General features: G+C 65.3%; 6 protein-coding genes across 11 annotated transcripts; 2 read left to right on the top strand and 4 right to left on the bottom strand.

Annotated features, from left to right (window-relative positions):
* The first annotated feature begins 310 nt into the window (after window positions 1-310).
* On the top strand, window positions 311-6,508 carry LOC135980919 (uncharacterized). Its single transcript, XM_065581524.1, has 9 exons — window positions 311-793; window positions 1,298-1,412; window positions 1,893-1,985; window positions 2,747-2,911; window positions 3,194-3,292; window positions 3,710-3,780; window positions 4,641-4,773; window positions 5,998-6,130; window positions 6,396-6,508. Exons 2-9 carry the CDS (start codon window positions 1,323-1,325, stop codon window positions 6,506-6,508), a joined length of 897 nt encoding a protein of 298 aa, XP_065437596.1. The 5' UTR covers window positions 311-793; window positions 1,298-1,322.
* Window positions 5,821-15,727, top strand: LOC135972742 (collagen alpha-1(VII) chain-like). Its single transcript, XM_065551886.1, has 6 exons — window positions 5,821-6,130; window positions 8,234-8,409; window positions 9,843-9,992; window positions 10,564-13,728; window positions 14,464-14,634; window positions 15,122-15,727. Exons 2-6 carry the CDS (start codon window positions 8,362-8,364, stop codon window positions 15,725-15,727), a joined length of 4,140 nt encoding a protein of 1,379 aa, XP_065407958.1. The 5' UTR covers window positions 5,821-6,130; window positions 8,234-8,361.
* Window positions 15,728-17,394: 1,667 nt separating this feature from the next.
* SPMIP1 (sperm microtubule inner protein 1) lies at window positions 17,395-24,727 on the bottom strand. Its single transcript, XM_065551890.1, has 2 exons — window positions 18,895-24,727; window positions 17,395-18,082 (listed from the first exon to the last, which is right to left on the bottom strand). The coding sequence occupies exons 1-2, from the start codon at window positions 19,313-19,315 to the stop codon at window positions 17,973-17,975; spliced, it is 531 nt and encodes a 176-aa protein (XP_065407962.1). The 5' UTR covers window positions 19,316-24,727; the 3' UTR covers window positions 17,395-17,972.
* A 154-nt stretch (window positions 24,728-24,881) lies between these two features.
* On the bottom strand, window positions 24,882-26,310 carry ATP6V1F (ATPase H+ transporting V1 subunit F). The gene is made up of 2 exons (XM_065551898.1): window positions 26,084-26,310; window positions 24,882-25,579 (listed from the first exon to the last, which is right to left on the bottom strand). Exons 1-2 carry the CDS (start codon window positions 26,239-26,241, stop codon window positions 25,378-25,380), a joined length of 360 nt encoding a protein of 119 aa, XP_065407970.1. The 5' UTR covers window positions 26,242-26,310; the 3' UTR covers window positions 24,882-25,377.
* A 3,913-nt stretch (window positions 26,311-30,223) lies between these two features.
* On the bottom strand, window positions 30,224-82,098 carry FLNC (filamin C). 4 transcript variants are annotated; one of them, XM_065551861.1, is made up of 48 exons: window positions 81,466-82,098; window positions 71,669-71,917; window positions 70,335-70,432; window positions 69,040-69,190; window positions 68,644-68,762; window positions 68,104-68,181; window positions 66,293-66,455; window positions 66,006-66,206; window positions 64,394-64,531; window positions 63,862-63,988; window positions 63,444-63,580; window positions 62,944-63,137; window positions 62,537-62,650; window positions 59,407-59,550; window positions 58,987-59,110; window positions 57,564-57,724; window positions 56,908-56,998; window positions 56,510-56,679; window positions 54,964-55,081; window positions 53,864-54,126; window positions 52,722-53,319; window positions 51,999-52,172; window positions 49,944-50,106; window positions 49,150-49,310; window positions 47,462-47,629; window positions 46,996-47,119; window positions 45,688-45,844; window positions 45,172-45,361; window positions 44,594-44,617; window positions 43,998-44,245; window positions 43,417-43,515; window positions 42,817-42,916; window positions 42,149-42,289; window positions 40,607-40,735; window positions 40,072-40,245; window positions 39,224-39,385; window positions 38,594-38,797; window positions 37,904-38,056; window positions 37,287-37,409; window positions 36,657-36,899; window positions 35,736-36,005; window positions 35,230-35,367; window positions 34,496-34,611; window positions 33,892-34,024; window positions 33,414-33,590; window positions 32,728-32,946; window positions 32,245-32,454; window positions 30,224-31,834 (listed from the first exon to the last, which is right to left on the bottom strand). In XM_065551861.1, the coding sequence occupies exons 1-48, from the start codon at window positions 81,809-81,811 to the stop codon at window positions 31,647-31,649; spliced, it is 8,172 nt and encodes a 2,723-aa protein (XP_065407933.1). In that variant the 5' UTR covers window positions 81,812-82,098; the 3' UTR covers window positions 30,224-31,646. The 4 variants fall into 4 exon arrangements, with proteins under 4 accessions (XP_065407933.1, XP_065407938.1, XP_065407944.1 ...); XM_065551866.1 differs by lacking the exon at window positions 44,594-44,617; XM_065551872.1 differs by lacking the exon at window positions 43,417-43,515 and having other exon boundaries at window positions 81,466-82,097.
* A 9,943-nt stretch (window positions 82,099-92,041) lies between these two features.
* Window positions 92,042-120,561, bottom strand: CCDC136 (coiled-coil domain containing 136). 3 transcript variants are annotated; one of them, XM_065551851.1, is made up of 9 exons: window positions 120,368-120,554; window positions 116,382-116,585; window positions 115,210-115,284; window positions 98,645-98,971; window positions 97,167-97,284; window positions 96,574-96,838; window positions 96,301-96,444; window positions 95,523-95,634; window positions 92,042-94,333 (listed from the first exon to the last, which is right to left on the bottom strand). In XM_065551851.1, exons 1-8 carry the CDS (start codon window positions 120,402-120,404, stop codon window positions 95,533-95,535), a joined length of 1,272 nt encoding a protein of 423 aa, XP_065407923.1. In that variant the 5' UTR covers window positions 120,405-120,554; the 3' UTR covers window positions 92,042-94,333; window positions 95,523-95,532. The 3 variants fall into 3 exon arrangements, with proteins under 3 accessions (XP_065407923.1, XP_065407927.1, XP_065407922.1); XM_065551855.1 differs by lacking the exon at window positions 95,523-95,634 and having other exon boundaries at window positions 96,595-96,838; window positions 120,368-120,561; XM_065551850.1 differs by lacking the exon at window positions 95,523-95,634.
* Window positions 120,562-121,896: the final 1,335 nt, after the last annotated feature.

Below are 121,896 nucleotides of genomic sequence, written 5' to 3'. Positions count from 1 at the left end.
GGAAGGGACCCTGAAAGGTCATTGAGTCCAGCCCCTGCCTTCACTAGCAGGACCAAGTACTGATTTTTGCCCCACATCCCTAAGTGGTCCCCTCCAGGATTGAGCTCACAACCCTGGATTTAAGCAGGCCAACGCTCAAACCACTGAGCTATCCCTCCCCTCAATATTAAGAGGAAACTTCATCACAGTGGGGCTGGGCGCCAGGACTCCTGGGTTCTCTGCCCAGCTCTGGGAGGGGAGAGGGGCGGTTAGAGGGGTGGGGCTGGGCGCCAGGACTCCTGGGTTCTCTGCCCAGCTCTGGGAGGTCAAAGGGGCTCGCTGCTGCTATAGAAATCCTGTGTTATTCCTCCCTGAAGGGTCCTTGACGAAATGCCCTGATGGGTGGGGCATATGGGCCATTCTGCCTCCTGCCCTAATGCCAGGAGCTCGGCCAGGGACGCTCAGCAAAAGGCTTGGCGCCAGGGGCAGCAGGCCATGTGCTGGGGGAGGAGCGGCAGAGCCGTGCCAAGCTGCGCCCGTCACGCTGGGTCAGACAGGCCGTCGCGGTGCCCAGCCCCAGAGACGCTCACCAGGCAGCCGGGGCCTGGCACCCCCCAGCTCCACAGGCTGCCCACTGGGGTGGGGCACCCCCTGGGCCAGGCAGGGACAAGAGGGCACCTGGCAGAGCCCCGGGCAGGGGAGGGAGCTGCCCCCCCAGCAGCTCAGATGTCCCGAACCCGACACCTGCTACCCATGTATAATTGAGGAGCTGCCAGCAGCCGGGGAGCCGGGCGCTCGACACAGCCACCACCAGGTACGATCCCCCCGGGCACCAGCTGCCCCCAGGCACGGCCCAGAGGCTGGGGTGATGGGCGCAGGGCAGCATGACAGGCACCTGCATCTGCTCAGGGCTGAAGCCTCTCGGACGCCCCTCGTGAGCATCTGTGGGGCATTGCTGCAGGCTGGGGGCACAGGCATTGCCCACTCGGGGGGCATCAGTCCACTGCCAGTCCGGGCCAGGCTCCCAGCACCTGCACCCTTCGGGGCCCTCCCTGGGTCGGTCCGGCCTCCCCCCAAGCTACCCGTCTGTGGGCCCGGTGTGGGCTGCCCAGCTACCTCCAGGCTTTGAGCCCCCGGGGGCCACGGTGCCAGGGGGACCCCATCACTGGGATCAAACCATCAGCGCCAGACATGGGGGGGAGTCCTGGGGCCCGATGCCGGGGAGCTGTGGGGGGTGCCCTGCGGTAGGTGCCATGGGGGGGGGGGGCAGGGTCCTGGCTCCGAGCCCCAGGGGAGCTGATCACCACCTCCCCTACAGGCCGGCTGACCACCAGCTGCCCGAGATGGACCCAGTGCCCCAGGGGGCCCCAAGCCTACAGGAGCTGCGTGGCCTCCACCCGCGGGGGGCCCAGAGGCCACGGGCCATGCTCCAGGTGAGACAGGCCCTGCACAGCTGCTCTGTCTCTCAGCACCCATCACTGCCACATCTGGGCAGCTGCCACATGGGGGCTGGTCTCCCCCTCGCCCCCATGGGCCGGACTGGCTCCCGGAGCTGGGCCCCACAGCCCCCTGCCCCAGCTCTGCCAGTGCCCCTCACTCCCGACCTGCAGCCCCCTGCCCCTCCCAGCTCTGCCAGTGCCCCACAATCCTGACCCACAGCCCCCTGCTACCCCAGCCTTGAGCTCCCCCAGCTCTGCCAGTGCCCCTCACTCCCGACCCGCAGCCCCTGCTACCCCAGCCCTGGGTTCCCCACTCAGTCCCCCTGGGGCTGACCTTGCCTGCCAGTGCCCAGTTTGCATGTTGCCGTGATGCCCCCTCCCGGGGCCCCCGCTGTGCCCTCCTGCAGCAGATGCTGGGGAGCAGACGGCTGCTGCTGGCACAGTCCCCACCCCTCTGAGTCCTTCTCCCCCCAGGGCTGTGGGGCTGGGCCCCAGGGCAGCTTCTGTGCCAAGATGCTGCTGGAGACGCTGCTGGTGGCAGGATGGCGGCATCACTTACGGGCACAGGTGAGCTGGGCCGGGGTTGGGCTGGGGCAGACCCTGTAGAGTGGGGCAGGGATCTAGGCAGGGCTGTGACCCGTGGAGCAGCCAGACCCCAGGGAAGGGGGCAGCCCCTGGCTCTCTAGTGCCCCCCTGTGGCAGCGCCTGTCACCACGTGGCCTGTCCAGGCCCTAGCCAGCGCCCGCTCCACCAGTGGCTGGGAGGCAGTGCCCCCATCACAGGGCCCGTCCTGGGTGGCAGAACGGGTGAGCTCTGGGCTCCCGTGGCCCTGGGGGTCCAGCCGCGTTCGCCCCCTGGCTGCCGCCCTGCGCTCACTCGGTGGCGCTCAGAGCTGAGCTGTAACATCTCTTCCCCCCACCCCCAGCCCCGTCTGCATCCTGCCCCCTGGGCTCCCCCCGGCTCTGCAGCATCTCCCCACCATCTGCCCCCTATGCTCCCCGGCTCCGCAGCGTCTCCCCACCCGTCTGCCCTCTGCAGACACCCCGCGGGCATCTGCGGCCAATGGGGGCCTTGGATCCAGGCTGACACGACCCCTTGGCCTCATCTCCCCAGGGGCCCCACATCTCCCCCACCCACGACAGCCCGACTCGGCACAGGGGCAAGGGGGAGCTACCGTTGATGTGATCCAGGGCAGAGCTCATTGCCCCCCATGCTGGGATAACAGCCCACTACTGCTGCCTGCTGGCAGGGGCTGGCCCTGGGCCAGCGAGCCGGGGGGAGGGGGGCCTTTGACTTCAGCCTTGTCCCTTATGCCCCCCCCCCCCCAGCTTTACTGGGACTTCCAGCTGCTGGATTCCGATGGCGACGGCCGCCTGCCCGCCCGCGACGCAGAGCTGCTGCTCCAGGAGGTGCCGGGAACGAGCGCCAGTGGGCAGGCCTGGCACAACTTCCTGCGGGAACACAGGCCTGGCCTGGCCTGGCAAGACATTGAGGTACCCAGGGCTGTGGGGAAGTGGGGACTAGTGGGCAGAGCACGGAGGTCGGGGGGCTGGGAGCCAGGACTCCTGGGTTCTATTCTCTGCTCCGCTGCTAGCAGTGAGTCTGCCAGTGCCCCCGCCTGGCCAGGCGTTGAGGTGCAATCTGGGGAGGGGCGGCCAAGGGCAGCAATGGAGTCAGGGGGCTGGACTGAGTGCAGGAGCAGGCTGAGGGGGCAGTGGCCACAGGGCTGGGTGGGGGCCTGGCACTGACCCCCCCGTCTGTCTCCTCTCCCCAAGGCCTGGCTCTCTGCAGCCCCTCAGCCACACCCAGAGCTGGCCTGGGCCTCCGGGCAGAGACGCCGAGTGGAGCCGGAGACAGGCTGCCCCGGCGGGACGGTAAGGAGCGGGCGCTGCCAGGGGGCCGAGGGAGAGTGCATCGCCAGCGGGTGCCCAGGGCTTCCCCCGGGGGAGTCAGGACCCCCCGCCCCCAAACTGGCATTCAGCCTCACTGGCTGGGCCACTGGGTCATGGGGCCTCGTCCCACGGCTGCCAGCCCCCTCATAGCCCTGCGTGGGCTGCCAGCTGCTCTAAGGCCGGGTAGCTGGGGCTCCGGGACCCGTTCACCCTGAGAATGATGCCCAGGGGATACCGGGGATGCCTGGCCTCCAGGCTGAGACCCCACGAACTCACCGCATGCCTGGTCTGCCTGAGAGCCAGGACCCAGAGCCAGCTGTGCCATGGGGGGGTTCATCCCTGGAGAGCCCCCTCTGTGCCCCCTGCCAGACACTCACCGGTCACCTTCTCTCCCTGCAGGGCGCGGGCACTGAGGACAGCAGCCTTCTGTGGCCCTGGGCAATGCGCCGGCACTGGCAGGTCCTGGATGGGTACGTCTGACCCCCAGCCCCGGCACTGCGGCCCTCCCCTCACCCATGTCTACCAGCACGGTGCCCCCCAGGCCCTGAGCCAGGTACAGCCAGGGGGGCAGCCCAGGGTGGGGGGGGAGGGGCATCGCCGACCTGCCCCTGCCCCATGGTAACCCGGGATGTGCCATGGTGGGACATGTCGGGGGGTCCGGGGTGAAGCCCCACCCCCAGCTCCCCGTCCCCAGGCACACGAGACGGCCCTGCGCTGCCTGCAGGAAGCCGGGCCCCCGGACACCAGCACCTTCTCGGCCCCGGAGCCCCTGGCACCAAGCCAGGGCCCAGGGGAACCCACAATGGCGCAGGAGCCCGGCCAGACGGGCACGATCCAGGCCAGGGGGCAGGAAGCCAGGCTGGATAGGCCCGATCCAGGGCAGGGGGCGGGACACGGGGCCAGATGGGCCCGTGGGCCTGACCCCGGGCAGGGCGTCTGTGGGGCACTGGCCCCACAGGAGGCCACGCTCTGCTCTGGGGGTGCCCCGGTGCCCTGGTCGACTGTGGGTCTGTTCTTTCAGTAGCAACCTAGAGGCTTCCCTGCGTCTTCTCCAGCCCCATGGCCGGGCGGGGTGGGTCCAGTCCCACGCCTCCCTCCAGGCAGCAGTCGCAGTGCTGGGGGGCACCCCCACAGGGAGGGGGAAGCAGTCATGCAGAGCCCCAGAGCTGCCTTTCACTGGGGGAGACTCCTGGCCCTGCTGTATCGCCCCCTCTTCTCCGGCTGGGGCTCTCACTGCCCCCCAAGCCCCATGGCACTGCTGCACCGCAGGGCTCCCTGCGGGACCAGGCCGGGCGGGACAGAGCACCTCACCTGGCCCCTCCTTGGACAGGATCTGGGACTCGGAGCCCGTCCCGGTGGCGTCGTGGCGGGAGGCGCTGGCCAGGCCCAGGCTGGTGGCGGGGCAGCGAGCAGTGCCCAGCTGGACGGGCGCGGCAGAGGCTCTGTGGAGTGGAGCTGCACAGGTAGGAGCCGGGCGGGGGTTAGGGTTACCATATTTTGTGCCTCCAAAAGGAGGACACTCCACGGGGCCCCGGCCCCGGCCACGCCCCCCGCCCCAACTCCGCCCCTTCCCCAAAGTCTCCGCCCCCTCCCCTGCTTCCCACGAACATTTGATTCGCGGGAAACCTGAAGCAGGTAAGGAGGGTGTGGGGGGGAGGAGGCGCGGCCCAGGCTGGCCCCCCGGCGGCTCCAGCCTGGGTCGGCTCCGGCCCTGGGGTGCCGGCCCTGGCCGACCACCCCCGGCCCGCCCAGCACTGACGGCCCCTGGGCCCCCGGCTGAGCACCCCGGCCCGGCCCCCGGGTCCCCGGCCCAGCACCCCTGGCCTGCCCAGCACCCCTGGGCCCCTGGCCCGCCCAGCACCGCCAGCCCAGCACGGCCGGTCCCCGGCGGCCCGGCGCACTGCCCGGCACTGCCGGTCCCCGGCGGCCCGGCGCACTCCCCGGCCGCCCGCCACCCCTGTGCCCCTGGCCCGCCCAGCACCGCCAGCCCAGCACCGCCGGCCCCCGGCTGCCCGGCGCACCCCCCGGCACCGCCCATCCCCGGCGGCCCGGTGCACCCCCCGGCGGCCCGGCGCACTCCCCGGCCACCCGGCACCGCCGGTCCCCGGCCGCCCGGCACCGCCAGCCCCCGCCGGCCCGGCGCACCCCCCGGCCGCCCGGCACCGGCGGCCCGGCGCACTCCCCGGCCACCCAGCACCGGCGGCCCGGCGCACCCAGCACCGGCGGCCCGGCGCACCCCCCGGTACCGCCGGTCCCCGGCGGCCCAGCACACCCCCCCGGCGGCCCAGCGCACCCCCCGGCCGCCCGGCACCGCCGGCCCGGCGCACCCCCCGGCCACCCAGCACCGCCGGCCCGGCACACCCGCCGGCCCCGGGCCAGCCCCTGGCCCAGGATTTTCCCGGACATGTTCGGCTTTTTGGGATTTCCCCCTGGACGGGGATTTGAGTCCCAAAAAGCCGGACATGTCCGGGAAAATCCGGACGTATGGTAACCCTAGCGGGGGTCCAGCCACAGCCCGAAGATCTGACCCCCCCCACACCCCCCTGTGACTGCCCTGGGCCCTGTCTTGCTGTCAGAGGCTCTCCTGGGTCCAGGTGGGGCCCCCCTTGCTGCTCTGCCTGGCACCGTGATCTGGGCAGGGCAGCCCCGCTGAGCCCGCTCTGCCCCCTCTTGTCTTCCCATGGCAGGCACGCCTGGCTGGGCTGCAGCCACCACAGGACCAGGCCCGAGCCTGTCCGCGCCAGCCCCTGCTCTGCTGTGCCCCGGAGGAGGTGGCCGCTGCGGGGGGGCCCCTGGGCGAGGCGGCCAGGCAGGCAGCAGGTACGTCGGGGAGGGGGCTGTGCTGGTCTCAGCACCGGGAGCGGCTCATCGACTCAGGCTCTGCCCGGCACCCTCTGCTGGCCGGGAGCTGTGCGGGTAAAAGCTCTACTACTGCTGGCGCCGCGGGGGATCCCCGGAGCTGGGGCGGAAGGGTGTGCCCAGGGCCATCCTTAGGCATACGGCTGCACCTGAAAATTTGGGGCACCCCTGGGTCTTAGTGTCCACCGTCCGCCTCTTCCTATCCCTGTTCTGACCCTTCCTGCAGCTCCCACAGCTGGCCGCTGCAGCCTGGGGATGTTCCTCCGGAGGGATCTAGTAACTGAAAAGTGCAAAAGCCTCCGGTCACCAGAGCTATCAGCACAACATCGAAACTGTTAACGAGCCGGTCAAGGGGTAATGGAGCCGTTTCACAGGCATCTGCCAACCCCCAGGTGTATACGGTCAGTTTCTGAACTGACTGACAAAACCAGTTGTGCGTCACTGTCCCATTTCCTCCGAACATGTCAGTCTACAGGACCTTCGTGTAAAATTTGCTCTAAAAATATTTCAGTAGTGAGTTGGTGAAGGTGATAAAACCACGTCTCTAAAAAATCCTTGAAGAGAGAGAGCCCTTAATGGGACAACACCCCTTTCCTGCCAGACGAGTCTCCCTTTCCGTACTTCTGACTAGCCGATGAACTAGTTTTAAGCGAACCCTCCAGCACAATCTACCTGGTAGGATAGCAAATCCTCAGTTACGCCTGCAATCTTTGGAAACATCTTTTTTAAAGTTGGCGAAATGTCATAAACACGTCTCTTGTTATGGAGATCACACCCAGTAAATTAGTTTCCCTTTTACTAAACGCAATGAACATTGTGCTGAACGCACGAAACCCTCTGTGACTGGTTGATTTAAAAGAATGTCTTTGGTTCCGTGAGTTAAATATGCAGTAAGATGGACTGATTACTGTCTGAAGGCCTAAGCGCACGTTTCAAATATAAAATCGGCTCAGAAATACTGATTGAGAAAATGTAAAACAGAGGAGAGCTGCATCAGGTATTCCAGAATAGTTAATGTTGTATTCAGGACAGCTGACTCGCCCTTAACACAAAGTTTTTGCAAATAAATCTCTGACAAACTTCAGGGCAGATGAAAAAACCCAGGACTGACATTTTTTATTCCCAAATTTAGTGCTTTTAATTCGGTACCTTCTGCATGTCCAATCGTCACCGTCTGGCGGGCAGTGGAAAACAGGCCCCATTTTCTTTAGAAAGAAATTGCAGAAGAGTGTTTTTTTCAAATGTCATTTGCTTCATTTGGGTTCAGGGATTTGGCTGGAAGGGGGTGAGCAAGGTGGGGGAGGGAAGAGAGGAGGGAGACAGCGGGGAGAGGGCGTGGCCTGGGTGGAGTAGGGGTGGAGCCTGGGTGGATTATGGGCGGGGCCACAGGCAGAAGAGGTGATCTGGGGCGCTGGCCTCCCCAAGTGGCAGCTTCACCCCCTACCCATGACCGCGGGTCAGAGCGGGTCAGCTCCCACACACCCAGCACGCACTGCAGTGTCCTTAGGCAGGATGCGCCGGCGCGGTGCATTGTGCGTGAGGCAGAGGGTCTGGGGGGCTCTGTGGGGAATGGTGACTCTGGGCTGCGAGCCTGGGCTGCTGTGGGGCACAGGGGCACCAGTCTAATAATCCAGCGTAGGCCCTGGGTGTGCCCGGGAGTGTGAGCAGCCCTGTGCCAGCAAGTGTGTGCGAACGCCGCAGCAGGTGCCAGGCCAATGCCCCGGGGATGGGCCATGGCAGACCCAGAAGAGGCCGGGATGCCCCTGTCCGGTCAGTGCAGCCCCCGGAGGCGACAACGCGTGTGGGTCGTCCTGAGCCAGTGCAGCCGGTGGGTACAGGCAGGAACGCAGCAGCATGGCACCGTCCTTCCGGGCCACTGGCTGCAGCCCGTTCAGTTCCCCGCCCCTGCCGGGGGCTTCGAACTACGCCCCCAACCCACTTCCAGTTCCAGCCCCCGGAGCCCCAACACGCCAGTCCCCCCGTGTGTTCTCCTAGCTCCGGTTCGCGCCCAGGCCCGGCTCCCGCCCTCTCTGCCGGCTCAGTGACTCTGCTCCTCCCCTGCAGGAGGCTTTGGGGCCCTTCCTGCCCCCCCGCGGGAAACCGGCCCCCGCAGATGGCGGCTGGAGGCGAGCGGGCAGGCGGAGGCCACGTGGCAGGACAGCGCTGGTGCCAGCCTGTGGGAGTTAAAGCACATGCAGGAGGCTGAGCTGAGTGACGCCATCGAGGGGCTGGTGGGCACGGTGAGCGGGCGCGGCCGAGGGAGGGGCTGGGGGCACGGGGCACGGCTGGGGCTGGGGGGGGCACAGGGAGCGGGCACTGCTTTGTGGGGCACCAGGGAGGTGGTGGCCCCAGGGAAGTAGCGATGTCTGGTGCCAGGGTGGCTGCAGGCCTGTGACCCGGGTTGCACCAGCGCCTCCTGGTTCTTGCTCCATCCTCAGGTGTGAGCCCAGCCCAGCTCCCTGGGCCGGCCTGGTGCTGAGGAACTGCCTTGGTGCCAGGCTCTGCCACTGGAGCCGCTGGGCCGTTGGCCTGGCTGCGCGGCTGGATGTGGCGTGGCCCGTGGGGGGCAGGACCAGCACCTTGCACGGCCATGGGGCTCCGGGCAACGTGTGCCGGGCACCTCACAGCCACGTGCTGCGCCAGGGGGTCCTGGGCACAGTGCGGTGCCATGCAGGGGGTCCTGGGGACAGTGCGGTGCCATGCGGGGGGGCTGGGCACAGTGTAATGCCATGGGAGGGCTGGGATGGTCGCGGAGCCACCGGGTGGGGGGTGGGAGCTGCTGTGGGGAATATCCAGTGGCCGTGCCAGGCAGGGGGCGTTGGGCCGTGCCTGGCCTGCGGAGCCGCTGGCGGATCCCGCTGCCCCTGTGCCATGGCCCCGCATGCCCAGAGAAGGGGGACAGATCTGGTGGCGCCAGGCGCCGGCTGGTAGTGACAGAGGGATCCCCGTGGGGCCGGCGTTCTCTGGGACTTCCTTCCCCGGAGCTAGGGCTGGGGCACGGGCTGGCTCACTGGCCCCCCCGCTTGGCTGTCCCCTAGCCCCACGAGTAGAGCCCCTCAGCAGCTAATGGGTGGCAGCGAGGCCATGGGGGGGGAATGCCCAGATGAACCTGCACAGTTATACCCGCTGTGGGCACCGTGCCCTCTCGGGTCGGCAGCCTGGCAGTGCTGGCAATGGGCAGCCCAGGTGTGGACCCTGCCTCATTCAGGGGGGGGGTGCGAGCCCCCAGAGAGCAGCCCCCCGTCGGCTCAGGGGGACAAGACCCCCCCCCCCGATCACCTGACTGTTCGGTCCCAAGAGCCTCGGCAGTGAGGGTCCATCACTCCGGGGGCAATCGGGGGGTAGGGGGGACCATGCTTCCGAGGGAGACAAGGAGGGGGTTGGGTTTTACAGCACGGATTAAGCTGGGGCTAGAAGGGCCCAGGCCCCCAGCTCACCCGCCCCCCACTGTCCAGCTCCATTAGTGGGACCCAGCCATCGGCTCTCAGCTGGGACTCCCCCCAGCCCCTGTCTCCAAGCATCGGGTCCCTCAGGGCTGGAGGGGGCGATGGAGCCCTTGCCTCCCCGAGCAGCTCGGTGTCTAATGACTGTCCCTGCCCCTCCTGCCGGTCCATACAGCAGCGATATGACCCCCATGACCGGCTCCCTCACTCCCCATTTCCTTTCATCACAGGCTGCGTCCTCCATCCCGATAGGCCCCGAACCAGCGGCGTTGCGGCCCAGCTCCCGCTGGACTCAAGGCGTGAGCCACGAGGGGCACCCCTGGCACTCAGCGGGCAAAGGGGTGGCAGGCCAGGGTGGCGCCGGAGCCAGCTGTGTGCAGGTGAATGGGACGCGTTCCAGCCTCATTCCCAGGGTGCCGCGGGGCGGGGGGCGGGTCGCCCCCAGCAGAGCCAGCGGCCATGTCCCGGCCTGGCATGATGCCCACGCAGGGTGACCCTGCTGGTTTCGGGCAGGCAGCTCGGGACAGCGCCCGTGTGACCAGGGCCAGGGGCTGCACGGGCAACACGCCAGCCCAGGGAGCAGAACCCAGGCTCCTGTCGGCCCCGACCACCGGCTCCGCCCTGGGACACAGGGCCCAGCGCCTGCCTGGCTCCCATCCAGCTCGCGTGGGCGCCCCTGCTCCGGCCTGCACCCCGTGTCCTAGCTAGGTACCATCAGGGCAGGCACTAGGGGGCGCTGTGTCCAGCCTAGCCCCCACCCACTGGCTGCCCTCCCGTTCCTGAACCTCCCCCACATGCTGCTCTAGGGCAGGGCTCCCCATGGCTCTGGGGAGACCCCCCAGGAGACCCCCCCCAGGCAGGGCAGTGGGTTTATCACCGGGCCTTGAGGGGGGTCTCCTGGGGTTTGGGGTCCATACAGGGTCTATAATGCCCGGCTGTGTCTCATCTAAGCCCCAGGAGACGCCGTGCAGCGAGCCGGGGGCCCTTCCCGCCTGGGAGCTGCCGCAGAGGGAAACGGGGGCCCTGCAGCCCCACGAACGGAGTCGGCTGGAGGCCCCGGGACCCCCCCAGAGGGGACAGCGGCTCATCCCGGCCCAGAACGAGCTGCACACGCTTCAGCCGCAGGAAGCGCCACAGACGGCGCCAGAGGCCCAGGAACGGGGAGAGCCGGAAACTCGGCAGCCGCGGGGGTCTCCGCCGACGGCCCTGCGGGGGCTACAGAGGGAGCCCGAGGCCCTCAAGTCCCAGGACCAGGGGGAACCCAGGGCCCAGGAACCCCAGGGGCACCCACACGGGGAGCAGGGGCCCCGTCAGGCCCAGGGGACCCCACAAGGGGACCCAGCAGCTCTTGAGCCCCCTGAACAGAGGGAGCCACTGGTCTTTCAGCCCAGGCAGCTGGTGGGGCTGGACCCCCCTGAGTCCCCACACAGGCAGCTGGAGACCCGGCAGGCCCCAGGGAGGCTGCAAAGGGAGCCGGGGGCTCCTGAGTCCCTGGGGGTCCCTCAGCCCCAGGGGGTTCTGCTGAGGGAGCCTCAAGGACAGCAGGTGCCGCGGGCCCGTCGGCTCCGGGGGGCTCCGCAGTCAGAACTTAGCGCTCCACAGGGATGGAGGGAGGCGCAGGCCAGTCAGCTCCACCGGGAGCCCCAGGGCCCTGCACCCCAAGAAGTGAGGGGCCCCCCAGATCCCCTTCAGCCTCAGGGATCTCTGCAGAGGGAGCAAGGAAGGGCCCAGGAAGGGAGGGAGCCAGCGGGCCCCGTGCACCAGGGCCTGAGGGTGGCAGAGCCCCTTCTACCCTGGAACACTCCCCAGAGCGAGCCGGAGCCGTGGGGGACCCAGGGGGTTCAGCTGATGGAGCCCTCCAGAGCCCCTCGGCCCCAGGGAGCTGTGCTGAGGGACCCCCCCGGGGATCATACCCAGGGACCGAGGGAGCTGAAACCAGCCCCGCTGCTGGGGCCAGGGAGCGTCCAGACCCTGGGGACGCTGCACAGGGAGGAGCTGCCGGCCCCTCAACTCCAGCCAACGCTGCTGGGGGAGGCCCCCCGGCTCAAGCTGGGGCCGCTCCAGGCCCAGGGGCACCTGCAGGGGGACTCCGAAGTGATCCGGCCCCGGGAGCTGGGTAGGCCACAGGTCCCACAGCTCCATGAAACGCTGCTGGGGCCACTCCAGCCCCGGGAAAGTCAACTGCTCCAGGAGCTGAAGGGACAAGAGGCTCCCCAGGTCCCTGAGCTCAAGGGATGGGGACCAGGGGCCTGTCAGCCCCAGGGAGCGCTGCTGACAGAGACTCTTGGGCCCCGGGAACTTGGCGGTCCCCAGGTTCCTCTGCCCCAGGCACTGATAGGACCAGAGGCGGCCCAGCCTTGGGGAGCTCCGCTGGATCCCCGGGAGCCGGAGACTGAGGAGCCCCGGAGGTCCCCGCAGGGGGAGCCGGAGTGTGAGGAGCCCCGGGTGTCCCGGCAGTGGGAGCCGGAGTGTGAGGGGCCCCGGGTGTACCCACAGCGGGAGCCGGAGCGTGAGGAGCCCCGGGGGTCCCCGCAGGGGGAGCCGGAGCGTGAGGAGCCCCGGATGTCCCCGCAGTGGGAGCCGGAGTGTGAGGAGCCCCGGAGGTCCCCGCAGGGGGAGCCGGAGTGTGAGGGGCCCCGGGGGTCCCCGCAGGGGGAGCCGGAGACCGAGGAGCCCCGGATGTCCCCGCAGCGGGAGCCGGAGACCGAGGAGCCCTGGGTGTCCCCGCAGCGGGAGCCGGAGTGTGAGGAGCCCCGGATGTCCCCGCAGCGGGAGCCGGAGACTGAGGGGCCCCGGGGGTCCCCGCAGCGGGAGCCAGAGGGTGAGGAGCCCCGGGGGTCCCCGCAGCGGGAGCCGGAGACCGAGGAGCCCCGGGTGTCCCTGCAGCGGAAGCCGGACCATGAGGGGCCGCAGGGGCCCCCGCAGCGGGAGCCGGAGACCGAGGAGCCCCGGGGGTCCCTGCAGCAGGAGCCGGAGTGTGAGGAGCCCCGGGTGTCCCCGCAGCGGAAGCCGGACCGTGAGGGGCCGCAGGGGTCCCTGCAGCGGGAGCCGGAGACCAAGGAGCCCCGGGTGTCCCCGCAGCGGGAGCCGGAGACTGAGGGGCCCCGGGGGTCCCCACAGCGGGAGCCGGAGACTGAGGGGCCCCGGAGGTCCCCGCAGCGGGAGCCAGAGGGTGAGGAGCCCCGGGGGTCCCCGCAGCGGGAGCCGGAGACCGAGGAGCCCCGGGTGTCCCTGCAGCGGAAGCCGGACCATGAGGGGCCGCAGGGGCCCCCGCAGCGGGAGCCGGAGACCGAGGAGCCCCGGGGGTCCCTGCAGCAGGAGCCGGAGTGTGAGGAGCCCCGGGTGTCCCTGCAGCGGAAGCTGGACCACAAGGGTCCGCAGGGGGCACCGCAGTGGGAACCAGAGACCGAGGGGCCCCGGGGGTCCCAGCAGCGGGAGCCAGAGACTGAGGGGCCCCGGGGGTCCCAGCAGCGGGAGCTGGAGCGTGAGGGACCCCGGGGGTCCCGGCAGCGGGAGCTGGAGGCCCTGGAGCCCCTGGAACGAAGGGAGCTGGCGGCCCAGGGGGCGAGAGGGCCAGTGACGCTCCAGCTCCGGGACACCCTGCGGAGGGCTCCAGCAGCCCTGCTGCCCTGTGGGGTGCTGCCGAGGGATCCAGGAGCCGCGGAGTCCGTGGAGATGAAGGAGCCGGAGGTTGCTGAGCCGTTGGAGGAACTGGAGGCAGCGGAGCCCCAGGGCCCTGCCCCGATGGCGCTGGAGCCCTGGCGGGGCCAGGGGACGCTGCAGAGGGAGCCTGCGGATTGTGGGCCCCAGGAGCTGCAGGCCCAGCGAGCCCGGCACGGGAACCAGGGGGTGTTTCAGCCGCAGGAGCCTGTGCAGTGGGGCGGGGAGGCGCTGCCAGCCCAGGGTGCTGCCCAGCGGGGGCCACAGGCCCGTCAGCTCCTGGAGCCAGCGGAAGCCACTGGGCCTTCCCCACCCAGCCTCGGGCGTCCTGGCCAGAGCCCCAGGGATACCCCAGCGTGGGATCAGGCAGCCCTCGGCGCTGGAGGCTGTGGGGCGAGCCCCGGCTGGGGGGCCCAGCACGGCGAGCGTGGAGGGGAAGCCATGGGGCATTGCTGGGTAAGGAGGGGCAGCGGGGAGGGCAGCCCGGGGGCAGGGGATGGAGGCGGGGCCCATGGTGGGGAGGGGGTGTGGCCTTTGCCATGGGTTGGGGGGACCCCAAGCCAGGCAGGAGAGGGGGTTGGTGGCTGGGGTGGGAAACCTGCTCAGGGATCTGGTGATCCCCACAGCGCCGCAGCCCTGCCCCCCCATGCCTGGAGCCCCCCCGACCTGAGGGGAGCAGACTGGGGCACCGAGTGCCGGGAGCTGCCGCCGGAGCCTGCCCTGGAGACAAGAGGGATATGCAGCTGCCCCCCACCAGAGCGGGCACTGCCAGCTGGGGAGCGAACAGTGCTGCTTCTCACCCCTGGGAGCGGGGGTGTCCCAGCTCAGAGCGGACAGGGCCCAGGTGCCACCCCCCAGCTGACCCTGGCATGGGCCCATCCTATGCCCGCTAGCCGCGTCCCAGCCCTGTAGAGTCACAGCTGGACCATGGCTTGGTGCCAGCCCAAATGCCCATCTTCCCTGGCCCGGGCACTGCGGGGTTAGCGCGGTGCCCGTCACGGTGCCACCTGCACAGACCCATGGGCAGGATGGGGCCCTGGGGGGGGGGTGGCCTGGGAAGCCCAGGGGATTGGGGGTTGGGCCGTGCTCAGGGGTCACCCGTGGGGGGAGAGGCACATGGGGGAGGGTGTCTCGCACAGCTGGCCAGGCCCCCCCAGCTCCCTGTCCCTAACGCCTCTGGTGTCATTGCAGCCCGGCCTGCCTGCCCCATGGGGCCGGCTGCGGGGCAGCCCCCTGCGCCGGGAGAAGGCCTTTATCCGCCCCTCCAGGAGGGAGCAGCAGGAGGCCGTGTGCAGGCTGGCGGAGCTGCAGCTGGAGGGGGGGCGCAGGCACCGGCGCGACAAGGAGCGGCAGCTGCTGCGGGTGAGGTGGGGGGGCTGGGCCCTGTTGGGGGGGGGCAGGAGGTGTCCTGCCCAAGGTACCCCCTGGGGGTGAGGCTGGGGTGTATCACTCCATTCTGGGCCCGGCCCCTGCGGCGTGGGGGTCAGAGAGCCCAGCTGCCCCCTAGCACTGTCCTGGGGGTGGGACGGGATCCTCGAGGCACAGACTGGGCCAGGCAGGGGTGCGACTCTGGGGCAGGCTGGCACCCCACCCGGCGCTGCGCCCTCTGCCCTGGCCTGTCCAGAGCTGGGGGACGGCTGGGTCCCACCCTGGCCTCTGGGCTTTCGCCAGCCCCATGGTGGCTCTGGTCCCCTGCCAGGCCCCGGAGCGCCCCGGGCTGCGCTGTGCGCCTGGAGAAGGGGACACGCCTCACCCAGCAGGGTGGGCCCTCACCACGTGCCCCCAGCGCTGCCCGCTCCCCGGTCTCTCTCGGGCTTGGGTTCAAGCCGCCCCCCCCTTCTCCCCCCAGTTCCAGGAGCGACTGTCCATCGCCAGGCACCGGTCAGTGGAGACTCTTCCGGGGAGACCCCAGACCCCTGCGGAGCCTCAGCTGCAGGCAAGGGCCCGTCTGCTGCCCAAGGGGGGTCCCGCCCGGCATGGGGCCGGGGGGAGGTGCTCAGCAGGGGGTGGGCGGAGGGATCCAACCCAGCATGGAGGGCAGGGGAAGGCAGTTGCCCGAGGGGATGATGGGGGGTGGAATCCAGCCCGGCGTGGGAGCAATAGGAGGCTGTTGCCCCTGGGGTGGGATCCAGCCCGGCATGGGGGGCAGGGGGCAGGGCACAGATGCACCAGCAGAGTTGGCACCTCCCTAGGTGGGGCAGGGGCTGCTGGGACGGGGCAGGGGGCTGCCTGGGGCTCACGGAGGTGGCCTGCCCCCCTGCCCCGCGCTCTCTGGGGCTCTGCTCCCCCATGCTTGAGGCCCTTGGCTGGCCGGAGAAGTGCCCCCACAGGCGGCCGGCAGTGCCTGGGGGGCAGGCTGGGTGGGGCAGGAGCCCGGGGCCAGCCCGGGCAGCATTGGCTCAGCATGGCCGGTTCCCCTGGCAGGAGGCCCGGGCGCAGCAGAGGGAGGCGCTGAAGCACCACCTGGAGCAGGTGAAGCGGGAGCGGACGCACGGCCTGCAGGCCAGGCGCCACAGGCAAGTGTCCGTGGGGAGCGGCGCGGCTGGGGGGGCCGGCCGGGGGGGCCAGAGGAGCAGTCCTGCAGCGCAGGGCCGGGGAGCCAGCTGCCGGGGGTGCCCTGGCGTCTTGGCTCTCGCTCCAGCCCACTGGCTGCTCCGAGGCAGGGCTGGGGTCCCTGCCCCCCCCCCCCGGCATCTCGGCCTGGGGGTAGGTGGAGCATGGGGAGGGGGTTGAGACCCCCAGCTCTGGCCTGGGCCATCCCACTCCTGTGCTGGCCATCCTGCCCACTTCCCCCCAGGCTCATTCTGGCCCCAGGGTGGCCCAGACTGTCCAACCACAACCCCCCATTACCCTGCTCCCCCAGGGCTGGCTGCCCCTCCCCCATGCTGGCCCAAGCTCGGGCCAGGCTCTGCGGCCCCACACTGACCCACGCTGGTCTCTCCGCAGGAACACGCTGAGTTTCCAGGAGCTCTTGGAGCCGCTGGTGGCGCCGGGTGAGGACAGCAGCGACCTGAGCCGGGCTGGGCAGGCCTGAGCGGGGGTGGGCACCCGGAAACAGGCAGCCCCCTCCCCTCACTCCCAGCCGGGCATTGGCCAGGGGACCACCAGCGCGCAGTCTGGGATGAAGTGGGGGATTTGCATAGTGTGTTGTATGAATAGTGTGTGCCTCAGTTTCCCCAGTGTGCGGCACCATTACCGAGGTGGTGGGACTCAGGACAGAAATTCTGTAACTTAGCAGCTGACAGCTGGGGCAAGAAGCCAGCTGGCCCAGCGGTGCCCAGGTGACTGGTTTCGCCGGAAAGACAACAAAGGACGGAGGAGGGGAAACTGGGCATGACTGGGGTGGGGGGCAGACTGTTGGCTGCAGGACACTCCGGGTTTGGGACTCGGGGAGAGCCCAGGTCTCTGGTCCCCCTCCAGATGGACTTTGCTGTAACTTCCTGCTTTCTGTGCTAACAAGTTCTGTTCCACGCCGTGTTCCCGACCACTAATAAACCTCCTGTGTCCCACGCTGGCTGGGCGTCACTGCTGGCTGCAGGGGGGGGGTGCAGGGCCCCGTTGGGGGCGGGGGAGGCTGCCCCAGGAGTCCTCACTGTGGGGAGCATGGACAGGGGGGCTGAACGCTCCGAGGTCAGACCCAGGAGGCGCTGTAGCCCAGGGGGCTTGCCCTGGTGAGCGCGCGCCCTGAGGGGTGTCACACTGCCCCATGGTCCTGTCGGGGCCCCCCGAGAGCGGTGCCAGAGCTCCAAGCGCCTGGGGAGTCCAGGGAGCCAGAAACACCCCCCAGCACCTGCTGCAGGCCCCATGGCCAAGCCCCACAGCTGCTGCCCAGCCCCTCCAGGCGTTGACTGAGGTGGGGCAGATCCCACGGCCGGGTGTGTGCAGGGCTGGCCCATCCTTCCCTAGTAACCCCCCGGCTTGGTGCTGTGGGGCTGGCAAGCTCGGACCATGGGGGGGCGCTGTGGGGCTGGTGAGCCCGGACCATGGGGGGCGCTGTGGGGCTGGGGCACAGGGAAGGGGCCATTCCCAGGGGCTGGAGAAAGGGCTCAGGGGTGCTGTGGGGCTCAGGCCCCCTTCCCCCCATGTTCGCTCTCGGGAGGGTCCCCACCAAGAGGGTGAGGGGCTTCAGGTGAGGACAGTGGGCAGAGCCCCAGTGGATGGCGGCACTGGCTGGGCAGGGGAGCCCCCGGCACTGCGGGGGGCCCTGGAGAAGACCCCGCAGAGCTATGCAATGGCTCTGCCCACGTGCAGCCCAGCCTGGCACGGCCTACAATAAAGTCACCCACCGTCCACCTGCCCCCAGCCCTGGGGCTGTTACCATGAAGGACGCGCTGGGCCCTGCTGGCCACCTGTGCCCACCCTGGTGCCCAGCCCGCCCCTCGCCAGGTGCCACTCCCAGAGCCCCGCCCCTGCTCCGAGGGGGCCTGTCAGGCTGGGCAATGGTCAGGCGGGCTTGGGCCCTGCCAGAACCGGGAGCCGGGCCCAGCTGCCTTGGCATGCAAGCAGTGAAAGGGGAGGCCCCCGGGCCCTACGTTTGCTTAGTGCCCGGCCAGGTGGCTGAAGGATGCGCAGAGCCAGCGGGGTCAGCACCAGGCGGTCGTGTTAGGAGAGCCCAGTGCCCCAAGCAGCCGGCGTGGTCCAGGGGTGGGGGGACTGGCCCGGTCCCAGGCCCAGAGCCCCGTGGCGGGGAGCCCGGGCTCTCACATGGCCACGTCGCGTGGGTCCAGCAGCGAGAAGGCCCCGTTCTTGCGGAAGAAGCTCTCGATGCGGCACTTGGGTGACGGGGGCACGTAGACGGTGGTGGCTTTCCCTGGGCAGAGACACAAGGGGGGGCGATGAGCTGTGGGGGGCCTATTAGAACCCCAGACCCCCGCCCCAGAGCTGACTCATTGCCAACCTTCTCCCCTGGCAGCACTGGGCTCCCAATATCTCGCTCCGGGGAGGGGGTCCCCTGACACCCCAGAGCGGTGATGCTGCCCTGCCCAGGTCTCAGCATCCCCACTGCATGCCCAGCGAGCCAGGAGGGGACCCCGGCTTTAACCCCAAGCCCTGGCGCCCTCCTGGGCAGAGCCACTCGCTGGGCTATCAGCTGGCAGCTGGTGCATGCCAGGTCCCCTCAGCACTAGAGCCTCCTGGCCAAGAACTACGGCCCTGCCTCTTGAGCCAGAGGGGAATCTCCATCACATCCCAGCACTATAGGGCCTATGACACACAGCGGAAGAGATCTCACCCCATCCAGCAGAGGGCAGCGCTTCTCCCCCCCCCAGGTGATTGCACTATTAGCACAAACCCACCCTGTGCCAGCCAGGTGCCCCCGCCTGGCGGGGGGAGCTGGGGAACCCCTGACAAACAGAGCCAGCTGCTGCCACAAACGATTTGCAGTATGCAAATGAGCACAGGCCGGTTATGCTGATTGGCCCAGCCTGCTGCGAGGTCACAGCCGGCGTCATGGAGCCGTTCCGGAGGCACTGCCCCTAGGGGAGAGCGCCACCTAGTGGACCCCCCCACCTCTGCCCCCCCCACGCCAGCGCGGCCCAGGGCTATGGGGCGAGCTGGTCCTGTGGGCACAGACTTCAGCCGCGGGCAGAGCTCTGCCCCCCGGTGCCTGCTGCCCCGGCTCACCCATCTGCCAGCCATAGACGAAGTTGGTGGTGACGGGGGTGTAGTACTTCTCCTCGGGCGCGCGGGCCGTGCGGAGGGTCAGGTAGCGCCGCCGGCCCTCGCCGTCCTGGGAGATGCCCTGGTACAGCAGCTGCCGCACCTCCGGCGCCACGGGCATCATCTCCCCCTCCTGGATGCCCCCAGCGGCCCTGGCGGGCTCCTCGGGCGGCTGCTCGGCCTGGGGCACGGGCGCCGGAGACTGGAGGGCGGGCAGCTTGAGCGGCTGCCCGGTGGCCTGCCGCCGCTGGCGCAGCTGCTCCTGCCTGGCCTTGACGGATGCCCCGTAGCGCTGGTGCCAGCGGAAGCGGATCATCAGCTCCTTGAGGTATTCCTCCTTCCAGAAGTCCTGCTGCAGCGTGTCCATGTTCAGCTGGCGCGCCATGGTGGCACCTGCCGGCCGCCCCCGGGTTCCCTGCGCTCAGACACCCCCGCGGCTACCCCCGTCTTCTGCCACGGGCCGGAGTGCTGCGGGGTGCCCCCCTGTGGCCAGGCTGAGCTGCGCCCCAAGGGCCTCCTGCACCAGGTAACCTGTGGGCACAAGTCTGGGGCTTGGGTCCCGTCCCTGCTGCCCTTCCCCGCCCCCAGCCCGGGGCAGCTGGTACCATTGTCAGCTGTGTTGCCATAGCAGCTGCATCACAGAGGCCGGGGGCAAGGGGCTGCCTGGCGCTGACCCGGCTGCCCTGCTCCGGGGCCCCAGCAATGGCTCTAGGGCAGGGATGTCTGAATCTCACCCAGAGCAGCCCCCCAGCGGTGCCCTCCATCCCCACAGCTGCCCGCGGCCCCTGCTGGCCAGCCCAGGGGCCACTGAGGCTGGGCATCGCTGTTCACATGCTGCCTGTCCCTGTGGCACCTCTGCCCCCTCGGTGAGTGGGGGGGGACACCAGCTGCCCCCAGGATCGGATGGGCCAGGGCTGTACTGGTGCTGATGGGAAAGGGGGCGTTGCTCTGGGAGTCACTTCCCCATGATGTTATGAATGTAGTCGTCACAGACTCACAGGTCGTGCCCACTCTTGGCCCCGTGTGGTCCATGGGGGGAGCCCCCTTCAGTGCAACAGCCCTTCTCAGGGGTCCGCTCTGTCCCGGGGTCAGGCCCCTCCACCTCCTGGAGCCGCACCTCTCTGCACCTTAGCACGTCTGTCTCTGCCGTGGGCCCCCTCAGGGAGTCCCCTCGCTCTGTAACCCTGGGGCCTCCACCCCCGAAGGGGTTGATACAACCCTGTTCTCTAGCCCGGAGTGACTCTCAGCCAGCGTAAAACAGGAGGGTTTATTGAGTGTTGAACCCAGCACAGGAAACTCTCCAGCCCTCAGGCCTGGCCTCCGTCAGCCCAGCACATCCCAGTCTCTCTGCATCCAGGTGAGCTCTGCCTGCTCCCCCTCTCCAGCCCAGAGCCCCCCTGCTACTTCTCACAGTAATATAATATCTCATTGAAAGGTGACACAGGGCCAGGAAGAGTTCATTAACTTGATTGTCACTACAAAGGGTTTTTTTTCTCCTGCTGATAGCTCATCTTAATTAATTAGCCTCTTAGAGTTGGTATGGCAACTCCCACCTTTTCATGTTCTCTGTGTGTGTATCTCTCTCCTCACTATATGTTCCATTCAATGCATCCGAAGAAGTGGGCTGTAGTCCACGAGAGCTTATGCTCAAATAAATGTGTTCATCTCTAAGGTGCCACAAGTACTCCTGTTCTTTTTGCGGATACAGACTAACACGGCTGCTAATTACCTCCCAGACTGAGGTGACCCATGGCCAAACTTTAGAGACTGGTTAGGAAGATCTGTAAATGAACAGAGCTTTGAAATGCAGCCTGTAGTGTTAGAGATCAAAGGGTAGATGTTCGCTCAGGGCTTGTGATGTCAGCAAACAAGTCTTGTCTATTGCTATAGCTTTGATTCAAAGATCAAAAAAGGAATATTAACATTTAGGAAGACACTGGAGGGAAACAGTATTACTGTCTATGTGTCTCTTTGAAGCTTGTGGTAACCTGTATCTGAACTGTTTAATGGATAAATTACCCTGTGCTAATTGCCAGGATGTTTGGGAGAAGGAGAGTTAAAGCCTATTGTTTTCTCAGGCCAAGAGGCTGCTGGAAATGTATAAGAACCCTGGGACATGATTCTGCTTCATCTCAGATCTGCTTTGGGTTTCAAGAGGGGGAAACCTTAAGCCATAAGGATTGAGATCCCCAGTCACTGACTGGAGCCACCCTGAATATGGACATTGGACTATAACCTCTGGACTATTTCTAAAAGGACTTTTGGCAACTACAAACTCACCTCTACTATGTATCTGGACCTCAAGAATTGAATTCAAGTCTGTATGTATATTGATCCTTCAACCAACTCTCTCTCTCTCTCTCTTTTCTTTTTTAATACATTTTAGTTTAGTTAATAAGAATTGGCTCTAAGGGTGCATTTTGGGTAAGATCTAAGTTATCATTTGACCTGGGTCTGGGGCTTGGTCCTTTGGGATTGAGAGAACCTTTTTTTTTTTACTGGGGTATTGGTTTTCATAACCATTCATCCCCATAACAAGTGACACTGGTGGGGATCCTGGGAAACTGCAGTGTCTGAGGGAATTGCTTGTGTGACTTGTGGTTAGCCAGTGGGGTGAGACCAAAGTCCTCGATGTTTGGCTGGTTTGGTGCCTTAGAGGTGGAGAACCACCAGCCTGGGGCTGTAACTGACCTGCTCTAAGCAATTTGTCCTGAATTGATACTCTCAGTTGTGTCCCACCGAAGACAGCATCGTTACACCCCCCCTCCCCCCCCCAGCATGGCCTGGTGCAAAGCCCAGCCCCTTCCTAGGAGAGGGCTCGGAGGCGGGAGGGGTCTACAAGCCCCAATGGATTAAACCTGGGCCTGTACTTGTGGCTGCTAGAATACTGCCCCCCTCCCCGCGAAGGACTTGCAGAGGGATCCAGGGCAAATGGCACCGGCCAGCAGATGCCAGCCCGAGGGGGCAGGTGCTGTGCCTGGGGTGGGCGCTAGCAGCCAGGACTCCTGGGTTCCCAGCTCTGCCACAGACTGACCTTGGGCAGGTTACTGCCTGGCTGGAGAGTGGGTGGGTCAGTGCCTGGCTGCAGGTATTTGGGGCCGGGATCCAAGGCTCTGCTGGGGGCAGCTTGAGGCTGTACGGAGGGCAGGGGCAGATCAGGGACAGGTAGGAAGCTTAGGCCAGCCCTCAGGGGGAGCAGCACGGTGGGGGGTGCAGTCAGAAATCAGGGTGACAGCAGCTGGCTGGGGGGACTTTTGCCCCACAGGGAGGGGGTCCCCACAGCCCCAGGGAGGGGAGCGACTAACCCACAGTCACCCACCTGGGCTGCCCTCCAGGCTCAGACTGGGCAAAGCCCCCAGCCTGCATGCCCCACCCGATGGGCAGTGAACCAGGGGGGCGGCTGGGGGCCAGAGCACAGACAGGCCCCCCAGGGCTCACGGGAGGGGAGCAGCACATGCCGCATGCCCCAGGCTGGCACCTAGGGGCTGGGGAAGGCTGTGCTGACAAACTGTGGGAGGGGGCTGCCGGCACCAGGCTGTTGGACCTAGAGCCTGGCTGGTAGGTGTGACGAAGTGGGACTGTTCTTAATGTTTCCTCTGAATACTGTGTGGGTGCCTCCGTTTCCCCTATGCAGTTCTTAAGTCTCTAGGTGGTGGGGAAAGGCCAGTGCACATAAATCCCTGACACTCTGTCTCCCTGGCAACAAATGGCCAGGGCCCCTTCCCCCCTGCAAGGAAATAGCTAAAGGTGAACAAAGAACAGGTGACCTCCTGGCCCAGGAAAGAGACAAAGCCGGAAGGAGGGGCTGGAGAGTTGGAGCTACCTGGGGACTAGGAGTGAGGGCAGACGTGGGTGTCTGGCTCTCTGAACCCCATAATGGACCCGGCCGAGGGGTCCCATTCGCCGCTGTACCTACAAGCTCTGTTTTAGACCTTGTTCCTGTCGTCTAATAAACCTCTGTTTTACTGGCTGGCCGAGAGTCACATCTGACTGCGAAGTGGGGGTGCAGAACCCTTTGGCTTGCCGGGGACCCTGCCTGGGCGGACTCACTGTGGGAAGCGCACGGAGGGGCATATGCTGAATGCTCCCAGGAGAGACCCAGGAGGTGAAGCTGTGAGCTTGTCCTGAAGACAGTCTGCTCCAAGGGAGAGGAGGCTCCCCAAAGTCCTGACTGGCTTGGTGGGGAGCAGTTCCAGAGCATCGCCCGGGGACTCCGTGACAGTAGGCAATGCCCCAGGGCAGAGCATGCCCCCTAGAGAGCACCTGGGCTCCTCCGGCCTGCCCAGGGAGCAGGGGGGCCCTGGAGGGGGCAGGCTGCGAGGCTCCCCTAGCAGCACCCGCCTGAGGGCAGACCCAGAGACCCCCTGTGATCAGCTCGCCTGAGCCCAGCTCCCAGCCCCGCCCCACGCGCGTTCCTAAGGCAGCCCCGCTCGCTGTATAAGCCATGCCTCCCCCCGCGCTGTGCCAATGGTTAATTCATCGGCACTGAGCCGCTCCCCGGCCACGCTGGCCCCAGCTCAGGGGCCTGCTGGCTCATCTGCCAGGCAGCTCTAGCACCCCCCTGCCACGCGGCACCACGTAACACGGCTTGTGGAAGCTCCTGGCCGGCTCGCAGCACCACGGGCACAGTGGGCTGGCTAACAAGCCCCAGGACCTCCCCCACTCGCCCTCCGCTCCGCAGCAGCAGACAGCCGGCCCACGTGGCTCAGCACATCCACCGCCCCAGCCCTGCCGGCAACAGCAGGGGCCCACTGGGTCTGTCCCGCTCTGTGCTGGGGCCAGAGCCAGAGCTGCCAGCAGGCAGGAGGGCAGGCTCAGACCCAGGCTGGGACCGGCCCCGGCTGGCTGGAGCTGTCCCAGGCGGGCAGGGAGCTGGCACAGGGCGGCTCCTCCACTCAGGGCTCTGCCCAGCATTGCAGCCAGCTGGGACACGGCAAAACTGAACCCCGGAGGCAGGAAGCAGCCAGCGCAGGGAGCGGAGCAGCCAGCAGCTTCCCTGGGCCCGAGGGAGAGGGAGGGAGAGCCCAGGAAGGAGATAGTAGCACCCGTATTCAGTCCCCCTCGCCGTGTTTAGGAGCAGGAGATTCACCAGCCACTGGAGCTCCCCAGCCAGCACCTGCCTTCCTGGACTCAGCGCTGGCAGCCTGGACGGGCAGAGGGCACCACACGCTGGTCAGCTACGGGGGCCGCAGCCCGTTTCTCTGGGGCCATGGCAGCCTGAGCGGGGGAGCGCCACGCGCAGCAGGCACCGAGCGCGCCCGCTGTCAGCAGGGGGCAGGTCGCTGCACATCCCTCCGGCGGCCTAGGTCAGGCCCACGAGCCAGGCTGGCCTGGATGCCGCGGGCCTAGGTCAGGGCCACCAGGCCTGGGGCTGGTCCTGAGGACGAGACAGCTGCTGGCTCCTCAGAGCCGCCTGCGGATGAGTCACAGGCACTTCCCCTTTCGGGATCACGGGACGGGCTCAGAAGCAGCCCCCCTGGCCAGGGCCAAGCCAGGGCCTGCCCAGAGAGGAGGTTTACTGGCAGAGAGTCACTGGGAGCAAAGGCTGGTGCCTGTTGAGAGCCGGCAGCCTCGTCGCCACCCCGGCCAAGGGCAGGTGCACACAGAAGAAGGGGCAGGTGGGTGGGTGGGAGAAGAGAAGGTCAGGATTGCACCCCCCCCCCCCCCCATCGCTGAGTGACCGGTGTGACCAGTGAGCTCCCAGCAGGCAGGAGAGCACCAGTGCAGGGCCAGGGCGCTGGGCTGGGACCGGCCCCGGCTGGCTGGAGCTGGAGCTGGCCCGGACAGGCAGGGAGCCCAGCACACAGCAGCTCCTCTGCCTGGCTTGGTTGTAACTCCTTGCCCTCCAGCCGCGCCCCCTCCCTGCTGGCTCTCTGCCCACACAGGGGCTTTGGGGCACAGCACGCCTCGGGAGGGTGTCTGCCCCCAGCACAGAGCACAGGAATCGGGCGGGGGGTGGGACTACTCTGATTTAATGTAACAGCTCAACCGTCACAGGAACATAGACAAGGTGGATCCGGCAGCACACGGAGGGCGGGGGGAGCCAGGGCCCTGGGAAACAAGAGGGGTGTGGCCGAGCAAGGGGCATGGGCCAGCTCTGGCACCCTCCTTACCACTGCACCCCCCCATGCCAACTGGCATGCAGCCCCTGCCCCCCAGCACACAGGGGTTTGGGGGCAGCCGGTGGGAGGCCCCTGCAGCCCCAGAGGGGGTCAGAGGGGCAGGGTGGGGAGGAGGAGGAGCGCCGCATAGGCCCAACACGAGCCCCCGGGGAGCCAGTCTGGGCCCGGATGCCCCGGCACAGGGGGCTGCCGCAGTTCACCCCAGAGGGGGTGGGTGGAAGATGCTTTTCATCGCCCCGAAGGACTGCAGGAGCAGCCGCTCCCCCGGGGCGACCAGGCCGAGGAGGGAGGGAGCCGGCATGGGCGGTGCCAGACAGCGCGGCCCCTAGCGCAGGTCCTCGGCGGTGAACATGCCCCGGGCGCGGCGCAGGATGGAGTCCTTGGTGGCGTCGTAGGGGTGCTCCTTGGAGGGGATCTCCAGCACGGCGGGCAGCGAGCGGGTGTGCCCGTCCAGCACGTGCCGGATCAGCTCCGCGATGAACTGGTTGATCAGGATGATGCCGATGTCCTCACGGGCCAGGAAGCTCCTGCGGGGGGGGGGGGGGGGGGGAGGCAGGGATGGGTGGGGGAGCCTGCACTAGGGGAACAGACACCCCTGAGCCAGCACCTGCCCCCCCCCAAGCCAGGACCTGCCCCCCCCATCCTCCCAGAGCCATCAACTACCCCCCCAAGCCAGCACCTGCCCCCCCCCATTCTCCCGGAGCCAGCACCTGCCCCCCCCCCCCCCCATTCTCCCGGAGCCAGCACCTGCCCCCCCCCCCCCATTCTCCCGGAGCCAGCACCTGCGCCCTCCACTGGCTAGGCAGAGCCGGACTCCTGGGTCCCCCGCAGCTCCAGGCTCAGCTCTCTCCTCCCCCTCCCCCGCCCCCGCGCGCCCCGGTGGTCTCGCCCGGCTACTCCCCGCGCGCCCCGGTGGTCTCGCCCGGCTGCCCCCCGCGCGCCCCGGTGGTCTCGCCCGGCTGCCCCCCCGCGCGCCCCGGTGGTCTCGCCCGGCTGCCCCCCCGCGCGCCCCGGTGGTCTCGCCCGCGCACCGGAAGGTCTCCTCGATCTCGGTCAGGCTCGTGTCCTTCTCCACCACCAGGAAGTTGGGCTTGCGGTGCTTGTTGAGCTCGCCCACCCCGCCCAGCAGGAAGCCCGTCACCGTGTCCTCGTCCCCCAGCACCGCGATCAGCTTCCCCCGCCCGGCCATGGCTCCAATCCACTGCCGTCTGCCGTCCGCCGCTTATACCCTCGGCGCATGCGCGGCCTGCCCCTGCAGCACCCGTCTGCGCCTGCGCTGCTGGCTTCCCTCCCCGACCATTCTGAGCATGCGCATCTCGCACCGACCGCTCGGAGCCCGGCGGAGCGCTTCTACGCATGCGCCGGGGTGCTGATGGCTCGCTGGCCCCTGTGTCTATGCTCTGTGCCCCCCCCCCAGAAGAACCCAGGAGTCCTGCCCCCCCGCTTTCATCCCCCAGACCCTGTAACGAATTGGGGATTATTTGTAGTATTTCTTATGAAGCCTGGCCGTGCCTCAGTTTCCCTGGGTGCTGCGTTGTTCCCAGCGGGGGAAGGGTCGGGCCGACACCCCAGGGTGGCCCCAGCTGGCTGGGTGCTGTGCCCTGGACATGGCCCCCAGGCATTTAGTGCCCCACGGAGCTCAACCCCCTGCCTGGCCGCAGGGCCGGAGCTGCAGGAACACAGGACTCGGGGGGGGGAGGGGGGATTCGGACCATGGAGGTCAGACGGACGGACAGACGGAGCCTGAGCCCAGGGCTCCCTGCGGCCTGGCTGGGCTCTGAGCTGCCATGAGGCCTCCTAGGCCGGGCGCCAGCTACCGACTAAACCTGTCTCTGCTGCCAGCCGGGGCAGCGGCACCGCAGATGCTGGGCGCAATGCGTGGTCCCCAGAGGCGCACGGCTCCCGCGTGGGTGGGACTCACGGAGCAGACCCAGCTCAGGGCGCAATGAGACTGCGGGGATTAGCCTGGAGGCCGAGCGAACTCCCTTGGGGGTCTGCCCCACTGAAGGGCCCCCTCTCAGAGACTGAGCCAAAACTGGGGACATAGCACTGACCATGTGGGTCCACGACAGACCCCACTCCCCTTCCGAACCAGGACTAGAACCCAGGAGTCATAGAATCATAGAATATCAGGGTTGGAAGAGACCTCAGGAGGTATCTAGTCCACCCCCTGCTCAAAGCAGGACCAGTCCCCAACTAAATCATCCCAGCCAGGGCTTTGTCAAGCCGGGCCTTAAAAACCTCTAAGGATGGAGATTCCACCACCTCCCTAGGTAACGCATTCCAGTGCTTCACCACCCTCCTGGTGAAATAGTGTTTCCTAATATCCAACTGTCACGGAGTGTGGGGAGACACCAGGCCCTGCACCCCCGGCTTCCTGCAATTCACCATGACTCTCAGCCAGCCAGTAAAGCAGAAGGTTTATTTAGACGACAGGAGCACAGTCCAAGATAGGTCTTGCAGGCACAGACAACAGGACCCCCCCCCCCCAAATAGGTGCAGCTTGGGGTCCCAGGGCACCATAGCCCCCTTGGGAGGTCAGAGTCCTGTCTGCCTCCCAGCCATTCCACCAGCCAGCTCTGCCACTCGCTCTCCCTTTGTTCAGTTTCCCGGGCAAAGGTGTCACCTAGCCTCTAACCCCTTCCTGGGTTCTCATGTTACATGCTCAGGTATTCTCCCTCACGGCCAGTCTCCCATCCCCCCATGCAGACCATCCTAGCCACACTCCCCTGCCTTCCCAGCCAACACTCCCCACTCAAAGACCACATTAAGAACAGTCCCAGTTCCTCACACCAACCTAGACCTCCCCCACTGCAACTTGAGAACATTACTCCTTGTTCTGTCATCTGCCACCACTGAGAACAGCCGAGCTCCATCCTCTTTGGAACCCCCTTTCAGGTAGTTGAAAGCAGCTATCAAATCCCCCCTCACTCTTCTCTTCTGCAGACTAAACAAGCCCAGTTCCCTCAGCCTCTCCTCATAAGCCATGAGCTCCAGCCCCCTAATCATTTTCGTTGCCCTCCGTTGGACTCTCTCCAATTTGTCCACATCCTTTCTGTAGTGGGGCCCCAAATCTGGACGCAATACTCCAGGTGTGGCCTCACCAATGCCGAATAGAGGGGAACGATCATGTCCCTCGATCTGCTGGCAATGCCCCTACTTATACAGCCCAAAATGCCGTTAGCCTTCTTGGCAACAAGAGCACACTGTTGCCTCATATTCAGCTTCTCGACCACTGTAACCCCTAGGTCCTTTTCTGCAGAACTGCTGCCTAGCCATTCGGTTCCCAGCCTGTAGCGTTGCATGGGATTCTTCTGTCCTAAGTGCACGACTCTGCATTTGTCCTTGCTGAATCTCATCAGATTTCTTTTGGCCCAATCCTCCAATTTGTCTAGATCACTCTGGCCCCTATCCCTACCCTCCAGCATATCTACCTCTCTCCCATCTTAGTGTCATCTGCAAACTTGCTGAGGGTGCAATCTATCCCATCATCCCGATCATTAATGAAGATGTTGAACAAAACCGGCCCCAGAGCACTCCGCTTGATACCGGCTGCCAACTATACGTGGAGCCATTGATCACTACCCGTTGAGCCCAACATCTAACCAGCTTTCTATCCACCTTATAGTCCATTCATCAGCCCATACTTCTTTAACTTGCTGGCAAGAATACTGTGGGAGACCGTATCAAAAGCTTTGCTAAAGTTAAGATAAATCACATCCACCACTTTCTCCATATCCACAGACCTAGTTATCTCCTCATAGAAGGCAATCAGGTTAGTCAGGCATGACTTGCCCTTGGTGAATCCATGTTGACTGTTCCTGATCACCTTCCTCTCCTCTAAGTGCTTCAGAATTGATTCCTTGAGGACCTGCTCCATGATTTTTCCAGGGACTGAGGTGAGGCTGACTGGCCTGTAGTTCCCCGGATCCTCCTTCTTCTCTTTTTTTAAAGAGGGGAACTATATTTGCCAATCCTGGCAAACGTCCTGGGAGTCCTGGCTCCCAACCCCACCCCACCCCACACGCTCTAACCACTAGACCCCACTCCCCTTCCAGAGCCAGGGATAGAACCCAGGAGTCCTGGCTCCTAGCCCCCTGCTCTAACCCCTCCCCTCCCAGAACTTGGCTAGGGCCAGGCCCACGTGTGCCATGGGGCATGGGGTGTTGATGTGTTGGTGCTCAGCTGCCCTGGGAGACGTTTGCAGTGCCTCCTTTGTTCAGTGCCGAGCCAGGGCCTGGTTCTGGGCCCCGCCGCGGCATTCTGTTCTGGGCGACCTGGCTGGCAAACCCCCGGGGAGAGCGCTGCCCGGGAGCCTGGCGCACCCGCTCTGCTCAGGGTGGCAGCGACACCTGGCAGCACGTGGAGTGGGAGGCGGAAACGCTGGGCCCCACCCTGGCAGACGGGGAGACGCAGTGATGCCATCACGCTACAGAGCCACCTGCCAGCAGGCCAGGGCTGGCCCAGGGAGCCAGCTCAACCCCCACCCGCTGTGTGTGACCCCAGCCTGGGGGGGGGGGGGGTCAGAGGTGCCTGGCTCTGACCAGCTGGACCACACGGTACCAAACTGTGCCAGCCACGAGGCAACCAGCCTGGGTTCTCCCCAGCTCTGGCTCCATCGGGCAGGGACCCAGCTAATCCAGAGTAGTCCAGCCCGTTATTTGGGTTCTGGCGAGCCTGGTCCTGTGTTTAGGGCCCACAGCCAGCCCCCACAGTAGGGGGCACCATGGGGGTCGGCTGCTGGCCCCTCTAGGGGGATCCACCCCCAGGAGCAGGACACCACTTTTCTCAACCAGCTCTAACTGGGATCCCCGGGCAAGGCCCGGCTGGCTGCCCCATCCTTGGGGGGCGCAGTGCAGCTGGCAGCAGGTGGCCAGGTCAGCCCCACTCATGGAGAATCGAGGGGGGGACGCAGGGAAGAGAGGGGCTGCACCAGCCGAAGGCTAACGTTACACAGGAGGGGGGCCAGCCGCTCCACCTGCCCCTCAGCTCCCTGAGCTCAGTGGGTGCCAGAGCACTGGGGGGCTCTGCTGGGTGGGGCCAGGAATACCTGGCACTGGGAGCAACATCCCCAGACCACAGAGGCAGCCCTGGTGCTGGAGAGCGGCCGGGGCAGGGGCCTTTCCGTCGCCCCATTGCGGCGCAGGACACACAGACAGCAGCCCGGAGCATCTTAGCAAGTCACTTTATTTCCCTGGCAGGGTGGCCGGCCACGGCGCTCGGCAGAGAAACGGGCCGGGAGTGCCAGGGGCTCCCCTCGCCCCTACAGACCCGGGGACACCCGCAGACCGCACACCAGGGGCCGGGCACCTGGGGGAAGGGGGATTTTAGGGGGTGTGTTTTTCAAAAAGCATCAGGAGTCAGACACTGAGCAGCTCAGGGAGGCAGTGGGCAGCGCCGGAGGCCAAGGAGGGGCAGAAGGGCGCAGTGGGCATTGGCCAAGGGCAGGGGCTGAGCAGACACCTACCAGGCCCCCAGCACCCTTGGGAGCTCCCCCCTTCCCTAGGGCTTGGCTCTCTGGGCTGTGTGTGTGGGGGGGCAGTGGGCTCCGGCCCGGGGGGTGGCGGGCATCACCGCCCACTTGGTTTTCCCCTCCCTAGTGCCGGCTCCACAGCCTGCTGCCCTGGGCTCTCCGAGCAGCCCCCAGACCCTTCCTGTGGGGCAGGGCCCCCTCACCTGGGCTGAGCTGGTATGTCCTGTGGGGGCACCCCCCTGTCCAGCCCCTCCCGGGCCCCTCCCTCAGTCCTCAGGGCTGGGCTGCTCGCTCAGAGCGGGGAGAGAAGCCCTGGGGTGCACGCCGACCCCCCCCCCCACGGCAGCAGCTCGCCCCTCGCCTGCCTACAACCAGGGGCCCCAACCTGGGAAAGCGGCTTCCTGCCCCTGCCATGTCCCCCAGGGGGCGACACACAGGGGCCCCTTTCCTGCTCATACCTAGCCCGTCTCCAACCTCATTTGCCCTCTGTCATGCCCTTCGCCCTGGGCCATGCCCTCTGCCAGTCTGTGCCCAACCATCCCTCCACCCATCTACATCCCCAGCTATGCCCTCTGCCACTCTGTGCCCAACCATGCCCTGTGCCCCATATGTGCCAGGTCTGCACCCCAGCCATGCCCTCCACCCCTTTTGCACCCTAGCCAAGCCCACCTGTGCCTGGTGTGCATGCTGGCCATGCCCTCTGCCCCTCCAGCTAGGCTAGTACTGGAGGAAAGCGAGAGAGGAAGTGATGAAAAACTGCTATAAAAAGTTCCTCTCTTCCTTTCACCCAGCCCAGTGCCCCCATCACGGTCCCGCAGAGGAGCATTGTGGGTAGCAGGCGGGCACCCCCGCGGACGAGCACTGTGGGTAGCTGGTGGGCGCTCCCGCAGGGGAGCATTGTGGGTAGCTGGCGGGCACTGTTTGGCAAGAACAGTCCTTGGTGCAGGGCAAGACAGTGGAGTCCATGGCTGATAGCTCTTCACCCGCGGGTGGGACGGAGTTCGGGGGGCACGGGCCTGGGGGTGGAAGCGCGCACGCGTATGTGTGTGTGAGGAGGGGAAGGGGGTGGGCGCCTCACCGTGCCCGGGGGAGGCGCCGCAGCTCTGGGCGCTGGCTCCTGGCTATGGCACGGTGACCTGGTAGGGGCTGCCTGGCACGCCCTCGTCGCCCCATTTGAGGATGAGGACGTAGTCTCCCTTCTCCTTGACAGTGTAGGTGACGTTGTAGACTCGGTTGCCCACGTGCTTGACGTACACCTCCTCGCAGGGCGTCTTGGGGCCGTGCACGCCCACCATCAGCATGTTGGTGCCTGCGGGGGGCAGAGAACGCGGCGGGGGGTGAGGAGGAGACAGCGTCCCGGGGGGGGGGCCCAGGGGTGCAGCTTGGGCCAGGTCCCTGCAGGGCACAGTGCCCCCAGCACCAGAAACCCCATGGAAACTGGGGAACCGGTGCTCCCCCGCTATGCCCTCCGCCCCGCTCTCAGGGGCTCACCCTGACCCCCGGCAGTGCTGAAGGAGACCTGGTTCTGAGTTAACTCCTGCGCCCCACGTTAGCGCCCCGCCCCCAGCCACGTGACCCACCAATCCCGTCCCCTGCTGGACAGGCTCTTCCCATCCCCGTTAAGCCCCACCCCTCCCCACCAGGTCCACCCCTTGTGGCCGGAACCCGCCCTTCCCACTAGACCCCGCCCCTTGAGGTCAGGCCCCGCCCCTCCCATACCAGCCTTGCTGCAATCCACGGTAAAGGTGTTCTTCTGGCCCACGAAGGCCTTGGTGAGCCCGGGCCCCCGGGCCACCACCTTGCTGGCGTCGGAGGAGAACTTGGGCATGGAGCTGAAGCTGCTGCCCACAGAGGACGAGGACTTGGTGACTGTCTCCACCAGGACGGTGGAGGTCTCATGGAGGCTGTGGCCGCCGGAGAGACGTGGCCCTGGAGAGGGGCAAGGGGACATGTAATCAACCACCCCCGCACACACGGTGACCCCCTTCTGGCCCGTAGCCTCCAGCCAGCCAGCCCCTGGTGCCTGAATCCCACACCCGCTTCTCACAAGAGGCCTTGGGGGGCTGCCCCCAGCCTGGACAGGATCCTCCCCTGCCCCCCAGCCACTGGCATGGCTGGGACCCTGCCCCCGCACCATGCTTGGCCAAGCTCTGCCCCTCTCCCCGTGCGTGGCCAGGCTCCGCCCCTCCCATGTGGCCGTACCTGTGACCTTGGCTTTGAAGGGGCTGCCCACGATGTGCTGGGGGCCGCCATACTTGATGGAGATGAGGTAGTTGCCGGGCGCCATGGGCGTGTAGGTGACCCTGTGGCCCTCGGGGCACTCTTGGCAGTCCAGCTTCACCTTGGAGGGGCCGTCGATGGTGACAGCCAGAGCGCCCGAGCCAGCGTTCACCGTGTTGACGAAGAACTCCGAGGACACGCCTGGGGCGGGATGGGGGTTAGCGGGCAGCAGGGGCAGGGCCTGCCGGACCCAGCCCCTGGACCCCAGGAGTAGGGACCCTCCACAACGGGCACCAGGGGGCTGCAGCGCCAGAGGCTAAGCAGAGCCGGGGATAGCGAGGGCCATGGGACCACGGGTACCCACAAGGGGGAGAGGCCAACCTCCGAGGGTTACACCTCTGGGTGTCGGGAGAGAGACGGGCACAGCCCGCCAAGAGCCACCGCATGGGGGGCGGCCCAGAGCCAAGCGTCCCCTTCCCCGACCCACTGGATCTCCTTGGTGGACTCCCATCCAAGTGCTGGCGCTGCCCGGCTCGGGGACCAGCTCCGGCGCCTGGATCCCCTCCCACGTCCCAGGACATGGCACAAGGGCACCAGCCAGGGCCGCGCCCTGCCCCCCTGCAGAGAGCAGCCAGGCATGGGGTTGGGAGGGGGCCATGCGCCCCTACCTGTGATGCCGCCCTCCAGGCCCGGGCCGTACGCCGAGACGAGGCCCGGGTCCCCAGCCTGGCTCTGCTCCCCCACGCGGATCTTGAAGGGGCTGCCCGGGATGTGGCGCCCGTTGAACTTGACGTCGATGGAGTGCACGCCGTTCTCGCGCGGGATGAACCGGATGGTGGATTTATCTGCGGGGAGAGCAGGGCTTAGAGAGCTCAGCCTGGCCCCTTGCCGGCGCCCGCCCAGCCCACCCGAGGCTCAGGGGCTCTGAGAAACCCGCCCGGCCTGGCACAGGCCGCTCGCTCTGACCCTGAAGGCACCACCCTCAGGCCAGTTACCGGCTCTGCATCTCCTGAGTCTCCAGGCCCCGTGGGGCAAAACCACTCCCGGGCTGGAGCCTGGGTGCAATCACCCATCCGGCCAGCCCCGGGCACCTCCCCCTGCCCATGGCCAGACCCTCGCGCCTGCTCTGAGCCCGGGCGTCCTCACCGCTGTCCAGCTCCGAGATGTAGCACTCCTCCACCATGCCCGAGGGCGTGTGCACCTTGGCGTCGATCACACCCCGCGCCCCGTTGAGCTGCACCGCGAAGGACGCTGGCTGGTTGACCTTTAACCCCGTCTCCTGCGATGGCAAAGCGGGGTGAAGCCAAGGCCCGGGCGGCGGCCAGCGGAGCCTTGGGTTAACCCAGGTTGGGACCATCACCCCCCAGCACAGAGGGGGACGGGGGAGACCCGCACCAGTGGTCACGTCAAAGCCCTGCACCCTGCTAGATCCGCCCCCCACAGACCAGACGGACACATGGTCGCGGTTCTGGGGTCTTCCCAGGCTGCAGGGACCACGGCCCCACTGCAATCACCCCATCTGCTGGGGGACATGCAGGGGACTATGGGTTGGGACTGAGGGTCAGGGTTGAGGGGTACCGGCAGAGCTGGGAGGGGGACTCCAGGGCTGGGCTATCAGGGGGCTGCGGGTCAGGGTTGAGGGATGCTGGCGGGATTGTGGTTCGCGTCCCTCTGGTGCCAGCACCGCGTGCGCTGGCCCCTGGCACCGAACACTGTCCCTCCCCCTCCCGCCAGGCTGGGCGCATGGTACCTGGAGGCTGGTCACCGTCAGCCTGCGGGCGTCGTCGGAGAGCGAGGCCACCGGCACCACGAAGGGGCTGTCGGGGACGTGCTCCTCATTGAACTTGATGGACACCTCGTAGTCCCCTGGGGAGCAGAGCCAGCAGTTCGGGTCAGGCTCCGGCCCGGCAGCCCGGGGCACCGGCGCAGCTCCAAAGGCCAGGCTGCCGAGCTGGGCTGGGTGCCATGGGCCCAGGGCTGGCACCACGATGGGAGCAGGGATTGGGGGGCTGGCTCCAGGGCCACTGAGTCCCTGGGGGCTGAGTCCTGCAGCTCCCAGGCCAGAAGCCCCCGCCCTGGGGGACCCGCAGAGCTGGCCAGGTCAGGTTCAAGGGGCTCCGCAGGCAGAGGGGGCCTGGGGGTCGAAAGGGGCAGGCTGATCTGTTGGGGGGAGGGCTCCTTTGCCCCTCAAAGCTGCCAGGAGATTGGGAGCAGGAGGCTGGGGGCGTGGGGCGGCTGTGAGGACGTGCAGGGCCCTCCATGGCCGTGGGGGGATGCTTGGGAACGACATGCAGGAGACGGAGCCCAGCGACTGGCTGGGGATCGGCTGCCTTTGCACTGCCGGCCCTGCACCCCCAGCCGCCCCACAACGGGACACAAGGGGTCTGAGCCATGGGCGGCACCAGCCCAAGCTGCTGAGGACAGCCAGGCAGATGGGGGGCTGGTGGGGCAGTGAGGAGCCAGGGCCCCGCCTCGTGCACCCACCTGGCTCCTGCACGATGTAGGAGACGCCGCAGGAGCCGTCCTTCCGGTCCTCAAAGGCGATCTCGGCCTTGCTGGGCCCCTCGATGGCGATGGAGAGGCCCCCGGCGCCTGCCTCCCGCGTCCAGATGCTGAACTCGGCTGGGGGTAGAGAGCGCTGTCAGGGGCGGGCCCTGGGCCCAGAGCGCCCCACACTCCAGCGCCCCAGACCCCCTGGCGCCCCAGCCGTCCCCAATGCCCCATCCCTGAGCCACACCCAAATGCCCCAGCCGGCGCCTTCCCTGAGCCGCCACCAAATACCCCAGCCGCCCCCAAACGCCCACGCCATCCCCATCCCTGAGCCACCCCTCAATGCCCCAGCCACCCCTAAATGTCCAAGCCGCCCCCATCCCTGAGCCACCTCCATCCCAATGCCCAAGCCCCCCAATCTCTCCCCCCTGCCCCCCAATGCCCCATTCTCCCCTCCAGCCATGTGGGCTCTGGTGCCCACCTGGCGCAGGCCCCACTACCTGGCACTCCAGCGACGCCCCTCTCCAGGCCGGTGCCCCCAGCCCGCACCTTGTGGGCGCCCCCCTCGCCCATGGGCCCCACGGTGAACTGGAAGGGGCTGCCCGGCACGTGCTGCCCGCGGTACTTGACGTGGACGGTGTGGGCGCCCATCTCCTGGGGCACGAAGCGCACGCTATAGGCGCTGTCCTCGCCCTCGATGATCTCCGCGTCGGCCGTCTGCCCCGACGGGCTGGTCACCTGGGCTGTCATGGTCGGGGCGCCCGCCTCGCCTGGCCAACGAGAGACGGGCGGGGCCGTCAGCCAATCACAGCCCTGCGGCCCTCCCACTGCTGCCAGCACTGCCATGCAGCCACCTCTGGGGCGGGGCACCGCCTGCCTGACACCCCCACACTATGCTACGGGATAGAGCTGCAGCCCAGACCACCCGCACGGCACCAGCGGGCACAGGCTCTCCCCGCCACGCTCGGGGAGTGCGGCCCCTGCCCCCAATTTGGGACAGGCAGCGAAGGAGGATCCTGTGCTGAACGGGCACTGAGTGGGCATGGAGTCACCTGCCCTGGGATCTGGGCAGGGTACCAGGGCTAACGCCCCTGTGAGGCAAAGAGCCAGGAGGTGACAATGGCCAGAGATGGGGCCAGCAGCGCAGCGCCCCCTAGTGCCACCCTGGGGCATTGGGGCCAGCACTGATTGTGAGGGGAGAGAGTCCCCTGCAGCACAGTGCCCTCTAGTGCCTCGTGGGTCGCACACCCGGGCACATTTGCTTGAGACGCGTGTGCAAACCCGATGTGACTGTGAGACCCCCTGCAAGACACCCCCCCCACAGCCAGGCTGCTGCCCACGGACAAGGCACACACATTCCCCCGTCCCCCCCGCAACGGCTCCACAGTTTGAGACACTTTCCCCCCGTGCCGGGCACGCACCCTCCGGGGTGCGGGCGATGCTGCCGAAGGAGCCGAGGCTCTCGCGGCCCAGGAAGTCGCTGAAGACGTTGTGGAAGGGGGCCCCGCCGACCTGCGTGGACTCCTCCACCCGCACCTCCCGCGTGGTCTCGCCGCCCCGCGTCTTGCTGATCTCGGTGCGCTCAGTGCGCGTGTACGTGTGGCTGCTGCGCGTGAAGGTCCGCGTGAGCCGCTCCTGCGCCGACACCATCTGGAACCAGTTCCCTGCGCCGCACGGGGTGGGGGGGGGAATCAGAGAGGGGGCGCTGGGCCCCTGCCCCCAGCCCCTCTGCCCCGCATGGGCCTGGACCCCCCACCCGCCCCCAGTGCCTGCTCCTCCCCAGAGCCAGCAGCGTCCCACTGCCGGGGAAGGGCCCTCCCCGTCCTTTCCACCCCCCAGCCCTGAGCCCCGCGAGGGCTGAAAATGGCTCCCAATCCTGGCTCCCCATCCACAGGGCTCAGCCTGCCTGCTGGGGGTCCAGGCAGGGCAGGCGGGGGTCCAGGCGGGGCAGGCAGGGCCCCCCCCCCCGCAATCAGTGTTCAGTCCCGCCCGGGTGCATGGGGCTGGGCGTGTCCCCCAGACTCGGAGCAGAGCCCCCCCCCAGGCTGTACCTGGGATCTTGAGATTGAGGTCGCAGGTGCTGCCGATGCTGGCGATGGAGGGCGCCTGGCGCCGGCGTGTGATGCTCTCCTTCATGCGCCCCTCACCCGTCACCTTCACCGTGAAGGGGCTCCCTGCACATGGACACGGCAGTCAGCCGCGCCCCTTGCCCCGCCCTACTCACGGCTCCCACCCCTGCCCCGCCCATGGCACCCACCCCGTCCCCCGCCCCGCCCACGGGGACGGCACGACGCCTCGGGGAGCATGACACAATGCAGCCCCCCGCACTTCCAAACAACTTCACCCTGGGGCTTGGTGCCAGCACCCCCTGGGCTAAGGGGAAACAGAGGCACCAAAGCTGCTCCCCTAATGCCCAGGAGCCACCTGGGCTGTTTCTCTGCCTTCAGCGGCAGAGCTGGGGATAGAACCCAGGAGTCGTGACTCCCAGCCCCCCTGCTCTAACCACTAGGCCCCACTCCCAGAGCTGGGGAAAGAACCCTGGAGTCCTGGCTCCCAGCCCTTCCCCCCGCTCTAGCTGCTCCACTGAGCGACATTCCCCTTGGCAGGCTGCTGTCCCCAGGGGCCAGTCTCAGCCAGTCTGGCTGTGCCCTGGCCATGCCCCCCGCACCTGGCACGTGCTTGTCGGCGAACTTGATGTTGATGATGTAGTTGCCGGGCTCGGTGGGGCAGTAGGTCACCTTGCACGTGCCGTCCTCCACGTCCTCGCAGTTAATGTCCACCTTGCTGGGCCCCTCGATGGACAGGCCCAGCCCGCCGTAGCCTGGGGGCAAGTGAGCATGAGCGTTGTGGGACCGCGCCAGCTGGAGCCCCCCACCGGGCACGCTGCCCGCCAGCACGGCGCCTGGGACCCCCCCCAGCGCCAGCCAGAGCCCCCCACCGGGCACACTGCCCGCCAGCACGGTGCCTGGGACCCCCCCAGCGCCAGCCAAAGCCCCCCACCGGGCACGCTGCCTGCCAGCACGGCGCCTGGGACCCCCTAGCGCCAGCCGGAGCCCCCCACCGGGCATGCTGCCCGCCAGCACGGCACCTGGGACCACCCCCAGAGCCAGCCGGAACCCCCCCGGTGGGCATGCGGAAGTCGGCCACACTTTGTTCCCCAGGGCTCAGACTTGGCTAGACCTAACTGCCGGAGCCGCCCCTTGTCGGGGGCAACGGGGTCCTCGGTCCTTCTAACACGGCTGCTACTCTGAAACCTCTGGGAGTGATTCCCGACCGGATCCACACCCCTCTCCGGTCAGGACGTCCCCCAGAACCCAGCCCTGCTGGGAGCCCCCCGGCTCCGTGACACCAGCCTCACCTGCGGTGCGAGTGTCCACGATGAACTCGGACACCTCGAAGGTGCGTCCCTCCACCAGGCCCTGGCCCCACACCTTCACCTTGCTGGCGTCGCCGATCTCCGACTGCCCCACCAGGATCTTGAAGGGGCTGTTGGAGACGTGCTTCCCGCTCTTCCGCACGCTCACCACGTGCTCCCCCACCTCCTTGGGGGTGAACGAGATGCCTGGGGGAGACGGGACGGTCAGCGCCCGCGGGCGATGGGAACCGCCAGCCAGAGCCACGGGCCCAGCCAGCCCAGTGCCCTTCCCCCCCACCCACAGCCACAGGCCCAGCTGGCCTGGCTCCCCCTCCCCCCACCCAGAGCCACGGGATCAGCCGGCCTGACGCCCCCGCCACAGCCACAGGCCCAGCTGGCCCGGTGCCCTTCCCCCCACCCAGAGCCACGGGCCCAGCCGGCCTGGTGCCACCCACCCCCCGCCACCAAGAGCCACGGGAACAGCCGGCCCGGTACCCCTCCCCCGCCACAGTCACAGGCCCACCCGGCCCGGTGCCCCCTCCCCTGCCACCCAGAGCCACGGGATCAGCCGGCCTGGCGCCCCCTCCCCCCACCCAGAGCCACGGGCCCAGCCGGCCCTGCCCCGGCGCGTACCGATGTGGCGGTTGGGCAGTCTCTTGAGCAGGCAGGGCTCCTCGTGGCCAGAGGGCGCCCGGATGGAGGCCGTCAGCAGGCTCAGGTCGCTCTCGCTGATCTTCAGGGACACGTCGGTGGAGGTGCCCACGTTGAGCTGGGACGTCCGCATGGAGTCGTCCCCTGCGGGGCGGGGGGGCTGTTACTGGGCAGCACGGCCAGGGGGGAAGGGATGGGGGGGTGCAGCTGGGCCACAGAGAGGGGCCCCTTGCAGGGGGCAGATGGTGGTCCTGGGGGCTGGGTGGGGGACAGCTGGGGGTCTGTCAGGGTAGGTGGGGGCCCTGGGGGCTGGGTGGGTGCAGGTAGTTGTCCGTTGGGGGTGGCAGGAACCCCAGGGGTGGGTGGGGGACAGCTGGGGGTCTGTCAGGGGTAGGTGGGGGCTCCAGGGGCTGGGAGGGAGTCCATCAAAGTGGCAGGGGCCCTGGGGGCTGGCAGGGGGCAGGTGGGGGTCCGTTGGCGTGGCGGAGGTCCCGGGGGCTGGCCAGGGGCAGGTGGGGCTCTGTCAGGGTGGCGGGGGTCCCGGGGGCTGGGTGGGAGCAGGTGGGGGTCCGTCGGGGTGGCGGGGGCTCCAGGGACAGGCGGGGGCCCCAGGGACTGGCTGGGGGCAGGTGGGGGCTCCAGGGGACAGGCAGGGGCCCTGGGGGCTGGCCGGGGGCAGGTGGGGCTCCGTCAGGGTGGCGGGGGCTCCAGGGACAGGTGGGGGCCCCGGGGCTGGCCGGGGGCAGGTGGGGGTCCGTCGGGGTGGCGGGGGCACTGGGGGCTGGCCGGGGGCAGGTGGGGGTCTGGCGGGGGCCCGGCGGGAGGCTCACCGGTGATCTTGGCGGTGAAGGGACTCCCCGGGACGTGCTGATCGTCGAAGCGGACAATGACGCTGTAGTCGCCGGGCGCGGTGGGCAGGTAGGACACGGTGCAGGTCCCGTCCTTGTTGTCTTTGCAGGTGATCTCGGCCTTGGACGGGCCCTCGACAGCCAGCGACAGCCCCCCTGGGGAGCCGGCCGTCAGGGGCGCCATGACCATGGCCCCCAGCCCTTTTCCCCCAGCCTGCCCTGCCCTCCCCCCCCCCACCAGCCTCCCACCCCGCCTCTGCCTGCCCCCCTCCCTTCCCCGCTCTTCCCTCCCAGCCCCCCACCAACCTTCCCCTGCCTGCCCCCCACCCTTCCACCCCAGCCTGCCCTGCACTTGCCCCCACCAGCCCCCCAACCCCCCCACCCCGCCATCCCACCAACCTTCCCCTGCCTGTCCCCTCCCTTCCCCCCAGCCTGCCCTTACCCCCACCATCCCCCCACCCCTGCATCCTTTCCCTGCCCCACCCCTCCTTTCCCTGTCCCCAGCCACCCCCGGTACCTTCGCCGGCGCCCTTGGTGACGATGGTGAAGGTGGCCGGCCTGTTGACCATGCCGTGGCTGAGGCCGGGCCCATAGGCGCTGACGTGGCGGGTGTGGATGGCGTCCACGTAGAACTGCAGGGGGCTCCCTGGGGAGGGGGAGGCAGGGGCACCGTGACTGGGGGCTGGTCGGGTGTGTGTGGGGGTCCTGGGGGGCAGAGGCTCATGGGACACTGTGGGTGCTGTGGGGCAGGGAGGAGGCGAGGGGACTGGGAGTGGGGGCTTGTAGGGGGGTCCTGGCCTCAGGGGTTGGGCCCAGCCCGGCAGGAGAGGCTGGCTCTGAGCCCTGGGGACCCCAGGCTGGGCAGCTCCAGGGGCGCGGTGGGCGCTCGGCCTCAGACTCGGCGGGGGGGGGGGGGAGGCTGTGTGATGAAGTGGGACTGTTCTTAATGTTTCCTCTGAATACTGTAGGGATGCCTCAGTTTCCCCTATGCATTTCTTAAGTCTCTAGGTGGTGGGATAAAGGCCAGTGCACATAAATGGCCAACACTCTGTCTCCTGGCAACTAATGGCCCGGGCCTGGGCCCTTCCCCCTGCCAGGGGATAGCTAAAGGTGTTGGAGAACAAAGAGATCAGGTGACTTCCTGGCCCCGGAAAGAGACAAAGACCAGAGAGGAGGGGCTGGAGGGGGTTTCAGTTTGGAGCTGGCTGGGGACTAGGAGCGAGGGCAGACGGGGGTGTCTGGCTCACTGCCCCCCAAAATGGACCCGGCTGAGGGGTCCTGTTCTCTGTACCTACAAGCTCTATTTTAGACCCTGTTCCTGTCGTCTAATAAACCTCCTGTTTTACTGGCTGGCTGAGAGTCCCGTCTGACTGCGGAGTTGGGGGGCAGGACCTCTGGCTGCCCCAGGACCCCGCCCGGGCGGACTCGCTGGGGGAAGCGCACGGAGGGGCAGAGGATGCTGAATGCTCCGAGAGAGGAGGCTCCCCGGAGTCCTGCCTGGCTTTGTGGGGAGCAGTTCCAGAGCATCGCCCGGGGACTCCCTGACAGGCTGATCTCCAGCCACTCCCCACACCAGGCCTGGGCTCTCAGCCCCCTAGGGTGCCGGCTCCTCCGAACCAGGCTGGCGCTAGGGGGTGCTGGCTCCGGGGAGGGGGCAGAGCCGGGGGGTGGGGCCTGGCCCCCGCTCTGGCCACATCAGGCAGGGGAGGAAGGGGCCATGGGGGACATGGCACCAAGGAGGGGGGGGATCATCTGGGGGCTAGGGGTGGGCCAAGGGCTGTCTGGGGCCTTCTCCCCATGGGACCCCCTGCCCCTGGGGCCTGGCGCACAGGGCAAGGCCCTGTCGGGAGAAGCCCGTCCCAGCAACAAGGGGAAGGGACGGGGGCGGGACGCTCCCATCACCCCGCATTGGGAGCTGTGGCTGGGCCGGTCCCGGGTGTTCCCCCAACCGCCCCAGGAGCCGTGGCTGGGCCAGTCCTGGGCATCCCCCCATCCCGCCCCAGGAGCCATGGCCGGGCGGGTCCCGGGGTCCCCCAGCTGTGGGCGGCCAGTCGCTCACCGGGGATGTGGTTGCCATCGTATTTGATGTCCATCTCGTGCAGCCCCTTCTCCACAGGTGCGAACCGCACGGTCACCGTCCCGTCCTTGTTATCCGTGATGCTGGGCCGGGCCGTCTTCCCTGAGGGCATGCGCACCTCGCCTGGGGGCCGGGGGAGGGGGCGGCACCGTCAGCGGACACCTCCGCCTGCCCTGGCACTGCCCCAGGCCTCCCACCCCCCTAGCTCTCCCACCCCTACCCGCTCCACCCCCTGAGCTCTCCTCCCGCTACTACCCCCCCGGACCCTCCCGCTACTACCCCCCCGGACCCTCCCACCCCTACCCCCTCCCTCCAGCCCCCCCCAGGTCTCCCACCCCCCCTGCTCTCCCCCCTCAACACCTGCTCCGCCCCTGAGCTCTCCTACCCCTTCCCGCTCCACCCCCGCTACTACCCCCTCAACTCTCCCACTCCTACCCTCACCAACCAACCCCCCAAGCTCTTCCACCCCTCCGCTCTAACCCACCCCAACCCCCGCAAGCTTTCTACCCCCACCCCTTCAATCCTCCTAAGCTCTCCCACGCCCAAACTCCTCTCCCACCCACCCACTCCAACCCCGCGATCTCTCCCCCCAAAGTGGCGTCCCGCCCTGCCCAGGCTGGTGCCCCGTTGCCAGGCTCCCCCGCCCGTACCGGTGATCTCCCCTTTCTGCACGGTGAGGGGGATGACGAGGTTGAAGGGCCGCAGCATGGTGTCCAGGCTCTCGGCGGGCGCGACGGGCTGGTCCGTGGCCTGGCGGGGTGGAGGGAGGGGGCAGAGAGAGAGAGAGCATTGGCATGGGAGGCAGGGTGCCTGAGGCGGAGCAGGAGAGGAGCAGAGAGCGACAGGCCCAGGGCCCCGCACGGGCCCATGGGAGACAGAGCTGCAAGAGAAGGGGGGCATGAGGGCGCGGGCACCTGGTGCAGGTACCCAAGCTGGGTGGAGCTCATTGGCGGGGGGGAAAATCACTGCACCCAGAGCTTTGGGGGGAACCCTCATCCCGTGGCCCCGAACCCCTCTCTTAAGGGTGTGAGACAGACATTGGTGCCAGCTCTGCATGGCCATGGCACACCAGGCACCCAGGGGATTCGCCCATGGGCAGATGCACGGGCACCTATGAGGGAGGGGCCGGTGGAGGCTGGTGCGTGCCCTGCTGAGGGCAAGGGGGGCCCAAGCGAGCCCAGGGCAGAGATGGGGAGAGGCAGCAGGATAGGGCAGAGAGAGGCAGCAAGGCCGAAGGGAGCTCCTGGTACCCAGCGTGCTGGGGAGCCGCCACCCTGGTGCGGCGAGAAGGGCTGGTGCAACTGGAGCGAGTCGCACGGCTCCTCGACGTGGGGGATGGTCTCGCACGCCTGGCGGGAGGCAAGGAACAGGTTAACGCGGGTGGCCATGCTGGCTCCACGGCTCATAGCCACGCTGCTGGGGGGTGCCCAAAAGGATCCCACAGCCCAGGCGCAGGGGTCGCTCGCCCAGCACCAAAATGCAGCCACCTCTGGGGTGGGATGCGGCAGCTGGCTAACAGCCCTGCAGCAACAGCGTCCAGCGAGGAAGGGGCCCCGCAGCCAAGGCAGGGCTCCCCTGCAGTGCCCCGGCCGGGGGACCTGTAACACCCAGGGTCCCCCCATGCTGAACGATGGCAGCTTGGGCAGCAAAGTGCCCCCTAGTGCCACCCTGCGGCACTGACAAGGGGCATACGCCCCCTCCTGAGCCCCCTCTCCCTGCAGCACAGCGCCCTCTAGTGCCGCACTGGGGCCAGCGCTGACCCCAACAGTCCCAGCGGGACCCCCAGCCCCCAGGTTTCCCTGCAGGTCTCCCCGCTTGCCGCCAGACCCACCAGCACGTGGAAGGGGCTGTTGGGGATGAGCTCGCCCCCAAAGCGGATGGTGATGACGTATTTGCCTGGCTCGGGCGCCGTGTAGTAGATGTCGAAGGTGCCGTCGTGGTTCTCCACCACGTCCACGTCCAGCTCGGCCCCGTCCGGCGTGGACACCTTGCACGTCACCTTCCCCTTGCCCGCCGCCTTGGCGTCCACGGTGATCACCGTCTCCTCCCCGATCTGGATGGTGGGGCCCAGGCAGGCGCCTGCGGGGCGGAGGGGTATGGTCGGTGAGAGGGGGCGGGTGCCAGGGGCCCCGCCAGCACCAGCCCCACTGCCCAGCCCAAGGGAGCTGAGCCTGGCTGGGGGTGTTGTAGGGGCCGGCCACCAGAGGGAGCCGTGATCCCTGCCCTCAGCCAGGGGTTCAAATCCCACCCCAGGCAGCCCACGCCCTAGGAGTCGGCTCAGAGCAGCCCGCAGAGGCCCAGGCATCCGGCCGCATTGCCCTGCTTAGCCTGGCTGTGCAGGAATGGGGGGCGGGGTGTCAGTCCCAGGTCCCCCCCCACAGCTCACAATGGCCAAAGCCGCCCCCAGCAGCACAGAGCAGGACTTACCCAGTCCATGGCCCCCAATGGACACTGCAAAAAGAGGGAGGGAAAACCTGTGAGAACGCGGCCGGCCATGGGGCAGGGGCTGAGGTTCGGGAGTGAGGGGCAGAGGCCAGAGGCCATGTGGGGTGGGGGGGCGGAAGCCACAGAGGCCACATGGTGGCGCTGGAGGCCGCATGGGGCGGAGGCCATGTAGGGCAGGGGTCAGAGGCCGCATGGGACAGGGGCACTGGATGTCACATGGGGCAGAGTCTGGGAGCCTGGGTGGGGCAGGAGGCTGCTTGGGGTGGAGTCTGGGGGCTGCGTGGGGCAGGGGCTGGAGGGCATGTGGGGCAGAGTCCGGGGCCTGCATGGGGAGGGGGCCAGAGGGCACATGAGGCAGGGGCCGGAGGGCGCAGGAGGCGGGGGGCGGGGGCCAGGGGCCACTTCGGGGGGGGGCAAAGAGTGCATGGGGCAAAGGCTGGGGGCTGCTTCGTGGGGGGTGGGGGGGGGAGGCTGGAAGGCATGTGGGGCAGGGGCCGGGGGCCACGTGGGGCGGAGTCCAGTGGCGCGGAGACCGTAGGGCGCATGGGGGGGGGACCCACCTGTGACCAGGCACTTGCTGGCGTCGCCGCTGGGCTGGGCCAGGGTGCGGAAGGGCGAGAAGGGGATCTCGTCGCCACCATACTTGATGGTGATGGTGTAGCGCCCCGTCAGGTCGGGCACGTAGGACACCGTGTAGGTGCCGTCCCCGTTGTCCCGGATGTTGGCCTTCTTGGGCTTGCCCTCGGGATCCTGGCCGGGCACAGATGGGTCACAGCCACTCAGCTCCCCAGCCCAGGGCAGTGGGCAGAGCCTGGCCTGGGTGCCCTCCCTGCCACCCCGAAGGGGGCTAGTGCCCAGGGACGTACCCCCATCACTGCCATGATCCCCCCAGCCCGGTACCCCCCACAACAGAGCCATGGGCCCCCCAGCCCAGCATCCCCCCATCAGAGCTGTGACCTCCCCAGCCCAGCATCCCCCCATCAGAGCTGTGACCTCCCCAGCCTGGTACCCCCCCATCAGAGCCTTGGGCCCCAGCCCCCAGTTGCAGAGCACCCCAGAGCCGTGCCAGCACTCACCAGGATCTGCACGGTGAGTAGCCCCTCGCCAGCGTCGCGCGCGTCAATGGTGAACTCCACGGGCAGGCTGGCGGGGATGCCCGCGGCACTGAGGCCCGGCCCACTGGCCCGCACCTTGCTGGCATCGTGGGCCGGCAGCGCCTTGATCTTAAACGGGCTGGAAGTGGACAGGCCAAAGTCAGAGCTGGGCCGGGGCCAGCACCGATCCGAGGGGGAACCCACCCCCCAAGCCTGGACCTGCTCCATGCACTGGCACTCGATGGCCCTGCCCCGAGCCCCAGGGGCGCGGGCAGGATCTGGGCCCTGCTGCCGCGCTGGTACCGGGAGCCCACCGCCCACTGGGCTGGGCCTCTGGGTCTGGAGGGGCCCCTCACCCACCTCCGCTGGCCTGCCCAGGGAGGTGCTAGGCCCCCAGGTCCCAGGGGGCTGGTTCTAGCAGCCCAGTTGGCAGCCCTGAGCCAGGGGCAACGTCCCAGCCCGAGCCAGAGGCCGCTGCTGCCGGGGTGGGGGAGGGCCAGGTCTACACGGAGCCCTCAGCGAGTGTCGGGCCAGGACTGGCCAGGGCACGGCTCTCATACGTCTGCCCCCGGGAGCACCCAGCAGGAGGGGCGGGTTGAGGGACGGGCACAACTGGGCTGGGGGGGCTGCCTGGCAGAGCTGCTAGTGTGACAAAGTGGGAATGTTCTTAATGTTTTCTCTGAACACTGTGTGCCTCAGTTTCCCCATGTGTTACTGGAGTGTCTAGGTGGTGGGATAAGGGTATGTGATCGGTGCAGAGACCCCTAGAGGGCAGGTGTGATGCCGACTGGCTGCCTGGGCACAGAGAATGGCCGATACTGTGTCCTGGTAACGGATATATACCTCCTGTGCCCTAGGCTAGCTGGGAGTCAGTGCTGGCTGCGGAGTGGGGGTGCAGGGCCCCTGTGGGGGCGGGGGAGGCTGCCCCAGGCGTCCCAGCCCGGTGGACTCACTGTGGGGAGCTCACGGGGTGAGCGGGGGGCTGAATGCTCCGAGGTCAGACCCAGGAAGCGCTGAAGCGGAGGAGGCTCCTTGCCCTGCGGGGAGTGGCCCTGCGGGGAGACCCGGCGCCAGAGTCCTGCCTGGCTCCGATCCCAGCGGGGCCAGAGCCCCGAGCCTGGGACTCCGGGCCGGTTAGGACTCAATCTGACCTTCTCCGGAGCCTGCCCCAACCCCCTGCATCCGGCCAGCTGTCCGGCCAGCCAGGCCCCAGCGGCCATTGTACTTTGCCCTTGTGCCCCCCCCCCCACTAGCCCCCTCACCCCACACTAACCCCCCTGCCCGGCTCACCTGCGCGGCACCTCCTGGTCGGCGTATTTCACGCCCACGGTGTAGGGCCCGTCGCTGGCCGGGGTGTAGTTCACTTTGTGGGTGCCGTCCCCGTTGTCCCGCACATCCACCGGCTCGGCCAGGCCTGCGGCAGAGGCCCCGGCGGGCTCAGTGTGGGCGCCAGGGGAGCCCCCGCCCCCTGGGTACCGCCGCGGGGGGGCATGGGAAGGGGACCTCTGGGTAGGAGGGGCTGCCCCAAGCCCCCTCTCCCCATGAGCCATCCCATCCCCTCACACCAGCCCTACGAGCCATCCCATCCCCCACCCCTCAGAGCCAACCCATCCCCCACCCCATGAGAATCCCATCCCCCTACGAGCCATCCCCAGGGGATTTGATGCCCCATTCCCACCCTGCGCCCAGCCCTGGTATGCCTGGCCTGGCACTGCCCAGCCGTGGTGGGGACAGCCCAGGGCTCTGCTCCGGGTACCTGAGGGCCCGAGGACCGTCACTTCCAGGGGCGCCAGCCCGGCCTTGCTGCAGTCGACGGTGAAGGTCTGGGGGACGCGGGCCCGGACGCCAGCCCCCAGCCCGGGGCCCGAGCACTTCACCTTGCTGGGATCCACCACGTCCTTCACGGGCACTCGGAAGGGGCTCCCTGTGGGGAGAGGGGCGGTTACCAACTGGGGGGCAGCCGGACCCCAGCCCCTAGAGAGGGGCAGGGAGCCTGGCCTGCACTAACTTTGGGGGGATATCACCCCGGATCGGGAACGAACCCCACACCCCAGGGGCTGCCAGCCCAGCCAGGAACCACCACAGCAACCAGCACAGAACCTTCCGCCCCGGACCAGAGCCGGGGGCCCAGCCAGCCCGGTGCCCCCCACCCCAGACCAGAGCCGGGGGCCCAGCCAGCCCGGTGCCCCCCGCCCCGGACCAGAGCCGGGGGCCCAGCCAGCCCGGTGCCCCCCGCCAGCTCCTGCGCCGCACCCAGTCCATCCAGACACACCCCTGGCCAGCTCCTGCCAAGCCACCCTGCTGCACTCCGGCCTGAGGCGCACATGGACGAGGCCCCAGCCCCGCAGCCCAGCTGCAACCCCAGCTCCCCCACGCAGTGACCCTATCCCCTGTCCCCCGGCCCAACCTGGCTGTGACTGTGACAAAGCGGGGATTTCCCCTTGTTAGGTTGTATGGGAGTCTTACTGTTTTGCATGAATGCAGTGTGTGCCTCAGTTTCCCTGTGTACTGCACCGATGTCTAGGTGATGGGAATAGGGGTGGGTGACCTCCGTGGGGGTTGCTGTAGCTGCCTGCAGGGATGCTATGGCCGCCCCTTCGGAACCTGAGGCCCAGGAGGGGGATGCGACCAGGTGACTCTTGGCCCGGGAAGCGAGACAAAGGCCGGAGGAGGAGCAACGGGCAAGGCAGGGGCCAGGCAGCTGGAAGCGAGTCATTCTTGGCTGGCTTGGGGCTCAGGGGGAGGACCAGAGCCCTGGCTCTGGGCTCCCCTCCCCCCAAGATGGAGGGATAGCTCAGTGGTTTGAGCATTGGCCTGCTAAACCCAGGGTTGTGAGCTCGATCCTTGAGGGGGCCACTTAGGGAACTGGGGTTAAAAAAAAAAAAAATCTGTCTGGGGCTTGGCCCTGCTTTGAGCAGGGGGTTAGACTAGGTACCTCCTGAGGTCCCTTCCAACCCTATGATTCTGTCCTATGAAGGACAGAGAAGCGGCCTGATTGCATTTTGGGGAGGGGATAGGTCAGTGGTTTGAGCACTGAACTGCTAAACCCAGGGTTGGGAGTTCAATCCTTGAGGGGGCTGTTTAGGAATCCGGGGCAAAAATCTGTCAGGGACAGTACTTGGTCCTGCTGTGAAGGCAGGAGACTGGACTCAATGACCTTTCCAGGTCCCTTCCAGCTCTGTGAGATGGGTATATTGCCATATAATAATAAAAAAAAGTCGCTCTGGGCGGACTCGCTGGGGGAAGCACAGTGGGGCAGGGGAGGCTGAATGCTCCAAGGCCAGACCCAGGAGGTGAAGCCGTGTGAGCTTCTTGCCCTGAAGCCAGTCTGCTCCGAGAGAGGAGACTCCCCGGAGTCCTGCCTGGCTTCGTCGGGAGCAGCATCGCCCGGGGACTCCGTGACAGTGACCCCATCCCCCGGCCCAGCCTGGCCGCAGCCCCTACCTGGGATGGGGCGCCCCCCGAAGGTGATGTTGACATCGTAGTCGCCGGCCGTGAAGGGGATGTACTCCACACTGCAGCTGCCGTCCTTGTTGTCCTTGCAGGACATCTTGGCCTCCGAGGGCCCCTCGATGGCCAGGCCCAGCCCGCCGGTGCCAGCGCCCCTGCCAGGAGAGCCCAGGGCCGGTCAGAACCCCCGCCAACCACCCGGGAAATCCAGCTCCGCCTCGGGGGCGGGTGGGGGGAGGGGATCTGGGGCCTGGTCCCCCAGTGCAGAGCTCCTAGGTCAGGGGGCTGAAGTGGGGCTCTGGCCAGGAGCAGCTGATGCCAAAGGCGGCATAAGGGGTGATCTGCCCTGGGGAGCCCCCTCCCCGCTGCCAGTCCTCAGTTATCTCCGGTGTGGCTGCTCTGAGCCGGGAGGGGCCCATTAGTCCCAGGCATGGCACAGGCTTGCTAGAATTCTGCTCAGCTCTTGGCTTCTTGTGGCAGGGAGTTCCACAGGCCGATCGGGGCGGAAGCATTTAGTAAGCGTCTGTCCTGGCCCTATGCTGTTACCCAGAGTCCCCAGCCGGACCCTCCGGGGCTAGGCCACGGGCCGGCCAGCAGTGCCAGGACGGGGTCTTCCTTCCCGCAGGGCTGTGCCCGTCCCCTCTGGGGGCTTTCACACGACAGGAGCCGCCCACCTCACGGGGCAGGGAGCGGTGTGGGAACAGGACCTGGGGAGCCATCCCCCACCCCTGGCCTGGGCCGTGACCACGGCGGCTCCCTGGTCTCCCCTCTCCCCGGCGGGACGGTACCTGGTCTCCACGGTGAAGCGGTTGGACTTGTTCACCAGCCCCCCCTCCAGGCCGGGGCCGTAGGCGCGCACACGGCCGGGCTCGCAGCCCTCGGCGACGGCCACGCGGAACGGGCTCTTGGGGACTGGCACCTCGTCATACGTCACCTCCACCCGGTGCAGGCCTGGTGTGCCAGACAGGGCAGGGAGAGATCAGGAACTGCTCCTGCCCCCACCCCATCCCCCCCCAGCTCCATACAGGGGTCAGGAAGCCCCCCCCCCCCAATGCCTGCAATGCCAACTAGGGGGCAGGGAGCCATGACAGCCCTCTGTCCCCAAGGGGTGCTGTTCCCCCAGACCCCACTGGGATTTTGGAGATGGGGGGGCCCTGGTCTCTGCTCCCCATCACGAGAAATCCGGCCAGGTTTGACATGGGGTCCTTCCCCTCCAGCCCAGGCATCCCCATGGGGTATAGAGGCCCCGGGACACCCCCTCCCCCCACAGCTGTGCTGGGACCTGCTGTGACGTTATTGACATAAACTGGAACCGTATAGATCATTGTTGCAACCAAGGTCCTGTAGTGGCACCCAAATCTTGTATAAAGGGGGTCAAATGGGGTGTCTAGGACAAGGTTATGGTTTACTGGTTATGATTATGCTGTCTATATGTGTGTATCAGTTTTATGGTCGAAGTTATGAATATTGGCTCTATACTGTCTGTATGGCAAACTTATGCTATGCTTCTGGGTGACATCCCAGACAAGCTGAGATTAGCTCTGCCTAGCCTCCTTGATGGCCCATTAAGGACCATCAGCTATATAATGGACCCATTGAGAGAAGGCAGATACGCCTTGTAACTCAGCAAAGTATGCAGGAACTGGCCCATGTGACTCCAGACTCCATTTTCCTGTAATTTTCCACAGTAAGAACAAAGAGATGTTCTTACACCTGGAAAAGACTATATAAGGCTGATGCCTCATCTCCATCTGGTCTTCAACCCTGCTTCATACCTCTGGAGGAACTTTGCTACAAGCTGAAACTTTGAACAGAGGACTGAGGACCCATCCCAGCGGGGGATGTATTCCAGAGACTTGATTTGAACCTGCAGTTTATTCCATTGCTGCTGCAAGCCTGAACCAAGAACTTTGCCATTACTGTATGGAATTGATTCCATTTAACCAATTCTAACTCTCATCTCTAGCTTTTTCCTTTTATAAATAAACCTTTAGATTTTAGATTCTAAAGGATTGGCAACGACGTGATTTGTGGGTAAGCTCTGATCTGTATATTGACCTGGGTCTGGGGCTTGGTCCTTTGGGATCAGGAGAACCTTTTTCTGTTACTTGGGTACTGGTTTTCATAACCATTTGTCCCCGTACGAGTGGCACTGGTGGTTATACTGGGAAACTGGAGTGTCTAAGGAGATTGCTTGAGAGACTTGCAGTTAGCCAGTGGGGTGAGACCGAAGTTCCCTTAGTCTGGCTGGTTTGGTTTGCCTTAGAGGTGGAAAACACCCCAGCCCTGGGCCGTAACTGCCCTGTTTGAGCAATTTGTCCTGAGTTGGCGCTCTCAGTTGGGTTCCCCCAGAACCGCATTGTCACACCTGCCCCACCCCCACCCCAGTGAACTCCTCCTTCAGGAACCCCCAAATCCACCACAGCCACCCCCGCCAGGGTCGGGCCATGGACCCAGCTCCCAGGCGACAGGTGCACCCAGGGCCCCGCCCGGGCCGGAGCTCGCCTGGCGGCTCTAACAATAGTCACAGCCTCAGGGCAGCTGGCAGGGCCTGGGGCACCAGAATGCCTGCCCGGCCCAGGGCACCTGCTCCCTACGTCCCAGCAATAAATCATTCCCCGTCTCGGCCACGGCGTCCCAGCCTTCCCAGCTCTGACACTGATTCATAGCAGGACCTGAGGCCGGTTGCTGCACCCCTAAGTGTGCCTCAGTTTCCCGCTCTACACTGGGGATAATTACCCTGACCCTGGGCCTATATAGTGCTGTCTGAAAGTGCAGGGCTACCACCTGCCTGGCCCAGAGCTGGAGCTGTGGGGGGCCCGTCGGCGGGCAGGGCTCCTTACCCTCCTCGTAGGCCGTGTAGTGGACACGGTAGGTCCCGTCGCCGTTGTCAGTGAGGTAGGTTTCAGTCTTTGCGCCAGAGGGGTTAATGACACGCGCCTTGATGTGGCTGCCGCCCGTCTTGGTGAGCGAGCGGGCGTCCACGGTGAACTCAGTGGTGACCTCGCGCAGGACGCCTGGCAGAGCGAGCGGGCGGTGAGTGCCAGTCCGGGGCCGCTGCTGCCCCCCAGAGAGAGCCGCACCAGCCTATGGGAGCGCTGGAGCCCAGGCTGTGCCAATCAGCTGCCAGCATCCTGGCCGAGGTGTCACCCGCCAGGGCATTCGGTGGAACCCCCTTCCCTGGCAATGGGCCCCGGGGGCCCCCATCCCACCCCGGAGCCCAGCAGAGCTGCACTGGCCACGGGGTCTGGGAAAGGACCCCAGGCAGCCCCCTGCAGGAGGGAGCAGGTTGGCCTGGCCACACCCGGAGGGTGGGTACGGGGACATACGGGAGGGGGGTATGGGGACAGAGAGGGGGAGAGGTGTGCGTGTGTGGGGACATATAGAGGGGCTTGTGGGGCAGAGAGAGAGAGAGAGGTGTATACAGGGATGGATAGAGAGATAGAAAGAGAGAGAGGAGGTGTACAGGGATAGATAGATAGACAGACAGACAGACTGGTAGATGGGGTGTCTGGGGATAGACAGGTAAATGAGGGTGATTGGGGACAGACAGACAGGACCCTCACCTCGCGGCTCCACGCCGGGCCCGAAGACCTTGACGGCGCTGGTGTCGACGGCGGGCTGGACGTTGACGCGGGCGGGGAACTTGGGCACGGCGTGCCCGCCGTACTTGATGGTGATGGTGTAGGTGCCGGGGAAGGCGGGGCTGTAGGTGATGGTATAGGTGCCGTCGCGGTTGTTCTGGATCACCACCTCGGCCTTGACCCCTGCCTCGGAGACGATCTCGATGGTGAGCGCGGCCTCGCCCGCCTTGGAGCAGTCCACCAGGAAGGTGGCGGTCTCGCCCGCCGTGCCGCGCTCCAGCCCCGGCCCGCTGGCTGTCACCTTGCTGGGGTCGAAGAGTGGCTGGATGTTGGCCTTGAAGGGCGAGCCAGGGATGTGGGCCTCGGCGAAGAGGATGTTGATGGAGTACTCGCCCGGCTCCGTCGGCAGGTAGGACACGGAGCACGACCCGTCCCCGTTGTCCTGGCACTCGATCTTGGCCTCGCACGGGCCTTCCACGGTCAGGCCCAGCCCGCCAGTGCCCGCGCCCTTGGTGTCGATGGCAAAGGGGGCCGGCTTGCCCACGAAGCCGCCCTCCAGGCCCGGCCCGTAGGCGCACACCTAAAACGGGAGCGGACGCACGTCAGCTGGGCGGGAACGGCTCCGGGGCAGCTGCCAGCAATGTCTTCTCTCCCTGCATGGTACAGGGGGTACCCCAGCCTGGCTGGGCAGGGGCAGACCCTGCCCCTCAAAGTGATCCCGGATCCTGCCCCAGGGACCAGGCTGGGAAGGACCCGATCAGGCCCAGCTCTCCGCCCCGGCCTCTGAGCCTGGGACACTGCCTGGCATCTCCTTAGCCGGGCAGCGTCCTCCTGTGTCCTGCAATGCCCGCTCTCTGCCTGGCACCAGAGCACGGGGGTCAATTCCTCACTGCCGTGCGTGGGACCGTGTGAGAGCCGGGAGCACAGCCCCCTGGAGTGGAGAGGGAAGCTGGGGGGCACCGTGAACACACCCCAGCCACAGAGCAGACCCGGCGGGCGGGGGAGCCGGGGTGACTCCGAGCAGCTGGGCATGGAGCAGCTCCACCCGTGGCTCACTACCCCCTCTGGGGGTCACAGGGCGACAGGAGATGGTGCCCGGCCCACAGGCAGCCCCCACCGCTCACCTTGGACGGGTCCGGAGGCATCACCCCCTCGACAGAGAAGGGGCTGCCCGGCACGGGGTGCCCGTCGTAGGCCACGTCCACCTTGTAGGGCCCCTCCTCGGGGGGCATGTACTTGACGGTGTGGATGTCGTTGGTGGTGCCCGTCTCCACCTTGCAGGGGATGGGCCGGCGAGAGGGCGAGGTGATCTTCACGTCCACCAGTCCCTGTCCCCCGGCACCGCGGGTGTTCACTGCGAACTCCTGGTCCCGGCCCACGTCCACCTCTGCAGGGCGAGAGCGTCAGGGCAACAGAGCCACGCCACGGTGCCAGCCCCTCGCTCGCCACGCCACACAGTGCCAGCCCCTTGCCCGCCACACCACACCCTGCCCCTGCCTCGCCTCACAGCGCCACGCCCTCACCAGCCAAACCCCAACTGGGCCACCCCCTCGCCCACACCGCCAGCCCCTCGCCCGCCACACCCCACCGCCTCGCCCACCATGCCCACAGTGCCAGACCCTTGCCCGCCACGCCCCAACCACACCCCACGGTGCCACGCCCTCACCCGCCACGCCCCATGGTGCCACACCCTCACCCGCCATGCCCCACCATGCCCCTGCCTTGCCCCATGGTGCCAAGTCCTCGCCCGCTGCACCCCAACTGTGCCACCCCCTTGCCCGCCACACCCCATGGTGCCAGTCCCTCACCCATGCCCCACCACCACCGCCTCGCCCAACTGTGCCACACCCTCACCCAGTGTGCCCCACAGAGCCACCCCCTCACCTGCCACGCCCCACGGTGCCACCACCTCACTTGCCGCACCCCATGGGTGCCACCCCCTTGCCTGCCATGCCCTCACTCACCACACTCTGCGGGGCCACCCCCTCACCCGGCACACCCCACCATGCCACTGCCCCACCCTATGGTGCCACCCCCTTGCCCACCATGTCCACAGTGCCAGCCCCTAGCCCACCACGCCCCACTGTGCCACTCAGCCCACTCACCTGCCACACATCGTGGTGCCCCCTCCATCTGTGCCCACTCCTCCCGCACCCTGTTCAACCATCACCCTGGCATTTTCCAGCCCCTCCAGCCCATCCCCCGCTCCCCTGCCCCCACTCACTGTTGTTCAGTCCCTGCACTTTGACCTTGCTGAGGTCCAGGGGAGGGGCCACACTGACGGTGAAGGGGCTCTTGGGCACGGGGTCCCCCCCGTACGTCACCGTCACGGCCAGATTGCCCTGCGCGGAGAGAGCAACCGAGTCAGGGAAAGGACGGCGGGCGGTGCCCGGCAGGGAGCCACAAAGCTCGGCTGTGAGTGTGCAGGGAACCATGCCCAGCTGGCGCGTGTGCTGGGGGGCGGGGAGGGGGGGGGGGAGATGCCCGGCCCTGAAGGGGGGCGATGCCCAGCTGGGGCATATGCAGGGGGGTGTGATGCCCAGCCCTAGAAGGGGGCGGTGCCCTGCTAGCGCATGTGTGTGGGGGAAATGAACAGCCCTAGACGGGGCCAGTGCCCGGCTGGTGCGGGTGCATGGGGGCAATGCCAAGACCTGGAGGGGGGTGGTGCCTAGCTGGGGCATATGCAGGGGGGTGCAATGCCCAGCCCTAGAAGGGGGCGGTGCCTTGCTGGCGCATGTGCAGGGGGGTGCAATGCCCAGCCCTGGAAGGGGGCGATGCCCGGCTGGCACATGTGCAGGGTGGTGTGATGCCCAGCCCTGGAAGGGGGTGGTGCCCAACTGGTGCGTGTGCGGGGAGGCGATGCCCAGCCCTGGACGGGGGCAGTGCCCAGCTGGCGCATGTGTGGGGGGGCAATTCCAAGCCCTGGAGGGGAGAGGTGCCCAGCTGGCGCATGTGCAGGGGGGTGATGTCCAGTGCCCGGCTGGCGCGGGGGTGGGGGGTGATGCCCAGCCCTGGAAGGGCGCGGTGCCCGGCTGGCACATGTGTGGGGGGGAAATGCCCAGCCCTAGACGGGGCCAGTGCCCGGCTGGTGCGTGTGCGTGGGGGCAATGCCAAGACCTGGAGGGGGGTGGTGCCCAGCTGGCACATGTGCGGGGGGGGAGATGCCCAGCCCTGCATGGGGGCGGTGCCCTGCTGGTGCATGTGCAGGGGGGTGCCATGCCCAGCCCAGTAAGGGGGCGATGCCCGGCTGGCACATGTGCAGGGTGGTGTGATGCCCAGCCCTGGAAGGGGGCAGTGCCCGGCTGGCGCGTGTGCGGGGAGGCGATGCCCAGCCCTGGATGGGGGCAGTGCCCGGCTGGCGCGTGTGCGGGGAGGCGATGCCCAGCCCTGGAGGGGGGAGGTGCCCAGCTGGCGCATGTGCAGGGGGGTGATGTCCAGTGCCCGGCTGGTGCAGGGGTAGGGGGTGATGCCCAGCCCTGGAAGGGGGTGGTGCCCGGCTGGCGCGTGTGCGGGGAGGCGATGCCCAGCCCTGGATGGGGGCAGTGCCCAGCTGGCGCATGTGCAGGGGGTTGATGTCCAGTGCCCGGCTGGCGCGGGGGTGGGGGGTGATGCCCAGCCCTGGAAGGGCGCGGTGCCCGGCTGGCACATGTGCAGGGGGGGCGATGCCCAGCCCTGGAAGGGGGCGGTGCCTGGCTGGCGCGTGTGCGGGGAGGCGATGCCCAGGCCTGGAAGGGGACGGTGCCCAGCTGGCACGCGTCCCGGCCCCTCACCTGCTGCACGGCGGTGTACTTGACGGTGTAGGAGTAGTCGTGGTTATCGATGATCTCGAAGTCCCGCACGGCTGGGCCCTTGGCCGCCCCAGCGAACTGCACGTCCAGCTTGGCCTTGCCAGCGCCCTTGGTGAAGACGGTGAAGTGGGTGGGTTTGCCGACCTCCACTCCTGGCGGGAAGGGGAGCGAGGGGCCGGGTCAGCGTCCTGCCAGCCCAACTTCCCCTGGCGCCCTGGACCCACCCACCACACAGTGCCCCCCACCGAGCCCCTGCCCCTCTCCCCCTGGACGGCGCCCCCCCACCGAGCCCCCACCCGCTGCCCCCCCAGCACAGCGCCCCCCACAAAGCCCCCACCCCGCTCCCCCGAGCCCGGTGCCCCCCGCCGAGCCCCCCATACCTGTTCTGCTGAGCCCGGGCCCCTCAGCCTTCACCTTGCTGGCGTCGTGGGACGGGTCCACCTTGATGCGGAAGGGGCTGGTGGGGATTTCCTGGGGGGCACAGGAGAGAGAGAGGGGTGAGGGCTGGCTGGAACCTGGAGTTGGGGGCCAAGCAAGGGGAGACCCTCCCGCCTCTCCTCCTGGAGCCCCCCGCCTGCCCGGCAATCGCCCACCGGCTGCAACATGCTGCCCCCCTCTGGGGTGGGACGCGGCAGCCGGGCAGGATCCGCCAGTGGGGACGTGAATTCGCAGCCGTGGGTCCCAGAAATGCCCTGGCCAGGCCCCTCCGGCCGCACAGACGCCCCTGGGCATGGGCTCTGTGCTGGCCCCAGGGCTCCCATCCCTCTCCCCCCGAGAGCTCAGGGAACAGCCAATGGCAGGTCCCTCCCAGGATCCCCAGTGCCGGGGTGAGAGGTCACAGGGAGCCCCCTACAGAGCCCCTTGAGCTGCTCCCTTGGGTGGCACCTGGGGATAACGGTGGCTTTGGGACGCTGGTCTGAGCCCTCCTGAAAGGAGATGGCCCCATGCGCCGTTCCGCTGCCCTGGGCCCAGCACCAGCCCGTACCTGGCCGGCGAAGAGCACCAGGATGGTGTACCGCCCGGCGCCAGCCCGTACCTGGTTGGCGAAGAGCACCATGATGGTGTACCGCCCGGCGCCTGGCGGCGTGTACTTCACTGTGAATGTGTCGTTGTCATTCTTGATGATGTCGAATTCGATGTCGGCCTCCAGCGGCCCCACCACGCCTGGGGCGCACTTGATCCCAATGCTCACGTCCCCTGCAACACAGCCGGGGCAGCCCCGTCACAGGGGAGCCAGACCAGCCGCAGGGGGGGCTGGCATGCAGGGTGCTGGTCCTGGGGAGCGTGGCCAGCTGAGCCCCAGGGCAGGGGGGGCTGGCATGCAGGGTGCTGGTCATGGGGAGCGTGGCCGGCTGAGGACCCAGGGCAGGGGGGGCTGGCATGCAGGGTGCTGGTCCTGGGGAGCGTGGCCAGCTGAGCCCCAGGGCAGGGGGGGCTGGCATGCAGGGTGCTGGTCGTGGGGAGCGTGGCCGGCTGAGCCCCAGGGCAGGGGGACTGGCACGCAGTGGGGGCCGGGTAACAGAGGGGGACTTGCTCTCTAGCCCTGGGGGAGGGCGAGGAGGCTGGAGGACACAAGCAGCCCCCATTGCCCCCTAGGCCTGCCCAGGGCCAGTATAACCACTAGGGGAACTAGGCGGCCATCTAGGGCGCCAAGATTTGGGGGCGCCAAAAAGCTGTGCCGCAAATTTTTTGTTTACACTACAGTGGAGTCACATCTTACGCGGGGGTTAGGTTCTAAGATCAGCGCGTAAGAGGAAAATCGCATATAGTGAAAATCACCATCAAGTACAGTACACACCGTCTACACTAGAACAGGGGTCTTCAACCTACAGCACGTGTGCCAAAGGTGGCACGCGAGCGGATTTTTTTTTTAAATGGCAGGCTGTGGGTCCCGGCTGCCGCAGAGCCCGCTGCCGGTCTGGGGTTCTGGCCGCCGGCTCCTGCCAGCCGGGGTTCTGGCCGCCGGCCCCGCTGGGCCCCGCTGCCGGCCCCGCTGGGCCCCGCTGCCGGCCCCGCTGCCAGCTGAGTGAACGGAACCCCAGGCCGGCAGCAGGCTCAGTGGCGCCAGGACCCGCAGTCTGCCATTAAAAAAAAAAATCAGCTCGCGCGCCACCTTTGGCACACGTGCCGTAGGGGGGGGGTGCAAGGTGGAAGTTTCGCCTAGAGCGCAAAATATCCTTGCACCGACCCTGGACCTGCCCCCAGAGACCCTACGTGGGCAAGGGGCAGCTTGCACTCTGTGCCCCATGTAGCCCGCGGTCCCTCGACCAAGCTGCCCAGTCCAGGCCCCACAGACACGGTGGCGTTTGCGCTAGGGGTGTGCCCATCCGGCCAGAGACCGAGCTGAGACCCGTCACACTCACTACACACGTGGGCCCCCGAAAGCTGTGGTGCCCTGAGCAAAGCTAGTGTCCCAAGGGAGGAGCAGGGACACCCCACGGCCCCTCGGCCGGCCCTACCTTGCCCGGCCTCGCTGCAGTCCACAGTGAAGTAGGTGGGTTCGTTGGCTTTGAGCCCCGTCTTCTCCACGCCGGGGCCGTACACCTTCACCTTGTCCGGGTGGCTGCCCTCGCCCACGGTCACCTGCCGGGAGCAACATGCCGTGTCCATGGGCTTTGGCTAGCCGGGGGGGCCCTAGCCCCCCACCCCACACCCAGAGGGGGCTGCTCCATCCTTGGCAGGCTGGGCAGGACGCCTGGGCCAGCTCCTTTGGGACACCGCCAGGAAGGGGGGGGTCTCCAAGCCACATGGGGGCTGGGATCCCCCCTGAATCCAGAGCCCCCTCAGTGCTCTGCCATTGCCTCGGTGCTCCTCTAGGAGCTTGGCTGGGCGCCGCTCAGTCCCCCAGCGGAGGGCCAGCGAGAGGCGGGGTCACTCACCCGGAAGGGGCTCTTGGGGATGTTGACCCCGCCCCAGGAGATGATGATGGTGTGTTTGATGGGCTTGGTGGGCACGTAGACGCAGTGGAAGGTGTTGTCACCGTTGTCCTTGATCTTGATGTCGATGGGGAAGCCCTCGGCGTCCTGCGGGCACAAACGGGAGCTCAGCCACACGGTGGGCACCAGACGGCAAAGGTCACCCCCGCCCCAGGCTGTGCGCCCACCCTGCGGGCCAGAAAGAGCCACCCCTCCTGCTCCCCGGAGGAACCTCTGCTTCTCCCTGTGCACCTGGTACCGCACAGGACGGGGCTCATGCTGGCAACCTGCTAATGCCATGTGCTCTGGGGGATTCCTCACATTGGATTGGATTTATGGCCGGTCTAACTCAGATCAGATCATGGGCCTGTCCGGCCCGGCATCCCGCCCGCCCGCCGCTTCCCACCATGGGCCCGTCTGGCCTGGCATCCCGCCCGCCCGCCGCTTCCCACCTTGGGCCCGTCCGGCCTGGTATCCCACCCGCCCGCCCACTGCTTCCCACTGTGGGCTCATCCGGCCCGGCATCCCGCCTGCCTGCTGCTTCACTCCATGGGCCCAACTGATTTTCCAGTAAAGATTTTATCATTTCATAGTAAAAATCACAAATGAATCAAACTGTCCCATAGACTGTCTGGATAGACATTCCAGGCTGGAATAATAGGAGTATAGCTGTGGGGATGTGCTACTGACCGCCTGACCAGGGTGGCGACAGTGACTGTGAAATGCTCAGGGAGATTAGAGAAGGTATAAAAATAGAAATCTCAGTAATAATGGGGGATTTCAACTCTCCCCGTATTGACTGGGTACATGTCACCTCGGGACGGGATTCAGAGATAAAGTTCCTTGATACCTTAAATGACTGCTTCTTGGAGCAGCTGGTCCTGGAACCCACCCGAGGAGAGGCAATGCCTGATTTAGTCCTAAGTGGAGCCCAGGATCTGACCCAAGAGGTGAATAGAGCTGGACCGCTTGGTAGTAGCGACCATAGTGTAATGAATTGTAACATCCCTGGGGGGGCTGGGAGGTAACACGAAAGAAGCCCACCCAGCCTTTAATTTCAGACCGGGAAGCTACACAAAAACGAGGAAGCAAGTTCAGTGGAAATGAAAAGGTAACCGCCCCCAAAGGGAAATGCCTGCAAGCTGCATGGAAACTATTCAAAAACACCCTAATAGTCACTGCCATTAAACGTAAACCCCAGCTTAAAAAAACCACAGGAAGAGAACCAAAAAAGTGTCACTGTGGCTAAACAGCAGAGTAAAGGTGGCAGAGGCAAAAGCATCCTTCACAAACTGGCAGTTAAATCCTAGTGAGGAAAATAGAAAGGAGCCGAAACTCTGGCAAGTCAAGCGGCAGAGTAGAATTCTGAAGGCCAAAAAAGAATGTGAAGAGCAACTAGCCAAAGACTCATAAACTAACAGCAAAACATTTGTTAAGTACATGAGAAGCAGGGAGCCTGTCAAGCAGTGGGGCCCCTGGACGATCGAGGAGCTAAACGAGCACTCGAGGCCATTGCGGAGAAACGAAATGAATTCTTTGCATTGGTCTTCACTGCAGAGAATGAGAGGGAGATTCCCACACCCGAGCCATGCTTTTTAGGTGACAAATCTGAGGAACTGTCCCAGACTGAGGTGTCAACAGAGGAGGTTTTGGAACAAATTGATGAACTAAACAGCAATAAGTCACCAGCACCAGATGGTATCACCCAAGAGTTCTGAAACATGAAATTGCAGAACTACTAACTGCAGTCTGTAACCTATCATTTAAACCAGCTTCTGTACCAGATGACTGGAGGATAGCGAATGTGATGCCAATTTTTAAAAAGGGCTTCAGAGCTGATCCCGGCTATTACAGGCCGGTAAGCCTGACTTCAGCACTGGACAGGCTGGAGAGTTAAGGGGGCACAGTGGTCCCACAGTCCCGGGCTGCACCCCGGAGATCCCGTCACATGGGCGGCAAACTAGCAGATGAAATACAATGTTGATAGATGCAAGTACTGCACATTGGAAAACATGATCCCGACTACACAGACAAAACGATGGGGTCTAAATGAGCTGTTACCACTCAAGAAAGATCTTGGAGTCATGGTGGAGAGTTCTCTGAAAACATCCACTCAATGTGCAGCCGTCAGAACAGTGAACAGAATGTTGGGAATCATCAAGAAAGGGATAGATAATAAGACAGAAAATATCATATTGCCTCTATATAAATCCATGGTACGCCCACACCTTGAATACTGCGTGCAGATGTGGGTCCCCCATCATAAAAAATATATATTAGAAATGAAAAAGTTACAGAAAATGGCAACAAAAATGATTAGGGGTCCGGAACGGCTGCCATATGAGGAGAGATTAATAAGACTGGGACTTTTCAGCTTGGAAAAGAGACGACTGAGGGGGGATATGATTGAGGTCTATAAAATGATGACTGATGCGGAGAAAGTAAAGAAAGAAGTGTTATTTACTCCTTCTCATAAGAGAAGAACTAGGGGTCATCAAATTAAATTAATAGGCAGCAGGTTTAAAACAAGCAAAAGGAAGCTTGTTTTTCTTCACACAACGCACAGTCAACCTGTGGAACTCTTTGCCAGAGGATGTTGTGAAGGCCAAGACTATATAACAGTGTTTAAAAAAGAACTAGATAAGTTCATGGAGGATAGGTCCATCAATGGCTATTAGCCAGGACGGGCAGGGATGGTGTCCCTAGCCTCTGTTTGCCAGAAGCTGGAAATGGGCGACTGGGGATGGATCACTTGATGATTACCTGTTCTGTTCATTCCCTCTGGGGCACCTGGCATTGGCCACTGTCAGCGGACAGGATACGGGGCTGGATCGTTCTTACGTTCATCTAACCCAGTCTCCCAGCCCCCGGCTGCATCAGACCTGACCCTGGGCCCATCTAGCCCGGTCTCCCGGTCTCCAGCAGCGGCCGATGCCGGCAGTGAAATTCCCACAGTGCGCCCCACGGTGCAGCGCAGCCCACAACGCTTTGGTCCTCAGCAGGGACTGGCCCTTGGGCACTGCCCCGGATGCCCTGCCAGGGCTGGTCCCAACGAGGTGCCCCGCGCTGAGACCCCCGCCGGGGCCCCTCCTACCTGGGCGTAGATCTTGAGCTCGGCTTTCCCTGCTCCCCGCGCGTCGATGGTGAACTCCGCCGGCTTGTCCACGATGCAGCCGGTGGGCTCCAGGCCAGGCCCGAAGGCTTTCACCTGCCACGGGAGAGTGGGAGAACTCAGTCTGGCCAAAGTTTTTTAAAATTTCTTCTGTCCCTGTCTCCTGAGACCCCCCCAAGCTGGGTTCCTGGGGGAGGGGACCCCAACACCTGGAATAGCAGGGGGAGAGGGGACAAGCTGGAGTGGGGGAGCAGACAGGCAGCAGAAAGGTCCGGCTGCAGATGACGTGTCATAGGCCCCCTACTGCACAGAGCTAATGGAGAGTCTCCTTCAGCTCAAGTGGCAGGGGCAGGGACTGGGGAGGCCGGGCAGGGCTGGAGGGGCTCTACCTTCTCTGGGAAGTACTCGTTGGTGGCCGGCTTGATGTGTGCGATGAAGGGGCTGTCCTTGATGTCCTCGTCGTCACAGATTACGTGCACGGCGTATTCACCGGGCTCCGTGGGCCAGTAGCGCACGTCGCATGACCCGTCCCCCTTGTCGTCGCACTCGATCTTCGCCTGCGACGGGCCCTCGATGGAGAAGCCTGCGAGGGAGCCGCGGGCCAGCGTCAGCGGCAGGGCCAGGGCTCCCCCCCATGCTGCAGCTGCCCCCCGCGGCCCACGAGGTACCGGGACAATGGCGAACGCTGCCCAGTCCTATCACTTGCTCCCCCGGATCCCTTGCCCCCACTGGGCCCCGCCGCCCGCTCCCCATAGATCCCTCCCTCCCCCCGGGGCCCCGCCGTCCACACCCTTCAGATCCCTCCCTCCCCTGGGCCCCGCCGCTCGCTCCCCATAGATCCCTCCCTCAGATCCCTCCCTCCCCCCGGGCCCCCTGCCCGCTCTCTTACCCAGTGTCCCCACTTCGGTGCCAATCGCCTCCACCACGAAGTCGGCTGATTTGCCCACCATGCCAGTCTCCAGGCCGGGGCCCCAGGCCCTGACTTTCTGGGTGCCAGGCTCCGGCGCCACCTGCACTTCGAAGGGGCTGTGAAGAAGACAGGGGGTCAGAGCCAGGGGACCCCGGGCGGCCAGGCTGCTGCTCTGCGACCGTGACACCACTAGTGTAACGAGCGTGCCAGGGCTCAGGCCACTCCCTGGCTCCAGAGCACAGAACGACCCTGGGCAGGTGGTGCCACCAGGGCGCTCCGAGCTCCTCCTCCCGCTTCACACGCGCGTGCAAGACTCCGGCACTAGTGCAGACAGGGCTCCAGTCTTGGCCCCAGCCCCAAGCGCCAGGCCGGCAAGGGGCATGGGCCGGTCCCTTACCTGCGGGGGATGCTGTAGCCACCCCAGGAGATGGCCACCACGTATTTGCCAGGCACCACGGGGTAGTAGTCACATTCGTACACCCCCTCGCCAACCTCCCGCACCTTCACCGGCTCCTCCGTGCCTTCTGCAGAGAGAGGGGCAAGGTGGTGAGAGCCGAGCCAGGCCGGGGAGCTCCCTGCCCCACCTGGGCGGTACCCGCAGCAGTACTCCTGCCCGTTGCCAGCCGCCTGCATGGCAGAACCCGGCGCCTTCCGCTCCAGAGTCACGGAGCTAGAGAGAGCCAGCCAGTGTGACATGCTCTGTCCAGCAGGGGGCAGCAGTGACACCCACACACCACCACCACCTCGCTCTCCCTACTCAGCCCGTGACTCAGTTTCCCCAGTGCGCTGGCCCGGGTACTGCTCTGCTTCAGCCGAGGACAGGCTGACAGAGAGAGATGGGTCTTTCCCGTGACACTCCAGGGCAATGGCCCTCTCCTCCCGCCTCCCGGCTGGGCCCCACACGGCTCCCCCTCCTGCCCGGCACTCACTTGGCCCCTTGACCACGACCTTCAGCTTCCCACTGCCCGCGCCCTTGGTGTAGACCTTGAAATCGGCCACCTCCTTGACCCGTACGCCCTTGGGCTGGAGGCCCCGGCCCGTGGCCCGGCAGGCGTTGGGGCTGCAGGCTGTGGGGACAGAGAAGAGAGCGCTTAGTGGGGAGGTGCCCCTGGCTGCCACCCTCCTGCCCCTCACCCAGGCCGCCCGGCTGGCTTGCTGGCCTGGGACTGCGCAGCGTGTGCGGTGGGCCAGCACCCGGCCGTGTCACCCGGGAGCTCTCTCAGCCTGGGCGGCCTAGACCCCACGCAGCCAGGGCACCCGGGGGTCTGTGCGCAGGCCGGGCAGCCCGTGGGCCCAGAGCAGGGGCTGGAGGAGGATTAAAGTGACCCTCCCTCCGGCCTGCAAAGGAGAAGAGGCTGTCTCACTGGGGGGCAGATGGACCCAGACCGGCCCAGCCTGGGGGGAATAGGGGCACCAAGCTGGGGGAAGGAATGGGGGGGCAGGGCTAGCCGCAATGAGGGGCACTGAGCAATGGGAGAGGTGGCTGCTCCCAGCAGGCAGCAAGGGAGTCCTAACCCCGGCTTGCCCTGTGCCTCAGTTTACCCATCTGACGAATGGAGCCTCCCACCCCACCCCCAGCAGGCTAAGGAATATCTGGGGCTGTTATATGTAGAGCACTGGGGGCAGGGGGGCACAGCGCAGGGCACGGGCGTGGGCCCCCCCCCGCTTACCCCAGCCTGGCAGCACCGTTCCCCCTGCTCCTGCCAGTGTCCCAGAGACCTCCCCCCCGGCTCACTGCCCTCCTCCTGGGAAGGCGCTGGGCCCCACAACCCCTGCTGCGCGGGCATCCGACCAGCCACGAGCTGTTGGACCCTCCTGGCCCACGGGGCTGGAGCTGGGCTGCCCAGGACCTGGGGGGCACCATCGGGGGCCTTGCTCCCCACCCCCCCGGGCAGGGTGGAGTGTGAATGGGGCGGGGGAAGCCGTGTCAGGGCGGCCGGGCAGCTGGAGGAAGCCGCGGTGAGTCAGGGATTCCTGTTTGCGCCGTGGGGCTGGAGCTGGCGGGATGGGGAGGTCGCTCGGGGCTTCCGGGTCACAGAGCAGCCCTGGGCGCTGCGGAGCAGGGACAGGTGCCTCCTGCCGGCCGGGGGGGTCAGCACCGCCACAGGGTGGGGGGGTGGGGGGAGGTGAAGAGCCCCCCTGCCCCGAGGCTACAGCACAGGGACAGAGGCTGTGCGGAGCACCCAGCAGGGGCAGAGGCTGCCCTACCACCCCGCTCTCTGAACGGGATCCCCTCCGTGCCCCGGCCCCAGCCCCACCGGCTGGTCGGGGAGGGGTCAGCCAGCGTCCCCCGGCAGGCTGTAGGGTTGGCACGGAGGGCGGGCACCAGCCAGGGGGGTGTGGGATGGGCTGGGGGCTGGCATGGAGGCCAGCACTGGCCAGGTGTCATGGGGGGGCTGCAGGGCTGGCACAAAGGGTGGGCACTGTGGGAGGGGGTATGGGGCTGGCACAGAGGGTGGGCACCAGCCAGGGGGCGTGGGGTGGGCTGCTGGGCTTGCACAGAGAGTGGGTGCCAACCAGGGGCACGGAGCAGGCTCTCACCTTCGGAGACGTTGACGGCAAAGGGGCTCCGGGGGATCTGGGTGCCAGCGAAGGTGACGCAGATGGTGTGGGGTCCCTCCAGCACGGGCCGGTAGGTACAGCGGAAGGTGCTGTCGCCTTTGTCCTCCAGCACCACCTCCACGGTGTCGCGACGGCCCTGCGGGTCCACGATGACCACGCCCACATCGCCCGTGCCCGCGCCTGGCACAGACAGGCAGAGTGAGCGCCAGCCCCCAGCAGGGCTCCCCTGCCCCACCCAGGCCCTGTCCTCCGCCCCGCGCCCCTACCTGCGGTGTAGATGTCGAAGTAGGTGGGCTTGTTGGCCACGTTGCCCACGGGCTCCAGGCCGGGCCCCCGCGCCGTCACCTTGTTGGCATCACCCAGCGCCATGCCCACGTGGACGTCGAAGGGGCTCTTGTCGATGTTCTGCCCGGCAAACAGCACCGTGACCTGGGCCGAGAGAGCGCTGGGTGAATTCCCGCCCGGGCCCTGGGGAGCGGGCGAGGGCCAGCCGTGGCCAGGGGGGCACTGGGGCGGGGGCACAGCCCCCTGACCAGGACGGGGCTGGGCTGCTGTTTGCATAGGGCCTGTGATCCTGCCAGAGCACTTCTGAATGCAGCCACCTCTGGGGGTGGAGGGGGGGACACAGCAACGAGGGCAGGAGAACCCCCCATCAAGCAACCGAACAGTCCCCTGTGACATTATTGACATAACCTGTGACCGTGTCGATCATTGTTGCAACCACTGTTATATATCTGCAGCAAATATTGTACAAAGGTTGTCGTGTGAGGTGTCTATGGAAAGGTTATGATTTGCTGGCTATGATTACGCGGTCTGTATGTGTGTATCGTTTTTGTGGTTGAATTGGCTAGGTACTTGTATCTCAATGCCATTTGATTCTAAGCAGCTCCGAGCTCTGGTCAAGTGAAAAAATTCTCTAAGCATTTGGTCAGCTCCTTGAGAAAGGAATTTGCAAGTTAAGTGCCCTATCAAGAAACACTTAACTGACAATGGCCCTTGGGAGACGCCAATCCACATCGGAGATTTCCTGGGAACGTTCAAACTAAGGTCAGGCTTGACAAAGCCCTGGCTGGGATGATTTAGTTGGGGATTGGTCCTGGTGAGCAGGGGGTTGGACTAGATACCTCCTGAGGTCCCTTCCCACCCTGATATTCTATGAACATGTCAACAATGGCGGACGCCTGTAAAGAACTGAGTCATGCATGGACATGTGACTTGCCCATGTGACTCCAAGCTCCATCTTGCTGCTGTGAATTCTACAGGAAGGAAAAGCGGGGTCCTTCCACCTGGAAGAGACTATAAAAGGCTGATGCCTCATCTCCTTTGGTCTTCAATCCTGCTTCTTGCCTCTGGAGGAACTGTGCTACAAACTGAAGCTCTGAACAAAGGACTGAATGACCCATCGCAGCTGGGGATGTTCCAGAGACTTGATTTGAACCTGCAGTTTATTCCATCGCTGCTGCAAGCCTGAACCAAGAACTTTGCCATTATTGGATGGAATTAATTCCATTTAACCGATTCTAGCTCTCATCTCTATCTTTTTCCTTTTATGAATAAACCTTTAGATTTTAGATTCTAAAGGATTGGCAACAGCGTGATTTGTGGGTAAGATCTGACCTGTATATTGACCTGAGTCAGGGCCTTGGTCCTTTGGGATCAGGAGAACCTTTTTTCTTTTACTGGGATATTGGTTTTCGTAACCATTCGTCCCCATAAGGAGCGGTGCCGGTGGTGATCCTGGGAAACTGCAGTGTCTGAGGGAATTGTTTGTGTGAATTGTGGTTAGCCAGTGGGGTGAGACCGAAGTCCTTGATGTTTGGCTGGTTTGGTGTGCAAAGGACCCCCAGCCTGGGGCTGTAACTGCCCTGCTCTGGGCAATTTGTCCTGAATTGATACTCTCAGTGGTGTCTCGCCAGAGGCAGCATCGTTACACCCCCCGGAACATGGGGAGCCCCCCAACCCTCACACAGCAGCTGTGTGGCCCTGAGCAGAGGGGCCAACTGGGCCCAGCCAGCGGTACCAGCCCTCCATCCTCCCCCAGCACCCCCAGGGGGCTCTGGCCGGGCGGGCAGCTCACCTTGTGCAGCCCGGCCACCTTGGGCACATAGGTCACCGAGTACGTCCGCTTCTTGTCGTTGTTGGCGACCACCTTGGCCTGCGGAGGAAGGCCCCAGAGGTGAGGCTGGGGCAGAGGCTGCGCCGGGGGGCTGCAAGGGCACCTGGGGACTGTACCCCAGCACCCCACCCACTGGGGGGGCCCCGGCCGTGCCCAGCTCCACCCCAGGGCAATGCACTCACATGGCGCCCACCAGAGAGATGAGGAGATGGAAGCAGCGAGGTACAGGGCATCGTTGAGAGTCATACAGGGAATCAGGGTCAGAGCCGGGGATAGAACCCAGGAGTCCTGGCTCCCAGCCCCCTGCTCTACCCACAAGGCCCCACTCCCCTCCCAGAGCCGGGGATAGAACCCAGGAGTCCTGGCTCCCAGCCCCCTGCTCTATCCACTAGACCCTGCTGCTCAGAGCTCCTGCTCTCTGTGCCCTGGCCCCACCAGAGGGCAGGGGTATCCCTGGGCAGGGGGTACGGGAGCAGCAGGCCGACCCCCAGGAGCCCCTACCTCCTCGGTGTGTCCCTCGGGGTCCTCGATGTAGACCAGCACCTCGCCCAGCCCCGCCTCCAGGGTCTCCACCGTGAACTGGGCCGGCTTCAGCACCGTGTTCCCCTGGGGCTCGATCCCTGCGGCACCGGGACAGGGGACTCAGGGGGGGCACCAGCTGGGGCTCCCCCCCATAGCCCTGCCCTGAGTGCTTCTACCCCCTCCCCCCGTGTCCCCCATTCCTGCCCCTTCCCCTCCCCTGTTCCTGTCCCCTCCCCTCCCGCTGGGCCTGCTCCCCCTCCCTGCAGCCCTGGCTCCCAGGAGCCCCTCCCACGTGGGGCAGGGTGTGGAGGGAGAGACCGCTGCCCCAGGTCCCCCCCAGGCTGGTCCCTGCAGCGGGTGGGGGTGGGGCCCTACCGGGGCCATAGGCGATGGCCTTCTTGGGGTTCAGCTGCTTGGAGCGCAGGGGGGCCCCGGGCTTCAGCTTGGCTTTGGGGAACTGGGACAGGTAGGTCATGACGGAGTGTTCGTCCACGTCGGGGTCCACAATCTCCTCCGGGGCGATCACCTGGGGGGAGGGAGTGGGGCCTGTGCTCAGGGCATGCCCCTGAGAGCCCCCCAGCCCCACCGAGAGTGCCCCGGACCCCAAGAACTGGCCCCCAGCCCCACCGAGAGCGCCCCGCCCCGACGCAGCCCTGCCCCCGAGAGCCGACCCCCAGAGCCCCCCAGCCCCACCGAGAGCCCCCCGCCCCGACGCGCCCCCGAGAGCCGACCCCCAGAGCCCCCAGCCCCACTGAGAGTCCCCCACCCTGACGCGCCCCACCGAGAGCACTCCGTCCCTGAGAGCCGGCCGCCAGCCCCACCAAGAGCGACCCCCCAGAGAGCCAACCCCCAGCCCCACCGAGAAGTCCCCCACCCTGACGCAGCCCCGCCCCCGAGAGCCGACCCCCAGAGCCCCCAGCCCCACCAAGAGCCCCCAACCCTGATGCAGCCCTGACCCCCAGAGCCCCCCAGCCCCACCGACACCCCTCCACCCTGATGCAGCCCTGCCCCCGAGAGCCAGCCCCCCGCCCCACCGAAAGCACCCTGCCCCCGAGAGTCGACCCCCAGCCCCATCGACAACCCCCCCCACCTTGACATAGCCCTGCCCCGACAGCTGACCCCCAGCCTCCTAAGAGCCCCCAGCCCCAATGTGCTGCTCCCCAGGGCTTCCCTGACCCCAGCCCTGACTTGGGGGGGGCCGAGGGGGCAGAACTGGGTTCCAAGCAGCTGACCGGCATGCTGAGTGGGAGCTGCCAACCCCTTCACCCCGAGGTGCCAGTGCAACTCCCACCCCCCAGCTGCATTCCCCAGCGCCGGGGACAGGCCCTGTCTGTGCCCCAAACAAGGCTGGGGTGACACCCAGAACTGCCCAGCCCCAGGGGCAGCTCTCCCATGTGTACCCCAAGACTGGTTCCCGGGGTGCTGGCTTGGGGAGCTGTGCCCATGCCTGGCTTCCCCGCCGGCCCCCAGCCCAGAGAACAGCCCTGGAGTGCCCAGGGGTGCCCCCGTCTGGCCCCCACATAGGGAGTGTGCCCCAGCCCAGAGAATGACCCTGGAGTGCCCGGGGTGCCCCCCTGTCTGGCCCCCACACAGGGTGGGGGTGCCCCAACCCAGAGAATGACCCTGGGGGGCCCCCCTGTCTGGCCCCCGCATGGCAGGGGGTCCCGTACCTGGGGTACGCCCAGCCAGTCGTCCGCCTGCTGCATGGCTTCCCGGGCATTCTCCACGGGCTGGTTGGGGTCCCAGGTCTCCCAGTCGGGGCACAGGCCTGTGGGGACGGAGCGGGGGGGATGGCGTCAGACCGGTGGGCGGGGCGGGCATGGCCTTGGCAGAGAGATACGTCTCGCCAGGAGCCCTGCTGACAATGGGGCATTGTGGGCTTCCCTGGCACTGAGCCAGCTCCGAGCTGGGGGCTCCTGGATCCTCACTGGGGTCCCCACGGGCATGGGAGCCCCCACTCTTGGGGGGGGGGAGGAGACAAACCGGAGCCAGATTCCTGTGGCCCCCCCAAACTGCACTCAGGACGGGTCCTTCCTCGCTCCTGTCCAGCCTAGAGCTGCCCATGGAGTGCGCCTAGTGGGTAGAGCCAGGCCTGACCCTGGGTGTGCCTCAGTTTCCCCATCTGTGCCATACAGCAGTGGTGGGGGCGGGTGTATTGGCCCAGCCAGACTGGGAACCTGTCAGGCAGCGAGAGCTGGCGAAGGGCAGAGAACCGGCCCGGTCCAAATAGGCTCAGAGCCATGTGCCTCTCTGAGAGCCACCTTCCATGTGGTGCCGCGCTCCCCCCCCACCCGCCCAGCGGCACCCGACGTGCCTGGATAAGCTCAGCCGCTGCCAGGCACCACGCCCCCAGCGCTGAAATGCAGCCCCCTCTGGGGTGGGACACAGCAGCTGTCTGCCAGCGCAGGGCAGCCGGGCAGGATGTAAAGGGAGGATGGGGGGCCCACAAGCCGTGTGCACGGGGGGACGGGGAGCCAGGAGTTATGGGGGTACTGGGCAGGTACAGGGGATATGGGGGGTACAGGACAGGTCTGGGGATACGGGGGGTACAGGACAGGTATGAGGCAGGTACAGGGGGAGTATGCGGGGTGTACGGGGGTACAGGGCAGGTATGGGGTGGTACAGTGCATGTCCAGGGGTTCCAGGGATGTATGGGTGGATATAGGGGGGTCCGGGGCAGGTCTGGGGGTATATGGGTGGATACGGGGGGTCCAGGGCAGGTCTGGGGGGTCCAGGGCAGGTCCAGGGGTGTATGGGTGGATATAGGGGGATCCAGGGCAGGTCTGGGGGGTCCAGGGCAGGTCCAGAGGTGTATGGGTGGATATAGGGGGGTCCGGGGCAGGTCTGGAGGGTCCAGGGGGTGTATGGGGGTACAGCGCACATCCAGGGGTGGATACAGGGGGGTCTGGGGCAGGTCTGGGGGGTCCAGGGGGTGTATGGGGGTCCAGGGGGTGTATGGGGGTGGGTACAGGGGGGTCTGGGGCAGGTCCAGGGATCCACTCACCCGGGGCGCAGTTGTCCACCAGGGCGCCCAGGGCTTTGCCGTCCTGCCAGTCCCGGTGGAAGTTGGTGATGGGCAGCTGGGGCACCTTGTTCTGGATCCAGCCCAGCAGCCGCTGCTTCGGCGTCTGCTTCTTGGCGTCCTCCTCGTCCTCGTCCTCCCACATGGGCATGGAGATGGAGTAGTGCAGGATCAGCGTCCAGATCAACCCCAGGATTAGCTTCAGGTTCCCGTCCACGATGGCTTTACTATCTGTGGGGACAGGGGGGTCAGGCGGGGGGGCCGGCTGCCCCTTCGGGGGGGTCTCACGGGTATCAGCTGTCCCCCGTGGGCACCGGGCTGTGAGCGCCAGGGGCACGGCTGGCGGGTGCAAAGCAGCCCCCCCGGTGCCCCTCACTCCCGACCCGCAGCCCCCTGCTGTCCCATCCTGCCCCCCCACCTGGGGGGAGAGCCAGAGGCAACTTGCTGAGAGCGGGGGCGGGAGGAAAGACCCCCATAGCCAGTACCCCCCCCACCCCAACAGGATCCTCAAACTGGGCAGCTGGGCCCCCCCACCCCCAGCCCATGACTCTCCAGGGGGGGTGCATGGGGGGGCTGTGTGCCCCTCCCCCCACCCCGTGCTCTGGCAGCGCGCCAGGCCTGGGCCCAGGGAACAATGCGCCCGCCCGCCCCTTCCTGCTCCTCACTCTTTCCATAAACACTGGCCGGGCGGAGCCGCAGGGGCCAGGCCGAGAGCAGAGCTGGGGCGGGGGGGGGGAAGGGAACAATGGACCCCCCCAGGCTTTAGACTCAGCTGGGACAGGGGGTGCCCTGGGGCAGGGGGGCGCAGTGCAGGATGAGCACTGAATGCCTCCAATCCAGCCTGCTCCCCTCCCTCACCCCACTGCAGCTCCTCTCCCCTCCCTCTGCGCCTCTGGTCTCTGCCCTGGGCCGCCCCCCCTGCCCCACATGCCAGGCATCCTGCTAAGCCCACGCTGCGGGAGACTCCCCGCCAGCGCGGAGCGCTACGGAGCTTCTGACACAAGGCCGCCCGGTCCCGCTCCCAGCCAGCAGGGGGCAGCGCTCCTCCGGGCAGCACTGCATCACTGCCTGTGGGGATGGGAACGCCGGCCCGGCTTGCTTCACACACCCAGCAGGCCCTGCGCTTCTGCCCGGCTGAGGGGGCACCTGGGCCCTGGGGGAGATGCCAATGCTGGAGGAAGCGGCATTTCTTGGTGGGCCCGTTCCTGGGTGCTGCACAGGCTGGGTCTGTGCCAGCCCCGTGCCCCAGCTGGGCTGCATTGTGAGTGCTCTGGTGGGTGGGCCATATCCACGCGGGTGCCCCCGCTCAGTGCCGCTGCCACGCGGCTGGTTGTGAACCCTGCCCTCCCGGCACTTGTTGGCTCTGCCGGCCATGTTCTGCCCTCCCACGGGGCAGAGAGGGACAGTCTCAGACCCAGCATTACTGGGAGCGTTACACATCGGCTGCATCTCACCCCAGAGGTGGCTGCATTTCAGAGGTGGAGGCCCAAAACACGTGTGGGTCTGAGATGTCCATGGGCCAGCTCCACTACGGGCATCCCAGGCCTGGCCCCATGGATCCCCCCATGCCAGGGACGCTAGCCGGGGGCTGCCGGGCTTGGGGGCTCTGCAAATCATTAGTGGCCTGCCAGCGGAGCAGAGCCTGGGCTCCCGGGGGCATCACTACACAAACCTTCCTCGCCCAGACGAACAATGGTCCCCCGCCAGCACCGGCCTGTGCTGTGCAACCATGCTGGGAGGGGAGAAACTGAGGCAGGGCGACTGACTCCCCCAAGACAAATCAGCGATTCAGTGGAAAAGCCAAGAACAGAACCCAGGAGTCCTGGCTCCCCCGCACCTCCCCAACCATTAAACTCCACTTGGAATGGAACCCAGGAGGTGGGGGGGGGAAGCCAGGACACTAGGTGAGGAGGGTAAGTCGGGGAGGGGAGGCAGGACGCTAGGTGAGGGGGGAGGGGAGCCGGGACGCTAGGCGAGGGGGGTGAGGGTGGGAGGGGAGCAAGGACGCTAGGTAAGGGGGGGAGGGGAGGTGGGACGCTAGGTGAGGGGGGCGAGTGGGGAGGGGAGGCGGGACGCTAGGTGAGGGGGGGAGGGGCGCCGGGGCGCCGGGACGCTAGGCGGGGGGCACTGCGCTGCAGCCCCCCACGGGTGGGGGAGGGGAGGCAGGATGCTAGGTGAGAAGGGTGAGGGGGGGAGGGAGCAAGGACGCTAGGTGACGGGGGGGAAGGGAGCCGGGACGCTCGGCAGGGGCGGGGGGCTCTGTGCTGCGGCCCCCGGCAGGTGGGGGAGGGGAGCCAGGATGCTAGGTGAGGGGGGGAAGGGAGCCGGGACGCTCGGCGGGGGTGCTCTGCGCTGCGGCCTCCGGCGGGTGGGGAGGGGAGCCGGGACACTAGATGAGGGGGGTGAGGGGAGCTGGGAAGCTCGGCAGGGGCGGGGGGCTCTGCGCTGCGGCCCCCGTCGGGTGGGGGAGGGGCGGTGGACATGGAAAAAGCAATTGGATTTGGCCCAGGGAGGAAATGGGCTGCAGATGTTCCCAGCCAGGCTCCATCGATCCCGGGGGGTGGGGGGGAGGGGAGCGCGGGGGAGGCCGCTGAGCGGGCGCAGAGGGGCCGGGTCCCTGGCGCAGGCCGGGCGTCCTGCCCAGCCAGCCTCTGACCTTGAGGAAACCTGGGGGAGCTGGTCCCTCTCTGGCAACTGGGGGCCAGGTCTGGGAGATCAGGGAGCACCCCCGCGGTCAGGCCTGGATGGGGCAACTGTGGGGGATGCGGGGGACAAGAGACTGGCCCAGAGCGGCCCAGCCCTGCCAGCCGCAGTGCCAGGGCTCCAATCCTGATTTGTTCTGGCTCGGAGAGGGGCTGGGCGGGGGGGGGGGGGGGGGAACAGCTGCTGTTCCCAAGGCCCCCCCCCGCCTTTGTCCACCAAAGGGAGCCGCTCAGCTGTTGGCTCCAGGAGGGGCAGCAGCTGGGGGGTGGGGGGACGCTGAGAAACTGGCTCCTTTGTTCCATGTTGCCAGGGGTCTGAGCAGAGCAGCATGGGCCCGATCCTGCACCCAGCCCGCCGAGCCCCCGCCCCAGGGGATGCACCCCACAGCTGGGGCGTTAGGCACCCGGGTTTGAAAATGACCTGTGCATCCCCCCACACCTCCCCAGTGGTTATTGCTTGGAGCCTTGCAGAGAGGGGGTCAGTGTCCCAGGGATTTAAACCCAGGGGCACCAGGTTTAAATCCCTGGAGGGGGGAACAGCCCCCCTTGAGCTACACCTGCTCTGGTCCGACCCTCACCCCCATGTCTAGGCCCTTGGGACTGGGGCAGGCCACACTCAGATCCCCCTTTTCCGTCCCCGCACTAGGAGGATCCCCCCAACCTCCCCCAGAAGCACCCTGGTCCTGCAGGGGATTGGAAGGTGGGGGGGGTCAGTTCTGCGGCGGGATCGGAGGGGCCGGTGCGCAGGACGGCACGTCCACGGGGCCCCAAAACGCGCCCCAGGACAGGGCGGTGGCTGGAGACGGCGAACATCTGCGCCCAGCTGTGGGGTCCCCTGCCCGCCCGGCTCCCCCCGCCCCGCCCTGCTGCTGCCTTTCTGACGGCTGATCCCATCCCAGCACGTCACCCGCTTGGCAGGTGCTCACGCCAGCACCACAAGCTCTGCCCCCTGCCCAGCCCCCCAGAGGAGGGGAGAGACCCGAGGCTGCACAGGGGCCCCCCTCTGGGGCGTAACCCCCCTGGACACGCCAGCTCCATGCGTGTAACGAGTTTACAAGGCTCAGTTACACCAGGCAGGGGGGCGATCAGGCAGGTGGCTGGGGGGACCCTGCCACCCTTCCCCCAGAGGGCTTTGCGGCACCGCTGGGCCAGCAGGAGGCGCTGGGTCCCCGGGCCGAGGGGCTGGGAGGTTTCCCGGGGCTCCGAGCAGGGAAAACAGCCCCAGCGAGAAGCTCGGTTTCCCAGCCCCGCGGCTCCGGCCACCCCCCACCGCTCTCATTGCTGACGCCTGAGCTCAGCGCGGAGCAGCCCAGCCCGCCGTCTCCGGAGGGATGAGCTCACCACGGCGCTGGAGGGAGCCAGCGGGCGGCTGGGAGCGCAGCCGGGGGCGGAGGGGGCCTGATGTGCGGCGTGAGGCCTCCCGCAGGGCTCCCCTCCCGGCACCAGGCCCCGGCAGGAAGCCGTGCCGGCCGCCCCAGGCCTGGACCACGGGGTTCACTGGGGGACACGCAGCTGCCCGGCCCTGCCACCTCCCGGAGGGGCCGCCCTGCCGGCGGTCACTGCCTGCTGTGTCCCGGGGGTCTGCCACAGCCGCCCTGCCCATGCACTGCACCACGGCCCGGCTGGCTGGCACAGCCGGTCGGGAGGCAGAGCCGTGGCGGCAGGGAGGGTGGATGGGGATGAACAGCAGGGGTGGGGTCACTGGGGAAGGGACTGGATGGACAGACAGACGGACGGAGCCGCGGTGGGAGCGGGCGGGCGGCTGGATGGAGGGAGGGACTGACGGAGCCAGGGTGGGAGCGGGTGGGCGGCTGGACGGAGGGACAGACGGAACCGGGGTGGGAGCGGGCAGCTGGACAGAGCCAGGGTGGGAGCGGGCGGGCGGCTGGACGGACAGACAGAGCCGGGGTGGGAGTGGGCGGGCGGCTGGACGGACAGACAGACGGAGTCGGGGTGGGAGCGGGCGGGCGGCTGGACGGATGGAAGGAGCTGGGGTGGGAGCGGGCGGGCGGCTGGACGGACAGACAGACGGAGCCGGGGTGGGAGCGGGCGGGCGGCTGGACGGACAGGTGGACGGAGCCGGGGAGGTATTTCAATGTCGGGAGGCGTCAGCCCTGGCGTGTGGGACTGGCCCCTTACCGGGGAGAGGGGCTGCATGATTCACCCGTCCCCAGACCCCACGCTGGGCACCAGAACCTGCGAACTCTCGACCGCACCCCCCCTGCTTGAGAACCAACCCGAGGGCAGTATGTCAATGAGCTACCAGTCAACAGTGTGCTGATTGGCCGTTTCCTCTGACATCACAAGCCCGCCCCAATGGGTTGTGCCCAAAATTGTCCCTCTGTTTGACCCACTGATGTAACCCACCTGTTCCCTGACCCGTGACCCCATCCCAGCAGCCAGTCCCAGCCACCCCCCAGTGACCCCGCCCCCTTCCCCAGTGACCCCGCCCCTGCTGTTCATCCCTGCCCCCAGTGACCCCGCCTCTTCCCCAGTGACCCCGCCCCTGCTGTCCCTGACCTGTCCCCAGGGACCACACCCCCACATTTGTTCCCCCCCCAGCCCCATTGGCACCCACTCTGCCCATTGCCCTACCACACCCCAGCTTCCCCCCAAACAGCCCCCCCCCCGGCAGCTCCCAGGCTCCTGGGCTGCGCAGGGGGAGCTGCCAGGCCTGGAGGGATCGGGGATGGGGGAAGGGGGGACTGGGTTTGGGGCAGATGAACCGAGCTCAGCTGCTCATGACAGCTGCCCCAAGCGAGCAGGGGCTGGGCCCGGCAATGGGAGCAGGCAGCGGGATTAGCCGGAGAATGTTCCCCCGGCCCCCCCAGCCCCTGCCAGCTGCTGCCCGGCCCCACGCTGGGGCCCCGCCCCAGCCAGGCACCGGCTGTCCTGGGGAGGGGGTTGTCTCCACCCCCCGCCAGCCCCAGGGGCCATCGTGCTGAGGACTGGCCCCGAGCGTCCCCCAGACACGCTTGAGAGCCCCCCGCCTCCTCCCCCCCGCGCTGCCCACCCAGCCTCCCCGGGACACGCCTGAGAGCCCCAGCTGCCTGGCGCCCCCGACAAGACCCCGGGGCCGAGGCCGGGCAGCCAGGCCGTGCTCCCGCGGCCACCCCCTAGCCTCCTGCCCCCCCGGGCACAGCCCACCCCAGGTACAAACCCCACAACCAGTCACCCTCTCCAGCCCCCTGCCCCCCCAGGCACAGCCCAGCTCCAGGTTCAAACCCCACAACCACTCACCCCCCAGGCACAGCTCACCCCAGGTACAAACCCCACAACTAGTCACTCCCCCCAGGCCCCTGCCCCCCGAGGAACAGCCCAGCCCCAGGTACAAACCCCACAACCAGTCACTCCCCCCAGTGCCCCTGGACGCAGCCCCCCCTGGGTACAAAGTTCATCCCCACCCCCTGCTTGTACGCTGGGCACAGCCCACCTTATACATCCCACAACCATTCACCCACCATCACCTGCCCACCGTCTCAGCCCCCAGTAACCTCCAGTGCCAGCGGCCTGCAGACACCCCCCAGCCCAGCCCCTCAGCAACATTCCCGTAGCCCAGCCAGCCTGCCTGCCCCCCAGCTAGCCAGAGGGAGCGAGCCCCACACCAGGGCGGGGCGGAGGGGGCATGTCAGGCAGCACCAGTTCCCTGGGGTGTCCCCAGCCGCTCTCGGCCCCACCCTGCAGGCAGCCCTCCCGGGCCCAGACCCCATCCTGGCTGCTCTCACTCGCTCCCATCCCAGCTGCCCAGAGCTCGCAACATCTGCCCTGGCCCAGCAACCCCGTGCCCAATCGCCGGGGGAGGGAACCCGTTTTGGACGCCAAAGGGTTAACTCCACAGGCTGAGCCCGGCTCCCGGGAGGGAGAATGGGGCCAGGCCGTGGGCTCTCAGCGCGGCCGGGCCTGGGCTGGGACCTGTGCGGGGGCCTGGGCCAGGCTGCAGCCACCCCCTCGGACTTTCCAGAGTGAGAGGGAAGCCGGGCGGGGCGGGGCGGCGTGGGTCCGGCCTGGGCGAGGGGCCAAAGCTCTGTCCTGGCTCAGGCAGGGATGAAATCACAAATGGACAGTTGGGGGGTGGGGGGGTGGGTGCAGCTCCGTGGCGCTTCGCAAACGGCCACTCCGACCCTCAGTGGCCTGCTGCCTCCGCAAGCGGCTCTGGGCCCAGGGGAATCGCTCGCCCCGCGCCGGAATGCAGCTGCCTCTGGGGTGGGACGTGGCAGCTGTTTAACCGCCGCACGGCAACGCCACATGTTTGAGGGCTGAGCCCCCTATGGAACCAGCGCTGGGCAAACAACAAGGGCCAGAGGTGGGGCTGGATCTGCCCCACGCTTCGAGAGGTCCCCTCTCTGCTCAGGAGGCCAGGGCTAGCTCCACGCGCAGCTGTACAGCCCCATGGGTCAGATCTGTGAGCCCTGCCCTTCCCTTCGCTCTGTGAGCCAGACAGGGAGCTCAAAGACGCTGGGGAACAAGTGTGCGGGGGGAGGAGGGGGGGCAGGCTGCTCCAAACACTCCCTCCCTCCCCTCCTATGAAGGCTGACCAAATCAAAGCCCCAGACCGCCCAGAAAGCTCCCTTTGCTGCCCCCTCTCGCTTTGCCCCCATGCCCCCTGCCCCACAGCGGCAGCCTGGCAATGCCCCCCAATGGATAGGGCAGGCACAGGTCTCCCCTCACCCCCCCAGGTCTGTATCCCAGCTGGGTGCCGCCTGTCACGGGGGAGACCCTCGCCCCTTGCCAGGTGGGGTGGAGCTAGCCGGGGGGGGGGGAGATCAGAGAACAGGAGCCCCCTGCACAGAGATGGGGGCCTGGTTCTGATCCTGCCCCGGGCAGCTTTCCCCCAGGGGCCCGGCGGGTTCCCAGCGGGGGCTGTGAGAGCCGGGACCCTCAGAATCGTTTGTTTTTCCTTCCTGCCCGTGTGGCTCCAGCCGGCTAATCCCCTTCATTCCCTGGGCCAGCTCCCACACAGCAACGGGCAGCAAGCGCCGGGCCCCCACGCTGGCCTCCTGCTGCCTGCATCTGCCTCGCTGCCCAGCCTGCTGGGGCAAACTCTTGGCGGGGGGGGGGGGGTTGGGAGGCTGGTATGGGGAGCCCCACCCCCCCCCCCCAAGAGTGTCACTGTCCCACCAAACACACACAAGCAAAACCAGGACAGGAGAATCAGCCGCCTGGGCCCGGAATTGACCTCTCCGAGCCAGGGCACTTGGCTGGCCTGCTAGTGAACTGCATAACAGGGAGATGCAGCAGCTGTGTGTGTGTGCGCGAGAGAGAGAGAGAGACCTCGGGGGTGTACGTGTGAGATCAGCGTGGGGGGCGAGAGCTGGGGGTCAGGGCGCAGTGTGAGCAGTGTGTGTCTAGGGGAGAGAAAGCGCGTGTGTAAGGGGGCCATCGGCTTCAGTGTGTCTGTGTCCAATCAACTCAGCGCCATGTGAAGGGATCAGGGGGTGGGGAAATCGGTATGTGTGTCAGGGCCCCAGAGATCAGTGGGTGTGTCAGTGACAGAGCACAGTGTGCGAGAGAGATCTGTGTGTGTGTGTGTAAGGGGAACAAGGGCATTTGTGACACACATAGATCAGTGTGTGTGTTAGTGACATGCAGGGACCAGCGGGTGTGGGGTACGAATGTATCAGTGTCACACACAGATCAGGATGAGTGAGTGTGTCGGGGGCACACAGATCCCTGTGTGTGAGCAGGTGTGTCAGGGACACCCACAGATCAGTGGATGTGAGCGACAACACGTTGTGAGAGAAAGTAGCAGGTGTGAGTAGGTGTGTCAGTGTCACATACATATCAGTTTAAGTCAGTGATTCTCAAACTTCTGTACTGGTGACGCCTGTCACACAGCAAGTCTCTGAGTACGACCCCCCCCCCCTTATAAATTAAAAACACTTGTTTATATATTTAACACCATTATAAATGCTGGAGGCAAGCAGGGTTTGGGGTGGAGGCTGACAGCTCGCGACACCCCACATAGTAACCTCACGACCCCCTGAGGGGTCCCGACCCCCAGTTTGAGACCCCTTGGTGTAATTGAGTGTGTAAGGGGCACACAGATCACTGTGTGTGAGCAGGTGTGTCAGGGTCACAGGCAGATCAGTGGGTGTGAGGGTGTGTGCCAGAAAGAGCACAGTGTGTGACAGATCAGTGTGTGGGTGAGTGGGTTGAGTGTGTCTGACACGCAGATCAGTGGGGGGGAATGTCAATGGCACCACACCAATCAGTGAGTGTGAGGGGGTGTGTCAGTGGCACGCTCAGATCAGGGTTTGTGCAGGGGTGTCAGAGACAGAACACAGTGTGTGACAGATCAGTGTGTGGGTGAGTGGGTTGAGTGTGTCTGACACGCAGATCAGTGGGGGGGAATGTCAGTGGCACCACACCAATCAGTGAGTGTGAGGGGGGGTGTCAGTGGCACACTCAGATCAGGGTTTGTGCAGGGGTGTCAGAGACAGAACACAGTGTGTGACAGATCAGTGTATGGGTGAGTGTGTCTGACACACAGATCAGAGTGCGTGAGGGAGAGGTCAGTGGCACACACAGATCAGTATGTGAGTGTGTCAGGGGCACATGCAGATTGGTGACTGTGAGTGGGTGTGTCAGCGGCATGTGCAGATCAGTGAGTGCGAGCGGTGTGTCAATGGCACATGCTGTCCGTGGCACACTCAGATGAGTGGGTATGAGTGAGTGTGTCAGGAACGTGCAGATCAGTGGGTGTGAGTGGGCATGTCAGGGGCACACTTAGCGCTGTGAGTTTGAGTGGGTGTATCAGGGGCACACCCCACACTGGGTGTGAGCAGGCGTGTCAGGGGCACACTCGGCACAGTGGGCATGTCAGGGGCACACTCGGTGCTGTGAGCATGAGTGGGGGTGTAGGCGCAGTGGGTCAGGGGCACACTCGGCGACACGAGCATGAGCAGGCGTGCCAGGGGGCACACTCGGCGACACAAGTGTGAGCAGGCGTGCCAGGGGGCACACTCGGCGGCGCGAGCGTGAGCAGGCGGGCCAGGGGGCACACCATACACTGCGGGTGTGAGGGGCGTGTCGGGGGCACACTCGGCGCCGTGGGCGTGTCCCTCCGCCCGGACTCACCGATGGACACCAGCTTGATGTGCTCCCGCTCCAGGAACTCCAGCGCCACCGACACGTTCTCCAGCTTCATCTGGCGGAAGTTGGGGCGCGCGTGGTACTTGCGGTACATGCGCTTCTGGCTCAGCACCTCCAGCAGCGCGATGAGCCGCAGCCCGTCGCCCAGGTCGCGCTGCAGGTCGCCCAGGCGCTTGTGCACGCACTTGAGGTGCTCGTTGCACCAGCGGGTGAACGTGTTCTGCTGGATCTTCTTCCAGGGCGCGTCCTCCGCCAGGTCCTTCTCCGTGGCCGGCATCTCCTCCGCCTCCTCGCCGGCCGCCGGCGCCTCGGGGCAGCTGTGGCTGTTCATCTCCGCCGCGCGGGGGGCTCGCCGGCCCGGGAACGGGGGAACTCACCGGCCCGGGAACGGGGGGACTGACCGGCCCGGGAAGGAGGAGGGGGGAACTGAGCGGCCCCCGCGGCGAGCTCCTGCCCCACGCGTGGGCTCTCCCCGTGCGCGGCGGTCGCGAGTGGGGCTGTGCCGGCGGCTCCCGGGTGCGCCCCAGTGAAGCGGCGGCCCCGCGCCGGGGGGTTTTAAGGGGCCGCCTCCCGCCCGCCCCCCCGGGCCCCGCGTCAGGACGCAGGACTCCCAGGAATGCCGGGCCCTGACCATATACAAGTAAGAGCCGAGCAGGAACTTTCTCTTCCTCCCCGCGGAGATAACGCCCGGGCCGGCGATTGGGCGCTAAGGATAGCGGGGGGTTGGGATTGGCTCGGCCCCCGCCCCCCCGGGCTGACGCCGGGGACATCTGGCTGCTATTTTTAACCTGCCCCAAACCAGGGGGAGGGGAGGATCCTCGCTCCTTGTAGACAATGGGAGGAGGCCCCCTGCACCCCCCCCCCCCAACCGCCGAAGGACCCCGGTCGCCGGGAGGCACCATAGGAAGAAGTGGGGCCGGGCATGTGGGCCTGGAGGGGGGACCAAAGATGAGCACCTGGAGTTCTGGCCCCCGGCTGGCTGCACACAGGGCTTTGCTCTGTGTCACTCCGTGCCTCAGTTTCCCCATCTGTCACTCGGAGGGGGGGATCCCAGACCCACGTGGGCGGGCGGGCCGGACTTCATTCATTCAGGTGAGCGCCCAGCGCTTGGGGATCCTGGTGGAAGGTGCTAGAGTGCGGCCGTGTGTGCTCAGCGCTCAGAAAAAGCCCTCTCATGGAAAGCCCTGGCGAGCCGCGGGGGAGGGGACGGGCCCGGAGCGCGGGAGGGGGCAGGGAGCCCGGAGGTTCATATTTCTCTCATGATGCGCCGCTCAGAATAACCCATGAGCTGTGTGGTCACAGTGAGCCCGCAGCTCGATGCGTGACGTGACGCGGAGCCTGGCCGGCCGGCTGAGCAATGGGACGGCTCAGGTCCGACAGCGTGGCCGGGGCCTCACCCGGTAAACGGCTCCCACGCCCGGTAAACGGCTCCCACACCCAGTAAACAGCTACAGGGCCCGATAAACGGCTCCTACACCCGGTAAACGGCTCCCGCACGGGGTAAATAGCTCCCACACCTGGTAAACAGCTCCCACTCCCGCCCCAGTAAACAGCTCCCACTCCTGCCCCTTGTAAACAGATCCCACACCTGATAAACAGCTATGGGGCCTGGTAAACAGCTCCCACGTGGGGGTAAACAGCTGTGGGGCCTGGTAAATGGCTCCCACCCCTGGTGAGCAGCTCCCATGCCTGGTAAACAGCTTCCACACTCCCTCCCTTGGTAAACGGCTCCCACGCCCAGTAAACAGCTACGGGACCCGGTAAACGGCTTCCACGCCTGGGGTAAACAGCTCCCACGCCCGGTAAACGGCTCCCATGCCCGGTAAACCGCTATGGGGCCTGATAAACGGCTCCCACGCCCAGTAAACGGCTCCCACACGGGGTAAATAGCTCCCACACCTGGTAAACAGCTCCCACTCCCACCCTGGTAAACAGCTCCCACTCCCGCCCCGGTAAACAGCTCCCACGTGGGGGGTAAACAGCTCCCGTGCCCGGTAAATAGCTTCCACACTCCCGCCCCTGGTAAACGGCTCCTACCCCTGGTAAACAGCTCCCACTCTTGCCCAAGGGTAAACGGCTCCCACCCGAGGGTAAACAATTCCCGTGCGGGGGTAAACAGCTCCCACTCCCAGTAAACAGCTGTGGGGTCTGGTAAACGGCTCCCGCCCCTGGTGAGCGGCTCCCACGCCGGGTAAACAGCTCTCGCGTCACTGGCACAGGGTGGGCAGCCCAGCACAGGGGACTGGACCCCGTGCAGCTACTCTCTTTCCCGGGGCGGGGGGAGGGGAAAGGCACCGGAGCTGGTGGCCAACCCCTAAGGTTGCAGGGGGCATCTGGGCATCTCCTAGACCCCTGGCAACGTCTCCAATAACACCAGCGCCGCTCCTGGGACATGGGGAACCTGAGGCTTTTGAGTTCTTGATGGGCACATGGGCCTGGCGCCTCTCTCGGGGCCCCACGTGGGGCGTCAGGGCCACTCCCGCCTGCTAGCGGGCCTTGCCGGGGTCACGGGGCCGGAAGTCCGGCTGCCAGGGAGGAGCAGGAGTCGTTAACCAGCAACTTTGCCAGGCAGGAATGGCCCCGGCCCACCAAGGATCCTCCCGCCACAGTTCACCACAGTTGTTCTGCCTGTTCCCTGTGCTCTGGGGCTGGCCATGGGATCCCGGGCGCTGGGGGGGTTCCCATGTCATGTGGTGGGGCTCCCCCCGCCCCCAGGTGAATGCTGGCAGGATGTCAGTGGCACACCCACTCCCCACCCCCAGCTCCCCTGCTGAGTTTGGCGCAGGTTTCTCCCCTTTCAGCCCTGCCCTTTTCCCGTCTCTTCCCGCGTGCTAGTTTGAGCCCAGTGGGAGCCACCCCCCACGTGCCGCGGCGGGGTCCGTCCCTGGCGGACGGGATACTGGCGTGTGGTGGGCGTTCCGCTCGGCCCGCCCCGGCTTGGCTGGCAGCACAACCCCCGAGGCAGCAGATTGCATTCGACCCAGTTCTCCTGGCTAGAAATAACCCGCCTGGTCACCCAGGCCTGAATCAGAGCGGATAGAATATCAGGCTGTTTCCTCAAGGGACAAAGCACACGGAGTGTCTGAATGCCCCCCCCCCCCCATGTCATCCCATCTCCTCCCCACGGCCCCGCTGAGCTCCTAGGGGCAGGGATGCCCTGGGAACCGTTCGTTCCTGCTCCGGCTCGTTCCTTACCACATCTGCGCCCTAGAGACTGCGTAAAGCTGGCCACTGGGGTGATGGGCCCGGGCGGGGGCGTGAGTGTGTGAGAGACGCCACAGCTCTGCCGCACAGACCCAGAGCCTCCCCACTGCGCATCCCCGGGGCCCTGCTCGTGGGGGGCCAGGGCAGCTCCTCCCGTGGGGTGGCCAGCATTGGTGGCTGCCGACGGGCCAAACCCCTGGAGGATCTGAAAGGGGTTGAAACTCAAGGGGAGGGCGTGCAAGGGACACCCTTGAATTACAGGGGTTTCTGCTCTGGGCTGGGGGCTCCTTAGGTGAGAGAGACCTGGTGCGCGTCGGTCACAGGCTGACGGGCAGCCCCTCGGGGGCACCGGGGAGGCATTTCCAGCCGAGGTGGGGCCGGGTTCGTGCCGTCGGACAAGGCACCGGCCAGATGTCCTGCATGCAGTGCGGCTCAGCCGCGTTCGGGAGAGCCGGCTGCGTGGGGGCGGACAAGGGCTGGGAGGGGGCCTGGCTCATGAAAGGAGAGTGGGCATGCCTGGGAGGGGGGGACCGGGGTAAACAGCAGGGACAGGGAGAGCCGGTGAAGCTAAAGGACAGAGGCGGCTCAGGACCAAATAACTGGCCAGGAGGGAGCTGAAACTGGCAACAAGAGGTGGGTTCTCACCCCAGGGATCAGCCTCCCGTGGGGCGAGGAATGAACCGGCCTGCAGCTGGAGGCGGGGAGATGTGGGAAGGGGATCGCGCAACGGGGCTGGAGTGACCCAGGAGTCTTGTCCGGTCCTGTGTTCCCTTCCTCCCCCAGCCCAGCTCCCGGCCGCCAGTGCGTGCCCATGAGCGCGTCAGCCCGCCCGCGCCCACCGCTGCACCCCCTGGCATCGCAGCCCTGCCCTCCCTCGCCGCCTGGCCCTGGCCTCGCCGCCCACCCAGCCTCAGCCCTGCACCCTGCTTCTGGCCCCAGGGCCCACTCCTGCTCCTCAGCTCCCGCTGCCCAGCCCTGCCTCCCTCTGACCTCGGCTGTGCATGTCTCTGCCCAGCCCACCATCACCTCTTGTGTTTGCTTGTGTAACCGCCCCGAGTTTGCGATGCTACCTGCCCGGAACAGCTTCCCCTGGGCTGCAAAGAGAGGGGGTCCAGGGACAGGGGTCTAGCAAGGGAAACGTCCAGGCTGGAGTTTGGAGAGGAAATGAAGAGGAGGGGGCATTGACAACATTGGCAGGGGGCAAACGACACCCTTGTTTACACAAGGCAGAGTTGGCCTGTGGAACTCCTTGCCACAAGATGGAATGCAGGCCAAGAGCTGAGCGGGGGGGCCGGACAGGCCTGGCCATTAGTAGGGATAACAAACATCCCCAGGGCAAGGGTGGGGGGCCCAGGCGTGGGGCATCGGCTCACAGCCAGCGGGGACCAAGTGTCCCCGTCAGTTCCGGTTTCTCACTCAGACAGCAGCTCGGGTTTAAAGCGGCTCCTGTGACCAGGCCATGAATCATCACCTGGCCCTGCCTCGTTACCCAGCCCCTCCGATCTCCCGGCTCCCCGCCAGCCCCTGGAACCTTCCCGCCCATGGAGAGCCAGCGTGTGCCCGGCTACAGCAAAGGGCAGCGGGCCTCCCAGTGCCATGGCCGCAGGGGCCTGGGGCTGCTCTGCCACCCCCCCAGAGCTGGCAGGTGGTGACTACAGTCACCCCCAGGGGATGGCTAGAAGGAATGGGGTAGGATGGAATTAGGAAACTATCCAGGTGCTGTACAGTACATGGGGGCAGGAGGCAGTGAAGTGTAGTGGTTAGAGCTGGCTTGTGGAGGGGAGTGCGGTCTGGTGGTTAGAGCAGGGGGGTCAGGACACCTGGGTTCCATCCCTGGCTTGTGGAGGGGAGTGGGGTCTGGTGGTTAGAGCAGGGGGGTCAGGACACCTGGGTGCTATCCCTGGCTTGTGGAGCGGAGGGGGGTCTGGTGGTTAGAGCAGGGGGGTCAGGACACCTGGGTTCTATCCCTGGCTTGTGGAGGGGAGTGAGGTCTGATGGTTAGAGCAGGAGGGTGGTGGGGGTCAGGATGCCTGGATTCTATTCCCCGCTCTGGGGGAGTCCTCCGCACACTCTGCCTTGGTTTCCCCAGCTGCGATACAGGGACCCATCCCGCTGGCCGCCCTTGCTGGGGGAACGGATTGCTTGCCAAGGGCGCTGAGCGCCTTGGTGGCAGATGCTGGAGCCAGAAATGGGCCTGTCGGTATTTCAGAGCCAAGGTGACCCCCCGGCTGGTGCTCCATCGACCCAGCCGAGCAAAGAACCGGAACAAATGAGCAGCCGGCCGAGCGCCTGACAGCCCAGCCGATCCCCTTGCCATGAGGCCGCAGCTCCCCCAGCTCAGGGGTGGATGGACGGACAGACAGCAGGGCACCCCCAGCTCCCAGGCCCTGCACTCAGTCCGCAGGGGATCAGCCAGCCCCAGGTCCGAGCTGCCTGGGTGGCCCCCAGGGGCTGGGAGATGAGCCCCCCTGGGCGGGCAAGGATCAGACACAGTGGCCAAGCAGGTGCTGGAGGATCTGGGCACCGTCTGCCCAATGCCATGGAGCAAACACCACCCTGCCCTGTGTGAGAGACGCTGCCTCCCAGGTAGGCCCGGGGCTGAGTTTCCAGGCCACACCAGCCCCACGTCTCCCACCCTGTGGCACTGAAGCAGGCCATCAACCCACGGAGACTTGAGGGGGGGTCTAGCCCTGGCCAGCGTGGTACAGAGTGAGGAGAGCCCTGCAGCGATCAGCCTGAGCTTTGACCTTATCCTAGGCTGCCCAGCTCTGAACGCTATCCAGCAGCAGCATCCCCTGCAGCAAGGAGTTCCCCAGATCAGCTCCACGCAAGAGATGGCGCCTTGTGCTTGCTCTGTGCCCGCTGCCCCAGGCGTGTCCTCTCCATGGGGTGGGGACGAGGAGCCGGGGCCCAATGGGAGCCAGACCAGAGAGAGGGGGGCTGCCCGGCAGTATCCCCAAGCGCGGCGTCATGTGAGGACCCAAAGCCAGGGAGCTCTCCCGAGATGGCGAATCCCGCAGTGCCCGGTTTCTGATTTGAATTGGTCCAGCTCCAGCGCCCGGCTGGGGCTCTCGTGCCACCTTTCCCCACCAGCTCAGAGTTTCTCCCCATGGACGGCCTCCGGCCCGGTCATCCAATCACCGCCCGCTCTCCTTTGGGTGTGCTGGACCCACCGAGGTCCCTTCAGCCGCTGACTGACACCGATTTTCTCCAGCCTTGACTCACTTCCACGACTCTGCTCTGCACCCTCTGCAATCGTCCCACAGCCTTTCACCACCTGGCCCCCAGAACGGGGCGCGGTGTTCTCCCGGCAGCAGGTGGCCGGCCCACCGGGGTGGAGGCTAGTGAGAGAGGCCGCACGGGCTAGTGGACTAAGCAGGGGATCCGTGGCCAGGGCTCCTGGGTTCTATTCCTGGTTTGCTGGGTGACCTCTGGTCGATCACCTCCCCTGCACTGTGCCTCAGTTTCCCCTCTGTACAGTGGCGAGCTTGGCCTGACTGCCCCCCTCCAGGGCTGGCTATTGGGGTGGGGTGGGGGACTGTGTTGGGGAGGGGCCTGGACAGGGAGGTACCAGGAGGCTGGAATGGGCCCAGTGGATTCAAGCCCCAGCTAACCCCCCCCCCCAACCGTTATCTTCAGGCTGCAGTCCCAGCATTGGGTTCATCAAGGAGAGTCCAGAGCAGGGCCCTGGGGGAGGGGAGCTCCATGCTCAGTGGGGGATGGGTGAGCGTCTCTGCAGCCGCCCGCCTGGGATGCCTGAATGACCGGGAGCAGCGGGAACCCGAGCCGGGGCCGCTATTAATAAGGGCCGAGTCAGAGCGGGTCGGCATCAGCAGCCAGAAATACTCCGCGCCCTTTGCACACTCACGCCAGGCGCTGGGGACAGTCCCAAGGCAGCCAGTGCAGTGTTAACGCAGCACTACGAGGGGTGTGGACAGAGAGATGGGGATAGATAGATTAGATACATGTGGTATACCTTGACTTTAGAAAGGCTTTTGATGCTGTCTCTGTGACCTCCTAAACAAACTAGGGAAATACTATCTAGCTCGAGCGGCTATAAAGTGGGTGCAGAACTGTTTGAAAACCGTTCCCAGCGAGTAGTTATCCGTGGTTCACAGTCACCTGGAAGGATAAATCGAGTGGGGTCCCGCAGGGATCAGTTCTGGGTCCGGTTCTGTTTAATATCTTCATTGATGATTAGATAAAAGCATAGAGTACTTACAGAGTTGGTAAAGAGCGACAGAGAGTCCTGTGGCACCGTATAGACTAACAGATGTTTTGGAGCATGAGCTTTCGTGGGTGAATACCCACTTCCTCAGATGCGAAAACTTATGCTCCAATACGCCTGTTAGTCTATAAGGTGCCACAGGACTCTCTGTCGCTCTTTACAGATCCAGACTAACACGGCTACCCCTCTGATACTGGACTTACAGAGTTTGCAGACGCTACCAGGCCAGGAAGGGTTGCAAGTGCTTTGGAGGACAGGATTAAAATTCAAAATGATCTGGCCAAACTGGAGAAATGATCTGAAGTAAAGAGGATGAAATTCAATAAGGACAAATGCCAAGTACTCCACATGGGAAGGAACAATCCGTTGCACACACACAAACTGGGCAATGACTGCCTAGGAGGGAGAACTGCGGGAAGGGATCTCGGGGTCAGTGTAACACTTGCAAAAGAAGCAAACCTCATTCTGGGATGAATTAACAGGAGAGCTGTGAGCAAGACACGACAAGTCATTCTTCCGCTCTACTCTGTGCTGATACAACCTCAGCTGGAGTATTGTGTCTAGTTCTGGATGCCACATTTCAGGAAGGATGTGGACAAATTGGAGAAAGTCCAGAGAAGAGCAACAAAAATGATTAAAGGCCCAGGAAACATGACCTAGGAGGGAGGATTGAAAAAATTGGGTTTGTTTAGTTTGGAGAAGAGAAGACTGAGAGGGGACATGTTAACAGTTTTCAAGTACATAAAAGGTTGTTACAAGGAGCAGGGAGAAGAATTGTTCTCGTTAACCTCTGAGGATAGGACAAGAAGCAATGGTCTTAAATTGCAGCAAGGGCGGTTTAGGTTGGACGTGAGGAAAAACTTCCTGTCAGGGTGGTTAAGCACTGGAATAAATTGCCCAGGGAGGTTGTGGAATCTCCATCTCTGGAGATTTTAAGAGCAGGTTGGACAAACACCTGTCAGGGATGGTCTAGAAAATACTTGGTCCTCCAGCTCCATCCTTCCCATGTCACCTCCCTGGCCAGCCCAGGAGCGCCCTGCCGGCCCCACTGCTGGCGACACTCAGGCCCTTCGAGGTCCAGGGGCCCAATCCTGACCGGCAGCTCTCGGCCCCACGGCGCTGAGGATGAGGTGTGGGAAGTGGGGAAGAAGACTGCAGGTGCCAGAGGCGGTTTTATAGGATGGTAAGCGGGGGGGGCACGGTTGTTTGAAAGTGGAGAGAGATGTAGAGGGGGTGTGTGTGCTGTGTGTGTGTGTGCACGTGCCCTCAGCCTTCCCCCTGGCTCTGCCCCACAGGACTGACCCCCCCCCCCCCCGCGCCACTCAGGACGTGGCTCTTGCTGTCGTCGGGCCCTGGCTGGTGCAACCGCTGGACTCACTCCTCCAGGGGCCGCCTGGGGTCCAGCTCCACCAGGGCCAACGCTACCCCCTTGCCTGAGTCGCCCAGGTGCTTCCAGTGCTTGGCCTGCTCCAGCCCCCGGCTACTGGGGGGGGCTCTAGCATCGTCCCCTCTCTCCATGCAGCCCCCTCCCGGAGCCCATCCCTTCGGCCCACCAGCCCGGGCGGGCTCCCGGCTGCTCCCCCCAGCCTGGGGCCTAGCCAGAGAGGCTCAGGTGGGACCTTCTGCTCCAGCATGAGCTCCAGGCACCACCTGCACAGACGGCCAACCCGTCCTGTCCCCCGGGGAGCCGTTCCCAGGTAGCACTGTGGGGCCAGCATCTGCCTCGCCTCGACACCTAGTCACCGGCTCTCACTTGGCCTCCATCAGCTGGGTCACAGAGCCCCCCTGCTCTCCGAAATCCCGCCCCCGAGGGGCCTGCAGATGGGATCCGGCCACCACAGCCCACTCTTGGTCAAGCCGGCACACGGGACTCCGCTGGCGCGATGTGATTCCCACCACACGGGGCGGCAGGAGGCTGGGAGGGGAACCCCGGGGCAGAGGGGGCGCTGGGTGGGTTCTGGCAGCGGGGCGGAGGCTACGCCAGGATGATTTAGGGGCCGGCTGAGAACCTAGAGCCTTGCTGGGCACCTCCAGCCGGGGCCGCCTGCCGAGCACTGGGGCTGGCCAGGGAGGGCAACGCGACCTGGACCCTCCCGTTCTGGGGGCCCCCTGGAGCAGACAGCTCCGCTGGGGGCGATCTGCCATGCAAGGCCCCGTCCTCGAACACACTCAGCCCCCCGGGCTGCTGAATCGGGGGGGGGGGGGCAGCCCCCATCAGACAGTCACACACTGTGCCTGACCCGCGCGGCTCAATATAGCAGCTGAGCACTGCCCGAAGCACCTGGCTGGCGCGGCCGGGGGGAGTGAGCCGCTCCCTGCCAGCCGGCAGAGAACACCGTGTGCTCGGCACGGGTGCCAGGCCAGAGAGGGGCGTGCGTGTCAGAGCTCAGGGGAGGGGGGTTCGGCCTCGCAAGGGGCATTTCACCAGCCAGCCAGCCCCTGCCTCGGCAGCCACAGCGGGGTCCCACCGAGCAGCCTCCAGCCGTGGGTGGGGGGAGTAGAGACCCTAGACTCATGCCAGCACTTCACAGCCCAGCTGACCTGGCCCGGCCCAGATAGCCCCGATCCCCGGCCCGGGGCAAGGGGGAGTGTCCTGGCTTGGGGGGCCGTGCTCAAGGCTCTTACAGTGCGAGGGGGGCAAACTGGTCCAGGCGGGACCCTGAGCCTGCTCAGGAGGGGCTTGGACAAGGACAGGCTGGGCCAGAAACCTGGAGCTGAGGAGAACAGCTGGGGGCGCTCTGGGTCCTGCCTGGGCTGGCTCCAGGGAGGAGCCGGAGCCCCATTATTCCAGCCTGGCGTTCTCTCCACCGCCACCGGCCAGCCCCCGAGGAGAGCACCCCGTGCATCCCCCGCAGCCCTCAGCCAGGAGCTCCTTCGTGGGTTCGGCTTCACGCTGCCTTGGAGGGGGCCCATCCCCACGGCGTCTGGGCCATTCTAGCCGGGGCCCACGCTTGCAGTCGGGGGGACGTTTCCCATCCACTTCCCCAGAGCAGGATCCCGGCCCAGGGCTTCGGCTCCCCTGAGGGCTGTCTCCAGCCCCCTCGGGGGTCCCCGAGCTGGGTTCTCGCTGTACCCCGGGCGCAGCCCCCGCCCAGCACGAGGCGACGCCTAGGACAGACCCAGGCTCCGTGGATTTAGGAAGTTCTTTTACCAAGTTACAACATTCAACAACCACAAAGAGGGGGAGCCCCCGAGCGCGTGAGTCGGGGGGGCAGCCGCGGCTCCAGTCGGAAAGCAGGGACGCAGGGCTGGGCGGGGACAGAGCAGGAGCCGGCCGCAGGGGCCACGGGGCCAGGTCAGCCCCTGTGCAGGCGCTTCAGGAATACATGCCCAGGGAAAGGTGTCACGGCCCGGGTCCCGCCAGCCCAAGCCGTTTTGAAGCCCCCCCCCACCGAGAGCCCCTTTCTCGTCAAGGACCCCGCCCTGCCCATCTGCGCCGACCATTCACGAGCCGTCGTGACACCAGTGAGTGTGCAAACGCCAGCCGCCCAGGCCTGGGGCCAGCGCCCACGGCTCGCCCACCGAGGGCAGAAGAAAGGGGGGTGCTAACATTGAACTGACGTGACGGGGGGAAGGTTTGCAGCCGGGGCCCTCGGGCGAAGGGGTGACAGCGAGAGGCAGGGCAAACCATGGGGGCTCCCCCTTTAAAAAGAACGAAATGTCCCTCCACTGGGCCTTCCCTGCCGAACGGCACCGAGAGCGTCCAACCTTCCCGGGCACGGAGCACGCATGTAAAGACATGTTCAATGTTGCCAGCTAAACACTCCAGCCCAGGCTTCCCACATGACCGCCTTGGGTTTCAGTTTATTGCAACAGATCACGCCAAGCGCCGGGGCGGGCGCGCCGGGCCAGCAGGAGGCAGGGTTCTGGCGGGTGGGGCGGGGAGTGGGGAGCATTGGGTCTGGGTCTCCAGCGCCGCCCTCTGGCCGACCGGGAGAGGAGCCGATGTGCTCTGGAGAGGGGAGGAAGAGGTGGCCGCGGGTTCGGAACGGCTGGGCTATGGTGGAGGTGCAGGGTGGCGTCTACCTGGTCCCTGGCAGAAGGGGGGTGGCAGGCTGGTACCCATCCTCCCTACCCCAGCCAAGGCCCATCCTGCCACTCCCAGTCTGTCGGCAGCTCGTCCGAGGTAACAACATTCCACAGCAGGGGCCACAGGGGGGCGCCGAGAGCCAGGCAGTGGGAACCTCCCCAAGGCGGGGCGCCCCGGGCAGCGAGGCTGTTAACCAGACTAGCGCCGGCCATGGAGCCAATCAGAAGGGACCGGACCAGAGCCCTGCCTGGGGCTCCCTTGGGATCCCAGCACCCCCATGGTGGGGTGGGGGTGGGATGGAGGGGGGCAGTGTGGGTCAGGGTGGGGGCTGGGATGGAGGGGGGCAGTGTGGGTCAGGGCGGGGGCTGGGATGGAGGGGGGCTGTGTGGGGGCTGGGATGGAGGGGAACAGTGTGGGTCAGGGTGGGGGCTGGGATGGAGGGGGCAGGGTGGGGACTGGGATGGAGGGGGCAGTGTGGGGCAGTGTGGGGGCTGGGATGGAGGGGGGGCAGTGTGGGTCAGGGCGGGGGCTGGGATGGAGGGGTCAGGGTGGGTCAGGGCGGGGGCTGGGATGGAGGGGGGAAGTGTGGGGGCTGGGATGGAGGGGGCAGGGTGGATCAGGGCGGGGGCTGGGATGGAGGGGGGGCAGTGTGGGTCAGGGCGGGGCCTGGGATGGAGGGGGGGCAGTGTGGGGGCTGGGATGGAGGGTGGGCGGTGTGGGTCAGGGCGGGGGCTGGGATGGAGGGGGGCAGTGTGGGGGCTGGGATGGAGGGTGGGCGGTGTGGGTCAGGGCGGGGGCTGGGATGGAGGGGGGCAGTGTGGGGGCTGGGATGGAGGGGGGGCGGTGTGGGTCAGGGCGGGGGCTGGGGCTCCACCGGAACAGGTTCAGTTTGGGGAGTCGATGGCAGGGGCCCCTCGTACCCCCCCCCCCACTAGCTGGCGCTATGATCCAATGGGACCGGACCCAGCCCAGAGCCGGGGGCCCCAGGGATGGCTGAGGCTGCTTTCAGGGAGCCCCTCACTCTCCCATGCAGCCTGCAGCCCACCCGCTCCCTATCCCAGCCGCCCCCCACATCCACGCACCCCTCCAGTCTCCCTTCCCTGCCCCACAGATCCAGCGTCCCTGACCCTGAGCCCCGAAGGATGGAGAGAGCCAGTAACGTGGGGGCAGATGCTGCCATGGTGTGACTGACCGGGGGTGGGGGCTGGAGCAGGCTGGGGGGGGCGGGGGGCCTATGTGCGGATCTGGTGTGCGTGCGTGGCATGGCCCGGGCGCGGCGCTCCTCAGGCCGGCACGGCGCTGGCGCAGGACCGCTTCAGGCAGGGGTACAGCAGCAAGACGGCTGCAGCTACTGCAAAGAGGATGACGGGCTTCAGCCCCCCGGCCGGGACCTGTGTGGGGGAGACGGGGAGGAGGGGAGGTCAGTGCTGTGCCCTGCAGCCCTCCCCCGCCTCCAGGGAGCCCGGGCTGCTCAGTGGCTGTGGGGTGGGGGCCAGGCTGGGAGGCACCTGGAGCCTGGGGGGGCGGGTTGTGCTGGAGCCCCCGTTCCCCAAGACCCAGCTGCAGGAGCTGACCCCGGCCAGCAGGGAGCGGTGGAGTTCACCAGCCGCCCTGCAGAGCTACTGGCTAGCTGCTAACAGCTGGGGGGGGGGAGCAGCCTTCCCCAGGGGAGCACAGAGAGATGGGATCCCTGGGGCTCCCCCTCTCTGGGGGGACCCTGGGATCAGCCCCAGTGGGCCCCCATCTCCCCCGTCTTGTTTCCCACGGCCCCATTGATGGGGCACCCGCCCCTCCCCTAGCCTAGCCCGCTGGTTCCCAACCCTTGGGGCCAAACACTGTCCCACGAGCCTTGGCGGCCACAAAGGATTGTGGGATTTGAGTGCTGGGAAGAAACCATGGGCGGCGGGGGGATGCTGTGAGGGGGTGGGGGGATGGTGAGGGGTCTGAGGCATGCGGGGGGCTGGCTGCTTAGCAAGGGGACTCATGCTGCGCTCCCCTCCCTGCAATGGACACTCAGGGGGCTTTGCCCGGGGATCCCAAAGCCTCTCCCCAGGGCAGGGGCCTGGTGCTGCAGCCCATCTAATCTGCTCTGGCCGACCCCCAGTGCTGAGGGCCTCACACCGCATTACATCACAGTGCCCCCTGCTGGCCACCCGGGGCGCAGGCACTGCCACTGGGCTCGGAGGGGCAGGAAGGGCCTGGAGTGGCAGCAGGGGAAGGGAGTTGGTTGCCCCAGTACCACGCACCCCTACACCGGGGCAGTGCCCGGGGGGGCACCTATTGCCCTCAGCAGTGGGGACGAGAGGCCACGTCTTGAGCGTTATCTGAGCAGCTCCTTCCCCCAGGGCGTGCCCCTCCCCAGCCCTGTCTCCGGCTGGCAGCCCTGGGGCCAAGCGGGCCGGGGCGAGGGACTCTGCCCTCGCTCACTGCTCTGCCTGGAGCAAGCGCCTGGGGAGATGGAGAGCAGAGGGGGTGGATGAGGGGAGAGGCGAGGGGGCAGGTGCTGGGAGCTGCCTGCCATGCACGGGGAGAGCCAAGCAGGGGCCTGGGCCAGGCCGAGGGAAGGGGAGATACCAGTACCTGATCGGCATTAGGAAGAGGTCTCGGCCCACCAGCACCAGAGCAGAGCCACTATAACAACCAGTCCTATGAGGGGGAGGGAGATCACGGGGGCGTCGGGGGCGGGGCGGCTCTATGGGGGGAGAGCGGGGAATGGAATGGGGCGGCAGCCACAGGCCGGGGTGGGGGGTGGATGGAGATGAGAAGGGAGAGAAAAGAGAGATTAAATCGCAGGCTGCTCGGCCTCTTTTCGGGGTCTCCCTAGTCCTGCCCCAGCGGGCTGTGGGGAGCCAGGCCACTTGGGGCTGAGCCATGGGAGGGGACGTGGGTCAGGCTGGGCCGCGGGCGGGGGCTCCCTGGCGGGGTGTCCTAGGCCCCGTCTGCACCAGGACCTGCCCAGCGCGTCTGGACGAGCCCCAGCTCCAGCGGCTACTGACCAGCCCCGGGCTCAAACCGCCGCCGTCTGGGTCCAGGCAGCTCCTGTGCCCGGCTGGTACCTCCCCCCAGCACTGGGCACTGCTTCCTGCACGCCGCTGGCTGCGACCCCCATCTCGCCCTGCTCAGGTCCCCCACTGGCTCCCTGGAGCAGCGCCCCCCTCTGCCTCAGCCAAGAACGGGATCTGTGGGCACCCGGGAGGCGGCAGCTTGGCACAGCCGTCGCCCACAAGCCCGATCCCTCGCGGGAGCGTGGCACAGTCAGCACCTACGGGGCACCCCCCACGGCAGCGTGGCACCGTCACTACCCACGCCTGTCGTCGACAACGCCCCTGCCCGTGCGGCACCCCTGGGGCACACCTACCCGCCCGTCAGCGGGCACGATGCCTTTGAGTCTCTGGATTTCCGCCCGGCACAGCTTCAGCTCCTCCTGCAGCTGCTGGCGCTCCTGCTGGATGGCCTGGTACTGCCGCTGCAGCTCCCGCAGCTCGGTCTGCATGTTGTCACACTGCAGGGGCAGGGAGAGGGGCATGAGCGGCTGCCCGGCCAGCGAGGCCAAGGCCCGGGGGAGCCCCTGGGAGACACTCCCCGCTGCCCCGCAGCGCCCCGCCCGGGCAGGGCCAGGAGGGGGGGGTACCTTGCTCTGGGCCAGATGCACCTTCTCCTCCTCACTCTGCAGCTGGAAGTGCAGGCTCAGCTCGGAGTCGGACTCCTCGGCCTGGCTCGGGGGGTCCTTCTTGCAGCTCGGGCTGCTGATGGTTCTTATGTCGTCCACCGTCTTGAAGGAGACGCTGCCGCTCAGGCGGGGGCTGGCGCGCCGGGGAGAGAGGGTCCGGCGCACCGGGGTATGGATCACGTCCGACTCCGTCGACTTGCGAGACTCTTCCGACCTGCTCCTGGATCTGCCAAGAGAGCCCGCGGCCCCGGGCAGAGACTGCAGAGCTGCTCCTGGCCTGCCTGGCCCCCATTGGGGGGAGGCGCCTGGCCCAGCCCGGCCCAGCGCAGTCCTGACCAGCCCAGTTCAGCACTAACCAGTCCAGCCCTGCACAGCCCCGCCTGGCCCAGCCCAGCCAGGGGCCTGCCCACCTGCTCACAGATCCCCTGAGGATTCTGGTTCAAGCCCCAGCTGCCATGGGGAACAGGAGGCAGGTCCTGAGCCCAGCCGCCCATGGGGTCTGAAGCTGGGCCCCCCGGCCTGCCCCGCCCTGTTGCCCCTTCCAGCCCCGTTACCTGTACTTCTGGGCTTCCAGGTTCTCCAGCTGGTGCACCATGATCTTGTTGCTCTCTTGCAGGGTCTGGTACTCCTCCATCAGGTCCCGGTACTGCTCCCGCAGGGCCAGCAGCTCCTCTGGAAACACACAGGCTGCAATGGGACGCAGCCCCCACCTCACAGGAGAACCCTGCCCCCAGGAGACCTTCACCCCCACAGTGCCCCCATTGCCCCCACTTCACAGGAGACCCCTCCCCCCAGGAGACCTTCACCCCCACAGTGCCGCCATTGCCCCCACCTCACAGGAGACCCCTCCCCCCAGGAGACCTTCACCCCCACAGTGCCCCCAATGACCACGACCTCCACAGCTCCCTGCGGCTGCTTTCCATGCGCCCATTCCATTCCGATGGCACCAGCCCACGGCGTCCGGGGCTGCGTCTGGCTCGGCCCTGGGACTGGGGGTTCCTACCCACCCCGACCCCTGCCGCACAGCGCCCCCTAGTGCTGTGCTGGAGCATTGGGGTCAGCATTGACTGTGAGGGCAGAGCGCCCCCTGGTGAAGCTCTGCCCAGTGCCCTACAGCACAGTGCCCTGGGACAGAGTGGGAATGTTGTTAATGTTTTGTATGAAAACAGCGTGCCTCGGTTTCCCCTGTGTGTTGCACAAATATCTAGGGCTAGGAGGTGGGACAAGGGGGTGTGGTTGTTGCAGAGACCCCTAGAAGGCAGGTGTGACATGGCCGGGGGCCCATCCTCTGCAGGAGCAGCCGGAGGTGTTAGAGAACAGAGAGGTGGAGCCCAGGTGACCTGTTGGCCCGGGAAAGAGACAGAGGAACAAAGGAGGAGCAATGGGGCGTGACTGAGGCTGGGTTGGTGGAAACTGGTCAGTCTCCGGGTTTGGGACTCAGGGAGAGCCCAGGGCACTGGATCCGCCCCCAAGATGGACTTTGCTGTAGGTTCCTGCTTTCTGTGCTAACAAGCTCTGTTCTACGCTGTGCTCCCGACCACTGATAAACCTCCTGTGTCCCAGGCTGGCTGGAAGTCAGTGCTGGCTGCGGAGTGGGGGTGCAGGGCCCCTGTGGGGGCGGGGGAGGCTGCCCCAGGCGTCCCAGCCCAGTGGACTCACTGTGGGGAGCGGGGACAGGGGGGCTGAATGCTCCGAGGTCAGACCCAGGAGGCACTGTAGCCAAGGGGGCTTGCCCTGGTGAGCGCGCGCCCTGAGGGGTGTCACACTGCCCCAGGGTCCTGTCGGAGCCTCCCGAGAGTAGTACCAGAGCCCTGAGCCTGGGCACCCGTGACAGGCCCCTAGCGCCACGCTAGGGCATCAGGACCAGCACTGACTGCCAGGGGAGAGCGCCCCCTGCTGAGCCCCCACAACTCCCTGCAGCACAGCGCCCCCTAGCGCCACGCTAGGGCATCAGGACCAGCACTGACTGCCAGGGGAGAGCGCCCCCTGCTGAGCCCACCCCACAGCGAAGCGAGGATCCCAGCGGCGATACCTTGGAGCATAGCCACCTCGTCAGCGCGGCCCTCGGCCCGGGCCTGGCCGCTGCCCTTCATCGTGATCTCGGCGCGCAGGGTGGTGATCTCCGTCTCGTACTCCTCACGGACCTGCTGGACGCGCTGCAGCTCGGCTTGCAGCCGGCACAGCTGCTCCTGCAGGGCGGCGATCTCGTTCTCGTGGATGGCCGCCACCTCCTCCGCCTCCAGCTGCAGGCCGTGGATCTCTTCGTTGGCCTCCTGCAGCTCCCGCTCCACCTGCTCCAGCTCCGACGCCTTCGTCTCCTGCAGGGAGCTGAACTCATCCTTCAGCGTGCGCATCTGAGCTGCACGGGGCGGGGCGGGGAGGGGGGTGAGAGCCTGGCGCCAGAGCACCATTCCTGCCCCTTCACCCTGGCCAGGGGACCGCGGCGAGGGGCGCGTTCCAGAGCCCGAATGATCCCAGAGCACCTGCCAGCCTGCATGCACTAGGATCACTTCACCCACCGCTGAAATGCAGCCACCTCTGGGGTGGGACGAGCAGTTTGGGACAGGAAGTGAGATATAACCCCATAGCCAATTGAATCTCTGGGCAGTGGATCCAGGGAGGCAGGATGAAAAAAAGGGGAATGACGTGCACCTCCCAGGCTCCACAGAACAGCCAGGCCCCCCAAGAGACACCCCTCACCTGAGGGTGCCTGCCTCCACCTGCTTTGCCTCCCAGCCCATCTGCTGGCTGCCACAGGGCCTCCTGCTAACCTGTGCCAGCTCCACCTCCGGGCTAGCTCCTGGTCCAGCCCCAGGAACCGAATCCCTGGCCAACCCACCTGCCCCCTGCCGGGGCCTGCTCTGACCACCAGGCCAGAAACGGACAAGCAGGGAGGAGTGATGCCTTGGGAGCACACATGTGGGGAGGGATCCAGCAGTAAGTGAAGTGGGTGAAATGAGGAGCACAAGCTGGGGGGGGGGACCCCTGGGGACAGTGGGGGTGGGGAGGCAGTGGGGGAGCCCCTGGGGCAGCTGCAGGGGCGGAATGGATATGGGCCGGGCAGGCTGTGGAGGCAAAGTGCTGGGGGTGTGGAGCAGGGGGGGACCCATGGCGTGATAGTGGTGAGGGAACCATGGGGCACGTGTTTGGGAGTGGCGGGAGGGTGTGTGTAGGGGGGAAGAGAGCCGTGGCGGGTGCTGGGGGTGACGGTTTGGGGGGAGGGGGAAGTTGGGAGGGGCGACCCCTGGCAGGTGCAGGGTGGATCCCCTGGGAGCAGGGGTGACTGGGGGAGGTTGGGGTGGGGCTGGGTGGGGGCAGGGAGTACCCCCTGGAAGGTTGACCTTGGGGTTAGGGTCCTCTGAGTGAGTGGTCCCTGGGGGCCTCTGGTGGGTGGGGGGACCCTGGGTGAGGGTGCCAGGTGGGGGTCCCTGGGCAAGGGTTGTCAGGGAGGGTTCTCTCGTGGGGGGATTCCCGGGGCAGGGGTTGCTAGGCGGGAGAGTGCCAGGGAGGTGGTTACTGGGGTGGGAGGGTCCCTGGGAGGGGTGGTTGCTGGATGATTACTGGACGGGGGGGCTCCCTGGGAGGCAGATCCCCATGGGTTAGTTGCCAGGCAGGGGGTCCCTGGGGGGTAGGTCCTAAGGGGGGGCTGGTTGCTGGGTGCGGTGGTCCCCAAGGGGTGGTTGCTGTGCTATTGCCAGGTGGTACTGGGGGGTGGGGGGGCTGTTGCTAGGTGGGGCAGGCCCTGGCGACAGTTGCAGTGTGGTTGCCCAGGAGATCCCTGGAGGGACGGTTATTGGGCAGGGCCCTGGGGGCAGGGGTGATTGCAATGTGGGGTGGGCCCCAGGGGTGGTTGCCATGCAATTGCCAGGTGGGGTCCCCGGGGGCTGTTGCCTGATGGGGAGTTCCCAGATGGTGGTTGCCGGGCAGGGGGCAGTTGCTGGGCGGTGGGTCCCCAGGGCAGTTACCAGGTGGGGACTCTGCGGGGGGTGGTTGCTGAGGGGGTGGTCCCCCAGAGGGTGGTTGCCATGCAGGGGGTCTCTGGGGGGCAGTTGCCAGGTGGGGGCTCCCTGGGGGATGGTTGCCAGGCAGAGGGTCCCTGGGGGCAGTTGCCAGGTGGGAAGGACCCGCGGGGATGTTTGCCAAGCGGCGAGGACTTGGGGGGATTGCTGGTGGGGATCCCGAGGGGGAAGTTGCCAGGGGGGATTCCCAGGGGGTGATTGCCCGGGGGACCCTGGGGGGCGGTTGCTGGGGGGGGGTCCCCGGGGGCAGTTGCCGGGGGGATCCCCAGGGGGCAGTTGCCTGGAGGATCCCCAGAGGGTGGTTGCTGGGGGAGGTCCCCGGGTCGTTTGCTGAGGGGGATCCCCAGGGGGCGGTTGCCGGGGGGACCCTGGGGGTCGTTTGCTGGGGGGATCCCCAGGGGGCAGTTGCTGGGGGGGTGTCCCCGGGTCGGTTACTAGGGGATCCCCAGCGGATGGTTGCCAGGGGATTCCTAGGGGGCGGTTGCTGGGGGGATCCTCAGGGGTGGTTGCCGGGGAGTCCCCAGGGGGCGGTTGCTGGGGGGATCCTCAGGGGTGGTTGCCGGGGAGTCCCCAGGGGGCGGTTGCTGGGGGGGTCCCCGGGGCGGTTGCTGGGGGGATCCCCAGGGGGCAGTTGCCGGGGGGGTGTCCCCGGGTCGGTTACTAGGGGATCCCCAGCAGATGGTTGCCAGGGGATTCCTAGGGGGCGGTTGCTGGGGGGATCCTCAGGGGTAGTTGCCGGGGAGTCCCCAGGGGGCGGTTGCCGGGGGTCCCCGGGGGGTTGCCGGGGGTCCCCGGGGCGGCTGCACTCACTGCCCACGGAGGTGGAGGGCGTGAGCTCCATGGCTGCGTCCCCTGGCTCCAGGCCGGGCTGGCCCCTGCGCGCAGCCCGGGCGACCCCGTGCGGTTCCAGCTGCTCCGGCCCGGCCTGCGGCTCACGCCCTCTGCTGGCAGGGCCAGGCCCGGGGAGCGGCAGGGCCGGGGCCTTCTCCTCTGCCCCACCAGTGCACGCCCTGGCCTGGTGCCCTGGGCCCAGTGTGACACGGCCCCCATGGGCTACAGGCCCCAGCGCAGCACGGCCCCCATGGGCTACTGGCCCCAGTGCGGCATGGCCCCCTTGGGCTACAGGCCCCAGCGTGGCATGGCCCCCATGGGCTACAGGCCCCAGCGCGGCATGGCCCCCATGGGCTACAAGCCCCAGCGTGGCACTGCCCCCATGGGCTACAAGCCCCAGCGTGGCACTGCCCCCATGGGCTACAGGCCCCAGCGCGGCACGGCCCCCATGGGCTACAGGCCCCAGCGCGGCATGGCCCCCTTGGGCTACAGGCCCCAATGTGGCACGGCCCCCATGGGCTACAAGCCCCAGCGTGGCACTGCCCCCATGGGCTACAGGCCCCAGCGTGGCACGGCCCCCATGGGCTACAGGCCCCAGCGCGGCACGGCCCCTTGGGCTACAAGTTCCAGTGCGGCACGGCCCCCATGGGCTACAGGCCCCAGCGCGGCACGGCCCCCATGGGCTACAAGCCCCAGCGCGGCACGGCCCCCATGGGCTCCAGGCCCTGGCTGGTGCCCCGCGCAGCTTCTCATGGACTCTCAAGCCAGCAGGGACCATCTAGTCAGCCCCTCAACCCCCGCTCCTCACTGGGCTCCCCTGGGCTGTCACTGAGCTCCCCAAATCTTCATTCATCGGCTTCAAGCTACAGAGAATCCACCATTGACTGTCATTCACACCAGGCAGTGCCCTGTGCCCCATGCTGCATGGGGCCAGTTGTACAACACACACAGCCCACTGGCTGCTGGTGTCACATGGGGCAGGTCTGACCCCTGGAACCCTATAGGGTTTGGTTCCTGGCTCCCCACCCAGGGCAGCAGGGCATTGTCACTGGCAGGCCCCCAGGATGGGAGACAGGGGTTTGCTTAGATCATCAGAGCCCAAGTGTGCTCAGGTGAGAAGTTGGGTTGATAAAGACGGGATGCTGGCAGGTCACGTGCCAGCTCATGCCACGGTCCCCTTGTCTCAGCTGAACAGTGACAAGCTCGGTATTAGAACTGTAAGACTGTGTTGAGTGTTTAACCGTCAGGGCGGGTTGTGAGTTGCTGCCGACATTAATCCCACCTGTAACATCTGGGTCCCGTATTGTACAGCAATATTTGAGCAGTTGTGTTGTGAGCCTCGGTGACTGTAAATCAACAGCCGGGAGAGAGACATTAACTCGTGGGAAGGGCTGAGCTCCAGCAGAAGGTGTCACACCCTGCCCAGCAGGAAAGGTCCATCGATACCAGACAGACTGTTCTGGGATGGGAATTTCCCTACACACCATCAACAAGAGGACAAAAGTCTTTTGTTGTTCTGCTCTCCTCCCAGTGGAGAGGAGTCAGGCAAGTGGACTCCTCCCATCAGCTGAGTTTGCAGCTCAGAGCACATGGCAGGAAGGGGATAAAAACCCCAAGCCAAAAGGACCTAGGACTCTGGAGGGGACAAGGTGTTTGTAGGCATAAGCAAGAGATCCCCAGTGTTTAGCCTGGGTTAACCCTGAAGGACGTACAGAGCTTGCTTATTACAGAAACTTCTAGTACTTTGTGAAACTAACACTGGAACTCACTTAAAAAGAAGAACAGGAGTACTTGTGGCACCTTAGAGACTAACAAATTTATTAGAGCATAAGCTTTCGTGGACTACAGCCCAACTCACTTGTGTATCTATGGTTACCTGCTTTAACCTGATACATAACTCTCTGGTTTCCTTTTCCCATCTTCAGGTAGTTTATTATAAGATTGGCAACAAGTCTTGTCTTTGGTGTGAGATCTAACATGCAAATGACCTGGGGTAATTGACTAGTCCTTTGGGATTGGCAGTAACCTGAATATTGTTAGGTTTCAGGGTAGCAGCCGTGTTAGTCTGTATCCTCAAAAAGAACAGAAGTACTTGTGGCACCTTAGAGACTGTTTCACTCTATATGCAACCGAAGAAGTGGGTTGTAGCCCACGAAAGCTTATGCTCTAATAAATTTGTTAGTCTCTAAGGTGCCACAAGTACTCCTGTTCTTTCTGAATATTGCTCTGATTCTTGGTGCAGAAAGGCAGGCTCCCCTGGGTGGCGAGAGAGATCGGAGCACCCAAAGGGACTGTCTGGGACTCCTTGGTAAGGCTGAGGAGTTTACACTTTGATAATTGGCTGGTGAAATCGAAGTATAGAACTCGCAGCTAGTTTGGGGTTTGTGGGGTTTCTAAGAGTCCGCTCTGAGGTTGCCAAGTATCAGAGGGCAAAAAATAAACACTAGGGGTTTTTTACCCACGAAAGCTTATGCCCCAATAACTCTGTTAGTCTTTAAGGTGCCACCAGACTCCTCATTGGTTTTTTGCCCTGAGGTTGGGACCTGAGTCACTACAGGCAGCGTTACAAAAGGGAATCGTGTTGTCACGTCCTTAGACTTCTGTACGGCGTTTGACTTGGTACCCGTGATGAAGTGGGGTTTTATCCGTCTTGCTATGTTGCATGTGAGTCTGTGTGCGCCTTAGTTTCCCTGTGGACTGCACCAATACTTGGGTGTAATAGTGTAATATTTTGCTGAGGCCCTCAGGGCAGGTGTGGCTGCCCAGCTGTTTGCACCTATGTAACCTGAGACCCAGGAGGGGGGTGCGACCAGGTGACACCTTTGGCCTGAGAAGGAGGAGGGGCATGACGGGGTGTTGGAGGTCAGGTCGGGTGGCTGGAGGTTGGCAGTCTGTGTTGGGGGACTGGAAGAGGGGGAATCCAGGGCGTCTGGCCCAAGATTCCCAAGATGGACTTGGCTGAAAGTCACTGATGTCTGTAATAGCAAGCTCTGTTCTACACGGTGGTCCTGATGACGAATAAACCTTCTGTTTTACGCTGGCTGAGAGTCACGTCTGACTGCGGAGTTTGGGGGCAGGGCCTCTGGCTGCCCCAGGATCCCGCCCAGGCAGACTCGCTGGGGGAAGCGCACGGAGGGGCAGAGGATGCTGAATGCTCCGAGGTCAGACCCAGGAAGGTGGAAGTTGTGGAGCCAGTCTGCTCCGAGAGAGGAGGCTCCCCGGAGTCCTGCCTGGCTTCGTAGGGAGCAGTTCCAGAGCATCGCCCGGGGACTCCATGACAGTACCTCAGGCCATTTTGATTAAGATACAACAGTGATATAAAATTAACCCAGCACATGTTCAATGGCTTAAAAGCCAGCTCACTGATAGGACTGAAAACATAACTGTAAAAGGGGACTCCTGGTTGAGTGGGTGTGTTTCTAGTGGGGTCCCGCAGGGATCAGTTCTGGGCCATTTCGCTTTTTTATCAGTGCCTTGGAAGAAAACCTGAACTCGTCACTGGTACAGTTTGCGGGTGACACAAAGCCGGGGAGAGCAGTACATGAATAAGAGGACAGGTCACTGATTCAGCGCGATCTGGATTGCTTGGTAGGCTGGGCACATAACAATATGCGTTTTAATACGGCCGAATGTAAAGTCACACATCGAGGAACGAACAATACAGGCCAGATTTTCAGGACAGGGGTGGGAGTGGGACCAAATGGGAATTGTCTGTCATAGTTTTATGACCCTTTGTGACAGGTTGTACCAACCCCACACAGGAGAGGCGAGGGTTAACGGACTGCTCTGGGCCCAGGAGGCCATGCCCCTGTGGAGGGAGCATTCAAAAGGGAGCACGAGGCTCACAGGAGGAGAGCAGCTGGGAAGCTCCAAGCCACCAGGTCACGCCTCTGAGCCGCGCCGCAGGAGGCCAGTCAGCCGCAGGAACCAAAGGGGACGACCTGCTGTGGCCAGCGGAGGAGACTCCAGAGACTAATCAGAGGGAACTCGAGAGGGACCCCACAGCCCACGCCAAGACGCCACCGGAGGGACTGGAATGAAGGTAGGAAGCGACTCAGGGAACGCGCTTGTGGGTGTTGGGACCTGAATCCTGTGGCAGGATCTACTGTTTCAAAGGGCCCTGGATTGGAACCCTGTGGAGTAGGGTGAGTCCAGATGCTCCTACTTTCCCCCACCACTAGGCGACACTACCCCCTGAACTACAGCCACTCGCAAAGAGGCCTGTAGACTCTCACCGTGACATGGCACACTCCAGAGTGTTGCCATTAGGCGGCGCTGTCAGCCCAGAGCACTCAACTAACCCCTATGCGTGCCTCAGTTTCCCATCTATGCTGCATGGTTACCCAGTGTGGGGAAAGGGACTGTTTGCTCTCAGGGCAGGCTGGATGACCTAGGCATGCATGTCGCCCAGCTCTCTGAGCTGGGATGGGCCATTAAAAAGGGCTGGCCGAGGCCACCTCATATCAACGGAGGATCTGAGAGGACAATGGCCCAGACATGGACACCTGGCAGCCAGTGCCCCAGAGGTCCGTCAATCCTTGTGGAGTGGCCAAGTCTCTCCCAGCAGGCTGTCCCTGAGCGGAGCTCCCGGTGTGAAACAGAACGGCTGGAGCCCCACAGCTTGTCTAGGAGGCGGTGAGGCTGCGTGGCCAACGCTGGAGAAAGAGTGAGACCCCCTTGGCGGGCTGGCCCACCGGAAGGGCTCCTCCTAGAGACCGTTCCAAAGCTGGGGGCGAAGCCCTGACCCTGGGGCTCTGTGACAGGGCGATTCTATCCTGGGAAACGGAGACTCTGAAAAAGACTGGGGGGGGCGTCACGGAGACCCTCAGCTGAACACGAGCTCCCACGAGCTGTGGCCCAAAGGGCTAATGCGCTGCCTGGCTACGGAAGCAGGGGCCTCTCAAGTAGCAGGCAGGTTCTACGACCTCTGTCTTGGGCACCGGTGCGACCGCTGCTGGGCTTCTGTGTCTGGTTCTGGAGCCCGCAGTTCAAGGAGGATGTTGGTAAACTGGAGAGGGGCCAGCGAAGATCCACCAGAAGGATGAAGCAGGCTTCCAATGCCAGCCTCCAGGAGCTCCAGCTATCCAAAGCGAAGGGGTGACGTGATCACAGCCCGGGAGTACCCACACGGATAACAGAGGCTCTTCTGCCAAGCAGACAAAGGTCTAACAAGCTGCAGTGGCTGGAAGCTGACTCTAGCCCAATTCAGGCTGGGAAGAAAGCGTCATTTTGAACAATGAGGGTAATTGACCTTTGGACCAATTCACCAGGGTCGTGGTGGATTCTCCATCGCTGACCGTTTCTATAGCCAGATTGCATGTTTTTCCCAAAGATCTCCCTTCTCCCTCTGGCCAGGGTCACACAGGAGATCAGACCAGATCATCACATTGCTCCCTATGTCCTTATGATTTAGTCATGGAGGTTGCGGAAGTCACGGAATCCATGACTTCCAGCGACCTCCGTGAGTTCAGCCTGCGGCGGTCAGGAGCTGCAGGGTCCCCCACCGCCCGCGGGAGCAGGGAGCTGCAGGGTACCCCCACCGCCTCTGGTGCCCCCAAAGCTCCAAGATGCTGCGGGTGGTGGGGGACCCCCAAGCTCCTGGCCGCCGTGGCTGCAGGGGAACCCCCGAGCTCCCCACCACCGCAGGCCCTTGGAGCTGTGGGTGGTGGGGGTACCCAGCAGCGCCTGGCTGACACAGGAGGTGGGGGCACCCCCAGCTCCCGGCCCCCACAGGCAGCGGGGGGACCCCCGGAGCTGCGGGTGGCAGGGGTACCCCACAGCCCCCAACTGCTGCAGGCGGTGTGGGCTCCCGCAGATCCCCATTTTGTCACAGATATTTTTAGTAAAAGTCACGGGCAGGTCACGGCTTGCATGAATTTTTCTTTTTTGTCTGTGACCTGCCCGTGACTTTTACTAAAAATATCCATGACAAAATCTTAGCCTTACTTATGATCTACAAATCTCTGCCCCGTAGGGCCCGGGTGAGGTGTCAGAGTGGGGAGGGGGCTATTGTGCGCAGAGAAGCTTTTCGGTTAAGGTTGTAACGATTCTACCCCCAGGCAGGGCTTCGGCACACTTGGAAGCAGTGGGGATAACTGCTCCAAAAGCCCCACCTGCGGGGAGCAAAAGAAGAATCCCTGTCAGTTGCTAGCAGTATAGGGCCTATGAAACACACCTGAGCAGTTCTGATTCCACCTGGGGGAGCACAGAGGCTACGTGTGATCTCTACAGTGCTTAGCTCTGGTGGGAAACCAGCACTTCACCAGCAGAGGCGCTGCAGGCCGAGAAGGTTTGAGTTGCTCTGAGGAGGCAGCGCCTGGAGCACTGTTCTCCGGGCTGTGTGGGGTGACCACCGGCCCCTTATTTCATGGGACTGTCCCCAATTAGTTACGTTCAAAGCTGACTCCAAAGACTTCCAAAGGGATCTCATAGAACTGGCAGATAAAATTAACTGCTGATAAACGCAAAGTGATGCACATTGGAAAACATAACCCTGACTACACAGAACAAGAGGGTCGAAATGAGCTGTTACCACTCGAGAGCGAGCTCTCGGAGTCACCGTGGAGAGTTCTGTGAAAACAGCCACTCCATGGGCAGCGGCCGGCAGAACAGCGAACAGAGTGTTAGGAACCATTAGGAAAGGGACAAACAACAGAAAATACCGTAATCCACTGTATAAATCCCTGGCACACCCACACCTTGAATAGCGCGAGCAGCTCTGGGTGCCCTGTCGCCGAAAAGATCCATTAGAATTGGACGGGGTACAGAGAGGGCAACACAAATCATTAGGGGTCTGGAACAACTTCCAGGTGAGGAGAGATTAAGAAGCCTGGGGCTGTCTGGCTTGGGGAAGAGACGACGGAGGGGGGATGTGACAGAGGCCGTGACGGCTGGAAGAGGGCAGTGGAAGGCAGGAGTATTAGCCTGAGAATGATAAAGGCCCTTTTCCCTACAAGCTGAGAAGGGGTCACCTCAGGTCAATTAGGGACCCAGAGACCAATTAAGGGCTGCCTGCGACCTTTGCGGCCCCCGCCCCCTCCAAAGGAGAGTAGGAGAGTTATTCCCCTTTGGTTTGTAGTGGAACTTGTTTCTTTTTTTCCTTCAGTTGGCGGAGGAACACTGCGTGGGCCTGCCTGAAAAATACTGGGAAATACGCCTCCCCTTGTCAAGTGGGAGAGTCAACACCGTCCAGAGAGGGGCTGACTTCCTCCTGGCCCCCCACCACCCGAGGGGGGAGCGCTGAGCCTACTGTGGTGGGGGGAGGTGCCTTGCCACAAGGGCTATAAAATCACGACTGGTGTGGAGAAAGTGAGTAGGGAAGTGTTATTTACCCCTTCCCATAACACACGAACCAGGAGTCCCCCAATGAAATTAATAGGCAGCAGGTTTAAAACACACCTAAGGAAGTATTTCTTCACACAACGCACAGTCAACCTGTGGAACTCCTTGCCAGGGGATGTTGTGAAGGCCAAAAGTATAACAGGGTTCAAAAAGAACCAGACAAGTTCCTGTAGGACAGGTACATCAATGGCTATTAGCCAGGATGGGCAGGGATGCAATCCCATGTTCTGGGCGTTCCTAAGCCTCTGTTCACTAGAAGCTGGGACTGGACGACAGGTGGAGGCGTGGATCACTCAATAATTGCCCTGTTCTGTTCATTCCCTCTGGGACACCTGGCATTGGCCACTGTCGGAAGACAGGACACTGGGCTAGGTAGACCATTGGGCTGACCCACCATGGCCATTCTTATGTTCTTGATCTGTCCCTTAGCGCGACTGTCCCTTATTTTCGGCTGCACTGAAAGGTGTTCAAACGGAACCGAAGGAGCCTTTCAAACATGACATTGAAGCTCCCGAGAACTGTGTGGTCTCCTTGAGGGTGGCAGACACGTACACGCCCTGCTAAGGGAGCTGGTGTTCCCCTGAAACGTCCCTTCCAAGAACGCGCTGTCCCTTGCTTTTCACATGGCTTTTCCTTTATTTCCGTCCCGCGAAGGGGATCGCCCCAGCCAGCGCTGCGCCCAGCAAGGACAGACAGGGACAAAGCACAGGGGGCTGGGAGACCAGGCGGTCCCACGAGAACAGCTCTGACCACATTTGGCTGGGCTAAGCCATGCCTCGGGGGAGGCAGAGGGAGCAGCGGGGCAGGGGCGAGGGGGTGTGACTCGGAGTGAAGGAAAAGGGAAGTAGAGGGTCAGGAAATCGCTCTCTTTCTCTGCATAATGCAGCCGCTGGCGTGGTGCACAAGCGCCCTCCGGAGAACTACTGAGCTGGCCCGGGGTGCTGGGAGCCCCCTTGCTGGGAAGACCCAACCGCACACAGCACGAGCAGCAAACACACCGGAGAGAATAATTCTGCACTGGCCGAGGGCTGGGCTGCGGGGACCCACCAGGCCAGGGGAGGCCTGGCTCACCAGGATTTCAAATCAGACGGGCTCTGAACGCCCAGCGCCCTGCGCTCCGCCCGGTCCCGCAACAGTCAGACAATTCCTGACGCTGAAAAGCGACAGCGAGGTTCCCCCTGGCAGGGAATCGATTTTCCCTGCAGCCAGGGGAGCATGGGACCTGTCGGGGGTGGGAGGGTCAAACTGATCAGAATAAAAAGGTGCCAGTGAGTGATCAAGCAGGTCCCCCACATACCACGTCACCAACCGTTTTAGGAGCGTCCTCCACCCCGCCTATTTGTCCTAGTGTGTAACGTAGGAACAGCCAGACCGGACGCAAGCCAACGAACGTCCCTCGAGCCCAGCGTCCTGTCACTGGCAGTGCTTCAGAGGAAGGTGTGAGAACCCCACAGTAGCAGACGTGGAATAATCGGCCTCCCACTTTAGGGGTCTACTAGTCAGAGACCAGTTCAGGCCCTGAACCAGATGCTCTGCTAGCCCTGCCGAAATGTCTGTTGTCATTAATAACGCTGCAGAGTTTTGTTATCCACAGCCATGGCCAATCCCTTGCTGAAGCTTGGATGAGTTCTTGGCCTCAACAACTTCCTGTGGCAGGGAGTTCCACGGTCCAAACCACAACCAGCTGAGTGCGTGGTCCTGGGGCGAGCAGAGCTGTTTTGTGATTGAATTCAAGGGAAACATTCCCCAGAAAGAGAGAAAAAACCAAACCAAAACAAGGTTCATGCTTTTTTTAAAAATGAGCTGGGGAGGAGGGGGAAGGGGAGGAATAAAGCCGAAAATACAATAAATCAAAGGAAGTGGAAGATCCGAAAGGGGAAACGTTCTTCTTATGCAGACAGAGGGTCCCCCGTGCTACCTTTTACAGATGGGAAACTGAGGCACAGGGTAGCTCAAGTGATTTGCCCAAGGTCACACAGGGAATCTGTAGCAGAGCTGACTACAGAACCGAGATCTCTGTGCTGGCCCCACTCCCAGGGCCATCATGGCTCTGTCTCGGCTGAATGCGTCGCAGGGCTGGGGCTGTGCTCAAAGCAGGGAGCTGTAGAGTAAAGGGTCTTTGTAGCACCTTGAGGGACCATTGTGATCACCTCGTCTGACCGCCCAGGAGCGGCACCAGGGTTTTTAGCACCCTAGGAGGGGGTCCTTCCGCACTCCCGGTCTTCGAGGCACTTCGATGGTGGGCCCCGGAGCGAGTGAAGGACCTGCCGCAGAATTGCCGCCGAAGACCCGGAGCGTGGAAGGACCCCCTCCGCCGAATTACCGCCCCCCCCAAATCCTGGTGCGATGGCAACCGCCTAGGTCGCCGAAATGGAAGCGCCGGCCCTATGACCGCCCCTATAACAAAGGCCAGAGAACGGCCCTCAAGTAAAGCCTGGAGCAGAGCTTTTAGAAAAACATCCCGTCCTGATTGAAAAATGGTCAGTGAAGGAAAATCCACCACGACCCTTAGTAACCCAGCCCAATGGTTAATTGCAGACACTGGTCGAAATGCCCACGCCTTAGTTCTAGTCTGAATTTGTCGAGCTTCACCTTCCAGCCACTGGGTCGCAGGACACATTTCTCTGCAAGGCTGACAAGCCTGCTAGCAGATACCTGTTCCCCCGGTAGGTACTTACCGACTGAGATCACTTTGTGGAGCTCCTTGAGTCTGTCACTATCACAGACCAGAAGAAGAGCTCTGGGTAGGGCGACCAGATGGCAAGCGTGAAAAACTGGAGCACTTTTCTTTGGCAGGGGTCTAGCTGTGTATATAAGACAAAGCCCCTAATATGAGGATGGTCCCAATAATCCCAGGATGTCTGGTTACCCTAGCTCTGTGTGGTACAAAAGCTCGTCTCTTTGGCCAACAGAAGTAGGTCCGATACAAGATAATACCTTGCCCACCTTGTCCCCTCTATCTCCCTAGGGCATGTTTTCTAATCCAGGGGCTCTCAACCCTTCCAGACGACTGGACCCCTTTCAGGAGTCAGACGTGTCTTGTGTACCCCAAGTTTCACCTCCCTTAAAAACGACTTGCTTACAAAATCGGACATAAAACTACAAATGTGACCCAGCACCCCAGTCCTGACAAATTGCCGACTTTCTCATTTCATCTGGGTGAAATTTGAGTTTGTACTGACTTCGCTAGTGCTTTTTACGTAGCCTGTTGTAAAACTAGGCCAGTATCTAGATGAGTTGATGTACCCCCGGAAGACCTCTGTGTGCCCCCAGGGGTACATAAGAACATAAGAATGGCCCTGTGATGAAGTGGGAATGTTCTTAATGTTTTCTCCAAATACTGTGTGTGTGCCTCAGTTTCCCCATGCCGTTCTTAAGTATCCAGGTGGTGGGATAAGGGGGTGTGATTGTTTCAGAGCCCTAGGCAGGTGTGATGCTGTCTGCACAGAGAATGAGCCCTGCCTCCTGGCAACTGATGGCCTGGGCCCCTCCCCTGCAAAGGTGCCAACTGAAGGTGTTGGAGAACAAAGAGATCAGGTGACCTCCTGGCCCGGGAAAGAGACAAAGGCCAGAGGAGGGGCTGGAGGGGAGGGGGGGGGGTCAGTTGAGATCTGGCTGGGGAAATGGAGGGAGGCCCAGAACCGGGGTCTGGGCTCCCTACCCCCCCCCCCCCCCCAAGATGGACCTAACTGAGGGGTCGTTCTCTGTACCTACAAGCTCTGTTTTAGACTCTGTTCTGTCGTCTAATAAACCTTCTGTGTTCCCGGCTGGCTGAGAGTCACGTCTGACTGCGGAGTTGGGGGGCAGGACCTCTGGCTGCCCCAGGACCCCGCCCGGGCGGACTCGCTGGGGGAAGTGCACGGAGGGGCAGAGGATGCTGAATGCTCCAAGGTCAGACCCACGAAGGTGGAAGTTGTGGAGCCAGTCTGCTCCGAGAGAGGAGACTCCCCAGAGTCCTGCCTGGCTTCGTAGGGAGCAGTTCCAGAGCATCGCCCGGGGACTCCCTGACAGGCCCTACTGGGTCAGACCAAAGGTCCATCTAACCCAGTAGCCTGTCTTCCGACAGGGGCCAATGCCAGGTGCCCCAGAGGGAATGAACAGAACAGGGAATCATCAAGTGATCCATCCCCCGTCGTCCATTCCCAGCTTCTGGCAAACAATAACCCCAGTTGAGAACTGCTCCTCCGATCCTTTATCGTTCTCCTGCTGCTTCGCTGGCCCCTCTCCAACTTCTCAATATCCTCTTGAATTGAAGACTCCAGAGCAGGACCCAGGATTCCAGCCGTGGCCGCACCAGTGCCGAACTCAGACGTAATTTATCCTCCCTGCGCCTACTTCTGCATCCAAGGATCGCACGAGCCCTTCTGGACACAGCCTCACCCCGTACCAGGGCGACTTGCCCCTTACGGGCGGGCGGATCTGGGGCTAGCTGAACTACTGAGGCACCCCTGGGCTGGATCGGGTGATTCCTATGAAGGGCAGTAGGTGGCTGGAGCGCAGGGCAGGAAGAAGATGGGTAGAAGACCCTGACACCGGGGGGTTGGACCCCTAGGCCAGGAATCTGGCTCCAGCCAAAGCAGGAGGGCCTGGGGCAGGGTGAATTGGAGACTGCCGGGCGTGGGCACGCTCCAGCCGAAAGGCCTGAGCTCTGGGGTTCCCCTCGTGAGGCTGCAGGCAGGGAAAGCGTGGGAGGACCCGAGGGGAGGCTCACACCAGGGGGGCCGTCCTGGGACTCTGCAGTTCCTTCCAGAGCAAAGGGCTGGGGGGTGTGCGAGGCAGTTCCTGGTGGAGTTTGGAAGGAACTAACAGGGCACTGCAGAGCCACCCCTGGCCATGAGGGGGGGCCCTGGACGCAGAGGACCCCACTTCGGCTGTATTGAAATGCACTTGTGCCCAGTAACCCAGCTTGCTCCGTGTCTCTGGCCTGTCCTCTTCGCCCCCCTGCTCCCCTGTCTCTGGGCCCTCTGCAAGCTGCCAGGGAGGAGTGACTGTTTCCTCCCGGGTCATTAATGAACTAGCACAGGGCCAGGAGCCCACTGGAAACACCCCGTCACCGCTGGCTCCCTGTTTACACCGACAGCGGGCGACCCGAGTCACGGGGGACGGGGATCATTTGTTTTCTTCCGTTAGTGGCCCAGACAAGCTTCTGTGCTCCCCTGAGCGCCTCCTGAGGTCTGGGGAAGGGAACCAGAGCCTCCCAGCGAAATACTGGGCCAAGCTGGGCCAGGCCGTCCCGGGCGTGAGCCCCGTCTGCCTGATCTGGCCCACCTTGTATTTCGCTCGCCTGCTCTGGTTCCCTTCCCCGCCCTAGAGAAGAGCTCGGGGAAGCCCGAAGCTTGTCCACGTCAGCAGGGCTCCGCTAAAAGACATTCCCTTCCCCCCCTTGTCTCTCGAATACCCTGGCACCAACGTGGCTACCCCATGGCGAGCAGGGCGAGCCCTAGCACTTAGCCAGTTTTTAATCCATGTAAGCCACCAGCACAGATCAGAGCAGCCCCAAGGCCTGCCCCAAGTGATAACCAGCAGTCTGGGCCCCCACAAGCCCGAGGAAGGCCCCACAGACCTGCCGTAGGGGGTGGGGTAGAGCTGGATGCATGGGGTATTGCCCTTTGCGCCGAACTAGCCAGTATACAGCCCCCTGAGTTTCTGGGGCACCGGTCTCCTATCTTACGAGCGCTTTGTTTAGAGCAGCAGCAGATGGCTCAGCCGTGCCTCCCCTGAGGCCTCTGAGCTGACACCCCTAGGGGGCGCTGCGTGTGCCTGGGAGCAGGGGCCATCGGGGAGCCCGGGGCGTGGCCCCAGAGTAGGGAAAGGCCCCGTTTCTCGCACTGGCTCGTGACCGACAGTCTCCAAACACTTTGGAGGCCAGTGGCAGCTGCGTGATGGGGAACTGGCAAGCAGCCCTGCCTGTCCACACTGCCCCACGGGTTAAATGATCCTGAAAGAGAACCGCAAAACCAACTGGTCACCCAGCCAAGCAGTGATGGGCGGCCACTGCTGGGCCGGGGCCTGGCAGCTGGTCAAAGGCACACAGCAACGCTGCCTAGCCGTTCAGGACAGGAAGCGACGGGGAATCTTGTTTCAAGGGGATGGAAGGAGCGAGAATGGAATTGCCTGAGTTGGAATTTGGCCAAGACATTGGGATTAACTGTCTGTCGAATGAGCCCATCGCCAGCCACGGCACCGTCTAATTTCCAGGCGAGTCAGAACACTATGGAAGGCAAGACATGTGAAAGGCCATTCGCTCAGGGAAGGCCCCAGTGTAAATATCCAGGTTTGGGAACAAGCGCACCACGGCATGCCAGTAAAGTGACCAGGAAGCAAAGGAAACTGTTTTATCCCCAGCACGGGCAATAATTAGCCTGTGGAACTCACTGCTGGGCGGGGGGGGGGGGGGGGGGGTTACCTTGAAGCCTCTGGATCTGTTTGGTGAAGATCTCAGCCTGCCGGGCGCTGGCCAGTCGCTCGTCCTCCAACAAGCCTGCAGCAGAGAGGGCGAGGTCAGCAGAGAGCACGCGGAGGCCCTGCTCCTGCACCCGCCCTGCCATGCTGATCAGAGGGACGGGGCCCCCAGGGCCTCAGCTGGGCCACGGTGCACAGGGAGGGACGTCCCTGGGGGACATGAGTCCAGCTGAGCACTCCACAGGGGAGAGGGAGAATCACCCCCAGCCACCCTGCGAGCGAGCGTCTGGAGAGAGGCAGAAGGGACATGGGAAGGACAAGGACAGCTGGATCTCTGGGCCCCTTGCTGGAGGGGCTGGGAGCCCTGCGTGGACCCCAGCCCGCCCAAGGGAATGGGAAAGCACATGGCACTGAGGGGCCGTGCATAGGAACCTGTGCAAGCACAAGCCCCCCGTGCCCCACAGTGCTCACGAGAGATCACAAGACCCCCTGGCGCCCCATGCATGGGGACTTGAGAGAACATGACAGAGAGCTGGTGAGGCCACACCTGGAGTATTGCATCCAGTTTTGGGCCCCCCACTACAAGAAGGATGTGGACAAATTGGAGAGAGTCCAGCGGAGGGCAACAAAAATGATTAGGGGGCTGGGGCACATGACTTACGAGGAGAGGCTGAGGGAACTGGGCTTGTTTAGTCTGCAGAAGAGAAGAATGAGGGGGGATTTGATAGCTGCTTTCAACTACCTGAAGGGGGTTTCAAAGAGGATGGAGCTCGGCTGTTCTCAGTGGTGGCAGACGACAGAACAAGGAGTAATGGTCTCAAGTTGCAGTGGGGGAGGTCCAGGTTGGATATTAGGAAACACTATTTCACTAGGAGGGTGGTGAAGCACTGGAATGGGTTCCCTAGGGAGGTGGTGGAATCTCCATCCTTAGAGGTTTTCAAGGTCAGGCTTGACAAAGCCCTGGCTGGGATGATTTAGTTGGGGTTGGTGCTGCTTTGAGCAGGGGGTTGGACTAGACGACCTCCTAAGGTCTATATGATTCTGTGAACATGCACCGTGCCACGGCCCGTGCCAGGAGTTCACGAGAGCTGACGCCCTGTGCACACAAGTCACCTTCCTGTGCTCTCCTGCTCACACGACTCCGCGTGGCCCCGAGCCAGCGCGTGCCGCCCTTACCCTGTAGCTCCAGCGAATCGTCCTCGTGCTTCACTGCCAGCTCCCGCGCCTCCTCCAGCTCCTCCAGGAGCTGCAACAACTGGGCCCTCAGGTCTTCCATCTCCTGGTCCGTCAGGTCCAGCTCTTTCTCGTCCTCTTCCATGGAGCCCAGGTTCCCCACATCCTCCTCCTCTTCTTCCTCCGGGTCCGGGGCATCCACGTCACCTGGCAAGGAACGCTGCATGAGCCACCTGCCGCTGGCCTCCAGCCCCTCGCAATGCACTCGCTGCTTGTCCCCCGGGCCACGGCTTGCACCAGTGCCCTCTGCACCAGGGAGCCAGGCCCCCCCCGGCCATGCCAGCCTGAGCCCTCGGCAGAGACAAACCTCTGAGTCGTTGCAGTGCGGAGGGGCAAAGGTCACCCTGGCCCGGCTGGAGAAGCAGCTTCCGCCACGCCGCACGTGACCCACTGACTCCACCTGATGGTAGCGGGTGGAACTGGGCCCACAGGCAGCCACACGGATGAAGAGGGGGGGTGGCTACCTCCTGAGGTCCATCCAGAGCTGACCCCAGTCCTGGGTGCCCCACCCAGCTCTGCCCCCCAGGTCCATCCTGCACCCCTCCTACCGCCGTTACTGCAGCCCTGGGCTGAGCCAACACCCAGAGCCGGGCTGGGCAGAGCCGGGCAGTGGTAGCAAGGCTCTCACAGACACATGCAGCCAGCTCCCCCAACAGAGCTCACCCTTCGAGATGCCCACCTGGCCTGGCAGCGGGGCCCACCGGGGGACACCGAGCTCCCCACACCCATGGGCCAGGACACCCCTCTGGGGGCATGAAGCAGGTGTGCCCTCACCATGCCCACTCCACACGTTCAGGCAGCCTCCCCCACACTCTCAATCAGACCCAGCCCGACAGGGGCACCGTGAGGGGGCAGGTCTCCGGGATGGTTCATTCAGCCTCTCGCCCCCCACTAGCCTATTGGCTATTTTTAACACTGATCTATTTTTTGCACTGGGCCCCCGCTGTCAATTACGCTCCTGTTCCCATGACAACCGAGGGGAACCCAGAGACATCAGCTGCCAGAACCTGTGGGAATTTCACCTTTGCCACCTACTGGCTGGGCCCCTGGGGGCAGCTTGGACCCCCCCCCCCCCCCGGGAGTGTGCTCAGGGGAGGGGTAGGGGGTTGGGATGCCCAACAAGTCGACATTTCCCCCACCACCACCCTCCAGCTCTGCCAGCACCCCTCACTCCTGACCCATAGCCCCGGGCTCCCCCCACCAGCTCTGCCAATGCACCTCAGTCCTGATCTGCAGCCCCCCCTGCTATGCCCCTCTTGGCCAGGCCCTTCAAGGGCTGCACAGGCTGCAAACTGCTGCCCTGTGCATGGAAGGGAGAGCGTGGCTGGAGCAGGGGAAGAGACGAGAGTGAATCGAGGGGGGGGAGCTGACAGTGAAAGTCGCAGAAGGAGGGGAGATGAGGCAGGTGCACGCAGGGCCCAGCCTGGGCGACGAAGTGCCACCTGCCTGTGCCTGCAGACAGCTCGGCGCGATGGGCACCGCCACCAGCCCACCCCAGGGGCACTGACTCTGAAACCTACTGATGGCAGGTACCCAAGCAACCCGCTGGTGCGCTCAGGCCCAAGTGGGAGGAGCTTGCATCTTGGGCGGAGCTTGGGAGAGTCCATCCCCTTGTTCTTTTCCAAGCTGACCCTTGGTGCAGAGCTGCTGCCCAGCAAGGGGGAAGTGATGGCAGGAAATCAGCCCGGGTCCGGCCCCGCACAGCCCCTGCCCCAGTGGGAATGGGCAGCCCAGAGAGCCCATGCTGACCCTAGCCAGGATGCTGCACTCAAAGGGCAACTCCCCCCACACCCCCATCACACCCCTATCCGCTGCTGGGCTGTGACAGCACATCTGAGGTGTGAGCTCAGGGACTGCTCCCTGGCACCCCCAATCTGCCCCCCAACACACATGTGCTCTGGGGTTCTGCCCCCAGCTCTGGGAGGGGAGTGGGGTCTGGTGGGTAGAGCAGGGGGCTGAGAGCCAGGACTCCTGGGTTCCAATCCTGTCACCGATGCTTTTCCCTGAGTTCGCAGGGGCAGGGGATTCTGAGGCTGAATGTCTGTAATGCGCCTTCATGTGCTCAGATGCCATGGCAGGACAGAGCACCATGGTGCCATCGCCTCTACTCACAGACTGGGGGCAGTCTATTTTCCAGGGCTCTGATCACCTACTGGGCAGGGGCCCCTCCATGCCCCACACACAGACCCATTCCAGCATCTCCTCTCCCTCCACGTAGCCCTGGTCACCCTAGGGAGGGTGGAGGCTGCAGGGCTGGGACATTCGGCCCCCCAGACCCAGAGATAGCGCCTCGTCTGTGACCACAAGTTAATTACATAACTGGGTCACGTGCCATTCCGGGGGGGGAGAGGGGAGGGAACACAGCCAATGTGCGTTGAGCTCCCAGGGATGGAGGGGAGTCGCCCGGCACAGAGCCCGGCTGCAGGAGCCCCATCATACCGCCCCGCTGTAGTCAAGGGGCACCAGGCCTCCATTCTAGGGAGTCAGGACTAGAACCCGAGTCCCTTTGCAACAAACAGCTGGGCTGCTCCCACCGGAGCTAAAGGAGCGCTCCCTCGGCAAATGCGAGCAGTGAGCCCTTATCCCCTTGCAGGGTGACATGCACAGATGTGCCCCCAGGGGAGCTGCACAGCCCTCCCCCGACACTGCCAAGCCACGGTGCCCCTAAATGCCCATCACCATGCCGGCAGGGCAGTCCCATCCAGACAGAGCGTTGTGCTAGGCACCTCGGCCCCCAGTGCCAGCCAGACACCCCCAGGTCACCGCAGCCCGGCCCCCAATCCCAGCCAGGCACCCCCAGGTCACCGCAGCCCGGCCCCCAATCCCAGCCAGGCACCCCCAGGTCACCGCAGCCCGGCCCCCAGTGCCAGCCAGGCACCCCCAGGTCACCGCAGCCCGGCCCCCAATCCCAGCCAGGCACCCCCAGGTCACTGCAGCCCAGCCCCCAATCCCAGCCAGACACCCCCCAGGTCACCGCAGCCCGGCCCCCAATCCCAGCCAGGCACCCACAGGTTACCGCACCCCAGCCCCCCAGTGCCAGCCAGGCACCCCCAGGTCACCGCAGCCCGGCTCCCGGTCCTAGCCAGGCAGCTCACTCCCATCCCATCCCCTCCCTGCACGGTGGGGCACTGTGAGGTGGAGGGCCCAGCACGGGAGGCAGCCCAGCAGCAGAGGGATGAAGTGATGGGGGGGGGGGGGTGGAGAAATGCGGGAGGGGGGAGATGGAGAGATGCGGGAGCGGTGGAGGGATGCGGGGGGGAGGGTCCGGCGGAGGGATGGAGAGATGGGGGGGCTGAAGGGTCCGGCGGGGGGGGGGGGCGGAGAGATGCGGGAGAAGTGGAGGGTCCGGCGGGGGGGGGGCGGAGAAATGCGGGAGAAGTGGAGGGTCCGGCGGGGGAGAGGGGGGGCGGAGAGATGCGGGAGAAGTGGAGGGCCAAGCGGGGGGGGGGGTAGCCCAGCAGCGGAGAGATGGAGAGATTGGGGGGGTGAAGGTCCGGCGGGGGAGGGGGGGGATGGAGAGATGCGGGAGAAGTGGCGGGGCAGGCGGGGAGGGTCCGGCGGGGGGGCAGCCCAGCAGCGGAGGGATGGAGACATGCGGCAGGGGGTCCGGCGGAGAGATGGAGAGATGGGGGGGGGGGTGAAGGTCCGGCGGGGGGGGATGGAGAGATGCGGGAGAAGTGGAGGGCCAGGCGGGGGGGGGGGGGGGTAGCCCAGCAGCGGAGGGATGGAGTGATGGGGGGGTGGAGAGATGGGGGGGGTGGAGAGATGCGGGGGTGAAGGGTCCGGCGGGGGGGGGTGGAGAGATGGGGGGTGAAGGGTCCGGCGGGGGGGGGGGGGGTGGAGAGATGGGGGGAGGGGTGAAGGTCCGGCGGGGGGGTGGAGAGATGGGGGGGAATGGAAAGATGGGGGGGGGCTGCAGCCCCACTGACCTGCACGCTCCTGCCTCCGGCCCGGCTGCTGCGCCATGGCCGCTCCCCGAGCCGCTGTGCGGACGCGGAGCCGGGGCGGGGTGGGGGGAGCCGGGGGCGGAGCAGGGTCCCCCCCCCCGCCTGGGGGCGGGGCTCCAGCCGGGCCCCCGCGGAGCCGCTGCAGGAGGAACCCGGGGACAGGACGCTGCGCCCCCCCCCCCGACACCCAGCCGGGGCTGAGCCCCCCCGGGCCGAGCCGAGCTGAGCCGGGCTGCTCCGCTCCAGCTCGGGGGGGGGAACTCAGCCCCCCCCCCGGGGGCCTTTAACTCTTCGCCGGCTGGGCCCTGCCCTCGCACACAGGCTGGGGCTGGGGGCTTTGGTCTGCAATGACCAGGAATGGGCGGGACGGCGGGTCCCTGCCCCCTTAGCTGCTCTGGGGCACTGGGGTCAGACTGGCTGCCAGGGGAGAGCGCCCCCCCCCCCCGCTGAGCCCCTGCGCTGCCCCCCCCCCCCCCCCCCCGCTGAGCCCCTAGCGCCACACCGGTGTCAACACGGAATGAGCGGGGAGGCCACATCGGGGTTGCACAACTGTATGGCAGGCCAGGTAGGGAAGGCTGTGCCCCCCCCCAAACAGCCTGCCCCCCCCCGCCCCCAGCCAACCCCTCCCACTTCCCGCCCCCTGACTGCCCCCCTCAGAACCCCCAACCCATCCACCCCCCCTTCTCCTTGTCCCCTGACCGCCCCCTATCCAACCCCTCCCACTTCCCGCCCTCTCACTGCCCCCCCGGGAACCCCACCTCCTATCCAATCCCCCTGCTCCCTGTCCCCTGACTGCCCCTCCCCTATCCACAGCCCCGCCCCCTGACAGCCCCCCTGGGACTCCCACCCCCTATCCAACCGCCCTCTGCCCCTCGTCCCCTGACCGCTGGGCTCTGTGCTGTGGTTTGTTATTGTAGGGTTGCCCCTAGGAGCACTGGACTCCGTGCTGTGGTTTGTTATTGTAGGGTTGCCCCTAGGAGCGCTGGGCTCCGTGCTGTGGTTTGTTATTGTAGGGTTGCCCCTAGGAGCGCTGGGCTCCGTGCTGTGATTTATTATTGTAGGGTTGCCCCTAGGAGCACTGGGCTCCGTGCTGTGGTTTGTTATTGTAGGGTTGCCCCCAGGGCTGCTGTTGATTACGATGTCGACAATCAAAGGGGGCTGAAACATTTGATAACGGTCACATGGCGCTTGCTGATGGACCTAAGAAACCCCACTGTGTGGGGAATGGCCGCGAACCACTCAGCAGCCCCCAGCACTGAAAGGTCAGTGCCGGCCTGGAAAAACCAACTCAGCCCGTCAGCGACGGGGACCACCCGGCCCAGCTCTGCGCTGCTTCCCCCGCGCAGCGGGCAGTGCCCGCGAGGCCCCTGGAGCATCAGTGACCCAGCCCCTGCTTTTTGAACCCCTTCGCTTCGCCACAGACCGGGCGCTGCTCCGGAGAGGTGGCTGCCAAAGCCGGGCCCGCCGTAAAGAACCTTTGGAGCTCCCGGCTGCCCAGCCGGGCAAGGGCG

This window comes from Chrysemys picta, chromosome 1 (genome assembly GCF_011386835.1).
Source record: "Chrysemys picta bellii isolate R12L10 chromosome 1, ASM1138683v2, whole genome shotgun sequence".
In the NCBI taxonomy this organism is placed as follows: domain Eukaryota; kingdom Metazoa; phylum Chordata; order Testudines; family Emydidae; genus Chrysemys; species Chrysemys picta.
Note: the sequence above shows the minus strand (reverse complement) of the source record. Positions and strands in the feature narration are given on the sequence as shown.

Bases quoted from the DNA above. Each gene is read 5' to 3' on its own strand.
- LOC135980919 (XM_065581524.1), top strand. From the start codon at position 1,323: ATGGACCCAGTGCCCCAGGGGGCCCCAAGCCTACAGGAGCTGCGTGGC. The intron at 3,293-3,709 runs GTAAGGAGCGGG...CTCTCCCTGCAG, and splicing joins CAGGCTGCCCCGGCGGGACG to GGCGCGGGCACTGAGGACAG. The intron at 4,774-5,997 runs GTAGGAGCCGGG...TTCCCATGGCAG, and splicing joins TGTGGAGTGGAGCTGCACAG to GCACGCCTGGCTGGGCTGCA.
- LOC135972742 (XM_065551886.1), top strand. From the start codon at position 8,362: ATGCAGGAGGCTGAGCTGAGTGACGCCATCGAGGGGCTGGTGGGCACG. The intron at 8,410-9,842 runs GTGAGCGGGCGC...CTTTCATCACAG, and splicing joins TCGAGGGGCTGGTGGGCACG to GCTGCGTCCTCCATCCCGAT. The intron at 13,729-14,463 runs GTAAGGAGGGGC...GTGTCATTGCAG, and splicing joins AAGCCATGGGGCATTGCTGG to CCCGGCCTGCCTGCCCCATG.
- SPMIP1 (XM_065551890.1), bottom strand. From the start codon at position 19,315: ATGGCGCGCCAGCTGAACATGGACACGCTGCAGCAGGACTTCTGGAAG. The intron at 18,083-18,894 runs GTGAGCCGGGGC...GTCTCTGCCCAG, and splicing joins CGTCTATGGCTGGCAGATGG to GGAAAGCCACCACCGTCTAC.
- ATP6V1F (XM_065551898.1), bottom strand. From the start codon at position 26,241: ATGGCCGGGCGGGGGAAGCTGATCGCGGTGCTGGGGGACGAGGACACG. The intron at 25,580-26,083 runs GTGCGCGGGCGA...CCCCCCCCGCAG, and splicing joins GAGATCGAGGAGACCTTCCG to GAGCTTCCTGGCCCGTGAGG.
- FLNC (XM_065551861.1), bottom strand. From the start codon at position 81,811: ATGAACAGCCACAGCTGCCCCGAGGCGCCGGCGGCCGGCGAGGAGGCG. The intron at 50,107-51,998 runs GTAAGGAGCCCT...CTGGCACACCAG, and splicing joins CTACACGGCCTACGAGGAGG to GCCTGCACCGGGTGGAGGTG. The intron at 32,947-33,413 runs GTAGGGGCGCAT...ATCCCGCCCCAG, and splicing joins CCTGGAGGGCGGCATCACAG to GCGTGTCCTCGGAGTTCTTC.
- CCDC136 (XM_065551850.1), bottom strand. From the start codon at position 120,404: ATGGCGCAGCAGCCGGGCCGGAGGCAGGAGCGTGCAG. The intron at 116,586-120,367 runs GTCAGTGGGGCT...GTTCCTTGCCAG, and splicing joins CCGGAGGCAGGAGCGTGCAG to GTGACGTGGATGCCCCGGAC. The intron at 94,334-96,300 runs GTAGGTGTGCCC...TCCCCCACACAG, and splicing joins TCGTGCCCGCTGACGGGCGG to GTCCCGGCCGGGGGGCTGAA.